Genomic DNA, 121,896 nt, shown 5'->3' on the forward strand with positions numbered 1-121,896 from the left:
TAAAAGCTTTTATATTTCTATGGGGCTCTTTTGACACTCCAAGTCAACTTGGCCTGGATCATCTTGAACAGGCATTTCAAAAAGCTGTTGGGATTTTAGTCAAAGGGGTTGAGACTTTTATAAGTAGGGCAGAATGCTACATATAAGAGTGGTTGGCCGGGCGCGGTGGCTCACGCCTGTAATCACAGCACTTTGGGAGGCCGAGGCAGGTGGATCACCTGAGGTCAGGAGTTCGAGACTAGCCTGGCCAACATGGCGAAACCCTGTCTCTACTAAAAATACAAAAAATAGCCAGACATGGTGGCAGATGGCTGTAATCCCAGCTACTCAGGAGGCTGAGGCAGGAGAATCGCTTAGAACCCGGGAGGCAGAGGTTGCAATGAGGTGAGATTGCACCATTGGATTCCAGCCTGGGTGACAGAGGGAGACTCTGTCTCAAAAAAAGAAAAAAAAAAAAAAAAAAAAAAAAAGAAAGTGGTAGGTGCCTGTGTCACAGCCAAGCTTCAGGCTTCCATTTTGGTGAGAAGCAAATTAAAAAAATAAAATGTTCAAATAATCTCAAATTTCAATGTACTTTCATGCTTCCCCCACCAAAAAAAAAATTGAAGTTCAATTTGCATAGATTAAAATGTTTTGCTCTTTCCTTCATGCTTTCTTTCCTGTTGGTGGATAATGTAAAGCTTACTGAAAATGACTCAAAGCAGGAATCAGACAAAGAGAAGATAAGAACAATCAGGAAAGAGGAGAACTTTGATGGTGAACAAATTGATTGCTGACCACTGAACTTAACTGTGAAATATCCAGAGACAAGTGTTTGGTAACCTCTCTTCTGTGGAATATGAATAATGAGCTGGAATTAAGTCCTCAAGACCTTTATACAACCAGAATAGATGTCGTGCATTTACATGAGAAGATAGAACCTCCTATAACTCTAGAACGGATTTATTTTTAATGGAGATGTTGTTGCAACAGATTTGTTTATTTAGGTTTCTAGCCATCTGCAAACTGGAGGCAATAAACCCAAAGTTTGTTTCTAGACTGATACAAGAACATCAGTGCAGAATGACTATGGATACTTTGATAGTACAGAAGGAGAGAAAAATAAAACACAAAAATTTGCCAAAGTAACAAAGGAAGCATAGTGGCCTGGGGCAATTTAATGTAGGGGCAACTCATTCTATGCATTTGTTATTGTTTTATACCCCTATGTAATGAGATAGTTTAAAGATGACCCTAAATCATCAAGAAAAAGTTAGATACATTTAGTGTACCTTGTTTGAGACCAAGGAAAGTATTTAACATTTTAGAAAGAATTTCCAACAAACTCTTACATTGAGTTTTCAGTTAATCTGAAAATTGACTTCTGTGGAATAACTTTATTCCATAAACTATCAATAAAGGAAATACTACATGTTTAAAACAAAATGAAATGGTGGAAACTAAGTGAGATTCGAGACTCTATGTTAGAGTACTAGGGACCCTGCATTTCTGAGAAAATTGACTTGCAATGTCCCTGTTCAGCTTGGGCTGTGCAATGAATGCCAACTGCAGGACAAAGCTGGGTCTTGCAGACGTCCTGTTGCCCTGACTGCCGGCAGAGAGCCATCAAAAGCTTCAGCGCAGCCCCAAGGGGTGCATATATTAAAGGAAAAACAAGAGCTATGCTCCAAAATGGCTTCATTTAAAATGCAAAGGGTAACAAGAGAGCAACATTTGGGGAAAGCCCAGCTCTCAGAAACAGGAAAGTAATACCGAATCTCGGTTAAAGTTGCTTGCTCTTGAACTAATTAGCTGAAGATTGAATTCAGCATGAGAAGTCAGAATGTGGGTTAAGAGTGAAGAAAAATGTTATTTTTCCTCTTAGGTACCAGCCTGGCACTTCAGAATGTAGTAGCAGGCAGCACATGAGACTCAGCCAATTTGATGAAATCACAAAATTGTAAAAAACACTGTGGCTGATTGAAAAGGGACTCTAGAGATGTAATGTGGGCCAGATGTTTGATAAAAGGCAGTTTTTATCTACTTTGGTGGTAGCCTCTTTGTAATAAGATATTGGCACATTTGTCATTAAGGAAAAATAAAGAGGAATGAATAATACAGAATCCAGTGGAACAGTAAATAATAAGTTCCCACCACTTTTGAAATACTATTCCTACCTAGAATTGATCTGCTATTTTTTTTTTTTTTACATCTCTTTTCTTGTTTTTCTAAGATGGGAGGTTTGTGGGAAATTATACATAAAAGAAGGAAGCGAAAATCTTTTGCTTTTGTTTTACTTGAGAGCCTTTAAGAAAAAGATGGAATTTATAAAGTCATATTTCCTATTGATGGCATCCTTCACAGGTTACAATCCCTTGACAGAACATGTCTGCAAATAACAAGATCTTATTTCTTAACAGGTCTGTGCTAGATTCAAAATTTTCGTGCCGAATTAACTGTGTAAACAAATTTGGAATTTCTATGTCACAAGGGAGTGAAAGTTTCCTACCTCTTTTTTTTGTAGATGGGTTCCCCACCTCCAAATCTGAAGAGTTCACATTTTCTGAATCTATGCTATTCCCTCAGTGTTGTTCCCTTTGACTCTTTCTGTGTGCATTCCATGTTAATTCTGCTGCTGCTTTTGGATTCTGAAGTATTCAGAGCCATAAGCAAGGGTATACAGTCTCAGAGAGAGTGACAATGCCCACAAATTGCAGAGCACACTTCAGCTGAGGGCTCCCAGCCCTTCTGGTCCTGCCCTGCCAAAGCCCAACTGTTATGTAAGATTCTCGTGCCCAGATCTCTGCCAAGCTTGGGGATTCTGTGAATTTCTCATTAGTCCATTGCAGAATAAAAGAAGAGGCAGGAAGAGTCTGTGCCAAATAAAGAGTTAGGAGAGAAATGGACTGATTGGGTATGGGCATCCATTGGCAGAGAGTGCTCACCTCAGCATCAGTTAAGAATCCACAGAAAAGCCAGGGGACCACATTGCAGGTCACCCGCAGGCTTTATCTTCTATGACTGACATTTAAACGGGAGAGCTCATTTGATGCTGTTCCAGGTTCGCTGCTGGGTGTTTCTAATTGTGTGTTTTAATTAATGTTTTTATTGTACTTGGTCCCAGAGACTGTTTCAACAGACCAGCATATATTTAGAACTCTCTAAATAAATAAATGTAAAACAAAGGAAAACTGACTCTGGTGGAATTGTGAGAATTACTGTTTCTAAAAAGATAGGGTAAAGTTTCAGACTCTACTGCTTGAAACCAACTCCTTGGCAATATCAGGGCCTGTCCACCTAAACACATCCTATGGGTATAGCAAAGCATGGCTTGAGACTCTTATCCAGTGTTTGGGTTTAGAAGTCTATACTCTGGGTCTTGAGACAGTTGGGAGACACTGTAAAATTTATTGTGTTGGGTTTTTTTTTCTGTATTTAACAAATAAATAGGGATATTGGCAGTGGTAGCAAATATCTGAGGCAACATTTATTTGCACCTGTGTAGGTCTCTTTCTGTTGCTAGGTAAAGAAGGTAACTAGAATTGGCTAGTTCCTTTGCACCCCTTATTGTTGTCTCTTGAATTTTGTTCTCCCCTTTAAAAGGGACAGTAACACCTGAGGGAGTGAATTTAATTCAATTCAGCAAATACTGAGCACTTCTTCATTCAAGCCAGGAGCTTGACTTTATGGTGGAAATGAGGTGTTTACAAGTTATAGGAAATGTATTTATAAGATACATCTTGCTTCTGAATATGTGCTGAGTTTGGAGTAGGTGAAAGCATATTTGATTTCTTCTTGTCAGAAACCATTATTAGTTAAATTCTTCAATTGTAATTTTCTTGGGGCCCTAGAGAGATCGTGAAAGTTACTCAGGAGCTGTAAGGCTGGAGTGTTAGCAAATTGGCAATAGTAATGAAGCCTGGTCCTGGACAGGAGAGTGAAGTTCTGAAGTCTATCTGGTTGTCTGCCATCACTTTTTGTGTTTCCTAATAGTGGCACCCTTTTCTTCCCTTTTCTCCATCTTCAAGGTGACCTAAATTAGTGGCTCTTGACCCTGGTTTGCAAAGAGAATTGAAAAAATACTGATGCCTGGGTTTCCTACGAAAGTCAACAAAAAGTGTCACGGCGATTCTATTGTGCAGCCAGGATGAGCCCCAGGTGCCTTTACCCACCTTCAGCACTCCTCTTCTGCATGCAGCATGGCAAGCTTGTCCTCAGGAAAATAACCTGCTTAAGTCACTCTAGTTCCTTGATTCTAAGATGCCACCGGTTCTGAGATATACTATAGATTGAATAACAGCTTTTTGATTAAAAAAAGAATGAACAAAAGGCCAGGCATGATGCCTCATGCATGTAATCCCAGCACTTTGGGAGGCCAAGGTGGGCAGATCATTTGAGGTCAGGAGTTCGAGACGAGCCTGGCCAACATGGTGAAACCCCATCTCTACCAAAAATACAAAAATTAGCCAGGCGTGGTGGCGGACACCTGTAATCCCAGCTACTCAGGAGGCTGAGGTAGGAGAATTGCTCAAACCCAGGAGGTGGAGGTTGCAATGAGCCAAGATCATGCCACTGCACTCCAGCCTGGGAGACAGAGTGAGACTCCATCTAAAAAAAAAAAAAAAAGAATGAACAAGAAAAAATATCACCACATTATGAGTACACCTTAATTTTAGGTCATGCCATGGTTTCAGAAATATTAAAATGTAAAACTCATGTAAATCTTGGAATAAAGAGAAAAATATAACATCACATTGGTTGAAAACAAAACTTTGCCTGCAGTTTTTTGATGGCTGTTTGCATTGTCAAAGAGGATGCTTTCAAAGCTAAAATATTGCAAATATTGCTTTTTTTAAGGACACATTTTTAAACTAGGTACTCTGCTAGGGAAAGGTTTCTGAATCTTGGCAGTATTGACAATTTGGGCTGGATACTTCTTTGCTGTGGGCAGCCGTCCTGTGCATTGTCAGATGTTCAGCAACCTCCCTGGCCTCTCTCTACCCACTTGATGCCAACAACACTTATTACCAACCACTCCCCCACCCAGCATCCAGCAGTCACAACCAAAAATATCTCTAGACATTGCCAAGTGTCCCCTGGGTAGGTGGCAAAATTATCTCTGGTTCAGAGCTGCTTGGCTAGTGGAATAGATATTTTAGGGGCAGTGGCTTGTATCAGTTAGCATTCAGTTGCAGAGAACAAACCCTACCGTAGCTGGCTCAAGCTGAAATGCATTAACGACAGAGTATTTAATGGTCTACAAAACCGGTCTGTGGGCTGAAGAAACAGACACTGGGCTGGAGCCTCCAGAAATGAGTTCTGAAGCTATACCACAACTGAATAATCAAAGGAACTGCTTCACTTGCCTTGATCTGGGCACTAGCAGTCAATGGAAAAGCTGTGGTCAGGAAGCCAATTCTGCTAAACTGGGAAGCTAAGAAGCCTTCTGCAGTAGCGGAAGGACAACTTGTGCCCAGCTTCTTTCCTTGCTTCACCCAGTTCTGAATTCAAGTTCTGAAAGTGCATTTGATAACGCAGCCTAAAACACCCCCAGACTGCAAGGGAGCCTGGAAGAAAAGTAGTTTTTAGCTTACCAGTCTCTGCAATTCACAGGAAGTCATTTTAGAAGGAGATTGGAATGGATATTGAATGAGCCCATTTTTGGTATCTTCCATAAGTCTCTTTCCAGAGATCCTCAACCCACACCAGCGGGTAACCACCTATTCTGGGCAATTGGGGTTGGCCAAAGTGTCCTCTTCACTCCCTATTTACTCATTTTATAATTAGTTATTTTCTTTTTTGTCTTTTTCCATTCTCATCCCTATTTTCTCTCTCATTACCATTCTTTTCACACCTCCTCCTTCTCTCACTCTCTAACTATAGACTTGAAGGTCTATAGTTTTCTGAGGACTTGAAGGTATTTCATACTTGGCCCTGTCCATGCACAGGACACGTGAAAAGTCTTTGTTGATGAGAGCTAAGGCCTAGGATACTTACCTGTCACAATCTGTGTCTCTAATCTGCTGAAGACACTATGGGAATAGATATTTTGGGGCACGGTTATATCTTTGAATAATATTTTCTCCATCTAGATGAATAGAGCACCAGGTAACATGAACAATCCCATTGTCTGATATGAAGTAAATGTTGATAAGTAGCCTTAAGTCCAAACAGGTAAGACTCAAACTATGTTTTCTGGCTCTGGGGTGGAGGCCTTTGCAATTTAAAAAACGACTCCTTATGGCTAGGAATAAGTGATTGCTTGTCTGATATATTTTTCTTCCAGTCTGTTGCAAAAATCTCCCAATTATTAATTTAGCTTATGGTATGGGGACTTTGACCCTAAGTTAAGATTCAGTCAATATCCTTAGGAGAGGTAAAAATACTACAAGTCATTTATTCATTAGTGCAGGGCAACCACATAAAATACAGGAGAACCAGTTATATTTGAGTTTCAAATAAGCAATGACAAATTTTAGTATAAATTATAGTAAAAGTATGTCCCAAATGTGGCATGGAACATACTTACACTAAAACATTATTTGTTCTTCATCTGCAATTCAAATTTAACTGGATGTCCTGTATTTGTTAAGTCTGATATGAATGAGATGATCAAGATATTTTTTGAGAAGGACAGGGGAAGAAGAAAACATGAGGATATTGGACTCCTGTGAGAAATAAAGATGAGCAAGTTGGGCTATGTACAGAAAGGAAGAGGGGTAACTCAAAAAATCCTGTTACTAAACTCACCCCAGTTATCAGTGACTGTTTACTAGACTTGCAAATGAAGCCCTGATTGGAAGATAAAGCCATATTGCTTCTCTGCAAATGTAGTCGCTTTCCTGCAGCATTTGCATCTGGTCCCAACGCGGCATTCAGTTGCCCGGGCCGAATATGCAAAGCTTTGAGGTAAGCAGAAGAGATGAGCAGCACAGGCACTGGATACCTTGGAGCCTTGTAATCTTGCTTGCACAACCTCCAGATTGCATGGTTCTTGGCTTTGGTGCAGTTGGGCACAATTTCAATGCACATCTATGGAGACCATGTCACAACAACAAAACAAACCAATGTAGCTGCGAGTTACATTAACAGCTTGAAAAAACAAGTCAACAGACTTGAAGACTGCTCTGGGAGCCCCTCCCTGGGAGTCAGCCTCTGGCAGAAGGGAGTTACTCCTTTTGGACATTTTTTCAGCTAAGATGATTCTATATGATCTGCATCTTGTCCCCTTCAAATATTTTATTTGTTTGTTTGTTTTTTGAGAGAATCCTTATTTGCTTTATGGTTGGTCATCGTTAGATCTTCCTGAGGTATGGAGTGGTCTGTATTGCATGCAAGTTTCTCATAAGAGATGACTTTTCACTCTTCTGATGTCACACCCAATGCAATGGTACATCCTTTCATAGGCTCTTATGTTACTGTTGGTCACAAACACATAGAGCCAGATTTTCCAAATCTTCTGATGCTTCAGTCACTGCCTGCTTGCAAATTGGTAGTTAGGAAGCATTTATACACCTTGCAGCAATATCTCATATGACAATTCTATAATAATTAGTTAGAGAAATGTTGCTACTTATGGAGAGTACATTAGTACACATAAATTAGGGCTGGTAACACCTTCCTTATTATTGAATTAAGAACAAACGGACTTCTTAAAGTATGTTCGTGGATCAGGCCCAGGAGTATGTGTGGATTGGAGGCTTGCCAATATCAGGAACCTCCTGTGCTCATATACTTTTTATTTCTGATTTTTATGAAAGATTTGATTTACGTGCCAATAACATCAGGGTGTGTGGGTGAACACACTGTGAGGAAGCCAGTGAAGAGAAGGAAACTGAAACATTTTGGAAGGGATCTTCTTAGCTGCTCAATGTGATTTCTTTAAAAACAAATGTAAGATATATTTATTTTGCATCTTCAGTTTTTAAAATATGATTTACATTTATTGTTAGACTCTCATATTTTACCTCAAAAATTTTCCCCTACATGTACAATACCTTGTAACAATTCTAATTTTTGTTTTGCTTAATAACTATAAACTTACACTTGTAAGAGAACAACAACAACAAAAACAGCAAACCATTTTCCTTATTTTTCTTCAGTTGTCTTTTTTTTTTTTTTTTTTTTTTTTAAACCCAGCCACCTCTGACTCATATCCTGGGCTATCTCAATTTGCACATGTTTCCAGAATTTTTAAAAGTTTTTTTTCCATTTTTATTATTTTCCCTAGTTGTTCTTTTTCCTATTATCCATTCCTCAACTCCTGTTTCCACATACCCTCCCTTTCTCTACCCTCTCTTCTAATTTCTCTAGACCTTTGGGGAAAGACACAACCTTCTTTTGCTCTTTTATCACAGAACTGTCATGAAGTTTTGCTCCAAGTCCCCCTAAAGTACATGGAACAGATTGCCCCAGCTCAAGGGAACTCTAGTGAGACATGGAATGACTTGGACTTGCAGGTGTGAAAGGGGATGGATTAGGATCTCTCTTAGGTCCATTCTTCCCTTAGGATACCATGATTCCATGAAGAAATACTTTTCAGATTGGTGGATCAGGTAAGCTCTTTTTGTTCATTTAGATTCTCCAACTCAAATATAGTTGAACCTCATAAGTTCCACTGAACTGAAAAACAAACAGACAAAAAAATTCCCAAGCCATAAGGAGATTTAGCTGTTTTTAGAGAGACCAAAAGATCAATACTATCAGATGGTCAGAAATCCTTATATTATCTGAGAGGAGATTAACTCTCAGAAGGGAGAGTAACTGTGGTGGGATTAACTCTGAATGTAACTAAAAGGCCTTTTTCCTATCACACCTTGGCTTTTCCCACCAATATGACAACTTTAAGCCTTCCTGGGAAATTAGAGGTCATCAATATCTACAGCAAGCCATGCCCTCCCTGGGATTCCTCTGGTGAGACTTCATTCAGGGTGAAAGAGCTGGAGCCTCTGTGAAACCATGCCCAGATGGGAGCTACTGGAAAGGGAGACTGCAGAGTTATATACCACAAGAGATAAGCATCAATTTGAATCTACTTATTTTGTTGAGGCGATTCATGTACTTGTTTGTTCCATAGCACACGTACTCTGTTCCAGGCACATTGTTAAACAGTGCCGAACAATGGTGAGCAAAGCCAGGTATGGTGCTCCCACCTTCCTGGAATATATAGTCTAGTGAGAAAGACAGTAACCACATGACCACAAATATACATGAAAAATTCTATCAGTCATAAGGGCTAAAAATGGGAAGTACATGGAGCTATTTGAGCATATAATATGTGGGTTTGACATAGTCATGAGACAATAGAAGAAAAGTGAAGGAAGAAGAGGACTTACTTGGAGGTTGCAGGTTGGGGTGAGCAGTTCCTGAGAGGCAGTGGCCAAGTGCTGAAGCTCCGGGATAGGAGGGATGGAGAGAACAGGCCAGTGCAGCTAGAATAGAGTGAGGATGAGCCAGCCACAGGGGACAGTAAGAAGAAGGGCAGCAGGGCCAGGTCATCCAGGGGCACAAAGGCCATGTTACAGATTATTTTGGTCTTAAATCCTAAGAACAATGAGAAGCCATCAAAATACTTTTGGGGGTAGGCTAGGAGAGGTGATCAGATTTACATGTCAAAAATATTTTACATTGACATCGTAGGAAACATCATGAGAATTATTAGAGGACCTCAAACATTTGAAACTCAGATATATTTTTTAAGAGCTAACATCCATTTTTGGCTTACTTCCTAGGTAATTGTGCACCTTGGGCAAATGTTTAATTTCTCCAAAGTCCAGTTATCATATCTCTCTAATGCCCTCATCAACTTTCCAGGGTGGTTGTGAGGATCAACTGGGGCCATAGGTGTGAAACATATTGAGAAGGGCAGACTGCTAAACAAGTAGACATTATTATTGAAACTTTTAGGAACCTTGAGCAATTATTATAGGAAAAAAAGCATGCAGAGGTAGCAGTTTTTGCTATGAATTACTGTGTTGCATTATATTTTTAGCTTAATGAACTTAGTATAGAGTTATTCCTAAAACTGAAATGGTTGCTAAGTTATGATAGAGAAGATAATAATGAGAGTTTCTTCTTTTTCTCTTTCAAGGGGGTCTTGCAAATGAGATATCATGTGTAAATGAAACAGGATATTTTGATCTCAATTTTTGATCTTGCTGTTTTGATTTTGTTATTTTGACTCCATCATGTTTACATTGAGGACATTTTGACCCCCCCATCTACTCTTTTCTCTACCACTAATAACAATATTAAGAATTATAATAGCTATTAAGTACTTACTACACACCAGATTCTGTTCTAGGTGCTCTGCATGTATTTTTTTCTTGTAATACTTTTGATAAAGCATATACTATTACTGGCCTGATTTTATAGATAAGAAAACTCAGTCACAGTCAGGTAGTTAGGTTAAGCAACTTGGCCAAAATAATTCAGTCAGTAACATAGTCAGTTCACAGGATACAAAAGTGATTAGAAGTATTCAAACCACCCAACTGGCTAACCATTAATGACGGGTCAATCCTGGATTAGTTGAGAGAAATTTCTCACAATATTATCATGAATCAACAGTTATTTCTAATCAATAATGAATATTACAGAAATACATAATGAATAAGAAATAATTATAATAATTAAAACATCACAGATAAAATGTATTTTTTACTAAATTTAAGAGATAAATAAAATATTCTTAGCAAAACGTAGATGGCAAAATTCTTACTTGGTATGAAAAAGCAGTCACAAAAAGAAAGCAAAATGGCCAAAGATAAAATCAGTAGAATCAGGAAAACCAGATATAGATGAAAACCTCATAAATGAAAAAAATCTTTGTTGTAAAATTTATCCCCAAGAGAATGGACCTGATAAAAAATAGTATCAGAAAATAAAAAGAAAAATGGAAATATTAGAAATACTGTAAGTATGTGTGCAGAAACTTGGTCAAAGAATTATAATGATTTGGGGGGTGGAGCAAAGATGGCCCAATAGGAACAGCTCCAGTCTACAGCTCCCAGTGTGAGCGATGCAGAAGGCGGGTGATTTCTGCATTTCCAACTGAGGTACCGGGTTCATCTCACTGGGGAGTGCCGGACAGTGGGCTCAGCGCACCATGCGTGAGCTGAAGCAGGGTGAGGCATCGCCTCACCAAGGAAGCACAAGGGGTCAGGGAATTCCCTTTCCTAGTCAAAGAAAGGGGTGACAGACAGCACCTGGAAAATTGGGTCACTCCCACCCTAATACTGCGCTTTTCCAACGGGCTTAACAAACAGCACACCAGGAGATTATATCCTGCACCAGGCTCGGAGGGTCCTACGCCCACCGAGCCTCGCTCATTGCTAGCACAGCAGTCTGAGATCAAACTGCAAGGCTGCAATGAGGCTGGGAGAGGGGCGCCCACCATTGCCGAGGCTTGAGTAGGTAAACAAAGCGGCCAGGAAGCTCAAACTGGGTGGAGCCCACCACAGCTCAAGGAAGCCTGCCTGCCTCTGTAGGCTCCACCTCTGGGGGCAGGGCACAGACAAACAAAAGGCAGCAGTAACCTCTGCAGTCTTAAATGCCCCTGTCTGACAGCTTTGAAGAGAGTAGTGGTTCTCCCAGCACACAGCTTGAGATCTGAAAATGGGCAGACTGCCTCCTCAAGTGGGTCCCTGACCCCCGAGTAGCCCAACTGGGAGGCACCCCTCAGTAGGGGCAGACTGACACCTCACACGGCCGGGTACTCCTCTGAGACAAAACTTCCAGAGGAACGATCAGGCAGCAGCATTTGCGGTTCACCAATATCAGCTGTTCTGCAGCCACCACTGCTGATACTCAGGCAAACAGGGTCTGGAGTGGACCTCAGCAAACTCCAACAGACCTGCAGCTGAGGGTCCTGACTGTTAGAAGGAAAACTAACAAACAGCAAGGACATCCACACCAAAAACCCATCTGTACGTCACCATCATCAAAGACCAAAGGTAGATAAAACCACAAAGATGGGGAAAAAACAGAGCAGAAAAACCGGAAACTCTAAAAATCAGAGCACCTCTCCTCCTCCGAAGGAACGCAGCTCCTCACCAGCAATGGAACAAAGCTGGATGGAGAATGACTTTGACGAGTTGAGAGAAGAAGGCTTCAGAAGATAAAACTACTCCAAGCTAAAGGAGGAAGTTCGAAGCAACGTCAAAGAAGTTAAAAACTTGAAAAAAAATTAGACGAATGGCTAACTAGAATAACCAACGCAGAGAAGTCCTTAAAGGACCTGATGGAGCTGAAAACCACGGCACGAGAACTACGTGACAAATGCACAAGCCTCAGTAGCAGATGCGATCAACTGGAAGAAAGGGTATCAGCGATGGAAGATGAAATGAATGAAATGAAGTGAGAAGAGAAGTTTAGAGAAAAAAGAATAAAAAGAAATGAACAAAGCCTCGAAGAAATATGGGACTATGTGAAAAGACCTAACCTACATCTGATTGGTGTACCTGAAAGTGACGACGAGAATGGAAGCAAGCTGGAAAACACTCTGCAGGATATTATCCAGGAGAACTTCCTCAATCTAGCAAGGCAGGCCTACATTCAAATTCAGGAAATACAGAGAACACCACAAAGATACTCTTCGAGAAGAGCAACTCCAAGACACATAATTGTCAGATTCACCAAAGTTGAAATGAAGGAAAAAATGTTAAGGGCAGTCAGAGAGAAAGGTCGGGTTACCCACAAAGGGAAGCCCATCAGACTAACAGCGGATCTCTCAGCAGAAACTCTACAAGCCAGAAGAGAGTGGGGGCCAATATTCAACATTCTTAAAGAAAAGAATTTTCAACCCAGAATTTCATATCCAGCCAAACTAAGCTTCATAAGTGAAGGAGAAATAAAATACTTCACAGACAAGCAAATGTTGAGAGATTTTGTCACCATCAGGGCTCCCTAAAAGAGCTCCTGAAGGGAGCACTAAACATGGAAAGGAGCAACCGGTACCGGCCACTGCAAAAACATGCCAAATTGTAAAGACCTTCAAGGCTAGGAAGAAACTGCATCAACTAATGAGCAAAATAAGCAGCTAACATCATAATGACAGGATAAAATTCACACATAACAATATTAACCTTAAATGTAAATGGGCTAAATGCTCCAATTAAAAGACACAGACTGGCAAATTGGATAACAAGTCAAGACCCATCAGTGTGCTGTATTCAGGAAACCCATCTCACGTGCAGAGACACACATAGGCTCAAAATAAAGGGATGGAGGAAGATCTACCAAGCAAATGGAAAACAAAAAAAGGCAGGGGTTGCAATCCTAGTCTCTGATAAAACAGACTTTAAACCAACAAAGATCAAAAGAGACAAAGAAGGCCATTACATAATGGTAAAGGGATCAATTCAACAAGAGAGCTAACTATCCTAAATATATATGCACCCAATACAGGAGAACCCAGATTCATAAAGCAAGTCCTGAGTGACCTACAAAGAGACTTAGACTCCCACACAATAATAATGGGAGACTTTAACACCCCACTGTCAACATTAGACAGATCAACGAGGTAGAAAGTTAACAAGGATATCCAGGAATTGAACTCAGCTCTGCATGAAACAGACCTAATAGACATCTACACAACTCTCCACCCCAAATCAACAGAATATGCATTGTTTTCAGCACCACACCACACCTATTCCAAAATTGACCATATAGTTGGAAGTAAAGCGCTCCTCAGCAAATGTAAAAGATCAGACATTATAACAGTCTCTCAGATCACAGTGCAATCAAACTAGAACTCAGGATTAAGAAACTCACCCAAAACCACTCAACTACATGGAAACTGAACAACCTGCTCCTGAATCACTACTGGGTACATAACAAACTGAAGGCAGAAATAAAGATGTTCTTTGAAACAAGTGAGAACACAACATACCAGAATCTCTGGGACACATTAAAGCAGTGTGTAGAGGGAAATTTATAGCACTAAATGCCCACAAGGAAAAGCAGGAAAGATCCAAAATTGACACCCTAACATCACAATTAAAAGAACTAGAGAAGCAAGAGCAAACACATTCAAAAGCTAGCAGAAGGCAAGAAATAATTAAGATCAGAGAAGAACTGAAGGAAATAGAGACACAAAAAACCCTCAAAAAATCAATGGATCCTGGCGCTGGTTTTTTGAAAAGATCAACAAAATTGACAGACCACTAGCAAGACTAATAAAGAAGAAAAGAGAGAAGAATCAAATAGACGCAATAAAAAATGATAAAGGGGATATCACTACCGATCCCACAGAAATACAAACTACCATCAGAGAATACTATAAACACCTCTACGCAAATAAACTAGAAAATCTAGAAGAAATGGATAAATTCCTCGACACATACACCCTCCCAAGACTAAACCAGGGAGAAGTTGAATCTCTGAATAGACCAATAATAGGCTCTGAAATTGAGGCAATAATTAATAGCTTACCAACCAAAAAAAGTCCAGGACCAGATGGATTCACAGCCGAATTCTACCAGAGGTGCAAGGAGGAGCTGGTACCATTCCTTCTGAAACTACTCCAATCAATAGAAATAGAGGGAATCCTCCCTAACTCATTTTATGAGGCCAGCATCCTCCTGATACTAAAGCCTGGAAGAGACACAACCAAAAAAGAGAATTTTAGACCAATATCCTTGATGAACATTGATGCAAAAATCCTCAATAAAATACTGGCAAACCGAATCCAGCAGCAAATAAAAAGCTTATCCACCATGATCGAGTGGGCTTCATCATCCCTGGGATGCAAGGCTGGTTCAACATATGCAAATCAATAAATGTAATCCAGCATATAAACAGAAACAAAGACAAAAACCACATGATTATCTCAATAGATGCAGAAAAGGCCTTTGACAAAATTCAACAACCTTCATGCTAAAAACTCTCAATAAATTAGGTTTTGATGAGACGTATCTCAAAATAATAAGAGCTATCTATGACAAACCCACAGCCAATATCATACTGAATGGACCAAAACTGGAAGTATTCCCTTTGAAAACTGGCACAAGACAGGGATGCCCTCTCTCACCACTCCTATTCAACACAGTGTTGGAAGTTCTGGCCAGGGCAATCAGGCAGGAGAAGGAAATAAAGGGCATTCAATTAGGAAAAGAGGAAGTCAAATTGTCCCTGTTTGCAGATGACATGAGTGTATATCTAGAAAACCCCATCATCTCAGCCCAAATTCTTCTTAAGCTGATAAGCAACTTCAGCAAAGTCTCAGGATACAAAATCAATGTACAAAAATCACAAGCATTCTTATACACCAATAACAGACAAACAGAGAGCCAAATCATGAGTGAACTCCCATTCACAATTGCTTCAAAGAGAATAAAATACCTAGGAATCCAACTTGCAAGGGATGTGAAGGACCTCTTCAAGGAGAACTACAAACCACTGCTCAATGAAATAAAAGTGGATACAAACAAATGGAAGAACATTCTGTGCTCATGGGTAGGAAGAATCAATATTGTGAAAATGGCCATACTGCCCAAGGTAATTTATAGATTCAATGCCATCCCCATCAAGCTACCAATGACTTTCTTCACAGAATTGGAAAAAACTGCTTTAAAGTTCATATGGAACCAAAATAGAGCACACATTGCCAAGTCAATCCTAAGCCAAAGGAACAAAGCTGGAGGCATCATGCTACCTGACTTCAAACTATACTACAAGGCTACAGTAACCAAAACAGCATGGTACTAGTACCAAAACAGAGATATAGAACAATGGAACAGAACAGCGCCATCAGAAATAATGCCGCATATCTACAACTATCTAATCTTTCACAAACCTGACAAAAACAAGCAATGGGGAAAGGATTCCCTATTTAATAAATGGTGCTGGGAAGACTAGCTAGCCATATATAGAAAGCTCAAACTGGATCCCTTCCTTACACCTTATACAAAAATGAATTCAAGATGGATTAAAGACTTACATGTTAGACCTAAAACCATAAAAACCCTAGGAGAAAACCTAGGCAATAAGGTTCAGGACATAGCCATGGGCAAGGACTTCATGTCTAAAACACTAAAAGCAATGGCAACAAAAGCCAAAATTGACAAATGGGATCTAATTAAACTAAAGAGCTTCTGCACAGCAAAAGAAACTACCATCAGAGTGAACAGGCAACCTACAGAATGGGAGAAAATTTTCGCAACCTACTGATCTGACAAAGGGCTAATATCTAGAATCTACAATGAACTCAAATTGACAAGAAAAAAACAGCCCCATCAAAGAGTGGGTGAAGGACATGAACAGACACTTCTCAAAAGAAGATATTTATGCAGCCAAAAAACACATGAAAAAATGCTCACCATCACTGGCCATCAGAGATATGCAAATCAAAACCACTATGAGATACCATCTCACACCAGTTAGAATGGCAATCATTAAAAAGTCAGGAAACAACAGGTGCTGGAGAGGATGTGGAGAAATAGGAACACTTTTACACTGTTGGTGGGACTGTAAACTTGTTCAACCATTGTGGAAGACAGTGTGGCGATTCCTCAGGGATCTAGAACTAGAAATACCATTTGATCCAGCCATCCCATTACTGGGTATATACCCAAAGGATGATAAATCATGCTGCTATAAAGACACATGCACACCTATGTTTATTGCGGCACTATTCACAATAGCAGAGACTTGGAACCAACCCAAATGTCCAACAATGATAGACTGGATTAAGAAAATGTGGCACATACACACCGTGGAATACTATGCAGCCATAAAAAAGGATGAGTTCATGTCCTTTGTAGGGACGTGGATGAAGCTGGAAACCATCATTCTCAGCAAACTATCTCAAGGACAAAAAACCAAACACCGCATGTTCTCACTCATCGGTGGGAATCGAACAATGAGAACACATGGACACAGGAAGGGGAACATCACACACCGGGGCCTGTTGTGGGGTGGGGGAAGGGGGAGGGATAGCATTAGGAGATATACGTGATGCTAAATGACAAGTTAATGGGTGCAGCACACCAACATGGCACATGTATACATATGTAACAAACCTGCAAGTTGTGCACATGTACCCTAAAACTTAAAGTATAATGATAATATAATTAAAAAAAAATTATAATGATTTAGTGAAATTTACTTCAGTATATCTCTCACCATAAAAAGGTGATCAAAATAGCACAGAGTACACTCTTGCCACTTCTAGTCACCATAGTACTGGAAGTTCAAACCAGAACAATTAGACAAGAAAAAAATAAAAAGCATCCAAATTGGAAAGGAAAAAGTAAAATCATCTCTATCTGTAGACAATTCTAAGGACTTAGAAAACTATTTGAACTATAAAAGAATTCTGTAAAGTTGCAAGTTACAAAGTCAACATACAAAACTCAGTTCTATTTCTATACACAAACCACGAATTGCATACAAAATTAACTGAAAAATCAATTCTATTCACAGTAGCAGCAAAAGAATGAAATACACAGGAATAAACTAAAAAAAGAAGTGAAACACTTTTAGACTGAAAATTATAAAACTAATGAAGGAAGTGAAATAAAACACAGATAAATGAAAAGACATCCTGTGTTTATGGATTGGAATAACTAATATTATTAAAATGTGCATACTATCTAAAGTGATCTATAGAGTCAATGCAATCCCAATTAAAATCTTCACAGAAATAGAAAAAAATCTTAAAACTTATATGGAACTACAAAAACCCTGAAAAACAATAGGAATCTTGAACAAAAAGAACAAAGCTGAAGGCATCACACTTCCTGATTTCAAAATATATTATAAACTGATAGTAATCCAAACAGCATAGTACTGGCATAAAAACAGACATAGACCAGTGAAATAGAATGGAGGGACCAGAACTAAATCTACACATTATAGTCAACTGATCTTCAATAATGGTGCCGAGAACACACAATAGGGAAAGGATCACATCTTTAATAAACAGTGTTGGGAAAATTGGATATCCACAGGTAGAAGAATGAAATTGGACCCTTATCTCATATCATATACAAAATGAACTGAAAATGGATTAGTGAGTTAAGTGTAAGACCTGAAACCACAGAACTACTGCAAGGAAACATAGTGAAAAAGCTTCTTGACATTGGTCTGGGCAATGATTTTTTGGATATTACACCAAAAGCACAAGCAACAGAAGTAAAAATAGACAAGTAGGATTGCATCAAACTAAAAGTTTCTTCACAGCAAAGAAAAAAACCAATAGAGTGAAAAGACAATCTAGAGCATAGGAGAAAATATTTGCAAACTATATATCTGATAACTGGTTAATTTCCAAAATATATAAAGAATAACTCTTACAAATCAATAGCAAGAAAACAAACATCCTGATTTAAAAAATGGGAAGGACTTGAACAGATGTTTCTCAAAGAGAAGACAATAAAATGGCCAATGGCTATGTAAAAAGATGCTCAACATCACTAGTCATCAGGGAAATGCAAATCAAAACCATATGGTAACACCCCACACCTGTTAGAGGGGCTACTATCAAAAAGACAAAGTATAACAAGTGTTGGCAAGGACGTGGAGAAAAGGGAGCCCTTGTACACCATTGGTGAGAATGTAAATTGGCATAGCCATTATGAAAAATAGTATGGAGGGTCCTTAAAAAAATTAAAGATAGAATTACCATATGATCCAGCCATTTCACTTCTGGGTATAAATCCAAAGGAACTGAAATCAGTATCTTGAAGAGATATTTGCACTCCCATATTCTTTGCAGCATTATTCGCAATAGCAGAGAAATGGAAACAACTTAAATGTCGCTGAGAGATGAATGGATAAATAAAATGTGGTCTATATTATATACAATGGAATATTCTTGAGCCTTAGAAAAGAAGAAAAGCTGCCATTTACAATAATATGGAGTAACCTGGAGGACATTATGCTAAGTGAAATAATCTGGACACAGAAAGGCAAATACTGCATGGTTTCATTTATATCTGATATCTAAAATAGTCAAACTCACAGAAGCAGAGTAGAATGGTGGTTGCCAGGGGATCGGGGGAGGGAGAAATGGAGAGATGTTGATTGAAGGTTATAAAGTTTTAGTTTTGCAAGATGAATAAGTACTGGAGATCTAATGCACAGCAATGTGACTATAGTTAAAAATACTGTATTATACACCTGAACTTCCAAGACAGTAGATGTTTTTCAGCCCCTCACTCCCAACACACACACCAAAGTAACTATATGAGGGAATGGATATGTTAATTAGCTTGATTATGGTGATTGTTTCATAATGTATATAAAAATATCAAGTTGTATACTTCAGCTATATACAATTTTAAGGCAATAAAAAATGCAGAGTAAAATTGACAACACTCAAACAGTGTGGTAAAATTATTTGGGACCTATTTTTGAATTTTTAGGTATATTTTATCAGCATCTAATATGAGGTCCTGTTCATCACAAGTACTTTGCTAATTGGCATGCCTAGTTTACTTCTTTTTCTTTAAGTCAAGTTTTCATTTTATCTTATTTGGAAAACTAGTAAAAAATTAACTAGTCGGGACCCATAGCCAACCTGGAAAGGAAGAGCTAAAAACTGGCTGATCTTTAACATTTAATCAATAAGTAACTCTCTTATTTCTGCTTGTACATAATGTAGATATTTGTTTGGGACTGCTATTTACTAGTTAGTCACATTATAGTCATCTAATAAATTCCATTGAATTAAATTAAATTATTTTGAAAGTGAACTTAAAAATTTTGACAGTGATTCATAATTTGGAGGATTCTGATCAGCTTAAAAGTACAAGATAAGTATTTGACAAAGAAGTCATTTCCTATTTTGTCCGTTAAAAAAATTCATATTCCATTTCAAAGGGCTCACCTAGAGTGATAGTTAATTTCCCATTGATAAAATAAGTGGTCACTATCAAAATCTTTCATTTACTCTTAACAGAAAGTAAACCCATTTCCAATCTGCATGAGTTGTTCTGAAACTAAGCATGATTTCCACTAATAAATTATGAGAAATACAACAAGTTATGAATGATGACCAAAAGATACAGATGCTAAATGTTTAGTTAAAAAAAAGCAATCTTGTAAAGAAAAAAATCCAAGTTCTTGAAAAATGTTAAAATAAGTGCAGAGCTTTAGTTCTTAAGCTGGGAGCAGTCATATTAATTAGTTATAAAAATTAGCAATTGAAATAAAATGCAGCACATCAATAGAAAAGGCCGCTTGAGAATTGTGAGTCGAAATTATTCTACTGTTTTAGGTCAGAAATTTTATGACATACTATAAAATAAGGAAATTTCCAAATTCTGTATGTAGAATGAAACTTTTTTGAAGTTCTGGGAAACTGATTTGCAAATCACTTTCATGTATGTTGTTTACTTGTGTATGTTAAGCCTAAACCTAGGCAGTGCAGCCTAGTAGTGAAGAGGAAGCTACTGGAGCCTGACTGATTAGATCCAAATGCTTGCATTCTCATTTATCAGCTACAGGACCTCCAAGACCTTGGGAAATTACTTAACCTCTTCAAGCTTTGGCTTCGTCATTTCTAAAATGGGGATAACAGTCCTACTTCACAGGATTTTAGTCAGGATTAGATGTCATAATGCATCTAAAAATTTCTACTTATTATTATTACTGCTAGCTATAGGAGAGAATGCTCTGGCTTAATCCAAATAACTTTCTATTCATTTTAACATATAGTTGGTGTCTTGAGAATGTTCTTTCCTGCCTAAATTATTTAATCTTTATGTCCATGTTCTTCCTAAAGGCCTCTGAGTCAGCTGTGGGCTGTGTGTGTGTTTGGTGTGATTAAGATTAGAAAATGGAAAATATATTGTGGATCCCTCTACTTAAGATGGCTGACTAGGCCAGGGGCGGTGGCTCGTGCCAATCCCAGCAGCACTTTAGGAGGACCGACGGGACAAGTGCTTGATCCCAGGAGTTCGAGAGTAGCCTGGGCAACAAAAGGAAACGCCATCTCTACAAGAAATTAAAAAAAAAAAAGCCAGGCCTGGTGTTGCGTGCCTGCCGTCCTAGCTACTCCCGAGGCTGAGGCGGGAGGATCACTTGAGCTCGGGAGGTTGAGGCTGCAGTAACTCGAGATCTCGCCACTGCACTCCAGCTTCTGCGACAGAGCGAGACCGTGTCAAAAAAAAAAAAAAAAAAAAAGGCTGACTAGAAACAGCTAGTGTGCGCCACTCTCACAAACAGAAGAAAGTGGTAAGTAGACACTACCTCTTTTTTTTTTGTTGTTTGTTTTTGAGACGGAGTCTCGCTCTGTCGCCTAGACTGGAGTGCAGTGGCGCAATCTCGGCTCACTGCAAGCTCCGCCTCCCGGGTTCACGCCACTCTCCTGCCTCGGCCTCCGGAGTAGCTGGGACTACAGGCGCCCGCCACCACGCCTGGCTAATTTAGCTCTTTAACTAGATCATCCAGGTGGACACTCTGGGATTCAGCGAGGAAACAACACAACCCACGGAGAACAAAGACGAGTAAGACAGGAGAGCCTCCCACCAGGAGTGGTACGGAGCCAGGAGAGGCCCCCAACATGGGGAAATGGTGAGTGAGTCAGAGTGCCTGGGGACCCACACTTCTGCCAGGGGACTTTTGCAACACTGGGCTCAGGAGAACACCCATGACCTCTCCCAACCGGGGCCTGCAGACTGACAGGGAGAGCTAGGTGGAGTCTGGGTGGAGCCGCCACTCAGGCACATGCAGAGTGCTGGTGGCCTTGGATCCCAGGGCAACCCAACACCAGCGGCTGCAGTTCCGGCAACAGGGAAGGTCAGGCTCCTTCCCACACCACCAAGATAGAGACCACACCCACGGGGCTGTGCAGTGGACAAACTGCAGGGCTCACCTGCACTGCACCTCCTCAGACAAGGTCCACTGGCCTGGGACCTTAGCGTAGCCACCCAGCGCCAGCTGATCTCTCAGGCCACTAGCTGCTCTGCGCTTCCCTGGGACGGAGCTCCCAGAGGTAGCAGGCAGGCCGCCATTTTCGCTGCTCCACAGCAGTCCCTCCTGTTGCCCTCAGGCTCTGGAGGGAGCACCGTGATTACGCACTCACAGGGACCCCCAGTACAGCACAGCTGCCTTACAGTAAAGCGGCCAGATTGTTTTCCACATGGGTCCCCAGCCCAGCGCCTTCTCACTGGGCAGGGCCTCTTGACCTGGAATCCCAGCCACCCCTTGCTTGGACCATTGGGCTGGTAACAGTTCTGCACTTCCCTGAGATGGAGCTCCCAGAAGTAGCAGGTGGGTCGCCATTTTCGCTACTCCACAGCCCTTGCTCCTGTTGCCCTCAGGCTGAGGAGTGCAGTGATTAGGGACTCACGCGGGGCTCCAGCACAGTGCAGCTGCCTTACGGAAAAGGAGCCAGACAGTTTTCCATGCGGGTCCCTGCCCCTGCTACTCCTCACTGCGCAGGATCTCTTGACTTGGGACCCCAGCACAGCCACCCTGCCCCTGCTTGAACACTTCCGTTGGTGGCAGCTCTGCGTTTCTCTGGGGAGGAAATCCCAGACATGATCCACAGTCCCTCGGTCACTGAAGCTGCAGTGGTATTGCCCTTATTGCCCTCAGGCTGGGGAAGAAACAAAGGACCTGGTTGCCTCGCTGGAACCTCCAGCATGCTGCAGCCACCATACAGAGAGGAGCCCAGTCTCTCTTCTCTGTGAGCCCCTATCTCCCACCCTTCACCAGGCAGGGCCCCCCAGCTCGGGACCACAGAGCAGCTACCTCACCCCCAGCTGAGCATTTCCACTGGTAGTGGCTCTGTGTTTCCCTGGGGTGGAGCTCCCTGAGGCAACCGACAGCCCCGACAGCCCCATTGCCACTGCAGTGGTTCTGCCCTTGCTGCCCTAGGACTGAGGAAGGAACAAAGGGCCTGAGGGATTTACTTGTGGCACCAGCATGTCAAAGTCACCATATGGAGGGGATCCCAGTCTGCGCTCCCTGTGAACCCCCAACTGCCTGCTCTTCACCAGTTGCCCCCTACCTTGGGCCAGCTGCACAGACACCCCACCCCCTGACTGAACATTCCCATTGGCAGCAGCTCTGCATTTCTCTGAAGTGGAGCTCCCAGAGGCAACTGAAAGCCCCTCTGCCACTGCCACTGCAGTGGTACTGCCACTGCAGTGGTACTGCTCCTGCTGCCCTTGGACTGAGGAAGGAACAAAGACTCTAACTGCTTTACCTACACCTCCAGCAAGCTACAGCTGCCCTAAGGAGAAGCCAGTCCACCTCCCTTATGAGCCGCCTGCACCCTCCTGCTCATCACCAGGGAGGGCCTCCAGGCTTGGGCCCACAACATGGCTGCCCCACCCCGGACTGATTGCACCAATTGGTAGTGGCTCTGCATTTCTTTGGGATGGAACCCCAAGACACAAGTGAAAGGCCCTCTGCCACACCACTGCCAAGGTCCCTTCCCCCGCTGCCTCCAAGCTGGGGAGGGAACGTAAAACCTGAGCTGGCTCGAGGGCTGCAGTGTGCAGCCCAGGAGTGCCAAGCCAAGATCTGCAGCCAGCACTTGAGGGGAAGAGGAGCCCGCACTCTAAGAGCACTGAGAGAAAGCACAGCTGCAAACATGAGGAGATGCAGAAGAGCCATGTGACTGAGCAAGAGCCTACCTACTGGCCATTACGTTAACCGCCATCTACCCGATCGCAGTCTAAAGTTCAACACCAAAAATACTTTGCTAATACAACCCCTCATGAAACCAAGGACAAGAATTCAGCTAAAAATAAAGACCCTGCACAAAACTTTGGCATGCTGAAAACATTCAGAAATGAAGTCAGCTGATTATATTTTCAAATTACACTACAGTTAAGGAACATCAGCTCACACAGATGAGAAAGAATCAGTGCAAGAACTCTGGAAACTCAAGCCTAGAGTGTCTTTTTTCCTTCAAATGACTGCACTGGTTCCCTAGCAAGGGTTCTTAACCAGGTTGAAATGGCTAGAATGACGGACATAGAATTCAGAATATGGATAGGAATGAAGATCATTGAAATTCAGGGGAAAGTCAAAACTCAATCCAAGGAATGTAAGGATTACAATAAAATGATACAGGAGCTGAAAGACAAAATGGCCATTATAAGAAAGAACTGATCTGATAGAGGTGAGAAACACACTACAAGAATTTCATAATGCAATCACAAGTATTTATAGCAGAATAGACCAAGCTGAGGAAAGAATCTCAGCACTCAGACTGGGTCTTCAATTTAACTCAGTCAGACAGAAATAAAGAAAAAAGAGTAAAAAAAAATGAACAAAACCTCCAAGAAATATGAGATTATGTGAAGAGACCCAACCTGTAATCACCCAACAGTTTCACCTTGTCTGCTGCCTAAACAGCTGATTTATCAAGACAAGGGAATTGCAATAAAGAGTCATTCATGCAGAGCCGGCTGTGCGGGAGACCAGAGCTTTATTATTACTCAAATCAGTCTCCCTGAGAATTTGGGGATTGGAGTTTTTAAGGATAATTTGGTGGGTGGGGGTGGGGCCAGTGAATCAGGAGTTCTGATTGGTCAGGTTGGAGATGAAATCATAGGGAGGTAAAGCTGTCCTCTAGTGCTGAGTCAGTTCCTGAGTCAGACCAGATGGTCCAGTTTATTGATCTAGGTGGAGCCAGCTGATCCATCTAGTACAGGGTCTGCAAAATATCTCAAGCACTGATCTTAGGTTTTATAATAGTGGTGTTATCCCCAGGAGCAATTTGGGGAGGTTTAGAATCTTGCAGCCTCCAGCTGCATGACTCCTAAACCATAATTTCTAATCATGTGGCTTATTTGTTAGTCCTACAAAGACAGTCTATTCCCCAGGTAGGAAGGGGGTTTGTTTGGGGAAAGAGCTTTATCATCTTTGTTTCAAAGCTGAACTATAAACTAAGTTCCTCTCAAAGTTAGTTTGGCCTATGCCTAGAAATGAACAAGGACAGCTTGGAGGTTAGAGGCAAGATGGATTCGGTTAGGTCAAATCTCTTTCACTGTCTCAGTTATAATTTTGCAATGACCATTTCAAACTTATGACTCATTGGTGTCCCTGAAAGAGAGGGAGAAAAAATATGCAACTCTGAAAACATATTTGAGGATATTATTTACAAACATTTTTTCAACCTTGTTAGACCAACATTTAAATTCAGGAGATGCAGAGAACCCCTGTGAGATATTATACAAGATGATCATTCCCAAGACATATAATCAGATTCTCTAAGGTTGACATGAAAGAAAAAATATTAAAAGCAGCTAGAAAGACAGGGCATGTCACCTATTAATACAAAGGGAAACCCATTAAGATAACAGTAGAATTTTCACTAGAAACTCTATAAGCCAGAAGAGATTGTGGGCCTGTATTCAACATTCTTAAAGAAAAGAAACTTCAACCAAGAATTTCACATCTAGTCAAACTAAGCTTCATAAGTGAAGAAAAAATAAGGTCCTTTTCAGAAAACCAAATGCTAAGGGAATTCGTTACCACCAGACCTGCCTGCCTTACAAAAGGTACTTAAGGGAATGCTAAATATGGAAACAAGAGACTATTACCAGCCACCACAAAAACACACTTAAGTATATAGACCATTAACACTATAAAGCAACCACACAATCAAGTCTGCATAATAACCAGCTAATGACATGATGACAGGATTGAATCTGCACATATCAATATTAACTTTTAATGTAAACAGGCTAAGTACTCCAATTAAAAGGCACAGAGTTGCAAGTTGGATAAAGAAGCAAGACCTGGCTGTATGATGTCTTCAAGAGACCCATTTCACATGCAATGACACCCATAGGCTCAAAGTAAAGGGATGGAGAAAAATCTATCAAGCAAATGGGAAACAAAAAATCAGGTTGCTTATTCTAATTTCAGACAAATCAGACTTTAAGCCAATAATGATTTGAAAAGACAAAGAAGAGTATTATATAGTGGTAAAATGTTCAATTGAACAAGAAGATGTAACTATCCTAAATATATTTTCCCCCTATACAGGAGCACCCAGATTCATGAAGCAAATTTTTAGAGACCTAGAAAGAGACTTAGATAACCACACAATAATAGTGGGAGAATTCAACACCCCACGACAGTATTAGACAGATCATTGAAGCAGAAAACTAATGAAGATATTTGGGACCTGACCTTGACACTTGACCAAATGGGCCTAACAATTATCTACAGAAGTCTTCACCCAAAAACAACAGACTATACATTCTTCTTCTCATGTGCACATGGCACATACTCTAAAATTAACCACACAATTGGCCATAAAACAGTCCTCAGCAAATTCAAAAAAACTGAAATATGAAATACATTCTCAGATCGTGGAACAATTAAAATGTAAATCAACACTAAGAAATCACTCAAAACTATACAAGTATATGAAAAATTAAACAACCTGCTCCTGAATGACTTTTGGGTAAAAAATGAAGTTAAGGCAGAAATCAAGAAATTCTTTGAAACTAATGAGAACAAAGATATTACATACCAGAATCTCTGGGACACAGCTAAGGGAGTATTAGGAGGCAAGTTTATAGTGCTAAAGGCTCACTTAAAAAAGAAAGATCTCAAAGTAACAACCTAACATCACATCTAGAGGAACTAGAGAAACAAGAGCAAACTAACCCCAAAACTAGCAGAAGACAAGAAATAATCAAAATTAGAGCTGAACTGACAGAAATTGAGAAATGAAAAACCATACAAAAGATAAGCAAATGCAGTAGTTTGTTCATTGAAGGAATAAATAAGATTGATAACCTGCTGGCTAGATGAATAAAGGAAAAAAATGAGAAGATCCAAGTAAACATAATCAGAAATGACAAAGGGGACTTTACCACTGACCCCACAGAAGTACAAAGAACTCTCAGAGACTACTATGAACACTTCTATGAACACAAACTGGAAGAAACCTAGAAGAAATGGATAAATTCCTGGAAACATATAACCTCCCAAGATTGAACAAGGAAGAAATTGAATCCCTGAACAGACCAGTAATGAGTTCTGAAATAGAATCAGTAATAAAAAGCCTACCAACCAGAAAAAGCCCAGGGCCAGATGGATTCACAGCTGAATTCTACCAGATGTCTAAAGAAGAGCTGGTACTGTTCCTACTGAAACTATTTCAAAAAATTGAGGAGAAGAGACTCCTCCCCAGCTCATTCTATGAGTCCAGCATCACCCTTATACCAAAACCTGGCAGAGACACGACAATGAACAATAAAACTTCAGGCCAATTTCCTTGCAGATGACATTATTCTTACCTAGAAACCCCCAAAATCTCTGCCCCAAAACTCCTAGATCCCATAAACAACTTCAGCAAAGTTTCAGGATACAAAATTAATGTACAAAAGTCAGTAGCATTTCTATACACCAACAACATCTAAGCTGAGAGCCAAATCAAGAATGCAGTCCCATTCACAATAACCACAAGAAGAATAAAATACATAGGAATATAGCTAACCAGGGAGGTACAAGATCTCTACAATGAGAATTATGAAAAACTGCTCAAAGAAATCAGAGATGACACAAACAAATGGGGAAACATTCTATACTCATGGATAGGAAGAATCCATTTTGTTAAAATGGCCATACTACCCAAAACAATTTACAGATTCAATGCTATTCCTATCAAACTACCAATGATATTCCTCACAGAATTACAAAAAAAATTTTAAAATTCATAGAGAACCACAAAAGAGCCGGAATAGGCAGAGCAATCCTAAAGAAAAAGAACAAAGCTGGAGGCATTATGTTACCTTGTTACCTGACTCCAAACAATAAAGGCTACAGTAACCAAAGCTGCATGATACTGGTACAAAAACAGACACATAGACCAATGTAACAACATAGAAAGTCCAGAAATAATGTCGCAGTCCTACAACCATCTGATCTTTGACAAAGTTGACAAAAACAAGCACTGGGGACAGGACTCCTTCAATAAATGGTGTTGGGATTACTGGCTAATCATATGCAGAAAATTGAAACTAGCCACTGTCCTTACACCATATACAAAAATCAATTCAAGATGGATTAAAGACTTAAATGTAAAACCTAAAAGTATAAGAACCCTGGAAGATAATGTAGGAAATACTATTCTGGACATAGGCCCTGGCAAAGATTTCATGATGAAGATGGCAAAAGCAATAGCAACAAAACAAAAATGGACAAACGAGACTTAATTAAATCAAAGAGCTTCTGCACAGCAAAAGAAACTATCAACAGAGCAAACAGACAGCCTACAGAATGGGAGAAAATATTTGCAAACTAGGCATCTGACAATGATCTAGTAACAAGCATTTATAAGGAACTTAACAGGCAAAAACAAAGAGCTTCATTAAAAAGTGGGCAAAGGACGTGAACAGATACTTTTCAAAAGAAGACATGCACGCAGCCAACAGGCATATGGAAACATACTCAACATTATAAATCATTAGAGAATTGCAAATCAAAACCACGATGAGATACCATCTCATACCAGTCAGAATGGCCATTATTATTATTATTTTTAAATTATTATACTTTAAATTCTAGGGTACATGTGCACGAAGTGCAGGTTTATTACATAGGTATACATGTGCCATATTGGTTTCCTGCACCCATCAACTCGTCATTTACATTAGGTATTTCTCCAAATGCTATCCTTCTCCCAACCCCCATCCTCTGACAGGCCCTGGTGTGATGTTCCCCACCCTGTGTCCAAGTGTTCTCATTGTTTAATTCCCACCTATGAGTGAGAACATGCAGTGTTTGGTTTTCTGTCCTTGTGATAGTTTGCTGAAAATGATGGTTTCCAGCTTCATCTGTGTCCCTGCAAAGGACATGAACTCATCCTTTTTTATGGCTGCATAGTATTCCATGGTGTATATGTGCCACATGTTCTTAATCCAGTCCATCATTGATGGACATTTGGGTTGGTTCCAAGTCTTTGCTATTGCGAATAGTGCTGCAATAAACATACATGTGCATGTGTCTTTAGAGTAGCATGATTTATAATCCTTTGGTTATATACCAAGTAATGGGATGGCTGGGTCAAATGGTATTTCTAGTTCTAGATCCTTGAGGAATTGCCACACTGTCTTCCACAATAGCTGAACTAATTTATACTCCCCTCAACAGTGTAAAAGTGTTCCTATTTCTCCACATCCTCTCCAGCACCTGTTGTTTCCTGACTTTTTGATGATTGCCATTCTGACTAGCATGAGATGGTATCTCATTGTGGTTTTGATTTGCATTTCTCTGATGACCACAGACGATGAGCATTTTTTCATATGTCTGTTGGCTGCATAAATGTCTTCTTTTGAGAAGTATCTGTTCATATCCTTTGCCCACTTTTTGATGGGGTTGTTTGTTTTTTCTTGTAAATTTGTTTAAGTTCTTTGTAGATTCTGGATATTAGCCCTTGTCAGATGGGTAGATTGCAAAAATTTTCTCCCATTTTGTAGGTTGCCTGTTCACTCTGATGGTAGTTTCTTTTGCTGTGCAGAAGCTCTTTAGTTTAATTAGATCCCATTTGTCAATTTTGGCTTTTGTTGCCATTGCTTTTGGTGTTTTAGTCATGAAGTCCTTGCCCATGGCTGTGTCCTGAACGGTATTGCCTAGGTTTTCTTCTAGGGTTTTTATGGTTTTAGGTCTAACATGTAAGTCTTTAATCCATCTTGAATTGATTTTTGTATAAGGTGTAAGGAAGGGATCCAGTTTCAGCTTTCTACATATGGCTAGCCAGTTTTCCCAGCACTATTTATTAAATAGGGAACCCTTTCCCTATTGCTTGTTTTTGTCAGGTTTGTCAAAGATCATATGGTTGTAGATGTGTGGTATTATTTCTGAGGGCTCTGTTGTGTTCCATTGTTCTATATCTCTGTTTTGGTATCAGTACCATGCTGTTTTGGTTACTGTAGCCTTGTAGTATAGTTTGAAGTCAGGTAGCATGATTGCCTCCATCTTTGTTCTTTTTGTTTAGGATTGTCTTGGCTATGCAGGCTCTTTTTTGATTTCATATTAACTTTAAAGTAGATTTTTCCAATTCGTGAAGAAAGTCATTGGTAGCTTGATGGGGATGGCATTGAATCTATAAATCACCTTGAGCAGTATGGCCATTTTCACAATATTGATTCTTCCTATCCGTAAGCATGGAATGTTCTTCCATTTGTTTGTATCCTCTTTTATTTCATTGAGCAGTGGTTTGTAGTTCTCCTTGAAGAGGTCCTTCACATCCCTTGTAAGTTGGATTCCTAGGCATTTTATTCTCTTTGTAGCATTTGTGAATGGGAGTTCACTCATGATTTGGCTGTTTGTCTGTTATTGGTGTAGAGGAATGCTTGTGATTTTTGTACATTGATTTTGTATCCTGAGACTTTGCTGAAGTTGCTTAACAGCTTAAAGAGATTTTGGGCTGAGACGATGGGGTTTCCTAAATATACAATAATGTCATCTGCAAACAGGGCAATTTGACTTCCTCTTTTCCTAATTGAATACCCTTTATTTCTTTCTCCTGCCTAATTGCCCTGGCCAGAACTTCCAACACTATGTTGAATAGGAGTGGTGAGAGAGGGCATCCCTGTCTCGTGCCGGTTTTCAAAGGTAATGCTTCCAGTTTTTGCTCATTCAGTATGATATTGGCTGTGGGTTTGTCATAAATAGTTCTTATTATTTTGAGATACATTCCATCAATACCTAATTTATTGAGAGTTTTTAGTATGAAGCGCTGTTGAATTTTGTCAAAGGCCTTTTCTGCATCTATTGAGATAATCATGTGGTTATTGTCATTGGTTCTGTTTATGTGATGGATTACCTTTATTGATTTGCATATGTTGAACCAGCCTTGCATCCCAGGTATGAAGCCCACTTGATCATGGTGGATAAGCTTTTTGATGTGCTGCTGGATTTGGTTTGCCAATATTTTATTGATGATTGTTGCATTGATGTTCATCAGGGATACTGGTAAAAATTCTCTTTTTTTATTGTGTCTCTGCTAGGCTTTGGTAGCAGGATGATGCTGGCCTCATAAAATGAGTTAGGGAGGATTCCCTCTTTTTCTATTGATTGGAATAGTTTCAGAAGGAATGGTACCAGCTCCTCTTTGTACCTCTGGTAGAATTTTGCTTTGAATCCAACTGGTCCTGGACTCTTTTTGTTTGGTAGGCTATTAATTATTGCCTCAATTTCAGAGCCTGTTATTGGTCTATTCAGAGATTGAACTTTTTCCTGGTTTAGTCTTGGGAGGGTGTATGTGTACTGGAATTTATACATTTCTTCTAGATTTTCTAATTTATTTGCATAGAGGTGTTCAAAATATTCTCTGATGGTAGTTTGTAATTCTATGGGATTGGTGGTGATATCCCCTTTATCATTTTTTATTGTATCTATTTGATTCTTCTCTCTTTTCTTCTTTATTAGTCTTGCTAGTGGTCTATCAATTTTGTTGATCATTTCAAAAAACCAGCTCCTGGATTCATTGATTTTTTGAAGGTTTTTTGTGTCTCTATCTCCTTCAGTTCTGCTCTGATCTTAGTTATTTCTTGCCTTCTGCTAGCTTTTGAATTTTTCTGCTGTTGCTTCTCTAGTTCTTTTAATTGTGATGTTAGGGTGTCGATTTTAGATCTTTCCTGCTTTCTCTTATGGGCATTTAGTGCTGTAAATTTCCCTCTACACATTGCTTTTAATTTGTCCCAGAGATTCTGGTATGTTGTGTGTTTGTTCTCATTGGTTTCAAACAACATCTTTATTTCTGCCTTCATTTCGTTATTTACCCAGTAGTCATTCAGGAGCTGGTTGTTCAGTTTCCATGTAGTTGTGTGGTTTTGAGTGAGTTTCTTAATCCTGAGTTCTAATTGGATTGCACTGTGGTCTGAGAGACAGTGTGTTGTGATTTCTGTTCTTTTACATTTGCAAAGGAGTGCTTTACTTCCAATTATGTGGTCAATTTTAGAATAAGTGCTATGTGGTGCTGAGAAGAATGTATATTCTGTTGATTTTGGGTGGAGAGTTCTGTAGATGTCTATTAGGTCCACTTGGTGCAGAGCTGAGTTCAAGTCCTGGATATCCTTGTTAACCTTCTGTCTCATTGATCTGTCTAATATTGACAGTGAGGTGTTAAAGTCTCCCATTATTATTGTGTGGGATTCTAAGTCTCTTTGTAGGTCTCTAAGGACTTGCTTTATGAATCTGGGTGCTCCTGTATTGACTGCATATATATTTAGGATAGTTAGCTCTTCTTGTTGAATTGATCCCTTTACCATTATGCAATGGCCTTCTTTGTCTCTTTTGATCGTTGTTGGTTTAAAGTCCGTTTTATCAGAGACTAGGATTGCAACCTCTGCTTTTTTTATATTCCATTTGCTTGTTAGATCTTCCTCCATCCCTTTATTTTCAGCCTATGTGTGTCTCTGCACATGAGATGGGTCTCCTGAATACAGCACACTGATGGGTCTTGACTCTATCCAATTTGCCAGTCTGTGTCTTTTAATTGGGACGTTTAGCCCATTTACATTTAAGGTTAATATTGTTATATGTGAATTTGATCCTGTCATTATGATGTTAGCTGGTTATTTTGCTCGTTAGTTGATGCAGTTTCTTCCTAGCGTCGATGGTCTTTACAATTTGGCATGTTTTTGCAGTGGCCAGTACTGGTTGTTCCTTTCCGTGTTTAGTGCTCCCTTCAGGAGCTCTTTTAGGGCAGGCCTGGTGGTGACAAAATCTCTCAGTATTTGCTTGTCTGTAAAGTATTTTATTTCTCCTTCACTTATGAAGCTTAGTTTGGCTGGATATGAAATTCTGGGTTGAAAATTCTTTTCTTTAAGAATGTTGAATATTGGCCCCCACTCTCTTCTGGCTTGTAGGGTTTCTGCTGAGAGATCTGCTGTTAGTCTAATGGGCTTCCCTTTGTGGGTAACCCGACCTTTGTCTCTGGCTGCCCTTAACATTTTTTCCTCATTTCAACCTTGGTGAATCTGACAATTATGTGTCTTGAGGTTGCTCTTGTCAAGGAGTATCTTTATGGTGTTCTCTGTGTTTCCCAAATTTGAATGTTGGCCTGCCTTGCTAGGCTGGGGAAGTTCTCCTGGATAATATCCTGAAGAGTGTTTTCCAACTTGGTTCCATTATCCCCGTCACTTTCTGGTACACCAATCAAATGTAGATTTGGTCTTTTCACATAGTCCCATATTTCTTGGAGGCATTGTTCATTTTTATTACTCTTTTTTCTCTAGTCTTGTCTTCCTGCTTTATTTCATTAATTTGATCTTCAATCACTGATATCCTTTCTTTCATTTGATCAAATTGGCTATTGAAGCTTGTGCATGCATCATGAAGTTCTCATGCCATGGTTTTCAGCTCCATCAGGCCATTTAAGGTCTTCTCTATACAATTTATTGTAGTTTGCCATTTGTGTAACTTTTTTCAAGGTTTTTAGCTTCCTTGTGATGGGTTAGAACATGCTCCTTTAGCTTGGAGAAGTTTGTTATTACCGACCTTCTGAAGCCTACTTCTGTCAACTCCTCAACATCATTCTCCGTCCAGCTTTGTTCCATTGCTGGCGAGGAGCTGTGATCCTTTGGAGGAGAAGAGGTGCTCTAGTTTTTACAATTTTCAGCTTTTCTGCTCTGGTTTCTCCCCATCCTTGTGGTTTTATCTAACTTTAGTCTTTGATGTTGGCGACCTACAGATGGGTTTTTGGTGTGTTATGTCCTTTTGGTTGATGTTGATGCTATTCCTTTCTGTTTGTTAGTTTTCCTTCTAACAGTCAGGTCCCTCAGCTGCAGGTCTGTTGGAATTTGCTGGAGGTCCACTCCAGACCCTGTTTTCCTGGGTATCACCAGCAGAGGCTGCAGAACAGCAAGTATTGCAGAACAGCACATATTGCTGCCTGATCCTTCCTCTGGAAGCTTTGTCCCAGAGGGGCACCCACCTTTATGAGGTGTTTGTCCTCCCCTACTGGGAGGTGTCTCCCAGTTAGGCTACAAGGGGTTCAGGGACCCACTTGACGAGGCAGTCTGTCCATTCTGAGAGCTCAAACAGCATGCTGGGAGACCACTGCTCTGTTCAGAGCTGTCAGACAGGGTCGTTTAAGTCTGCGGAAGTTTCTGCTGCCTTTTGTTCAGTTACGTCCTGCCCATAGAGGTGGAGTCTATAGAGGAGTAGGCCTTGCTGAGCTGTGGTGGGCTCCTCCCAGTTTGAGCTTTCCGGCTACTTTGTTTACCTACTCAAGCCTCAGCAATGGCAGACGCCCCTCCCCCCGCCAGGCTGCAGCCTCGCAGGTCAATCTTAGACTGCTGCACTAGCAGTGAGCAAGGCTCTGTGGGTGTGGGACCCACCAAACTAGGCACGGGAGAGAATCTCCTGCTCTGCCAGTTGCTAAGACCATGGGAAAAGCGTAATATTTGGGTGGGAGTGTCCCTTTTTTCCAGGTACTGTCTGTCACAGCTTCCCTTGGCTAGGAAAGAGAAATCCCCCCAACCCCTTGCACTTCCTGGGTGAGGCAACACCCTGCCCTGCTTTGCCTTGCCCTCTGTGGGCTGCACCCACTGTCAAAACAACTCCAATGAGATGAACCAGGTACCTCAGTTGGAAATGCAGAAATCACCTATCTTCTGCATCGATCACGCTGGCAGCTGCAGACCAGAGCTGTTCCTATTTGGCCATCTTGGAATGGACCCGGCTATTATTATTATTGTTTTTTATTGTACCACTGCACTCCAGCGGTACAATCTTGGCTCACTGCAACCTCCTCCTCCTGGACTCAAGTAATCCTCTCACCTCAGTCTCCCAAGTAGCTGGGACTACAGGTGCATGCCCACCACACCTGGGTAATTTTAGTATTTCTTATAGAAGCTGGGTTTGGCCATGTTGCCCAGGCTGCTCTTGAACTCCTGGGCTCAAGCGATCCACCCACTTCAGCCTTCCAAAGTGTTGGGATTAAAGGCGTGAGCTACCATGCCTGGCCTAGAATGGCTACTATTAAAAAGTAAAAAAATAATATGGTAGGGAGATGGCAGAGAAAGAATGCTTATACACTGCTGGTGGAAATGTAAAGTAGTTCAGCCATTGTGGAAAACAGTGTGGTGATTTTTCAAAGAACTTAAAATAGAATTACCATTCATCCCAGCAATCCCATTATTGGGTATATACCCAAAGGAATGTAAATTATTCTACCATAAAGACACATGCACACATATGTTCATGGCAGCACTATTTACAATAGCAAGGCCATGAAATCAACCTAAATGCCCATCAAATGATAGACTGGATAAAGAAAATGTGGTACACCATGGAATACTATGCAGCCATAAAAAAGAATGAGATCATGTCTTTGCAGCAACATGGATGGAGCTGGGGGCTATTATCCTAAGCAAACTAATGCAGAAACAGAATATCAAATACTGCACGTTACAGAAACTGGGGCCTACTTGAGGAGGGAGGGTGGAAGGAGGGAGAGGATTAAAAAAAACTACCTATTTGGCACTATGCTTATTACCTGGATAATGAAATAATCTGTATACCAAACCCTGGTGACACATAATTTACCTATATAACAAACCTGCCTATGTACCTCTGAACCTAAAATAAATGTTTTTTTAAACAAGATTGTAAAGTGTAGCATGCAGTTATATTGCGATCGAGTTCTAATATTATAGGTATTAAAAACAGAGGAAACACAGAGAGTAAAACTAATTCTGAGAAGACGCTTATAATTATGTGATCTTGGTAAAACTCATGTCTCAGCTTGTTAAGTTAAAAAAAAATGATGTAAAATGCTGGCATTGGACTAAATCCTAATTTCCTTCCTGGGTGTCAGATTTAGCTGACTCTTTCTCCTGCCTGAAGTGCTCTCCTTATACAGCTTGTTCCACTTTTATGATGCTATTCATCCTTGAGCAATTGTGGGATAGATCAGTGTGAAGTGTATCATTTGTTTTTAACCTGCTCTGGTTGTCAGTGGAAACCACAATATAAGGGGTAAAGACACCCAGAATTGAAGTGTGCAATATTATACACAACATTAATATGAAAGCAGTGCCAAAATGGCAAAATGAGGTGGTGAAAAGAGGCGACCACCCAGAATCCTGCAGTACTTAGTGTTAATAGATATTTACAAACTTACTAACTTGAAATTCCTTTAGGCATCATATTCCAGATTGAAGCTGCTGGGAATTCCTACCCTTATTAATTTTTATCTCCTCTACTCTGTCCTCCCTACATTTATAAAAAGCTACTGCTCAAAGGGTTATTTGTTAGTGGTGTCGAGTGTCTCCACCATTGAGGACTCGCCGTATTTAAAGTACTCTACTGGTGTTGAGTAAATATTTGCCAATGTTCTAAATGCCAGGGCCTCTTGACAACTCAACAGGAATGTTGCTTAGGCAGGAATGGGGGAAGGGCAGAATATTTCCTATCCCTGCAGCTGTGCAGCAAATTTTGGAGGACTGGGCTTAATGCCTCCAAAAAAATGTACCGCATTACTACCACCTTGATTGTTGTTACTGTGTTGGTGACCACATCTCCCTCAGGCTGCCTTAAAATATTGTCTTTCATGTTGACACTTTGGAGGAGATCAAGAATTCTCTTCTGCTTTGGATTTCGATAAGTGTTTGAAAAAGGAATCATGAAAACGTAGGTCTGCAAGGGTATGACAAAGCAAGCTGTCGACCTCACAATGAGGGCTCAGCAAGTTGCTTCATGTTTTCTATTCATAGCCTCCTCCTCTCTGTCAGCTCTTTTGAAGTACTCATAAAGCAAAATAGGCTCATTAAATATGAGGGGGTAAATGAAGTTGGCAGTTGCACCTAGTTCAAAAAGCCTTTCCTTTTTAGATGTTTACGCTCCAGAAAAAAACAAAACAAAACAAAAAACTCAGAAGATGAATGCCTGCTATCAGTGGCTATTCATGGCCTCCCTTTTGGGTAAGTGATGTCAGCCAGGCTTTGGAAGATGTGGGTATTTTGTTCCAGATCTAGCACTAAACTGGTCCACAAAATTAATGTCACAATGAAAAGCCAGGAAAGTCTTGTTTACCATTTCATTTACTAAGTTTGCATATAAGGATAAAGACTATTTAGAGTTCCTTTCTAAACAGTAAAGGAAATTTCTTCATCACTCTTCCCACATGGGCAGCGGCTTGTCCTATGTGTACCCTCTTGCTGGCAGGGACAGGCAATGGTTCTGCCCTGTGGATCAGCTCTTCCAACCCTTAGATTCTGTTCTTTGATGAACCTTTTCCTGCACATTTGGCTCCTTTTCTGAACCTACAGCATCTACATTTTAATGAGCTGAAGGGGATGCCAAGATGCATAAGAGATGGTCTTAACCCTCAAGATCTTACTGTCAGTAAATGAGGTAACGTGATGATGTTCACTAAACTGCCATATGCAAATGTGAGGTAACTTGAGCAGATCCTTGAAAGATGGAAAATGTTTCTTTGGTTTCTGGTTGTGGGAAAGGACATCCCAAACCAAGGGTATAGTTTGAGCAAAGGCACAGTGGCTTTTCTAATCAGTGGACACTCTTTTTAGTCCTTATTCTATTTGGCCTGAGTAATATTTGATGCTGTTGTCCACTTGCTTCATCTTGAAGTTATTCTCTTGGCTTCAGACACCACATTCTGCTGTGTTTACTTCCGCTTTTCTGATGGCTCTTGTCAATCTCATCTCCAGGTTTCTATGAGTGTATATATATACTGATGATGCCTTGCCTATGTCTCTAGCCAGGCTGCCCTCTTGAAGTTCAGACCTATATAGCTAACTTTCTGCTGTGCACATTCATATACACAGCTCTTACTTAAATGCCTTAAGTTCTGCATGTTCAAAACCAAACCCATTATCTTTCTCCCCAAATCTGCATCTTCCTCAGTTTCCTATCTTAGTGAATAATGTACACCCAGTTATTCAATTCAGAACCATGGTATAATCTTGACTCCTCCCTCCCCAACACCTTCCATGTAAAGAACCACTAGATCTTTTATATTTTATTTTGTTTTATATCTCTGTATGTGTCCAGGTCTTTCCATCTCTATTGCTACCTTTTTGGGTCAGCTCACCATCATCTTTTGCTTGGATGACTGCAGTAGCCATTTCCCTTCAACTTTCCCTCCAGGTAATTCTTTCTCTACGTTGTAGCCAAAGGAATCTTTCTAAGGCACAAATACGATCATTGTGTTTTCTTTCCTTACAACCCTCTAATATCTTCCCTTTGCTCTAAGGATAGTGTCCAGGTCCCCAATAAGGCTTCTTGTCTTTCTCATTCTGGACCTGCTGACCTCTCTTGCCTCATCTCTTGCCACCACTCCTCAAGCTCCCTGAGCTTCAGACATTTTGAAGTGCACCTGCAGTTCACTCACATACCAGGCAGGTTTTCCTATCTCTCAGACTCCGTGCACGCTCTTCCCTATCTAGCACACTCTTTTCCCTTGCTCTTTCTCTGGTGTTAGCTGGGAAGTCACTGCTTCTACTGTATCCTACTGGCCTGTTTACTTGTCTATATTCATTTAGGCCAATACTCCTTATAGAGTCTGGAACATTCTAGATAATCGGTAGACACTTTTTGGATGAATGAGTGAGTGTTAATGCATGAGATGGCTTAAAGGAATGGCAGATCACCCAGACTGACTGGAGTGGAGGATATACAAAAGACAAGAGTGGAAGATATGAAAGAAAGGTGGTTGGGTGTCTTACACTGGGTTTCCTGAGCACAAACTGTGAGATGAAGATTCCAGTGCAGGCAATTTATTGGGGAGTGCTCTTGGGATTAACTCCTGTGAGAGAGTGAGGGAGTGAGAGGGGCAGGATATGGCAGAAGGTGAAGTTGAACTGAAATGAAATTGCAACAGGGCTGTCAGCTGATCCCATGTGGTAATTAGAAGCTGGCATAACCTCACAAAGTTCTGAATTGAGGCAAGGGGCTGGGGCTGTGTATCTTCACAGCAATCAGTCATTGAATGTGGGCTACCTCTGGGGAGGGGGCGAACTCAGGACAAACTGCTCCTTTGCCAAAGGCGATTTCTGGCAAGGGGTTCAACTATGACCTGGCAGAAGCCAACATTGCTGGTATCTAGGGGAATGATTATCCTGGTAGAGGAGGATCTGGGTGGCATTACCACATCCACTACACTGGGCCCACTTCAGGCCAGATTGAGGAAGTTTTGCTTTATTTGGTAGGCCTTGGGATGCCATTGGAGATGTTTACACAGATAAATCATGTGAGTCAGAGCTGTATTTGAGAAGATTAGTCTAGTTGTATGCTCAGATTGGATTGGAGGTGGTGGATAAACTGCAGATAGAGAGGCCATTGGGAGACTATTGAAATAGTCCAGATGAAGAAATAAAGGCCTGAACAGGGGTGTTGGCAGCAGAAATGGAAAAAGCGGTGGTTGCAAGAGATATGTTAATGCTAAAATTCCCAGGCCCTGGTGACTAATTGAATATGGGGAATATGGAAAAATCAAAGGTGATTTCATAATTTTGAGCCTAGCTGAAATGTATGAATGATGGTTCTGGCAGTAGATATTTAAGAAGGATATAGGTTTGGTGTAGATTTGTTGAATTTGCAGTATGACTGCCACCCAAGTAGAAGTGGCTTACAGGTGGCTGGGCAGTTTCTTGGGAGGGCAAAATACACATACATAAAAAGTTCTATGATGATATGAAGATGTTCATGTAGCAGTATTAGCATCAAATTTGTGTAAAAGAAGTTAATGCTACAAGAGGCCAGAGAAGACAGAAATCACTGTAGCCAAGAAGTGTTCATGGAGGAGGTTGCCTTTGAATGGGGTCTAGGTGCAGGTGTTAGATTTATGATGAGGAAGAAGAGATAGGGAGGGCAGGATGATGACATTCTGAGTGGAGCCAATGGTTTGAGCAGAGACAGAGAGGTAGAAATTCATACTGCATATTTAGAATACCATGAGAAGATCAGTTTGATTGGAACATAGGATTCATTTAAGGAAAGTTTGGTTTAAAAAGTTGAACAATTGATTGCGGAGAAACTTGAATGACAGGCTAAGTGATAGGGAGCATAAAGGAGTTTAGGTGATTTTTTGGTAAAACTTTGCCTCTGTTTCTGAAGTTTGATCCTTTCATCTGCCTGGATGTGGGTCTTCAGAACCCACAGAACTAGAACTCTCCACTCGAGAGACACTTGTGCTTGTGATACAGAAGGCTACTGGTCACTGAGAGTCTTTTTCATGGAGATTGTGTGACGGCACATTGGAGGAAATTCCAGCTGCATGTGTTTCTGAGGCTTTTACATCCACAGTCTTTGCTTAGCTTTCATGAGGCACAAAGAATGTGTGGCCTAATTGGTGAGCTGGTTTACTGGCTCACCCTGAAAAGTAAACATTGTGTATCTGTAAGTGGAAATTCAGTATGTGTAATCTAGCTGCCTAGTCACGCCTGCCCCAAACGCTGTTGAAAACTTTGACCAAGGACTATAAAACTGTCAAGATCTGGGGCCCAAGCTTGCTTTCACACCAAATAATTCATTACTGAAGCTATGGGAAGATAACAGGACATGCATTTGACTTGCTGCTATTCCTTGTTTGCTACAGAAGCATCTGGCAGAGCTAAATGGCTTTGTATTACATCATGTTTCATTTCTTCTTTTTATTTATCATCTATTTTTATTTGTGTGACATGGAAACTTGCCCCACCCACCTCTGAGCACTCTCATTGAATAAAAAATGTATCTTGATATAACTTCAGTGACTTCAAAATGGAATCCTCAGATCGACACTTGGACCATTAAAAAAACAATGTCAACAAAATTTCTTTTGTGTCTTTGAGCAGATGTTTAATTTTATCCTCCTCCCAAGTGGTCATAGGCTGCTATTAGACTTCCTGACTGCCATTTTGTAACATCCAAAGGATCACTTGTTTTGTTTCCTTTGCATAATTTCATCACAGAGTGTTTGAAACGGTTTTTGGGAACAAGAAGAGAATTGCTGTTTAAGGAACTATTTTTTTTTGGAACAGGAAGTAAATGATATATGCTGAAGCCCCCATGGAAGCTTTTGGAATGGCCTGCTAGATTTAGGACCAGAGATGGAGAATATGCAATTCATAATGTACAGCTACTTCTGTTAAGGCAAAGTGGCCCTAACGTGTCTATAGCTTTCCTCACAGGTAATTGCATGCATGGGCTTTCACTCAACAGAAAAAAATGTGCCAAATCTTGAGCAATTAAAAAAAAATGCAAAAATCTGAGCATGTTATTAAGTTGCAACTGATATTCAACAGCTCTACATTAATCTCTAAGAAGCATACAAAGGAGTACTTACTGTTTTATCAATTCTTCAGTCCTACACAATTGAATATATTCTTCAGCCCACATAAATGTTTACTGCATTATAAGGGATTTTTATGTTTAAACTTTATATTTAACAGTGTCCTTTAGATGTTTGGTCTAAAGGAAGTGCATTTCAGTGGTCTAAAAAAGAATCTCACAGGTATGTGTATTGTGTTTTCAATTTAAATTAGACATTGTAACTGCTTAATGCCTTACCTATTCCATTTAGATCCTTCATGAAAACAGACTAATTTTAATAGCTGCCTAGATATTCCTAGTCTTCTTTCTTTCTTTCTTTCTTTCTTTCTTTCTTTCTTTCTTTCTTTCTTTCTTTCCTTTCTTTCTTTCCCTCCTTCTCCTTCCTCTTCCTCTTCCTCTCCTTCTCCTTCTCCTCCTTCTTCGATAGGGTCTCACTCTGTTGCCCAGGCTAGAGTGCAGTGGTACGATCATAGCTCACTGCAGCCTTGAACCGTGGGATCAAGCGATCCTCCTGCCTCAGCCTTTCAAGTAGCTGGGACTAGAGGCACGCACTTCCTAGTGTAAAGTTAGTTTTTTCTTTATTTGCCTTGTCTAGAGATGGGGAAGAAGAGTCATCTCCAGTTTCCATCATGTGATGTTAGGGGTGTTGAGAAGACTTCTGTATTTCGTAAATTAACTTTCATAAATAGTTTTCTATTAGTACAATTACTTTAACAGAGACCAAAGACCTTAATGCAGTTTACTTACTTATGATGTCTTCCAGCCCTACTTTTGGTTTATTGCTGTTAGTCTAAATCACAGAGAGAGGCCCTCTAAAAGAAAATGATATTTATTTGGGAATAGAGCATTGCAATGGGAATTGCACAGTCTTTTTTTAGCTTTGATGAGGCAACCTTTGCTTACATGTGCCATGGTAAACTATGTGCATACTCAGGCGGGTAAAAGGAAGAGAAAACTTTTTAAAGGAAAAATAAGGAAAATTACATAATTGTTTTGAGATAATTATCCTTGGCTACAAGGATCAACAACAATGATGACAGCAGCCCAAAGTTAGACAGGCACTTGCTGGGGAAATGTCCTCGAAGAAGTATTTTTGTGTGTGCAAGTCTGCAGTTTTTGCAAAATCTTTTGTGATAGTTTTTATCATTCATTTATGAATGAGAACTGCCCTCTTCATATTTATTCCTGGCCTTATTTGTCAGGGTTTTTTTTTTTTTTAACACGGGTGACTATATTTTGATTCTAACAACTCTCATATTTTCACCCACTGCTGCCATTTTTTTTTTTTTTTTTTGAGAGAGAGTCTTGCTCTGTCATCTGGGCTGGAAAATCATAGCTCACTGTAGCCTCGAACTCTTGGGCTCAAGTGATTCTCCCACCTCTGCCTCCTGAGTGGCTAGGACTATAGGTGTGTGTCAACACACCTATAGTGTACAGATGGGCTCCTTCCATGTTGCCCAGGCTGGTCTTGAACTCCTGGCCTCAAGCAGTCCTCCTGCCTTGGCCTCCCAAAGTGTTGGGATTTTAAGTGTGAGCACTGCACCTGTCCCATTTCCCACTTTTGATCAAGATCTCTCTCCAAACACATTGTTGATCAATCATCCTGTAGTTAGATTTTGATGGCCCTTTGTGCCAGGATGGGCCTGTCCTGGGTTTCTGGTCTGGTCCCATATTGGAGAGAGTGAATGGCAGCTAGCAGTCAGTGTTAAAACTCTTTTAGCCACATTTGAGCAACAAAGGAGATTTGAAGGGAGAGGCTCTCAGGCTAAGGCTACTTGGAGTTCATTATTAAGTTTAACCTTGTTCTATAGTCTTTTCCCATCATCTCAAAGTACTGGGACAGCATTTAGGAGTTATATTTCTGCAAAAATTTAACAAGTACCAGACGCAAAGTTTACAAAGAGAAGATAGTCTAGTCTATAGGCAGATAACAAGAACTTGGAAACAATGCACAGGGCTACAGTCTAATAACAGGTGTATTGTAGCTTTTCTTTAGAAACATAACTTCTTCTCTTTACATTGATCACATAGAAACTTCAGATTTACAAGCCTCTTGAGGCTAGGCAGCCAAGCTAAGGCAGACTTTAGATTTTATCTACAGTCTTCAGGTTCCTGGGCCTGTCAGAGAGTGACATTTTTAAATGTACTCGCTGTAAGGCTGGGAAGCCAGGTATTCTATGCACATTCTCAAATATGACACTAAAATCTTGGCAATATAACCAATATTTCCAATTGTAACCTGCTATAAAGAGAGAGCAGCTTTTTATTAGAGTTACACAAGTAACCATATTGCCATCAGAATACTTACAAATAGTTTCTGAATTTTGGAAGAATCAAGTAAGGAGCAAAAGCAAATGCTTTCATTCTTGTTCACAAAATTATATTTTACTAAATTGCTGTAAACTATAGATAGCTTAAGACAGAAAATTTCCTTAAATCTGGGAAACAACACATTTATGTATAGAACTAATGTTTCTACTAACAGTAATAAAAACATTATTTTCATTAGTTACTTAATCTTGCATAATTAATTTTTGTTCTGTTTGATCTTCATTAGCAGTTTCATGAATTCTTCAATTTCTTTATTATAGTTCTGAAAATTTTATTTAGTCTGTTGGTCTTAAAGTTATTGGAAACCTGTGTTATCTTAAACATACTGTTAGAATCTTTTTCATGGAAAGCAATTATAGGCCAGTTGTGGTGGCTCATGCCTGTAATCTCAGCACTTTGGGAGGTATAGGTGGGTGGATCACCTGAGGTCAGGAGTTCTAGACCAGCCTGGCCAACATGGTGAAACCCTGTCTCTATGAACAATACAAACATTAGCCAGGGATGGTGGTGGGTGCCTGTAATCCTAGCTACTTGGGAGGCTGAGGCAGGAGAATCACTTGAACCCGGGAGGTGGAGGTTGCAGTGAGCCAAGATTGTGGCTCTGCAGACCACTGCAGCCTGGGTGACAGAGCGAGACTCTGTCTTAAAACAAAACAAAACAAAACAAAAAAAAAAGAAAAGCAATTATAGCTGATTGCAGATGCTTTTAGAGAAAAATCAAAACAATAACTGTGGATGACAAAAACTTAGAATAGTCATGGTTAAAACTGATGAAAGTTCACAATTGGCAGGGAAACTTAGTTATTTCTATTACGTATTTTAAGATAACAACCAGAATCATGACTGAGTTACATCAAGACTTTTATAAATTCCATATAATCTTTAGAGTATTCACATCAACAATATCAACACAAATATAACTTTTACGAAAATTTAACATAACCAAAATTATCACTAACGTATTATATTTCTATGAATTTATATAATTTTCCAAATACTTTTTTCAATAATATACCCATAAATGTAACTGAAAGAGGATATAGAGTCACCTATTATTTGACAATGTTTCCTATATAATTTACCAAATAATACTAATCATTTAATATCTCTACAAGATAAGAGATGTGTCCTTTGAGGCTCTCCAGGGGCTCAACTGGAAAATCCCAAAGTGAATTCTAGATCAAAAAGGCTTGATTTATAATTGTGATCCTGGGTAAGCCTGACAAAAATATTAAAAGGTCAAAAATACCCACTCAAAAGAGGATCACAGGTCATGGTGAAATAAGTCATTTATTTAAACAGTGATAACAAAAGTCTTTGAAAACAGCACAGAAAATTAGGTGTATGCAAAACCTTAACCATTTCAAAGCTCAGTTTTTCTAAGTAATAAAAAACCTAATAAAGAGGACACAGGAAATTATCCTAATGAAATATAAATTCTTTTTTTTTAGGCCAGTTACAAAAAAGGTAAAGAAAAATCCCCTGCAATGTGATTGCTTTTTCTTGTAGGAAGCTTATTTAGATAAACTGGAAGATGAACTTGATTTTTAAAAAAGAGTATTTGAATTTAATCAGACACAGGAAGAAGTATGTCCAAGGTCATAAGTGTACACTTTACTATAGAGGAATGTAAACAAGAAAACTAGTACTTTGAGCAGGGGAATATATGGTTCTTAGTAACAGCACAGGATATTTACTGGTTACACGGAAAATTCAGATACATCAACAAATGCCAAGAGTCCAGAATCAAGTTATACTGGAGCAAAACATTGCTTTTCTGGGCCTTCAAGATAAGCATTTTAGTGTCAGGTGATAACAGAGTTAGAAGTGGGAAAAAAGATGTTCCACCAGCTAATGAAAGGTTGAAGGAGAAAGTTATCATCCTGGGCCTTCTCAAGGGGAGAAAGAGCTGAAGGCAATGATGCATAACCTGTAAACCACGTGCTTAGAGATACAGCAAAAGTTGAACTTCTGAGATATGAATTGGAGAAGCTTATGAGGAAAATTATACCTGAATAAATGAAAGTACCATTCTAAATGAAGAGAACAGCATTCCCAGCCTGAAACTAGGAAAATTAAAAATTGAGCTCAGGAAAGAAATGTGGCAGAAATGGAAACTGTCTGCAGTTTAGAAGATGGCCATAAAAGAAACAGATTTTAGATTTTAAAATCAAAACCTCTTGCAACTTTACTATGAGCAGATCAATACTTTAAGAAAAGTTGTTGTTCTCGGGAGGCTGAGGCAGGAGAATCCCTTGAACCTGGGAGGCGTAGGTTGCAGTGAGCTGAGAACTAACCACTGCACTACAGCCTGGACAGCAGAGTGAGACTCTGTCTCAAAAAAAAAAGTTGTTGTTGTAACACAGAGGACCACAGTTTTAGTTTCGTATTAGTGTATTTTTAATATCAAATGCAACCTTTGGAAAGACATAAATAATTCCTTTCTGATTATAGCCAATTAGATCATATACAAAATTCTTTCATAAATTCATAATCCATCCTTCCTAAACTTTATTATGACCTACTGAGACCTTATGTGACATGTTTAGACTTTCTGCTTTGTCCTGTACTTCCTCTTTCATAAATAACCATTTTACTTTAGGACAAAAATTTATCACACAAGATTCTTCCTCATACAAAAGTGTTCTCTTTTTAAAAAACTTCCTTGCTAAAAATACATCTTAAACTCCATAACTTTCTTCATATCTCTCACTCTTACTTACTGGTTTCTTTATGTCTTGTTTCTGTATTTTGAAACAACCTTTAAATAACCTCTGAATTAGACAAAATTACTTCTTTCTAATAAGAACACATTTTTTAATGACTTTCTTATAACTTTTCTCATCCCATATTTTTTTGGTACACTTTGTATACAGAATTATATATATTAATTAGAATTTTAGCTCTTAGTAATCTTGCATACTTTAAGGTCCTGAGTAATTTTGAACTCTTTGTCACATATCAGTATTTTATAGATGAGAACCATTTTATAATTACAACATAATTTTACGTGTATTAATAAATGCAAATATATTTAGTCTTTCTATAAAAACCCTTATATTTATATTCAGCAATTTTAGGGTTTAAAAAAAATTTTTTTAGACAGTCTTACTCTTATTGCTGAGGTTGGAGAGTAGTGACATGATCATAGCTCACTGCAGCCTCAAAGTCTTGGGTTCAAACAATCCTCTTGCCTCGGTCTCCCATGCAGATGGGACTATAGGCATGTATCACCATGCTCAGGTACTTAAATTTTTTTTCTTTTTTTTGTAGAGATGAAGTCTCACTATGTTGCCCAGGCTGGAGAAATTTATGTTTTAGCTTTGGTTTGCTTTGGAAATTTGATCCCAGACATTTAGTGGATATCTATTGCTTAATTCAATGTAACTTTAAAATCTCAAATTACATGAAAAGTTGATTGATAAACATTTATCTCTTTTACATTATCTAACTTATTTGTTTTTTAAAAATTTACCTAGATTATGTGTGAAAATGGAAATATTAGACAAAGCTAGTCATCATTTAAAGTTATCCCTGTTAACCATTTTTATAGCCTGTTAATATCAGATATTCACCCAACTCAGAACTTTAAAGTTAAATACATTGGTGTTTTGTTGACAACTCAGAAGCTACAGTCATTTTTATTAAGCCAACAATATTAAATTAGTGTTACTTATCAAAAAATTGCACAAGCAAAGATCATTCTCTTTTAGGCTGGGCTTATAATTTTGTAAACTTTGTGTCAAATTTTGATACCTTAAAACTTCTAGCAAGGACAAATATATAAAACCGTCTGATCAGTAAACCCAGGAAAAAAAGTATGCTGACAATTCTGAAGACATTTCTATTTTGATTTTGCCAATAATTTTAAAACCAGCTTATTTATTAAAGATTTGCTTAAGTCACATTAACTAAAATGCATTTGTTAATTAGTATTATTTTATATGAGTGCTCATTTATCTAAGCCAATCTAAGTAGAGTTCCTTAGGGAATTTTTGGCCAACTATGCCCTATTTCACTATGTAGACACAACATATAATACATGTACATATGTATAAACACACATAAACATATATATATGCACATAAATATATCGGTTTCATTTTAGAATTTTAGTAATATGTACAAATTCACTGGTTTGTAAAAGATAGTTGGATCTAACTTATATTTCTGAAAAAAGAAGCTTGTTTACATGGCTAAACTTCATTTGTTCCAATAGATAATGTAATGAAAGTTATGGACTAAAATCCTGACTAAAGCAGTTACCACACCAGTTTGGTTTTAAAAGCTGGCCCTCCAACATTTTTTTAGTTTCAGATGAGTTTAGGGTTAAGTTTTCAATGTTTACATTTTAGCTGAGACTGGCTGAATTGTATAAAAAAACAACATTCTCAAGTAGCCTTGAATCTATTTTTTGTTTGCTAGTCTGTTTTTCTTGACTAATCAATGCAGGTAAATAAGTATTTTAAAAGGGTTTTTTTTCTGCCTTTTTCTTTTTGATTCCTGCATGATAGACAAACGCAATTTTTATGCTAAACAGAGATACCTTATATTATTGCTGTGAGCTCAAGATTTTGACCTGCTTTATCCAAGAGCCTAATTTGTATAAGCATTTATCTAGTTCTTTTTTAGACTGTCAATTCTTCAATTAACTCTTCCATCCCCCAAAAAAATTGTTAGCTAGGCAAACCTAAATTTACATTAAAAGGGATGGATCAGGTGCAGTGGCTCATTTCTGTAATCCCAGCACTTTGGCAGGCTGAGGTGGGAGGATTGCTTGATCCCAGAAGTTCAAGACTAGCCTGGGCAACAAAGTGAGACCTTGTCTCTACCAAAAATAATAAAAAAATTAGCCAGGAACAGTGGCATGGACCTGTAGTCCCAGCTACTCAGGAGATTCAGGTAGGAGGATCCCTTTAGTCCAGGAATTAGAGGTTGCAGTGAGCTATGATATGGCCGCTGCACTCTAGCCTGGGTGACAGAGCCATACCCTGTCTCAAAAAAAAAAAAAAAAAAAAGGTTGGGGGGCGATGACTCTTAGGTCTGGGTTGTTGATTACTATGGAGCTGTAATAGTTTGTAACTGGTTTGAAAGCTATTTAAGACTTGTTTCCCTCTCTCTCTTTGCTGAAATGCCATAAACAGTGAGTTTTATCTCAATACCAGCAAAAACATCAGCATATTCACAGTAGGCAGAAAAAAAGTAGAGTAGACAAGAACTCAGAAGGCTGTACATGTTAACTCTGTAGCTGCAGGGTTTTAAAACCATAATTTGAACATTAATCATTTGAGCTCTCAATTTCTCTCAATGTAATTTGTCCATCAGTTTAAAAATGTGTATGAGAATGAGCAATATATGTAGCCAGCTAGAGTTCCAGAAAACTTGGCATGCCTTAATATTTAGGAATACCATTCTATTTCTTACTAATCTCTCAAGAGCAAATAAAATCCTGTATATTCTGTTAGAGAATGTCAGGAGTTTGGACCAAGATGATGGCAACCAACCTAGTTGCTTTTATTTAGCCATCCTGCATCTACCATTTAGAATGTTTATTTTGCTCTAAGAAGATTTTCAGAAACAGGCAAGGGAAAAGAGACAAATCATTTACAGATGCACGTAACCAAACCAAAGGAAACTAAGATAAGAGTGTTCACAAAAATTTTAACCTAGGTATGTGAATAAAACAAAATATTAAATTAGGCAGACAGGAAGAACCAAGAGTAAATTCAGCAGAAAAGACATGCCTTACAGACAGGGTGTAAATTCTGTAGAAACCAGAGTACTCAAACCAGAAAGACGCTTGTCTTTATACCAGAAAAGACTTGCCCGTCAATACAAAATGTCTTTTATCATCCCAGGATGGATGTAAAGTCATTTATTAAAGCAGCCTTATTCAAATGAGATCCCAAATGATGTTAAGATCTTCTACCAGAAAGAGGGAGGATTTGCCTAAGAGAAGACCATCAGGGCAGAAAAAGTGAGCCATGGAAGCAGAGAGCTCGAAGGGCTCATGTGAGTACTCCATACACATTTCAAGAATCATCTATTCCTTCTAGTAGTAATTTTCCTCCAGGTCCCATTTCTGACACCATTTATATGTCAATCTAAATAAAGAACAGAGAGGGGCTCTCCAAAAGAAAATGATATTTATTTGGGAATAGGGTATCGCAATGGAAACACACATGCCATAATAAACTATGTGCGTATTCAGGAAGTAAAGGAAGACAAATACTTTTAAAAGAAAAATGAGGAGGATTACATAATTGTTTTGAGATAAGTATCCTTGGTTATGAGGATCAATAACAAGGGTGACACCAATGCAAACTGCACAAGCACTTGCTGGGCAAATGACCTTGAAGTATTTTTTTTGTGCAAGTTTGCAGTTTTCACAGTCTTTTGTGATAGTTTTTATTAGGCACTTATGAATGAGATCTCTCTTCATGAACTTCCTTGGCTGTATTTGTGAGGTTTATTATTATTTTTTTTTAACATAAGTGATTCTATCTTGATTCTGACAACTTTCACATCAAAATTTTTAAAAAAGAAACTCAGAAAACATCAATGATCACAAGGAGTTAGCCATTGATCATTAAAGACATGATTAAGACTGCAGGTTATGGAGTCAAACTGACCTGGATTCAAACCTGGCTCCACCCATATCTAGTTTTGTGACTTAGGCAGTTTTTTATTTCTTTGAGACCAAGTATCTTTATCTTTAAAATGGGAAGGAAGTGCTCATGCAATAAAATGAGATAGTATCTGTAAAGCACAGAAAGCCTTTAGCACAGTGTGAGGCCACTACATAATAGGTGCTCAATAAATGTTTGCTATTATCATTACTATTTAAATATCTAGGCATTAGAAATGCCTTTCTTGGAAAATGCCTACTCAGATATTTGGACACTAAACCATTTCTGTATGAAGTTTGAAGGCAAGAAAAAGTGGGCCTTAGATATTTAAGTTAGGCACTAGCCTAAATCTCATCCTAGGAAATTAATGTGAACTGCCCAGCACCTGAATCCTTGCTCCTGAACCTCACTTAACACTTCTGAATTCAATATGCTCCCACAGCTTTTGCCTGTTGGATCTGCTTGTTTGGTGTCTGGTACTTCTTGACTGTTCTATTGTAGCCAATCTCTGTCCTTTCTCCTCGATTCTCCTTAACCATGAGTTTGGCATTTTTACCCCACCTCATCTACCCAAGTGTATCAGTCCGTTCTTGCACTGCTGTGTAGAAATACCTGAGACTGGGTAATGCATAAAGAAAAGAGGTTAAATTGGCTCATGGTTACACAGGCTGTATGGCTTCTGGGGAGGCCTTAGGAAACTTTCAATCATGGTAGAATGCGAAGGGGAAGCAGGCACGTCCTACATGGCTGGAGCAGGATGGGGAAGACAGAAAGTGGGGAGGTGCCACACACTTTTAAACAACCAGATATTGCAATAATTCACTCTGATGACAACACCAAGGGGGATGGTGTTAACCAAGAGAAACTGCCCCCATGATCCAATCACCTCCCACCAGGCCCACCTCCAACATTGGGAATTACAATTCAACATGAGATTTGGGTGGGGACAGAGATCCAAAACGTATCACAAAGACTGACCCTCTGGCCTGAGTTCTGTTTTTTACTTTGCCCTCCCTGCCAGGTCAGAACTGATGGATCTGTCCATGGAATCCATGCATGACACTATGATGTTAAAGTCCTCAGTTAATGGGACTGGTGGATTCCATACTACAACAGTATTGAACAAGCACTCATATGGAAGATTCTGGTAGGGAAGATTTGGGACTGAACCTCCAATTTAGTTTAATGCCCATTTTGCCTGGGAAGCATGCATATGACCCGGCTGTGATTTCCTGTCATATTTTCAATCTCCTATGGCTTCCTTGAATTTCTTTGAATTTTTAAAAAGAACTTTTAAATCTGATCTGAAATTTATTGCAAAATAGTTTCTGACATAGGAAAGTACAGAGAGGGGAATATACTGTTCCTTTAAACCTACCTCAGAAATATAATCCTACCTCAGTACCTTTAATGGCAAAAACTGCAATTACTTTGCACCAACCTAATAACTACAGTTAACATTTGGTTATGCACTCTTCTTTTTTTAAAAATTAAATTATTATTTTTAATTAACACATAACATTTGTACATATTTATGGGGTACAGAGTGATATTTTGATGTATGTGTACAATGTGTAATGATTAAATCAAGCTAATTAGCATATATATATCAGCTCAAACATTTATCATTTCTTTGTGTTGGGAACATTCAAAATCTTCTCTTCTAGCTATCTTCTTTACATATATATATTTATGTAAGTGAGATAGCACTTCCTGCTATTTTCCACTTAACACTGTATTGTAAACGTTCCCCACTCTAAAAATTCTCTTTATAAATATGATTTTAGTCACTGCACAATATTCTACATACAGATGTACCGTAATTTTAACTTAGCCATTTCTCGTTATGTACATTTAAACTGTTTTTGTTTATTTGGTCATTAGAAATAACACCAAGGAAATGATATTTGTGCATACTTTTTTCTTATAAATTAAAAACCCAGTTCTAATTACCCCTCTCATCCCCACTTTTTAAGAATAAAATATTAGTTGTCTTTGTTCCTGCCGTCCTTAGACATGAAGTAAACAACTAGGCTAAGATAGCAGACAACTAAATATCTACTAAATAAATAAATAGTATTGGAAAGGTGATTTGCCCCCATTAAAAATGAATATATGCAAGTGGGGAACTCTAGTTACTTTTGTAAAGAAAAGAGCTATAGGGATAAGGAGAAATAAGTGAAAGTAAACAAATCCGAAAGGTAGAAAACTGTTCTCTGTCCCCATGGAACACTTCCATGACCAGAATAAAGAATATGCTCATTTTCTAGCTTGCCCATTGAGGCAGAGACTGCTAACTAGTGACCAAACCTGTTTGCTCTTCTTCCTGGAGAGATAGCCAGACTCTGTTTCCCAGCCTTCCTTGCAGCCAAAGGAAGAAGAGCAGAGTGATGTAAGCACCTTCCACACCTTCCCCCTAACAAGTTCTCAGATTCTATCCTTCATGCTTTTTTCCACCCACCTCCTGATGTGGGATGAGCACAGTGACCTTGGAAGTCAGCTGTTGAAGGTGATAGAGCTCCAACATGGGAGAAGCTCAGATAGATCCATGAATCTACTTGGAAACAATTGCCTGCCTATCAGATTATGGGAGCCAGAAACCTATACTCATTCTCAGCATGTTCCTCTGCCTCACTTTCTGCTTCCAATCCATTGTTAAGTCCTAGTTTTCATCTCCTATATACAATATAATCTGTTCACTTCTCATGCTCTCTAGCAACACTCCTGCCCAAGTTAACATGTCATCTTTCCCCTGGCTGCTGCAATAGCTTTCTAACCTGCATCCATCTGAGCCCACTTCCAACCTATCTCCAGGCTAAACGGAATTTTTCCAAAGTGTGAATCTGATTGTTACTTACCTGCTTAAAATATTTAAATACCTTCCCATTGATATAAGAGTAAAGACACAACTTCTTTACTCTAAAGTTGTGTCTTTACTCTTTACTTTGCTCTTTACTACTTCTTTACTTTAAAGTTGTGTTTTTACTCTTTATAGATTATACTGTAGCCAGCCTTATCTGTGGCTCCAGCTACACTGGTATTTTGGTTGATTGGACTGGGTCCCAGAAAATGTTCCCTCCCTCCAAAGGATGTTTGCATGAGCAGATCCCTTTCTGAATGTTTTTCCCTACCTATTTTATGTAGTTAACTCCTACTCATCTTTTTTTTTTTTTTTTTTTTTTTGAGACGGAGTCTCGCTCTGTCGCCCAGGCTGGAGTGCAGTGGCGGGATCTCGGCTCACTGCAAGCTCCGCCTCCCGGGTTCACGCCATTCTCCTGACTCAGCCTCCCAAGTAGCTGGGACTACAGGCGCCCGCCACTACGCCCGGCTAATTTTTTGTATTTTTAGTAGAGACGGGGTTTCACCGTTTTAGCCGGGATGGTCTCGATCTCCTGACCTCGTGATCCGCCCGCCTCGGCCTCCCAAAGTGCTGGGATTACAGGCGTGAGCCACCGCGCCCGGCCACTCCTACTCATCTTTAAGATCTCAGTTCAAGAGACACTTTTCCAGGGAGGCTTGAGTAGGTCATTTGAGTTTCTCCTTATAGGCTCCTGTAGCACCACATTCCTTTTTTTGTAGCACGTGTCACAGTTGCAATGTGCAAAGTATATTAACATGTAATTTCTAAAATTACATTCGTCTGTAAGATTATTTGATTACTTTGTCTCTCCAATAAACTGTATATTCCTTAAAAGTAGATATGGTGTTTAAACAGCCATTGTATCCATGTTTATGAAGAGGAGTAAGGAAAGAGAGAAAAAAGGTTAGGTAAATAAACTGATGGATGGAGTGAGATTTTTCACCACATGATTCATTATTAGGAGTCAGGATCTTGGTTGAGTGTTTGGAACAACGAGGTTTACGAGGTTTCTTGACATGTTGCTTGTTGTGTTTTGCTTCCTTGCCTTTGTGCATAAATTCCTTTCTGCTGAAACACCCTTTCCTTACTTGAAGAAATCCTATTCTACCTTTAAGATCAGCACAGGTGTGCTTTCACTGACCTGCTCTGATCAGGGTTAACTGCCCTCAGCTATGCTACCCTAAGAACATATTCAGTCTCTGGAGAAAGACGGATCTTGTTTCCAGTCTTGGTTCTGCCCCTGCTTGATATTTGGGCCTAAACAAATCACTGAATCTGTTTCTTCACCAGTAAAATGAAACTAATAATTCCTTCTTCACAGGGTGAATGTGAGGAGTCAGATAAGGGGTTGAAAGCAGCTTATGAATAATAGATGGTCGAGAAATAGTGACTTTAAAAAAAATGGAACCCAAAACATTGTTTATTTTCCCCACCATATTGTAAGTTTTTTGAGGTCAGAGACCATGCCATTTTTATCTTTGCTTCCTTAGTACTTAACATAGTGCCTGGCACAGGGCAGATGCCCAGTAAAATGTTTATTGAAGTGAATGATACTAGAATTATAAGGCAAGATCCAGGAGCTGGGGTATGATCAGGGGTTTAGACAGTCACAGATTGACCTCTTTGAGGTCTTTGCCTTTTTATTAATGGCTGGTCAATAGATCTTAAAGGGAAGTCAAGGCAGATAATCACTGCTAAGAGACAAGCAGGGGAAATAGAATGTTGAAGCACCATGAGAAAAACTCATCTGTGGAGACCAAGGGTTGAAATATATTTTTCAACTCTTCAGCTTGAGCGAGACATCGGTAACTCTTTAATCTACAGTTGCTATTAACAAGAGTAAATGTTGCTATTGGCAGTGGGGAAAGTTTGAAATAAAGGGCCACTTCCTGTACCTACAATATGTACCTTTTTTCTGCCTAGTCAAATATTGCAAGGCCCAGAATATGTGTCCTTTCTAATTTGCACAAAAGCACTATTTAAGCTAGTGGCAGAACTGCTTTGTGCTCTTATTCCAGGGATGTATCCAGGTTTTGAATGAAGCTTATATGTATTTGAAGGCTCACTTTAAAGAAAAAAAATATAAAATTGTAAGTACAAAATTAGACACAAAAGTAAATTTTTATTTAGAATGATGTAAGAAATTACAATAAATTATACATTTTAAAAGCTGATAAATACAGCAAAAATCTCAAAGTCTGGGAAAATAACATTTTTTGTTAATTAACTGCCTAACACTCCTTTGTAATACTTTTTTCCTACTTTTTTAATGCATATTCTGGTTGCCAATAAATGCAATTTTGTATTATTTTCTGTAGAAAGAACAGTAAAATAAACCAGGTTTTCCTCTAGCCTGGTTAAGTTTTTTTTAAATTGGTAGTTTATAAAAGTTTCTTTGATTTCACAATTCATTATTACAATATCATGCAAATTTTTGATATTGCTCTCAGATTTGGGAACCTCTATCAGATTTCTGTCATATCAGATCTATATGAGTTCAGATCACTCCAAGTGTTCTTGTGCAGGGACTACTCTTAAATATCCTTTGAAATGGTCACACTCATTAGCCAGTGAGTTCTGATGTCCTGTTGTGGTGTATAATTACCAGTTTTCTGTTACCTTCACTGATATTAGTGTTCTAGATCAAAGTAGCAGGACATTTATGTTCTTCCCCAGTGTGTTCATATGATTCATAGTCCTCTCCATTAATTTATTAATCAACTCAAGAGTCTATTTATTACTTCTATTTGAAATTTATTTCTTCTTCTCAAAAATGATCACTTTTGGTATTATCTGAACATCTTTTTGGTTACAACTCACTTTTTATTGTCAGAATAATTTCTGGTGAGTTCCTAGAGAAATATATGAAAATATTTTCATGGTATGGTGCATTTATAGTTGTATATGCTGCATAATTAGGTATATTCATGAGTAGGCATTGATTAAAACCACATCCTCTGCTTATTATTTTACATGTCTGGTGAATGGAAGGATTTTCCATAGATTAATTTATAGCTCTGCATATTCCAAAACTTGTTTTTCCTCTGCTATTTACATCCATTGTTGGATGCTGTAGAATGTTATAGTGTGATGGGACTCCTGGCCCTGAACTTTTGGGCATGCTGTCAGCTATGGTCAACACAGAGGGTGGTGGGAATATTTCTAGAGGCTATTCCTACCCCAGACAGGAGCTCAAATTAACCATACATAGAAATGAATGTTAACTATATAAATATATCCTACTAAATCCAAACTAAATACACTCTCCTAACTCCACTTTCCCAGGCTGGATCTCAAACATACTTTTGACGCACTTCAGAGCCACGTGACATGTGAAGTGTGATGAGGGGAGCCCAAGATGAAAGAGTAATTCTAACCAATACAGCTAAAATGTATTATACAAATTTTACAAAAATATATAACTATGTGAACATAGGGTCCCTTTCAGGACCTTGGAAGGGGCTGGTGCAAGGGAGGAGCCTTGAAGCTTTAGCTTCATTAGCTTCCCTGAACATTCACTTTTGAAGGGCTACTCATTCTATTTAGTACTCTGCAATTGGACTTGTGATGAGCTCTAGAATCAGATAGGCTCGTGGTATTAACTATACAGTACCACTTTGCATAGTATTATATGTGTCCTTGAATCTAATTCAGTGTCATTGGCTGAACCATGTCCATTAGCCTTGGACATGGTTAGTGCCTGAGCAGAAGAAGAGAATGAGAGAGGAAAAGGAAGAAAAGATGGGAGAATGACCAGAAAAAGGTCAAGGAAGAGATTTATGTGGTATGAAGCCATCAAGCCAGTAAGTAACAGAAGCTCCATTTGTCAGAATCATCTAGCATTGCACTGGCGTCAGTCAGCAAATGTTGATGTCTGCCGCAGATCTCCTTAGCCATATGAGTTTACTGCATGGTGCAGTAGCAGTTTCTAGTTTGCCAACAGCATCCTCTATCAAACCCCTATCTTTCTTACCCTCTGCCTGAGGGCTTTCTCCAGTATGAGGAAGCACACCCTCCTGCAGGCAGTGTGTATGGGCAACACTTACCACAGGGACGGGAGTTGGTAGATAAATGCTGCAGCCCATGTGGCCTCTAGTGGAATGTTTCTCAGGTGAGTTCCATATGATTTATCAGAGGACTTGAGCTACAGTTGCTCACAGAGGTGATCCACTCATTTACTCACGAATTCATTGGCATCTCTTTCTGGCTCACTTTCCCCACTCACTCAAGTTTGCTTCCCAAGAGAACCTCTCAACCTACCAGAACTCAGTTTTTATGTCCGAATCTGCATCTGGGGCAACACAAACCAAGACACCTTGTTTAAGCCATTTGCAAGTAATTTACCACTTAAATAAACATAATGTAAATATTAAAATACAAAAACATAAAATGGGGTTTTTAAAGGAAATAAACAATTTGGAGATACTCAACTCAACAAAATCATTTGTGTTATATGCATCTGTTTAAATATCATGCTGAGATTTTGCAGAAACTACTTTAGTTTCTATGGGAAGATAAAAAAGAACCGAATTATTGCATTCAGGTCTTTAAAATTCTCTTGCATTTATATTCCAACTCTGGCTTATTAAAGGGGTCTGTGCTCCGTTAACATACACATGCGCTTACTATATAAACAGCTTAACTAGACATCTGCATTGACTGCATATAAGAGGCAGTTAACTTTTTGCCTTGTTTCTGTTCAACGATCTTGATATTTTAGTCTGCTGGCCAGATGAAACAAGATTGGTTTTTGGGTACCAGATGTGTCACAATTTGGGTTTGAATTTTGCAGGTGCTCCCCCCAGCTGGGAAGATGGAAGTTTGCCATCTTTTAGAGATGATGATTTGGGATAGAAGTAAAACTGTGTTAAAAATAATTCAACATATTAATAGAGGGCCTTGTCCCTTGTGGGCTTCTTATGCATAACATATGAGCAGACCAGCAGCTGTTCTATATTTTAAAAGGAGCGTTAGAAAGTTAGAAGCATACATAACTATTCAAAACACAAGCAACCGCTTGAAGTCATGGAAACAAGACTCAACAATAAACTTTTATTTGTGAAGCTTCCCCAAAAATAATAATCCCACTGGGCTGTGTTCAGGTGGCCTTAGGGTACTGAACAATCTTTCCATTTCCATCATTTGAATTCACTAAAGCATCTCCCTTGTAAATGAAGAGTGGTAGAAATTAGTACATGTACTAGATATGGGGATTGGTTTCTAGCTGATTTCTACTCTTCAATACTTATATTTTTAAATTATAATTTAAAAAATACCTATGTATTTTTGCCATTTTCACATGTGCAAGAACCTAAAGCCCCATTGAGGACTGAGTTCTTAATAGTGTCATATCTTGTCTTACTCTCAGCCTCTAAAACAGAAGCTGTTAGGTGATGATGTTCCTTGTACATATTTGCACCTTCGAAATTCACCTAATGAATGTTAACCAGTGTCAAGGAACGGCAATGTTCTTTACCCTTGGCTTTATAATAATCCTTACAGCAGGAAGGACGCTGTATGCTTTTTTGTCCAGCTCCTGGACCAGGGGAGTGTTAGACTCATTCTATCTTCACCACTGTGTTAGGTCGCCCTTGCATTGCTATAAATAAATACCTGAACTGGGTAATTTATAAAGAAAAGAGGATTAATTGGTTCACGATTCTGCAGGCTATACGGGTAATGTGATACCACCGTCTGCTTCTGGTGAAGACCTCCGGAAGCTTACAATCATGGTGGAAAGCGAAGCAGGGAAGTAGGTATATCACATGGCCAGAACAGGAGCAAGGGAAATGAGGAGGAGCCAGACTTCTTTAAATAACCAGCTCTCATGTGAATGTGTTCCTGCAGGGAGGGCACCAAGCCAGTCATGAGGGACCCACCCCATGACCCAAACACTTTCCACCAGGCCCCACCTCCAACATTGGAGGTCACATTGCAACATGAGATTTGGAGGGGAGAAACATCCAAACCGTATCAATCACTATTGCTCTCAAAGCTCCCCATTATTGGTAGAGATCCATCTGGATCTCTACTAATGGCCTCTTTTCTTCTGGAAACTGCTGTCCTCTCAAGTATAGTGAGGTCTACATGACTGGTGTTTGCATTTCAGTTTCCAGAATTCAGGAGTATTTTGGGTAACACAATTACTTCTGCCTGTCTGGAGTTAAAGAGAACAATAAACTACAGTTCAAGAAGGTTATAAGAATCAGGTTGGTGGTATCTATGTTATTTCAATCCGATTGCATGTGAAAGCAGCGATGAAAAAGTCATGCAGCCAGAAAGGCTGGCCCATGATGTGGAATGGACACTGTTCAAGAAGGGGTTTAAAAGGAAAGAGATTGCTTGTTGGTGTTGAAATTTGGAGTATGGCCAATGAAAAGAGCCCTAATCTAAGTCATAAGAACTGCATTCTAGGCATAGCACTCTTGCTCAACAAACTGCGATGTTGTGCAAGTCTTAAAAATAAGAGATTTTTTACAGGATGGTATCTAAGTTCTAGAATCCTATTATTATTAAAAATAAGGGTATGAAATAGGAGATATTTTATATTTGGAGGAGATGGAGATTGCCAGTTGTTAAAGAAACTACTTAAGAGGGAAATTTGGCAGCTGAAGTTAAATTATTCTCTTTTAGAGAGCTTAACAACCAAGAGGTCTTTCCTAACCACTGTAAAAAAATAACTGTGTCCAGTCAGAGAGCATGGAAGTCTCAGAGCCCAGGCCACAGGTATTACAACAGTGAAGTGTTGGAAACATCTACGTCAGTCCTCATTACTGAGGCTCACTGAGTAAAAACATAGGCATTTCCCTGAAAGCATGTTTGGAAGTGTGGGAACTCATGACTGGCCATTTTTTCCACTGGTGAGATAAGGTATAATGACTTCCAGTTTAACATGAGTAATCAGATTGCAATTAGTTTCAGTGGAAAGGAACAAAAACATGCATAAGAGTGAATACTAAAAGTAATTGTTGTTTGAATTGCAATTTAAAAAACATAGTTAAATTGGATTATTTCTTACGTGCTCAGCGTTAATAATGAGACCATAAAGTGAAGATATGTTTTTTTTTGGTGGGCACTATTCATTTTTTTCTTCCACCAATGATAATGCTTTCTAATAGTCGCTGCGTACAAAGAAGACTCAGATGCTTTCAAAGATTTGGCAAATAGAGCTAACTCTTCTTTCAATGGCGCATTCCTGGGAGATATATAGATATATAGATATAGATAATTTTCTTTCCTGAGACAGGGTCTTGCTCTGTTGCCCAGGCTGGAGCGCAGTGGTGTACTCACAGCTCACTGTAACCTCTACCTCCTGAGTTCAAGTAATCCACCCACCTCAGCCTCCCAAGTAGCTAGGACTACAGGAACATGCCACCACACCTCAGTAATATTTGTATGTTTTTGTAGAGATGGGGTTTCGCTATGTTGTCCATGCTGGTCTTGAACTCCTGGCTCAAGTGATCCACCTGCATTGGCTTCCCAAAGGGATAGGATTACAGGTGGGAGCCACCACACCTGGTTTTCAAAGCTGGAGGAAAACCTTGTTTCAATATCCCACTTTTATAGATTAAACCAAGGTACTGAGAAGCTAAGTGACTTCCCCAAGATCTCTTGGCTGGTTATTTTAGAATCAAGACTAAATAGACTCTTGGTTCTTCTATACCATCACACTATTAGACATTGGAAGGAATTACTTTAGAATTTTCTCAATAAATGCTGAGAAAATTATGATAATAAATGACTGTGACAATAAATTATTTCCATAATTTTCATCTATGGGAGCAGGCTTAAATCAGTGATTTTCATGGAGGGAAGGAAAGAATCGTGTGTAGTTTGAAAACAGCAGAATTTTGTCCTACTGCTTTGATTTGTTTTTAGACATGATATTTATTTTCAATTTCAAATTAAGAGAGCATGAGATATTTACGTTTATTGAGGATGATTGCACCTATAAAGGAACTCATGTATTAGCTTCTCAAAGCTTTTTCCAGGTTTTTGCTTCCATGAATTAAAACAATTTTTTTAAACTTGCTATTCTTTTTAGTCAAAGGCCAAACTAAAAATGGGTGAATTTAGGCTGTGAAACTAGTGGATGAATAGTCTAGGAAACAGTTTCTTTTTGACACCCAAGATTGAAAAACAATAATCACAGGTATAAACAGCTTATCAGCTGATGTTCATTAACTGATGAATAAACAAAGTGCGATAGATCTATACAATGGAATATTATTCAGTTGGAAAAAGAAATGAAGTACTGACACATGCTATAACATGGCTAAACCTTGAAAACATGCTGAGTGAAAGAAGCCAGACACAAAAGGCCACATATTATTGTATGATCTTATTTATATAAAACGTCCGGAATAGGCAAATCCATAGAAAGTAGATTGTTGACTCCCAGAGGGGCTTATGGGAAGGGGAAATGGGAGTGACTGTTAACAGGTATGGGGTTTATTTTTGAGTGATGAAATGTTATGGAACTAGATCAGTGGTCCCCAGCCTTTTTGGCACCAGGTTTGGTGGAAGACAATTTTTCCATGGGTGGGGATAGTGGGGGATGAGGGTGGGGAGGGGTGAGGGGATGGTTTGGGGATGAAACTGTTCCACCTCAGACCTCAGATTACCAGGCATCAGATTCTCATAAGGAGCACACAACCTAGATCCCTTGCATGCACAATAGGGTTCATGCTTCTATGAGAATCTAATGCTGGGATGATCTGCCAGAAGGCAGAGCTCAGGTGGTAATGCTCGCCCACCACTCACCTCCTGCTGTGCGGCCCGGTTCCTAACAGGCCATGGACAGGTACCAGTCTGCAGCCCAGTTGTTGGGGGAGTGGTTGGGGGCCCCTGAACTAGATAGTGACGATATTTGCTCAACACTCTGAGTGTACTCCATGCCACTGAACTGTACACTTTAAAATGTCTAAAATGGTAAATTTTATCACAACAGAACAAAGAAATTGCCTCAGTGAAACTTCAGTATCAACCCTCTTCCTTGTGTCTGTAATTTGTGGGTAGGACTAGGCTTTGGGATAAAAGGGCAAACATCTTGTCTGCAGTTAATGGCTTCCGCAGGCCCAGAAAATATATATATATATATATATTTGGAGGTAGAAATTGAGGGCCAGGGCTTAGCATAAACATTTCAGAGATTCCTGTTTCTTCTACAATTCCCTGGGGAGCCATAGACAAGACCGGTTTTCTTGTTTAAGAGGGAAAAATGTGTTGGAAGAAGGTCTTAGGCTTTTTTTCTTTAACTGTTGCTATTCCCAGCTCTCACTTGAGAGCTGTTTTTGTATGTAGGAAAATCACTAGATTGATTAAAAATGGAAACATTTAGATCAAGCTGTAATTTATCTTGACTGTAAGCAACCATGTAGACAGGGTAAGAGGAATGAACTCAACAGTCTTGCTGTGTTGTGGCTGGTTGTTGACTCTGCTTCTGTGCTGTCCCTTGGTCAGATCTGTTCTCTCTCCACTGTTTCTGTGCCCCTTTAACCTTTAAGAGCCCATCCCCTACTCTCACAGAAGGAGTTTGTGTTTTGTTCCTTGGGCTTTTGCTGAACTTTCTTTTTGGCAATTTCTGCACATGAGTCAACTCTTTGAGAGGTATTTGTTTTAGCAGCAAGATTACCTGGTGACAGAGGTTATGCATATATGCTGTGAAACTAGACTTAAGAAAAAGTTGGCTGTTTTGTGGCATGATTTTAACTGTATTTTTGCTTCCTCATCTCCCAGTTTATTTATTAAAAAAAAAACCTAATGGTAGTTCTTGTGCTGGCACCTATAACTGATGTTTATCCCAGATATAAAAATTATATTGGGGGCTACTGACTACACTGAAAAACCTCCAAAGATAGAGTGATCTTCTAAAGGAATATTTATTTTTATTTAAAAATATGATACATCAAAGTAAAGCAGTGACATTTTAAACAAGGAGACGTATAAAATATTCCATAGAATTGGGTAGGAGGGTAATTTGCTTAAGTTCACTGTCACTCTGGATGCCAGGAATAAAAACCATCATCATTTTCTTCCTCTGTGAGCATCAAGTACGAAGATGAGAAATTTTAGTTATAAATTAGTGAAGTGTTAGGATTTAAATTTTACTTAGAAATTAAAACTTCTCCAGTGAAATACCTTTTATCCATTTTGTTCTGCATCTTGTGGAAGTCCTGAATTCAGGGATGTTATTATATTTTCCGAGTTTGCTTCTTCAGGTCAGTTCCAATGTGGTTTAGAAGGAATTTATTTTCTCATATCCTCCCCATAGATTTCTCAATAGTATAATTTTCTAGGGGATATCTGGTTCATTTTGGGAATTCTGGAAAATTTTGCTTACTGTTTTTTACAAAATATTCACAATCTAAAATTTCTGACAAAATTAAAAATACCCTACAGAAACCAGCATATTGTACAGCAATGATTTATTACTATATAATAAACAACCACCTTTAGGCTGGATATGAAAATAAAAACCAACACAAATATGGCAGATCCCCATTTTCTAAAGAAATATATCTTTATTGACCTTTTCCATTTTCTTACAAAGCAGTTAAAAACTCATTCTTACCCTTGCATGCTATTCAATGGTTATGATGGCTGCCTCCTTATGAGACTGTTAGTGGAGCTCTAGTAAGTTTCCTTAAGCACCACAGAAGATCATCATTGCTTGGTCCCACTTTTATAGGAAAGAATCCAAGTTTCACCAGATAGTGTATACTTAGCTCTCTTGAAGAAGACCAGTTTAGTGGATTAATGTCTAATTTACATATAGTAATAAAGACAAACTTTGAATCTTTACATATTAAATGCCCACTTTATACCATGGTGTAATTGTTTGAATTATGGGTGAGTGTACAGTATAGAGATGTAGATGCACTAGATATATCTATAAATAAAATAGTGCTTTAAGGTAACAATATTCTTTGGCTGACTTAAATGCCTGTGGTTGACTCTTAGAAAAGACTAAAATGAAAATGGCCCCACTATTATTGTCAATCTTAACACAGAGCTTGTGCGGAAGGTCCCTATACTGCTGACTGTCAGCATCTCCAGGTCCACGATATGTTCTCTTGGTCCTGATAATGACTTCACGAGCACAAGCATTGCACTTACAGGACTTGTTTGCTAAAATAAAAGAAAATAGAGAAAGGAAGAGAATAATTTTCTTGGATTGGAGTTTCTATGCTTTGTTAGTATACCTCCTATAAGAATTAGGGGGAGAATTTTGAAGGTGGTATAAAAGAGCCACTACTTGGTCCCTTCTTGGTTTCAACTCTTCTTGGCTCTTATCCCTTGTCTAATACAGTCATTAGCTCCAAGTTTCAAGGACTTGCTTTTTTTTTTTTTTAAATAGTTCTTTGTTTTTGATTCCTCCCTCTCTGTTAACATTTTTCTTCACTTTTATTGAGTAGTTGTGGACTTTACAGAGACTAGAGCTTAAGTGAGAATCTGATAATTTCTAAACTTGTAAACAAAGTTGTCACTTTTCATTTTCTCAACATTGTGCATCTGTTTACATTCTAGTAAGTAAAGAGAAATGGAAACAGTTTTTCAACAGAATATGGTAAATGCTAAGATATATGAGGTTATGCAGGGTACGTATGAAGATACATAAAGGTGTATGTATAAAGGGAAGAAAAGGAAGAGCCCTGAAGCACTGAGGGAAAGCTTTTGAATGCCTGATGAGAGTCACCAGGCATAAATGAAAGTTTTGTAAAGTAATATGTTCAGAAGAACTGGGTGCAGTTTCATTTTGATGAATAATATGATGGGCTCTTGTGAGTGGAGGGAGATGAGGTTGGAGAGGCAGGTAAGTGGATGTGTGAGTTTGAATGCCAAGGGATAGAGTCATGGATTAGTATTTAGCAGTCACCTCAATGGGTGGACATTAAACCAAGGGAGAGAATGCTTTGGTTAGGGCTACTTGTTATATACTCATGAGCAGCTTGCAACCCTCTGCTGCAGCAGTCAACATCTTTCTGATCACTTGTTCAATGTCTTGACTACAAGCTCCACGGGGGCAGGAACTGGCTTGGCTTTATTCATTGTTGTGTCTCCAGGATCTTCCACGGTGCATACCTCTTGTAAACAATAGTTGTAGGTAATAATAACACCTTGAAGGTGTTGATTGAATTAATTTATTCATTTAAATTTTATTTTAGCATCTGCTATGTGCCAGGTACCATTCTATGTGCTGAGGATAGAATACTGAACCGACAGGTGTAGTCTCTGCTCTCATTATGCTCATATTCTAGTGGATGACACAGTTCAGTGAATACTAGACTAGGTAGTGATAGGGCTATGAAGAATAATAGTAAGGCTCAGTAAGGGAGCAGAGACACTGGGGCAGTGTGGGGGATGTTGGATATTCAACCTTCAATTTCATGTACTTTCTTTACAATACGTTCTCTTTTCCAGGGAAGATGGTTTTCTCAGTATTTTCTCAAAAGGAATATAAATAAAATTTTATATTCCACATATCCTTTCAAGAATCAGGCTGACTCATGACTATCAAGAAACCTTCTTTGACAGCCCACATTGATTTTTTGATGTATCTGGACCATGGAATTAAGCACAAAATTGCCCCACTTCTATTTTCATAGATGTTAACTTTTTCTACACAATAATATTTAAAGCTCCTTGAAATCAGAAAATGTGCATTACATGTCCTTTTAATTCCTCATGACACCTAGCATAGAGCTGAGCATGTAGTAGGTGCTTAATTAACCGAATTAATTAACCTAACTAACCTGCTGTTGATTTTCATGCGTTTCAATGCCCTCTGCACAAGTAGAATTTTAGTGGAGAAACTCTGTAGGATTTGATCCAAGTACTTTTTGAATTATGTGATAAGAAATAGTCTTGAAATGTCTATTTTTATTATTTTAAATAATTTTCTTTCAAATAATTTAACATTAACTCTGGAAATATCAAAATTGGCAATGTTTTCTATCAGTCATGAGAATAAGGATTTCACTGGAGAAAAACACTGTATTTTGATTTGAAAATATGAAGTCGGTAAGTGCACTGATATGAATAATAAATAACTGTAAAAGTGCCATGTTTAATTGCAAAGAAAAAACATGTTGGAACTTTGTTTCACTCTTTGATTATTCTGCTAGAAAATTTTATTTTCTTACATTATGGCTAAAAGTTCAAAATAGAAAATTATTTTTAAAGATTTTGTTATTTAAAAATAATGTTATTTGTTTAGGCTAGAATTAGTTAATTGGTAGTATCTGAATTGTGTAAAATTCATTCAGTGGAAATTTCTTACAAATATCAAGAATATGTCAAATTTAAAATATCAAATGTTAAAGAACTATAATATATTCTTTTTTATTCAAAAAAATAATTGTAATAGATTGCATTTTGCATTGGGTCTTTCTTTTCAGAAGTTGGTCATGAGAAATTAATCATTTTCTAATATACTGGCAAAGAAATAATATCACATAACTCTGGAGCTATATGGGAAATTAATATATCAAAAAACAGGATAAATGGGTAAACATTAAAAATCTGTAAACTGTACCACAAGGATGAATTTCCCAATTTAATTCATATTCTCAAAATGAAATATTGGCTTTAAAATTTGATTAAAAATAAAGAGTGCCCAAAGGAGTTTTGAGAAAATTGTAACTGGATGAATAACATCATTAGCATGAAACAGTTACCGTAACTCTGCAAACTGCTTGGTAGGGTGCCATCATTTTCACATGAAGTGGTGAGCCGTATTTAAAATATGTCCAAATTTTAACCTAAAATGAACTTGCTGAGATTTTGTAGGGAGACTGGAAGGCTGAGGCTTTGGGGTCAGGGAGACCAGCTCAGAAGCCACTGAAGGGATCATGGAAGTGACGGGAGCCAGTTTATAGGAAGAGAGATAGGGATGTGAGGAAGCAAAGATAACCCAGGAGACAGTGTGAAGAGGGAAATGGCAGAATTCAGAAAGTAGATTTCACACAGGCAATGAAAGATAGGGAGATGACTCCATACTGCCAGCCCAGAAGTTGGCAAGAATGGTACAACTACTGACACATACTGTGCGGGGAGGTGGGGTCACTTCTCACATACTTATAGGTTTTAGTTTCGGTGTGAACACAAACTGTCTTGTGAATGTAACAATGATGAATTCATGATGTCTGAAAAACTCTTTAGGAGCTCCAGGAATTATTTTGGGTTTGAATTATATGTATGTCTATGTATAATTAATTAACCATCAATGATTAGTGATACCTACTTGGGGGGTATGTTGGGTGGGGGCAGAGGCGGGGGGATGGGAGGCTTGTATTTTCGTGGTCACACACAACTCTATCAGAGTCTGCCAAACTTAATATTTGAGTGATTTCAGGGATGCTACTTAATCTTTCTGCATCTCACTTTTCTCCTCTGTAAAAAATGGAGATGAATATTAATATCTATCTGGCAGTGTTACCAAGAGGAATAAATGAAATAATGTAGCTGGAAGGCCTTACACAATGCCTACACATAAGACACTTTAAATGTTTGCTTTCCTTCCACATGTGGATACCACACAACAACAACAACAACAACAACAACAACAAACTCCCATCTTTCTCAATAGTTAAGGCTGCCTTCAGGATACTTACTCGTAGGTAGAACTCTCCATTTTCATTTCCAGATTTAATCCGAAAAGTATTGATGGTGTTGGCATAAATAGTTGTGGCCTGTATCTGGAAGATGTCTGATGGCACAGACCTATCAGATCGGATGCTCATGTATTTGTAGACTATTGACTGGGGCAGTTCTCGGCACATGGCATTTGAGACTGGGCAAACACATCGGCTGCAGAGACAAACAAAAGTATTCAGCAGTTTGGCTTGGTAAGACCAGAAAATCCTCACTTTCAAAAGTTCTGATTTTTCTTACTTCTCTGGTGTTAGAATGTAGGGATCTTGACAAGGATTTCGTGGATAACAACGGAAGCCGCCATGATAATTCCAACACATTTCATCCTCCCGGCATTCATTTGTGGTCTCACACTCATTTATATCTGTAGAGATGTAGGGTCAAAGAGTTTACTAACTAAACTAATGAACTGATCTAATTAAATCATATAACTGGCAGATTCTGTTTGCAAGGAAGGAGGTGTGAGAGCATCTGGACTGTGTTCAACCTGCTTTTAGACACAAGACTGGGTGTTCATTGTATTGAATTCAGGACAGACAGAGCTGAGACATTCTAGGCAGATTAATATGTGTCATTTCATGATATTTTATCAAGCACCTATTGTTCATCTGTTGAATTCAAACCCCAATGTTAACCACTGACTCTGCCTATATAAAAGTTAAACACCAGTTCTTGTCATCAGGGACATTATAATTGAGGGAATGTGTATATGATTACTTAGAAAGTAAAATGGAATTAAGTAAGAGATAGATAAGTATACTGGGGCATGTGGAGCAGAGTTGGGTAATTTTGCCAGGGGGATTAGGGAAGGCTGAAGGAAGGAAGAGGCATCTCAACGTGGCCTTGAAGGGTGGTGGTTAGATGGAGTTTTCATGGCTGGGGCAGGGAAGGCTTTCCAAGCTGAGAAATCAGGAAGCATAAACTATGGAGGGCAGCTTATCATCTCTTTCAGGAACTTGGGAGAAAGGTAAAGGCTAGAAATCTGGTTTCAGTAAGCTGAAGCATGCTGGGAGTGGATTATACTGTCCAGAGGAAGCACAGCACAGGAAGTGAAACTATGAAGTGTTCCACCTCATAGAGCATAGCAATTTTAGGACTGTAAGGAAAAAGAGGAAGTTAAGGAAGAGGCTGTCAGTGCAGGGAGACAACCCAGGAAAAGGCAATGCCAAAGAAGTCAGAGGGAGAGAGAATCCTGGGAAGAAGGGTTGTGTTTACCTCAGGCTGGACAAAGATTGACTTTAAATTTGGGAATCAGAAGCCTCCAGATGACATCTGAGAGAACAGTTTTACTAGAGAGCCATTACATTTATAACAACAACAACAACAACAATAAAAATAAAATTAATATCTACATCTCTATGTCTGTCTCCCTTTACATTTGAATAGTGATTTATATTTTATTCAATGTAAACTTTTTCTGAATCATTCCTTCTCCACAATGAGATATTTTTATTCATGAATTTACTCATTCCATAAGTAATTTACTGAATCCTTGCTGTAAGCCAAGCATGGGCTAGGTGCTGGGATATGATCTCTTTTGAATTCTCATACCCGGTGTTCTTTTTTAAGGGCCTTTATTGCTTTCTGCTTTGCATTATTGCAATCTGCATGTCTAGCTTAACCCTTCTATTAGCTTGTAAACTCCTTGAGGGCAAGGGTTATTGTACCCATCTTTTAATCCTTTCATCACCTAGCATTAATGCAATAGAGCATCTGGCTTTTAAGAAATATTAAATTGAACTAAGTTGCTCTTCACACAAACTGTGTGGAGGTAGGTGAGAAAGATATTTCCACTTGATATGGATGAAAAACAAATAAGGGTTTAGTGGCTCATTCAAGTTCATATACTCTAAATAATTCATGCCTTGACTTTGGAGGAAAAAAAAGTATTTTAGCTTCCAAACTGGCTAAAGTTATCTGGAACTCAAGAACAGACTGGGAAAGCTAGGTAGTCTCCAAGAGACAGTTACAAAAAGTGTCTTCTTGGGCTGGCTATGGCTGAAGAAAGAAAACTTAGATTCTTCAAATGAAATCACAATTGACTTATCCTTTCAGTATTTTCCACTTTTTTGAAGAATAAAGATGCTGTTTAGGTACAGGGAAAACTAATACTTATTTGTTATATGGAGTCCAACAGAAGCAAAAGACAACCTTATAATTTCATTTATTACTTCCATTAATGTAGAGCCTAGCATAATCATCACCTTAATCATTCTGGAAGATTTTTCAGAAATTAATACTCTCAAAATATTTGATGAGTGTGTGTCTATGTGTATGTGTATTCTTTTGTCTCTCTGTCTCTCTCTCCACACACACACACACACACACACACACACACACACAGTTTTCATTTGTATAGGCCTGTGAAATGAGAACAGTTATTTCATCCACAAAATAAGTCTTTTAGAGAAAGTTAAGAATCCAAAACTTTCAATTTCATTTTATTCCTGTGGACAAGGCTCAGAAGGAACGATTTCCGTAGGAGAAAGCAATTGCTTTATACTTTAGAAGAATGCTAAGTCTTTTTCACAAAAAATGTTTTGGCTTAACCAAACATTCTGAAGCTGCATATCTTCAATATATAACATTTAGGAATCCCCCACTTACAATTTTGGTGCATTTTCCACCTTTAATTACAATAGATATAAATGTTTCCACATAGATAGGCTAGGCAGGTCGGATCCCACCGTGCATTAATCTGCTTCTGTCTTTTGCTGAGCATCAAATCAATTTTTGATCAGAAACACATAGATATTTGTTTGAAGGACTCCAGAGAAATTTGTTAAGACATTCCACTAGCTAACATTTTCTTGCATGTAATATGCATGTTGAAAGTCTCAATTAGGGTTCAGTAAGTAAAATCATTGGAATGCAATGTTTTCCCATAATTAACATTTATAAAGTCTCTAGTAACCTGGAAAGGGTTATAAAGATGTTCATTGTGCAATGAACTACATTCTGATTATGCTCATACTCAGTGGTTGGAGTCTAGTCGAAAAATTGTGTGCCTATTATAAAATCCCAGGTAATGGATTTCCTCTAAGTTAATATTTTCCTGTAAAATCATGATATAGACTGAGAATCCCCAGTGTCTCCTTTCCTTGATCTTTCTTTTCTTAACAGGATCTTTATTGTCCTTGTGTGCCTTCACTCCAACTCTGATTAAAAAGGACTCTCTACAGAAGACGTACTACTGGTCACTTACATTGGTAAGTAAATTTCATAAAAACACCTTGACCTGTACAAGCTTTATAGTTTACAAATTATTTTTATGTATGTTATTCCACTAAATTCCCACAACTCCCTTTTCCAAATGAGGAAGCTGAGGCTCAGAGTAGTTTGATAATTTGTTCAAGATTGTGCAGACTGAATACAGTGGAGCTGGGATTCAAACAGGTTTTCTGTCAAGTTTGGTCATTTTTTCATTCTTTTGTTGCTTTGTGTAAATTTAAGTGTTTGTACTAGCTTTTCCAGGATTTTCTACGTTTTTGGTTTTATCTGACAGTCCTTTCCCTGTTAAGAAAATTTTCAACTACATGCAACATTGGAGGTAGGGTCCTTTTTTTTTTTAGATCTTCCTGAGAAACTCTGAAATCATACCATTGTGGGGAGCTGCCTCTTCCACTTACGTATAGGTGTGAAGATCATCTGAATGTTTATTTTGAAACTGGACCCAAGGTCATTAGCTATTTTGGGGCTAGTAGTTTTCTCTAAAATATTCAACTATATTTTACAACATATTAGGCTGACTTTTCTCAGCACCTACATTCTTACGCAATTTATAATCCTTGTGTTTTAGAGGGCTAAGACTGGATGGAGGTATGTTTAACTCACATATTGAGCTTATGCTCTAAACTCAAACTCACAGGTGAAACATTTTAATAACTGAATCTTTTCCAGTGGATGATTTGAAGATGTATCTCAAAGAGATGATGTAGGTTACATAGAATACATATCAATATTTTATTAAAATTATTTATCTTTTAAGGACGAAAAATGTCGGCATTAGCATAGAATCACCTCTTTATGAGATGTATATATTTTATGATGAACAGGGGAAAAAAGAGCTTAAATTGTATATTGAAAGTGGGAAAAATGAAAGTCTATAGGAGAATCCTATAACTTCCTCTTGTCTCTTCCTGGCTAAAACTAAATACCTAACATATGAAAAAAAAAATAAACTTACCTTGACATGTTCTACTTCTCACCACTTGGTATCCCTGGGGGCACATACATGAGAATTTCCCAGGTTCATTGACACATTGATATTGACACAGGTAGCTTGAGGTTCTGCATTCATCAATGTCTGTTGAATTAGACAAGAGAAAGGACACAGAGTTGAAAAGTTTGTGCACCACTACTTTGGATATATATATATATATAAATTATATATATATATAAATTATAAGATTTAAAATATCTATATTAAAATAATTATATATAATTAAAATTATTTATATTTTAAGGAGGAAAAATTATATCTACCTATATATATATAAAGAGATCTGGCTTCTTGTCCTATTCCTGCTACTGTGTGACTTGGGCACATTTCTTAAGTTGCCTGGGTTTCATATATACACACACACACACACACACACACACACACATATATATTTTTTTTGTTCTGCTCAACAGTCCAGAGGAAGTAATACACTTTTGAGGTGAGCTAAAGAGAGTAAAAATATTGCAAATTCTGAAATAGAAATACAAAACTTTATAAGCAGCTAAAAGGCAAATTCTAACAATATCAGCTTATTTCCCTCTATGACTTCATAGCACAAAAAGTTTTTCTTATCATGACTTTTACTGAATCATTGCTGACAATTTGGCTAATCCTGGACCTAACTACACTACTGAATGAATTGGCTTGTGGTTGACGGCCTTCATTTTGGACTCTGCAGACCCATCCAGGATGTAGAGTTCATGTTTGTCTTCTCAGAAATTGGGTGACTTTGAAGCCAAGTTCATTTGAGCTTTGAATGCCAAGTCCCCTAACCTGTGCAAGCTTCCAGAATGACAGCTTGGCAGGATCTGACTTTCAGGGGAAGAATGCTTTGCATTTCTGAATAGTGATGTCCCTACAGTTTACTCAGAAGGGCAGAGGCAGCTGTCCTGAGGTAGCCTCTTTCAGTTTTGAGTGTAATGGCATGATGTGAGGCCTCTCTCGGTGGGGTTTGAGCTTTGTGTAAAGCTGAGTGAACCGTGAGGAGGTCAGGGACATCAAGTGTCTGTGGCATCCCCCTCAGGATGTCTAATGCCTTTTGAATTATATAACGAAATGTGCACATGCAATGGACCCTGAAGGTCATGAATCTAGTTAAATGGCCCTCCTCTTGTTCATGTGGAAAGTGAAACCCAGGCAACTCAAGAAATGTGCCCAAGTCACACAGTAGCAGGAATAGAACCAGAAACCAGATCTCCTGATTTTTATTTTAATGTTTTGACATGCACTTGGCTATTCTGAAACTTAAATGTGCACACCAGTCACCTGCAGTTTTTGTTGAATGTAGATTCAGACTCAGGAGGTCTGGGTTGCAGCCTGAGATTCTGCATTTCTCATAAGCTCCCAGGAGGTGCTGACATACCTGGTCACTGGATAACACACTGAGACGCAACATGCTAGAGCACCCTTTCTAATTATTAGAGCCAGCCTGCACCTAATATTTCAGTTATTTTTATTTCTTTTCCTTTTTCTTGGTAACACACTAAAAAGGCAATGTAACAACTGAACTACATTAACTGGATTTTAGAACAGAATTCCCATGGGTAAGCGTTTGTTTTCATAAATGGGTACATAATCAGATAAAACAACAGCAGTCACAGGAATTGGACTTTATTCCATACTATCTGGGAAGAGTTTTACCTTCACAGTTGAGCCTGTCACTGCTTAGCTCATATCCTTGATTGCACTGACAGATGAATGAACCAAGAATGTTGTAGCACTGCTGAGCACATTGATTGCTGGCATCACATTCATTTATATCTGAAAAAAAGTTTTATATATATATATATGTATATGTATATATATACACACACATATATATATAGACTTTAAACATATCCTTACTCTTTTGTACCTACGTCATCTGCTGACAAGTGAGTAATTCCCTAGCTGAATTATTTGCCCTGCAGAAGCTCACTGGAGAACATCCATTTAGGTTTCATATTTGTTGGAACAACTACAAACGTCTGTCATATACTTCTTTTGGAAATACCGAAATATTTTTTCTAGGAATGACAGTTAGTTTGATGTTTGATGAATCTTTCCAAAGGAATTTAATGCTTCTAATAAATATACACTCCGGTATCGATTTTCTTTTGTTGTTCAGATACAAAATGCCAATTCTATAAATAATTGATATAAGACACTTATACTGATATGGTCTCTCAGCATGCTGTACTGAAGATTTATCTGTGCTATTTATTACTTTTTAAATGGGTTCTGTTAAATTCCATTACAATTATAACATAAGCCTTTGAGACCCATACGGAGTTTTGCAATGCTCTAAAGCACTGAAAATATTGTGAAAAGGCATTTTTCCTACACTAGATTTTTTCCATGTCATGCCAATCTTTTAATTGTGTGCCGTGACATTGCATTCTGAAAGGGGAGAAGAGGCATGTAAAAATCAGATGCACTTTCAGTGGAAAGTTTATATACTTGAACTTGTAGTAACCCCTTTGGCACTTTCAGCATTATATCACACACTGCTGATTGACTGGTGTATGTATATCAATTGATTTGTAGTTTTAAATTTGTTGATCTATCCACAGAGGAGAACTAAAACCAAAGTTAAAAAGTTTTCTGTTCACATCTTGATGTGTTTTAAGACACAGATTGGTTATTATCTTTTAAGCTTTATGATTGCTGAAGGGAAGTCGATGGAAACTATTTACTCAAGAACATAGAAAACTGGAAATACTGCAACATGGCATGGGGTTTCCTTTTGTGAAGACAGAAATCAGCAAGTTCTCAAAAGGCTTACCTACGCAGGTATAGTTGTTTGCTGCCAATTGAAACCCAGGACTGCACTGGCAATAAAATGAGCCTGGTGTATTCACGCATCTTTGGTGGCAATATGGAGGGATGGTACATTCATCTATGTCTAGGTTATCAGGCACACACACAAAGAGAACCAAATTATTGAATTAGCATTCTCTGAAAAGCATTATCTAGAAAACCTATGTAGAGAAAATCTCTTTTTAAAAGTAATAATTTCCTATTTTGTTAAAATTAGGGTATATGTATTTTAAATATACTTTGTATTCTGAGTTAAGAAGTTAAGAACAAAGACTCAATGTTCATGCCATTCAGTGGTAAATAAACTTGGTGGGTGGATTGAGATTTAAAGAAAACAAAATAATTGAGACTATTGCATATATATATAAGATGTCAGTTTGGGGAGCTAAAAGCTTATATATAATTACAGAAGTAAAAAAGAACTACTGAAGTGCATGGTGCAGCACAAAACAAAGAAGAAAGAGTTGTGGGCTGTGCTCAACTGGTGACCTTGGCTAAGTCACTTACGCCTTCAGTATCTTGGTTTTTCTTCTATAAGATGTGGATAGCAAGGCTTGCCATGTGTATCTTAGGACGTTTTTGTGTATCAAATAAAAGAACACTGTGGAAGAATTGGATGCTAAATAAGTTACCTCTTGAGAGTGCTCTTTTGACACTTTGATGAAGTGTTCCAGCCTGTGTCCTTCTCATATAAATATTTTCAACTATAAAATGCTCAACTAAGAACTTGCTAAGTAGGACTAACATCTTAGAAGCATAATAAAATTTCATTAATTCATGATTCTACACTTTGTGACAACTTCAACATGGCATGTGTAATTTAAAACAACCATTATGCATATACAATGTAATGCTATATAGTGACACTGCCTTGTGGTAAAACAAAACAAAACAAAACAAACCTTTATGCTGGGCTCTTTTGGTACTTTAATAACTAAAATTAAGTAGTGTGCTCAAGTGGCCTCAGGATAACCTGAGTCTGAATCTTTGTTCTGGCAATTACTAGCTTGGTCTTAACTTCTCGAGCTTGCATTTCCTCTTCTGTGAGTAGAATTATTGGGAGGGTTACAAGACATAATGTAGGCAAAGTTACTGGCACAAAGCAAGTAAACATAAATGGGAGCTAATAAGCTGCAAGATATATTTGATTTAACTTGAATACTGAAATAAATAGTAAGAAGATATTCACATGGCTTTTCCCCTTACTTTGGTTCAGGTGTCCATTCAAATGTCACCTCCTCAGGGTGGCCACCTTTCCCACCAATATCAAATAGGTTCTTCTGCCCTATCTATTCCCTTACCTTGCTTTAGACTTCTTTGTAGTCCTTAACAGTACTCGACATTGTGTTATGTGTTTATTTGCTTCTTGTGTGTTCCCTCACTATAGTGCATGACATTCTCCCCTTGAGGTGGAGGTAGAGGGTTTTTTGTCTGTTCATTGTTAGATCTGGAATAGGGCCTGGCATAGTAGTAGGTGTTCAATAAACATTATTCGAATAAATCGAAACTTCACACTAATTAAGAGCAATTTTAGCATAGTGCTTCCTAGTCCTCAGTACTATCATCAGGTGCTAGTATTGATAGCTAATTTGTATGAATGGTATTATACTTTCTAATAGCTCCACGAGGGCTATGAATTTGTAAAATTTGTTTACTATTATCCCAGTTCCTAGAACAATGCTTGTTACACAGTAAGCCCTCAATAACTATTTGGTGAATATGTGACGCATGTCTTCTTAACTAATAAACATTCATTGAACCATTCTTATTTGCTGGTACTGTGTTTGGCACCCCAAGTTTATAATGATAATCAGTATACATGTGTTCTGCCTTGTCTGGTATGAAAGACAGGCATGAAACAAATTATTCCATGGAATGAGAAGATCAACAATAGAAAGGAGTGTATGGGACACAGGGAGCACCATGCTACTTGAAGTGTGGCCTGCTGACTGCTGCTGGTTCATGGGCTATTTGGACCAGTCTGCAATGAATAAATACAGAAACTGAGAGTACATGTTTAGAAATAGCAATTTGACATTAGTGCAACATTATTTTTATTGTGCTTTACAGAAGTATTGGTCTGCCGTAGATTGGAAATTTACAAAAAAGTATCCTTCATCATAATTTGAGAAGTACTGGCACAGGGGAGGAGCAACTAATTATATTTGGGTAAATCATAGCAGGCTTCCCAGAGGAAGTGATCCTAAGCTAGGATTTGACAGTGAAATAAGAATTTGCCAGGAGGGAATGTTTTTGTTGTGTAAAGAGCTTGTATAGAGGCACCAAAGTGTAAGTAACACTGTGTGACGTGTGTGGGGAACTGGTGGAATAAAGCTGGGGTGTAATATTTTGTGGTGGGGGAGAGGTGTTTATGCAACAGAACTGGACAATGATCAGATTGAGCAAGACCTTTCATGCTCTGTCGAGGAATGTAGACTTGATTCTCTCAGTGAGGGAAGCAGGAGGGGAAGACACATGATTAGATCTGAGTTTAGGAATATTTCCTCCTACCACATTAAAAGGGCTGTGACCGTATGTTCCATTATCTTTGATTCACCCCACACTAAGTTGGATTAGTTCTTTTTTCTGTACTTTTTATGCCCTCAAATATTTATTTTCCTGTCTAATACAATGGCCAAACTTTGTTATCTCTGGAGTTTTCTACACACTCTTCTTTTAAATCACAGCTTCATTTATAGCAAACCCTGGGCCTTCCTCAGAGGCTGGGCACTAACCCCAGCATCTAGGCACAGCCCTATGGCAGACAGAACTGGGCTGGGGCCCACATGGAACTCAGTGTTGACATGTGAACATCAACAGCTCACATTCTCAGGCGAAAACTGACGCTGGTTGTCTGTCCCCACATCCTCACCCTCTGTTCCTAAGAGGAAATAAGGCTTTTTCACTGATCTGTGGTAAGAAGGGGTATGTAAATAAATGGACAGTCAGAGTTTCATGCCTAGTGCTGGGCCTCATGATTGAGCCCAGAGTACTGTATTTTACTTCACTATCTGCCAGTTGGCTTCCTCATACTTTGATCTTCCATTCACTCAAAACACACGCATAGAGCCTCCATCACATGGTGGGCACACTTCAGGGACTGGGGAGACCACAGTGACACAAGATGACCTGGTCTTGCTGTCAGGGAGCTCACGCTCTTAGGCCCTCCAGCAGAGGCACGTGCTGAACTTGGCTTTGTACTCATGGTACCCTACAAAGGCTTGCAGTATAAAGAGCCTTTAATACCCATCTGTTGACTCAGAATACAACGATAGCAAACAGCTTTACTGCACAGGGACAGGCACTATTCTAAGCATTCCCTACATGAGCTCTGGAGGTAGGGCCTAGTATCATCTCCACAGTACAAGTGAACATAGTGAGACACAGGATTTAAGTAACTTGCTCAAGGTCTCAAAGCGAGCTGGGGTTGGTGCTTGGAATGCAACTCCACCATTTGCTCTATGTGCTGTGCTATGCTATGCTCTGCAGCAGTGAATGGTGAATGAAGCCCACAGTACCAGTGTGTTAGCGCGATGGCCCCCAAAACAGCAAATTTAAATTTTTTTGTGGTTGTTTTTATTGTCCCATTCATACCCCAAATTTCTGCTCTTGCTTCGTCTAACATTTAACCAACACTTTGTTATCCAGAATAGCTCAACCTTTAAGGTTGTTTCTTGTTATTGTGGAAAATGGATTGGTAGTCTATAAAAAAATAAGGAATTATTGGCTACCACTCTCCAAAGAAACATGAATGCTTTGATTGGAATGCTTGAGGTTGAAACAGTTAAGGTACTCAAGACAGGACCGTGCTCACTGCACTGTGGTACTTACCTACGCACTGCTCCCCTCGCTTCTGATATCCAGGAGGGCACTGACATGCAAAGGATCCCCGTAAATTGATGCACACTTGGTCTGCTCTACAGTTGTGCGTCCCTGCAGTGCACTCGTCTATGTCTGTCAGAGACATGCAACACAGAAAGAATTGTCAGTTGTGAAGATGTTGATATTTCCTCCATTTTGCCACTTCTTAAGCTAAATTTTTACTTTATTCTTAAAAGTTTATAATGTTCTTGCATTGGAAATGTTTAAAATTATAAATTATTTCAAGTGTTCAGAAAATAATTTTGCAAATACCAGTGAGTACTGCTCAGATTTAACAAATGCTAACATTTTGTCATGTTGGTCTTGGCTCATTTTGTTTTGTTAAGAAACATTTCAGATACAGCTAAAGCCTCACACCATCCTCATCCCTTGACCCATCAGCTACCACTGTCTCGGTAGGAATGAATCCTTCCCTGAGATGTTTTTGTACTTTTGTTAGACAGGGATGCATCCATTAGAACATATGGTATTGTTTTGTATGTTAAAAATTTTAATAGATTGTATGATACTTGCTTTTCCATCCAATATATTGTATTTGAGATAATTTCCATTGACAAATTTCTAAAAATCTAACCAATAACTGGGTGTAATCAACCTTTAATATTATACGTTCCCTGTAGCTGTTTGTTTTTGCAAACAGCAGGGCAACATGTATGTATAAATCTTTCATTGCAAATTTCAGAATGCAAAGGATTCAATTTGATCATATTCCTCTAGCCTGTGTAGTTTAAAAATCCATATTTTCTCAAAGCAGTGTACTTCTTGGAATAATTTACTAAATGTGCCTTAATGAGTATGCAGGTTACAGTTCTAGAAAAGTAAAAAATGCTCAGTGATAGCATAATGAACTAGTTATAAGAAATTTCTTTCAGATCAAAAGGTGATATAAATTTGTGTGTGTACATTCATATTTACAGTAATTTATAAGTAAAATCTAATTTTGCCTTATCTGTATCACTTTTATATTCATTCGGCTCTCCTATATCATGAAGTTAAGTAGTACACAAAAAAGGATCATATAATTTCATCATTCTTCAACAACCACTCTAAGCTTCATTAACAATATCATAAAACTTGTGATTCCTAGATGACAATTTTTGTATAAAAACCAAAATACTACCCTGGGTCTACCACAGTGATGATTTAAGACCCCTGAGGCAGATTTCAGAGGTCTTAGATCATCACTGTGGCAGACTCATGGTAGTATGTTGGAAGAAAAAGTAGGGAAAGAATCAATAATAAAAAATTCACCCAATTTCTGTCTTCCCTCTAAGAATCTCTGAGAGTAGACCCTGAGGTTGGTTTGCCTTTCACTTTTCTGTATTTTCAAGGAGGACTGCGCATTTACACTATGCAGTATAATAATATATGAAGTTGAGATTGTAAAAGGGTTGTCCTCAGAAATCAGCTTCACTTAGCTGGGTGTGGAAATGATAAGAGAGATTCTTTCGATAAGAAAGAGGGAGGGGAGATGAAAAATACTTGAGTGATGTATGGCTATTTATTGGATAATAATCTATAAAGCATCCACTTACGTAATTCTTTGAACTTGGTTTTAAAGTTTTGGCTAAGGTTTTTGTTATTTTGTTTTGTTTTGAAATTTATTATAATTACTACTAGTATTATTTTCAAGTCAGTGATTACAAACTGTCCTTTTTAGGTACTATGCGATGGTGCAACAATCCTGCTTTGAAATTATCTGCTGTTTTTTGTGTCTTTTATTATTTTCTCAGATGCACTTGATGAAAACCTTTTTACTGGGGTTTCTTCAGAGCTTTATGACTCGTTAATGCAGAAATGACAGCAGAGTATCTATTGTTTTATGTCAAGAACATTTGCCAGCATTTGCAGTGATAACAGTCCTGAGAGATACGGCAATGTTAGATTCAGATGTGGCAAGTTTCCTCTGGCAGCAGATCAAGGCCCTGGGCTGGCTGCTGCATTTTCTAAGGGAGGCCTCAGCAGTGACTGAGGCTTTTCTTTTTGACATCTATCTGCAAACTGCCTCCACCCCGCTGCATTCCTACAACTGATGCCCTATGACTTCCTTCCTACTTTCTTGTTGCTCATTTCTTAGTGTCTGATAAATAGGCTAACATTTCCAGTGGAATTAATGTATCATTAAGTAGATTTTAAACACAAAAACCTGTGCTACTCCTTCTTAAGAATGAGGTCTGTTTACCTTCTGAGTGGGTTATTTAATAAAAATATTAGGTGAGTTAAATTAATAAAAACAAACAACAACAAAAAACAAATACCACTGTGCTCACTGCCACTACTTTCCTTCCCTTTCTCCACCAACACCCAAACAAAGCTGCAACAAGACTTGCCTCACCTAGGACTGACTGGTGATTACACATTTTACTTACTGGGACTCATAAAATTGTCAAAAAAGTGACCTCTGTGACCAGGAGGCAGCTACTAACTACATTTCCATTTATGGCTTCTCTGGCTGTGGTTTAGAATATTTATCCTCTCCTTTGCTGTTGGTGGTTTATCTAATGCTAAAGGCTATAAACAGACTGAATTTCTTTGACCTATTTTCAATTACGTTAATGTCAATTTATTAGTTTATTTAAATAACACAATATTATTTTGAAAATTATACTTTGAGATCCTGGAATTACTTATTTACACATCTATGCAAAGTCATATAAAATTATTATACATTGTTAAATTCCGTTATGTTTGGCTTTTCTACTTCTATGCATTTCCATTTGTCATAAATACCAGAAAGCTCACTATGATACAAAATTTACTAAAATGGACAATGATGTCAGAAACTCAAAGCAGAATACCCATCCCTGTGCAGATGCTCTGGAAAAGGTGGCTCTCCCAGGAGTGTTGATGACAGTCCACTGCCCTCTACTTGCTCCTGACTTCCCATAGTGCAAACACAGCCTTTTGTAGGTATCTCCATGGTGTGTAAGAAAAATCTGTTTCCTACATTTGTATGGGAGAATATCTGCATTAGCAAAAGCAATGCTTTATTTATAAGGGAAACTACTCAGGTCAGCCATGATTTTCCTGATAATCTAGGACAAATTACTATGGGGAGAAATTTTTTGTTGTTTTTGCATGATTATAATTTATCCTTGACAGTTAAGCTCACTTGGTTTTTCAGGCAGTCAGTTAATAAATTTCCTGGGACCTGGACCCAAGCTCTTTGGGTGGGGATGGGGGATCTATGTCTTATTTTCCCCCCTGTATTCCCAGTGCCTAGGATAGTGCATGAAACATGGTGGATTTTCAATAAATATTTGTGCAATAAATGGATAAATGAGTTATTACCATTTGCTGAGAATTGGTACCTAAAGTTTCAGGAAAAGTAGGATCAGTGTTTTACCTAATGGAGCTAAAAATGTATGAAGCAGAGTAACAAGGTATATCTGAGAAACACAGCAAAATCAGTAAGATGTTAGTAAAAGAAAAATGATGTTGAGCAAGTGAGTCCAGGAGTGCAGAGGCTATGAGGTATAAAGCAGATTCGCCAGAAGAGGTGGGTTCTCCACTGCATTTTGAAGAAGACGAGATACATGGGTTGCCAGGAAAAGGAAGCTGTTTCTAGGCAGAAAGCAGCTCACATTAGAAAATGCTGATAAGACAAAACTGGTTTCCATGAGAAGAATGGCAGACAGATGGCGTCAGCACAGCTGCCGGGGCTCTGTGTGAGGAGCCTGGTGCAGTGCCTGGTTGAAGAGGATCATGAAATGCTAGATCTGTCGTGAACAAAATTCAAGGCCTTAAAGGCAGGATTAGAGAGTCTGGATTGAACAACATAAGGAGTCTCTCTGAACTATGTAGACAGAGCCTAATGTTAACATTACCAAAGAACAAAATAATAGATTGTGCTTCCTAAAATACCATAACACATTTCGTCATTCTAATACATTAACAATAGCTAATGGCAATATTTGGTGATTCCCTCATTTTTCAAAAATGTGCCCACGTGCTCCCTCCTAGTGATTTATACTATTGTAGGTCCCTCTCTTGCTGACTTTGGCACCGTTAGTTGCTTTAAATAACACAGGCTAATCTTTGCTCAGCTCTTCTAGCCTCTTTATCACACCGACCCCCACGTCTAGGGAACCGCACATTTGATTTTCTCTCAAAGTTAATGGAGACAACTTTGTCCACATCTCTGTGGTGTCCATTAAGTCCCTGCTTAGGCCCTCATTCTCTATGTTTTTGGCTCCTTCCCTTCAGTCTGACTCATATTTCCCAAACCCCTGACTCATGCTGCTTTCTCTCTCTTATGCAACATTTTAATCTCTGCAATGTTCTTTCCATAATTTGATAACTTACCACAACATGGAGTCCCTTTAGCATGTTTTCATGGGCAAAAATTATCTGCACCTTGAATGGTGTTGAGTACCATTTAGACTTTTATAATTTGTGCTGCTTTTGGTTTAAGAAATAATTTAGAACTACTTTTGAATAAGCCACTGTAGACTAGTGATGAGAATGCACTAGTAATAGGACAAAGAAGACTGAAATTATTTTGAATCTGTCACTCCCTGTGTGATCTAGGGTCATGGTATCAATTTTTTCTCTTTGTTTCTCCATCTCTGAAATAGAGAGTCTATCCTCAACAATAACACACAGATTTTTAAAAGTATTCAGATTCTTCACAATATACTTTTTTTGTTTCCAGACTGTAAACCCCTGGAGTAAAATAACCGTATCTTTACTAGTTCTGTGTGGGGCACTGTGCATGCTTTGCAAATATTATTTAATGGTGCTATCCTGTGAACTCTTGTGGTTAAAGAAAAGATAGTGGTTAAATTCAAGTTGGTGATACTTCTTGATCTGTGTGGATTTAAAACCTTATTATACCTAGCTTCCTCAATCAAACTGATTTAATCTCATAAATGGAGTAAAGTAGAAAAATGGTCAAGGTAAAGGATTCATGTTTGTTAGAAGGAAGAGCTTCTTTACCATTGGCCTCCTTCCTCCCAACATTCTTAATGATTTAGATACCCACCTGCTCAAAATGATTGCTCCCAATCCTTTCTAGAGACAGGGTGATAAACTAGTTCCTACCAAAGTACTCTTTTTACTTACTCTCTGAAACTTTTTAAATAAAAGGGACTCACTGAGTGAAGGTCTTAGAGGTATTTGGAGTATTTTGTTTTTCAATATAATCCTGGAAGGTAAGAATTACTTCAGCAAGACCTGAGGGCACTGAAGTTTACTACTGTTTTACTCATCCAGTATTTGCTATTGATAATGATAACCTGAGTAATTAATATAATAAATTATGTAGATTGAAATCTGATTTAGAAAAAAGTATATAATATTTTATACAGATTCATATACAAACTTGGTAACATTCTAAAATTAATTGGTATAAAAATAGGTAAATTCTTAGCAATATAAAAAGATCTATTATTTGATTGGGAAGGCAGAATTACAAAGCTTCTTATTTAATCCTAATAGCCCTGTGGAAGAGGTAGTTACTTCATCCACAGTTTACAGATGAAGAAAAAAAAGGATGTCACTGAAATGTAGACTCAGTTGAGGGAACTTGCCCAGGGTCACACAGAGCAGAGATTCAAACACCAGATTTCCATTTTGTTTCTGCAATTTAGGTCCTGAGGAAGACTTATTTCCTATGAGTTCTGGAGAGTAGTTTTAAGTGAATTTATAGGTGTTTTTAATTTTTTTTAGCCTTAAAGATAGGGTTGTTAATGTCACAGCACCTTGATTCCTCCCTTGCGTCTTTCTTCTACTTAGAATAACATTCATAGCTCTCCAAGTTTTCTGTTTCCCTCCCCAGTTTTTAGCCAATTATCAACATTTTTTTGTCAAAGACTTTCTAGTTCCCTTGCTGTTTCTTTCATAGTACTGGAATCAGATTTATCTGGGCCAAATGCCCAGTTCTAGTTAGCTTTTCACCCTTCTGAAATTATCAGCTAGAATTCACTCAAGCTAAGCAGTTCTAGTGGAGAAAATAAATACTAATATTAAGTAACAAGAGAGAACTGTCTTAATCGATGGCCAGCAGTAGATTTATAGTTCTAGATTCTTATCAGTTCTGGCAAAACAGATTGTTAATAATTTGGTGTGCTTTAAATGATAAACAAAAATATCACCAAAATCAACAAATTATCAGCCTCCCTGATAGTTCATTTCTTTGTTTTAGAGAGTGGCGAAATCAAGTGTCCTAGAAGCCCTTGGCATTGCATTGTGTTCTATCAGAACTTTACAATATGCTGTTCTCATAGGAAAAAAATCATGCTACTTCGAATTGCTTTTCTAGCAATGATGACGGATTTGCATTGCAAATGGACCCCCCTCACGTAGCTTCCTCTGTGGACAACAGTGTTCATTTGCCAGATGATTGGATGAGGTTAGGCATACAGTTCATGAACATGGGGAAGAAAACCAACTAATGCATGTGAACGACCAATCTGTGACTCATCTGTACTACACATAAACCAGATGAACCAATGGGTCATAGGCTGAAACAGAGGAAGAGCAAAGAAACAAAGGCTTTACTTCTCATTCTTCAGCTGTTTTTGCCCACTGGCAACATGAAGCTTATGCTTTCAGAATCTCAAGGAAACAACATTGTCTACTGTTAAATGATTGTTAATTGTTAGGAGTATTTTCTGGCATCTTTGTGAGTATGTCATACCCAGCTAAACTCTTTTTTTTTCCTTCTTAAACTTTTTTTTTTTTTTTTTTTTTGAGATGGAGTCTTGCACTGTTGCCTGGGCTAGCATTTAGTGGTGCAATCTTGGCTCACTGAAACCTCCACCTCCCAGATTCCAGCGATTCTCCTGACTCAGCCTCCTGAGTAGCTGGGATTACAGGCGCCCACCACCATGCCTGGCTAATTTTTTGTATTTTTAGTAGAGGCAGGGTTTCACTATGTTGGCCAGGCTGGTCTCAAACGCCTGACCTTGTGATTCACCCACCTTGGCCTCCCAAAGTGCTGGGATTACAGGCCTTCTTAAACTTAATTATTAATTTAGAAAATGTTTGGGAAAAGAAAACCCTGATATTTGGGATATTAACAACCATTCATCAGTCTGCTACCTTGTGGAGGTAAACCTGTATTTTGAAACAAACAGCAACATCAGTCTTTGCTCCAGAGTGGCTCAGTACTAGAAATTAAAGACCCTTTGTGTGAAGGTTTAAGCCCATGCCACACAGGCTGGAGACCTGCTTCAAAGTGGATGGCCTTGGGAGGAATTAAGATCCCGCCCTATTATGGGATGCCTCTGCACTGACATTTCAATTGTGTTTTCCTGGTTCCCGGCCACTTGATCTCTCCTCTCCTCTATCTCCCACTTCCCCGGCTCCGGCTCAAACACTGGTGAGTGATGAACTGAATGGAGACTGACTACATTCAACTGAGTCTACCAAGCCCTGCCTGAGCACTGTGATTTGATTCTTGGCCTCCCTCCCTGAGGCCTTGCAGCCAGATTAGTCAAGTCTCTGGAGCCCAAAGCACACACATTCCTGGCTTATTCCTTCAGGCAAATCATCACTTGAGGTCGCATAAGCCCCTGACTATGGCAGTGCCAATTATAACAAGCATGGCTTGCTGACCTCCTAATTGTATGAAACCAATTACATTATGCTTGTTGTTCATTCAACAATAAGCAGCTTTTGTGCCCACTAAATTGAGGCATACTACTAAATTTGGTGAGTGTAACTTGGCAATACTTCTCCAACTCATTAACTGCCTAAAGCTTTTTCAATAAAGAATACCTTTGTGCCTCTTGCCTTCAGAGAATGTTACTTTCTTGTGTGTATTTTCCTGCCCATTTCATTATATCTTACTTATGATCTTTCTGCGCAATGTTTCTCCATATGCCTCAGGGCCCTTATTTGCACTAAATTCTTTTTTCTGTTCTCTTTTTGATTCAAAATTCCAGCACAATAAAAAGAATAAAGATGTGGATAAATCTAAATAAGTACTGACTGCCTAAAACAATAATAGTAAAGTATTTTGGGATTTATAAAATATTTAGAATTAAAATACATGAGAATAATAGCATATATAGTTTGGCAGGAAGAGGAATAGAGTTTAAATATTTTAAGGTCCTTGAATCACGCAGGAAGAGTTAAAAGTACTAATTGATCTTAAATTTTGATAAGTCATGGATGCATGTTCAAATGATCTGTAGGAAAAACAATAAAGGAATGGTAAAAAAAAAAAATAAAACTACAAAGCTAATAGAGGGGAAAATAGAATAATACAAAATACTCCATCAATTTAGGAAGAAGGTAAGAAAACAAAAGGAAACTAAAATGTGCAGGACAAATGAAAAGCAAATAGAATGGTAGGTAGTTTTAAACCTAAACATATCAGTGGTTATAGTAAATGTAAATGGACTAAATGCACTCACTAAAAACCAAAAATTGTCAAATTGATTAAAAAACAAAACCCAAATATACTGTTTCAAGAGACATAATTTAAATACAAGGACACAGAGATTAAAATAAAAAAGATGGAAAATATTTATGCAAACACTAACCAAAACAAAGTTGGCTATGCAATATTAGTATTAGAAGAGGTTGACTTTATGGAAAAAAAAGATTATTAGAGAATTAAAAAAATACTACATAATGATAAAAGTTTCAGTTTACCAGGAATATGTAGAAATTCTAAATTTAAATGCACTTAATCATATAGGCTCAGTATAGACAAATAAAAAAATGAATGAAACTAAAAGGAAAAATTGACAAGCACAGTTACAGTAAGATTTTAACACACTTCTCCTGGTAATTGAAAGAATAAATACATGTTTTCAGAAATGAATAGAAAATGTGATTAAAACCTTTGAACTAATTGACATGTATAGAGCACAGTACAGAATACATAGCCTTTTTAAATACTGAGGGAACATTAAAAGAAAATGGCTATATGCTGGCATTAAAGTAAGTCTAAATAAATTTCAAAAATTTGCAATATACAGATTATGTTCTCCAACTACAATGCAAATAAGATAGAAACAACAACAACAACAAAACTAGAAAAAGCCCTTCTTTTGGAAAATTAGACATACTTCACAACAACCCATGGTTTAAAGATAGCTAAATTGAAATTTGAGAAATCTCAAACTGAATGAAAATGAAAATATTACAGATCAAAATTTATGGAAAAAAATGCCAGCCCATAAGAAGGCCCATAGCCCTACCCTACCTCCTCATATCATCCTTATCTTTTTCTTTGTACTCAATTTACAAGAGAAGAAAACATAGATGAGATCTATATCTGAGATCATCTTCAGGGTTATGAAAGGGAGCTTAGGGAAGGAGGAAAAGATCTTTTTATTTTAACTTTTATTTTAGGTTTGGGGGTACATGTGCAGGTTTGTTATATAGGTAAATTTGTGTCACTGGGGGTTGTTGTACAGATTATTTTGTCAGTCAGGTGCTAACCCTAGTACTCAATAGTTATTTTTTCTGCTCTTCTCCCTGGGAAGAGGAAAAGATCTTGACCATGTATTTCCAAAAAGCAGAAATAGAATAAATGGCTAGAAATGCAAGAAAGGCAGATTTTCGCTCAGTGTAAGAGAAAATGTGGTTATTATTTGTTTTGATGTATTAGGAGATAATGAGTTTCCTATCACTGGAAATACACAAACGATTCAATGTGGATCCCAGCAGGAGGTGGGGGATTTGACTAGTCATCTGTGTTTAAAAACAGTGTTAACATGCTACATGCAAATATGACAGAGTTTTAATAATTTTTGAATCTGAACGGTGGGTGTTCCTTGTTAATTGTACTGTACAGTCAACTTTTCTCTAAGCTTGACAATGTTGATGATTAAAAATTGAAAAACAGATGCTGCATCCACTCTAATATAGAAAATTGTGAGGATTCAACAACATTGAATATCTATACTTTCTCTCATTTGACACATGGTGCACATACGTATAGCTTTGTATAGCTGTGAAGTTAACTTTTATACCTTTACAATCTATCTCCCAACATCTGAAATACTTGCCTCATGATGAAGTGTAGCAAGAAAAGGTTTCATTGTAAGTGGTTATTTATTCCTTCTCTCTTCCTTGAGCAGGAAAACAGTTACGAAATTTTAGACTCATTATTTCTTGTCCTGTATTAAGGATTTTTCAGGAAGGAAGACTCAGTCTTCATCATGTTAAGGCATAAGATTATTCCGTGATCAAAATGTTAAACTTGTGCCCAAATCCTTCAGATAACATTAAATCAAGTGAGATCTGACTTCCTGGTTTTGTTCCAAATTGATACCATAGTTACCATTTCCTCCAAGTTATCCATAAATTATCATGCATTCTTGGACTTAATTTGTTGATAAATTATGATGACATAGGCTGTGGGATTTTCCTCCCTCTATGTTAAAACACTTTCAGTGTTGTGAAGCAACAGCATTCAAATAACTCCTGAATATTAGCTCAAGGAGTGCCTAAAGGCCATAAGGGACAAAAGAAAATCTGTTCAAAAAAACTTCTGACCCTGTGAGTGTTGCAATTCTAAAGGCTTCTCAAAGCTAGCATATAAAATAGTCTTTGGACTTTAAAATGAGTCTGGGGCATTTTACTTTACATTTCCATTGGGGACAGAAATAAGTTTCTCAGAAAATACATTCTCTGAGATCTGTTTCATTTTTATGAATCTGACATTAAAGCCTACTTTGATAAATTCCAAAATGCTGTTTTTAAAAGTATTTGTTTTCTAGCTCTAATCTCTTCTCCCCTCTCTAACTTGGATCTTGGGAAACCTGAGTAACATGCTTTTGCTTTCTTGGGGCCATGGTCATGGATCTCCATTTCTTCTTGCGTCCTTTTTCAATTTTCAGTGGTGACTTCTCTGTCCCTCTAATCTGTAGGATCAAAGGAGAGTCTGAAAATGGACTCATCTTTCTGGATAGGATTAAATGGCTCTGTTAGAAGAGTGGGATGAATAGAAAGTTCTCTTCAATGTTTAAATACACTACTGTGTTCCTATAAAGTTACATACTTGTCAAGAATTTAGAGTAGCTTAATGTCTGTTTGGCAGTGCAAATTCTGAAAAAGAAAATCTGGTGGAGAAACATGCCCTATACATGGTTTGTGTGTCTGCAGAGTACAAAGGCAGGTAGACCCAAGCCAGTTATGCAGTTGATGTGTTAAAGGTTGATGCCAAACTAAGTCAATCTTAAAGAGAATTTCTTGGCATGAATAAACGGATGAAAAAAACCAAACTCTACGTTCTTAGATCTGTTATATATACTTAAAATGGTTACTGTATGGAGCACATCCACGGAGTCTATCATATTCCAAGTTTTCATTTTGAAAGAAAATGGAAAAATTGAGCAATTCAGATTGTTAATTTTAAAATTAGCCTAGGATTATTTTTTCCCCTAGAAATGTAATAATTTGTTTATAGAAACTTTTAAGTGAAAACCTTTGGCTTCAGGCACATATGTGGTTAATGTGGATGACTGTGAGGCTGCCAGATAGGTGTAAGGGGGTACCCTGTCAGTGACCTTCAATTACGAATCTCTTTTCATGAGTTTCAGAATTAGAGGAATCATACTATTCTCTAACAGCTAGTATTTTTAAGTTCTAAGTTATTTTATTTGAGATTGTATCTTTCTGTAGTTGCTTATGCTAGCTTTTTTTTACTAGCCTTATTATACCAAGAATTAATGTTTATATATAATTTATTATACCAAGAATTAGGAGTTCAGGGGAGGACTTGTTGATCTTTTTAGAAAGTCTGAGAATCACAGAATAACTCTTTCTCTTAAACAACTCACTGACAGAAATATGCTTGAGACAGAAGGGTGGGTAAGATCACAGGTTTTAGAGTCAAATAGGTCTCAGTTCAAATCCAAGCAACATCACGTTTTAGTTATGTGTCCTGGGAAAGTTATTTGACTTTTCTACTCTTCCAAATCTCACTGCCACATCTATGAAGTCGGGGAATGTTCAGTTCAAAATGATACTGTGAGGACAATTAAAACAATACACACTCAAAATGGAGGTACCTGGTCCACAGTAAGTGCTCAATAAATTATACTTAACAGTGTGAAGACTTAAATTGGTAGTGGGATCAGGGTGGTACTTCAGCTATATACAGATGGAAGGAAGCAAGAACACTGCAGGAAGTTGGGGTTTTTAATGTAATTTTCTATATACTTTCACATTATTAAATATCCTACCTTTGTTTTGTTGCTTAGTGTCATGTTTTCAATATGGTCTTTATGACTAACACCCAATCAACAGGAGCATCTATGGTATGACCTTCCCCTCCTTTGGCATATTCCAGATGAATGGATACAAGAACAGGCAAACACAGCCTTTCTTGCTAAAAGTTATTTCTCATTAGGAAAATTGAAAACATTCAAACAAAACAAAATCTGTCAAAACAAAACAAATCTAGTATCTTCTGCATTTCATAATATTTGATTCCATAAAATCAGTCCTATCAGAGGAAAGGACTGTTGATGGCTACAGAATCGCTTCATGGCAATGAAGTATTAATATTTATAAAGACTACCTAGCACACATAACATTAACTAGAGCTCTAATTAGAACCTACATGTAATTCTGAGAGAGAACTATTGTGTGAACAAGTTCTAGCTATGAAAAAGATATGAAAAATGTAAATTTCAGCAGCAACTTTTATTTATTTATTTTTTTGAGAATGTTAAGGACATTGTGGTCACCATCTTTCAAGACAGTAATAAAATTATCGATCAGAACTATGAAAAAACAGGGAATATTTTCAAATGTCATAGAGTTAAATGCATATAAAGCCAGGACAAGGATTTCTGGTCATTTGTTCTTAATAACAAAGCTTAGAGTTAGACTTTAAGATGAAAATGTTGTATGCCTGACTTTTCAAATAAGCAGGTTGGCAGAGTCTTCACTAAGCAGCATGGTGATCTACACCACTTGTATTTAATGAAACATTCATTCAGTCATATCAGATAGGAGAGTTTAATTTTGGGCCAATATTTGTTTTTTTAAATGTTGTGCTAGTAATATAGTAAAACCATGGCATATTAGAAAAGTATTCTTTTGGAAAGTTAATTATAGTTTCTTTGAATACAAAATGACCTTCTTCAAATGCCTTCATTATAGCTGAAGGTAAATGATATGTACATACGTGACTGTTTCTTGTTACTCTTGTAAGAGAGAGTATTAACAAATAGGAAAAATGAAAGAACTTAAGGCCCAAGGAAAAGCACCATGCTTATGGTAATAGGGTGATGAATCACGTGGCTAGGCTGACTCCTTCTCTGTTGTCATCCTAGCCTATCAATCATCATCCTACATTTCTGACCCCTTCCTACTTAAATACTGAATTTTGCATTTGCCCCTGAGACCATTCTTCCAACTTGAGAACTCTGACTGCTGCCACCTCTGAAATGGTGTGAGGACTGCCTTCTATTGGTCTGTGGGCCCTGGACACTGCTTCTTGGGCAGCTTCCCTGGCCCAGTGCTGAGGCTCTCTAGTGCACTCCTTGCAGGATTGGCAGGGCTGTCCCTGCCATCTTCACCTTTCTAGTGATGCTGGGCTGCTGCCAGGCTCCCAGGGCTCCAAGACCTGCCTGTGACTGTGCACACAGGTGTTAACAAAATGCAGATGGTCCTGTATGATTGGTCTGAATCTTCACTGCCACATAACAGATGGTTCCATACATAAAATTGTCTTTTCCTTGGGCTCCATCTCATCAGTGCCATCTTACATGGCCCTCTGCATCAGCCTGGCCACCTACTGCCACGTGCAACACATTCTTGCCACTTGTCTGCCTTTGTCCGTAAGCCTCCCTCTAAATTCCCTATCTTACCAGTAAAGACTCCCCTTGGGGGTCCAGCTCAACTCCAGGTCACCACAGAAAGTAGCTTGTTCAGGTGACCTTTAGGACAGCTGTGTCCACAAATTATCTTTTTTTTTTTTTTTTTGAGACGGAGTCTCGCTGTCGCCCAGGCTGGAGTGCAGTGGCGCGATCTCGGCTCACTGCAGGCTCCGCCCCCGGGGTTCACGCCATTCTCCTGCCTCAGCCTCCGGAGTAGCTGGGACTACAGGCGCCCGCCACCTCGCCCGGCTAATTTTTTGTATTTTTAGTAGAGACGGGGTTTCACTGTGTTAGCCAGGATTGTCTCTATCTCCTGACCTCGTGATCCGCCCGCCTTGGCCTCCCAAAGTGCCGGGATTACAGGCGTGAACCACCGCGCCCGGCCAAATTATCTTTTTTAAGAAAGAGAATTGCAGCAAACTCACTATCTCTGGAAACTCTACTGACTTGGGGCAATGGCTGCTCCTCACCTCATCCTTAATTAAAGCCCCCTTAAGGATGAAGCACCTTGTCTGGCTGGCTCAGGGTCCTAAACGAGTTTTGCTCTGACCACCAAAGTCTGGCATTCTCCACTGGGAAACTAACAGCTGGATAACCCCAGGCACGTATCAGTGGCCTATATAATTTTATAGCCTCAACTTGTTGAAGGTAGCAATTGAGATATCCATTAGGCTGGATGTATAAATTCTAGCATGTTTATACTATAAACTGGCAAAACAGTTCAGATAAATAACATTTGACGCTTCCATAGTATTTACACAATTATATCATCATTACAACACTTTGTCTTACAAGATTAGGAGATGTTGTGACAAAAAACGTGAATGTGTAAAATTTCCTTGCAACTTCTGCAAAGGCTGAATTACAATTTTGTTTTCAATCCAGTGTTCCAGTAAGTGGTAGCACAGACTCTAAAATGGAGCAAACCTCAAACAGTAAAAATCCTTTAAGAGTTGCAGTTATATTCTATGTGGAGAAAAACTAGAAATGGCCTGAAACGATGCATTACCTGTTGATTCAATTTTTAAGGCTAGTTTGACTTCTGTAGCTTTTCCTTGAGCTAAAATATTTTCCCTACTCCTTATGTTTGATAAAAATTTAAGCATACAGACAGACCTGTGTTATTTCTTGAATGAAATCTATATTTAATTTGCCCCTGTAGAACTATTATAAATAGAGAATAAAACCAGTTGTAATTAGTTACAATAAAATTATCCAGACAGGTTAACAAATGAGAACTCAGAAATAAATTTTAAAAGTAAATGATGCATTTAATTCCTTTGTGAGCAAAGAGGGCACATTTCATGTGGATTTGCATACACAAGTTTCAGACTGATACAGGGCATCTTTCATTTTGTATAAATGGAAGCTGATTACATCACTCCTTACCACCTTCAGGATGAAACCCAAACTTTAAAACATGACTGGCAAGGCCCTTCATGATTTGACTCTTGTCTATCTTCATGTACTGCACACTGAAGTTATGCAGAACAACTTGCTCTTCCCTTTTCCCATCTTCTCATGACCTTAGCAAATGCTGCTCCCTCTGCCTGGAACATTCTTTCTCCTTTCCCTACTTCTCTAAAGTCTAAATGCCACAACTTGCCAAGACGGAGGCCTGGTGTCACCTTCTCTAGGAAGTCACTAAAATGGGACTTAAAATGTCACACTGTAATTACTGTCTGCTTCCTCAGAGACTGAGAACTCTTTGAGGGTAGGCCCCATAAGCTTTTATCTTTGTATTCTCAGCACCCACTATGCTTTGCATTTACTAGTTACTTAATTCAGGCTTGTTGAATAGTCTCACACTTTGAAATGATGTTTAGGGATCCAGCTACAGGATACCTAGTCTGGGGTTTTGTGCTATCTCCCCAGCTGTAACTAACAAAGCAATATCAATTTTTCCCCGATCTTATTCTTCCTAAATCTGATAGAAAATAAAAAGTAAATTCCAGATAATGAACACATCATCTCCAGCAGACCCCCACCATTGAGAAGGAAAAGTACAGGTATGACTATTATTAATGAAGTGTTTCAGAATGGAAACTTAAATAGGTCAATAAATGGATAAACCAGGTGTTTTACCTTTCCAAACTAGCTGTGGGGTCTCCCAAGAAAAAAAGTCAAGACTTAGTGAAGTGAGATCGAAATCCAGTTAAAATTCTTTTGGATTAATCCATAAACTAAACCATCTATTCTTATGTTCTTAAATTCTTGTTTTATTAGCTCGGCAGTCCAGCCTCACCCCTACTCCCAAACCTCTTTCTGTACCGCTTTTAAATTCTTATTTTTATATAAAAATAACCTTTAACTGGAAAATGTTTCCCCTAGATGTATCAGGAAAACTTGTTGCTTTCCTCTATCTACAACCAGATTACTTTTTAGTTCATGCTTATTTGCAGAATGGATGGTAGGGGGGTTGTGGGGTAGAATGGGCCTATGGATAATTGCCTCCTGCTATAATTTCCAATATTGCAAAAACCTTGTTACAATGACTCTGCTTAGGTTGAATTCATCGTATTTTGCAGGGTGACTGCCTTAAACATGCTAAAATAAGAGTAATTGTTGTTAACAGACTGTTTAGACATAGTTTATATTTAGAGACTTGCTCCATATTCCTTCAGTCATACACTACGATTAACGAACATTTTACAGTTTAATGAATGTGAGCATGAGGCAGAGAGGCTGATTGTTCAGTAGACCATTGAAGGGCCTATTTAACTCCAAATTGGTTATTTCATGAAGTGTGGGGGGTGAAATTACACCATCTTGTTAATTTGTAATTGATGCTTATCTTTGTAATACCTACGAATAAATATATTGCTCAATAATATTAGAAACAAACTGTTCACCCTACTTAGAGTCAAACTTGTTTAGAATCACTGTTTCACACAGCAGAAGCTGCTCTGTGGCAAAATAATGAATTATCTATTATAAATAATTTTAAACTAATTATTATGATCCAGAAAATAGTCCTTACGTAGCACACTCTCTTTTTATGCCTCTTACTAGCATACTTTATGTACAGTACTTGAAAGTTAATGCAATTCTTTCTTTAAAAACTCACTCCCTTTTCCATAAATCAGACTGACATAGGCCCTTACCACTAATGCTCCCCACCTCAGTCCCATTAAGATGATTTAACACATTTAACCATATGTGTAAATGTATTTTTTTCCTCCTCATCCTACACCTGTCTGGAGATAGGGTTTTCATTATGTCACTCTTCGCTCAAAATCTGTCACTAATTGTGACAGTAATAAATCTAAATGGCTTAACCAAGAATTCTGGGTCCTACCTCAACTGTCTTCCAATGGAATTTTCCGATCTTGTTTCCTGCTGCACCCACAGTACCTGCCTTGCCTCAACCCAAACAGTGACACTGGGACTGGGGTGGGGAACAGTGGTGGTGAGGGCTGACGTCAGTATGATTTATGGAAAAGGGAGTGAGTTTCTCAAAAAAGAATTGCATTACTTTCAAGTACTGTACGTATGGTAACTATGCTAGCAAGAGACATGAAAGGAGAGTTTGATACACAAGGACAATACTGTCACCATTATGCTGCACCTAGGGTGTCCACCCACCAAAGCCTGTCCTGTTCTTCTCAGGTTTGTTCCCCTCTGGTTCATCCTTCATTAACTGCATCACATCCATTCTCTCAGAAAAGTCCTAACTGGCTACCTGGTGGCAGCACCAATTCCTCCTCTGACTTCTCCAGAATTTTTCAGTAATCGCCACTTACCACTGATGATGTGGGGACTGAGGCTCTCAACTAGGGTCTGTTGACTTGAATTATTGAGCTGAATTATTTGTATCATTTAATTTTTAAAAGTCTGACCTTATGTTACATCTTCAGACAGACTAGGAAGTCCTTGTAAGAAAGGTGGTGTGCCTAGGCTTCTAGTACAGTTTGAACACGTGTTAATTGAATGCATTGATGCATGAACTGATGAATAAATCATTAAAGATTGAACAAATGCATGGATGGTGCAGACTTAAGGGTATATATGGAGAAGTATATCCTAAACTTACATTAACAATTTGGGCCTAGCAAGGAAAGGAAAGATGGAGTTCTAAAAACCATCTAGTACTTAAATCTACCTGGCTGCATTATTTAAATTATCCTTTAATGCGTATGGGGCAAAAACCAGTGGTCTAGCAAGAATTGACCAGAAACAGGCTCTTTTGGTTACATAATCTCTCAGTTGAGCCCTGTGTGTTTGGGAATTTAAGAGCAACATGAGGTTATGGTGACCACCTGGCCACACCATATCCCTCTTCCCTTCTACCCAAGTAGTGACCATGAGCTCATTATCAGGAAAGTGGACTCTGCTGCAACACATTCACAGGTCACCTCTCTGAAGGATTAAATGCAATGCAGAATGGGGTAGGACAGAATAAGTCTTATTCAGAGAGCATGAACAATTTCTGGGGGGGAAGTCATTGCTAAGTTTTATAATTTTTTTTCTTCTGAACTTTTGAAAAAATCAACTCTGGTTTCAGTTTAATTTTTTTTTCCCCTAAAGAAACCTACATGGCCACTTCTTCAAATTTGTTCCAGATGGATTCAGTCATAGAATGATTGATTAGACACTCAGTTGTGAGCTATGCGGTTAAGTTCAGAAACCTACAACAAACTGGCTTGGAGCTGAGTTTCGTGGTAAGTGGCAGAAAGGATAATCCTTAAACTGTCATTTTAGAGTTGGTGATGAGGAAAGAGGAATTTAGTGGGGCTACTTATGTCAAGAGAATATATTAGCAAATGGATGGCTGAATATGAGGAAATCTTATGAGCAGAATGCTTTTTTCCCCTCTGGGCTTCACTGTAAAGGGAATCAGATCTGACTGCCCCCACGATCCCCCCCACCAACTCTCACTGCCTTCTTCGTGGACTAGACCAGCCTTCCCGGGATGCTCCGGGTTGGCCTCTACCTGGCTGTGAGGCACCCATTTATCCCACAACCCACTCAACTGGCTCACAGAGGTTTTTATTATTGGCATGAGAAACACCTGGAGAAATCTGGAAAATAATCTGGGGGAGAGTAAACTAAGGAGAAAATGTACTGTGCTCCATACAGAGCTGTATTATGCACTTTTAAAAGCAATTTAAGAATGTTTGGTCTATTTCTATCTTCTTTACCAAAAAAACCCAAAACTTTGCTTTGGATTTTAGTTATACTTTCTAATAGCTGAATTAGCCTTTTCTCTATTTTTCTCTCTGGTTAATTGACAATCTGGCTACTAGAGTATTCTTCATGGGGAAACTGGATGTGGCTGGCAGCTGTCCCTTCATGCCACCATCTCATATTATAGGTCCTGCTATTATTGTTAAATTGGTTTCTACCTTTATCGATTTTTAGTCATATATCTTTCCTCTTTTCCTCAGAGTGCTATCCTACTTCATTAGTGCCGCTTTGTTGAAAAATAAGCCACTATCCTGCCTCTTATTGAGATACCTATTCCTTGGGACCCCAAGAAAATTCATGTTAGATTTTGTTGCTTCTGAAGTTTTAACTCTTAAACAACCTATTTATTGTAATCTTAGGATATGTTCAGTGCATGTCTTCTAGTAGACTTTTGGGGCAAAAGAAACGATGTAAACATATTTAAACATAAAGGTGATGATTCTAGGAGCAGGTTTTTGAATAGACTGTGGGAAGAAAAATGTGAACAGAACAGAACAGGGATTTCTAGGAGAGAGATGGAGAATGTGATATCCATGATTCCCTAACAAACACAAATATTGGAATGTCTAGGACAAAAGGTAACATAAAGCAAGAGCAGTGTTTATTAAATGTCTTTTATGTAACAAGCATGTGAGTACATGTTAATCAGCAATAAAGAGTTTTTATGCTTGTCCTTAAAGTTTTTGTTTTATGAAAATTACTTGTTGAGTGGAGTAAAAGACTTTAAACTAGTTTTAAAATTGAAGGAGATGGAATCATTTATGAGTGTTTTTGAGGAGGATTGATAGCATTTTAGAAGACTCAGGTCAGTGAAGAAAAGGCTACGTTTACTCAAAAGGAGCTTCTAGAAACAGCCAGGTTCTTCTTTGCCTGTGCTACTGACCACACCCATTAGGCTGCCTATCTGCATGAGTCATACAGCCTCTTGCACTGCTGGGGAGGGGGTATATTTTGCTCTGAATTCCTATTTTGCTTTTTGAAATCATTTAAAATTCTAGGTTTAACTCTAAATGGTTGGAGTCAACTCAGGGAGAATTTTAATTCTAGATTGTGGTAGGCAGCTTCTGACATGGCTCTCAATGATGCCAACATCTTGGCATTCACACCAGGGGCTTGTTTCCAACGAACAGTATATGGCAAAATTGATGGGTTGCCACTTCTATGATTAGGTTACTAAAGACTCTTAACTTTGGTCTTATTAGCATCCTCTCTCTTGCTGGAACCTTCTCTTGCCCCCTCACTTGCTAAGAAAGCTGCCATGTTGTGAGATGCTCTATGGAGAAGTGTATGTGGCAAGGAATTGAAGGTGGAAGAATTTATGAGAAACAGAGGCAGGAAGTCAATCCTGCCAGCAACCACTAGTATTTGAGCTAGGGAGTGGATCTTTTCCAGTCGAGCTTTGAATGAGCTGCAGCCTTGTCAGAGACCCAAAGTCAGAGGACCCAGCTAAGCCACAACTTGATTCCTGACCCAGAGAAAAGGTGAGGTAATAAATGTTTGTTGTTTTAAGTCACTAAGCATTGGAGTAATTTGTTATGCAGTAACAGATTAACTAGCACATAGACTTCCTTATGGTTCATATGTGATGGAAAATAATACGTAAACTCAGGCAAGACTCATGGCTTTGGTTGTAAGCATGGTTTGAGTTGGAGGCTGAAAGAAATTCCAAAAGGTGAAATGAACTAATTCAGACTTTAAACAGATAGTTCTTTGCCGAAAGGCACTCGTCTCCAGTGAAGATGGGAAACCTTAATTCAAGAATCAAGAACATAACAAAGGGCTGGTCACATTTAGTGCTGGCACCTTTACATTTTACATGGGGTTATATTAATATATGCAAAAAGTTTATTTCCTGCGCACCAAAATAAAAATAACTCCTTTCCAAGCTAGGATTGAAATGAAGTCTGGGGCTGTGGCATGAACCACAATACCGTAATTACCCATGTCAGTGCCTGGGGAAAAGACTGCAGTGATCTAGCTTTTAAAGCTTCAGTGATTTGGTGCAGACTTTTAGCAAACAACTAGTAGTAGGTGTGAACTGTTTTGTCAATAAAGATTCAGGTGATTAGAACCAGCTGGTTTTTTGCTTCTGAGTCATTAATTCTATTATAATCACAGAATGCACCTGCATTCTTCCCAAGGTGGATTTTGACTTGCCTCGGTATGTTTTCCTGATAAAAATGCCATCCAAAAGGCAAAAATGAACTATCAATGGAAACAGCTTAAATGCCAGGCATATATCAATCAAGAACCATATCATCACCATACATCCACAAGGCTTACAGCCTAGACAAAGTGCACTCATTTTCTCTCTGTCTCTTTCTCTTTCCTGTTCTTTGTAAATAATTTCAAGTAAGAGCTGAAAGGACAACTCTTAATTTTAATAGCTGAGAAAACTATCCAGCAAGATAAACTGATTTAATAAAGTCAGCAAGTCATTTAGGGGAAGACCCAAATGGGAACTTTTGTCTCTTGCTTAGTTTCATGGGGTTTCCACCACCCTTTGCTGCCAAAGACTACTTTCTGGAATCCTCTTGAGCATTCAAGCATAAAAACATTCCACTACAGGAGAAAATTCTATTAATTAGTAAGAGAGGGAAATATCTGTGATTTATAGCTATAGCTGTTACAATGTAATTTGTATTGGAGAAACAGTATCTAACCAAAGGAGAAAAATGTATTTTTGAAAAGTAACCACATGCAAATTTGACTCTATCCAGATTATACCCCATTTGCTGCTGCAGAAAGTAGAAGATGAAGAATCCATTAGACATATCAGTTTCTTGGTAGGAAGGATACTGTCAGCTACTGGAAGACAGGTTCTGCATACATCAACAAAACCAGGGAGCTTGTTAGAAATGTATAATGTCATGCCTTAACCCAGACCTACCCAGAATCAGAATTTTCATTTTAACAGGATCCCCAGGGAACTGATATGTTCATTAATATTTGAGAAGCACTAATCTATAATGCATAACACACAGGAGATTCTAAAAAACATATTAAACAATTGAATCCCAAATCTAAAGACTTCTTTAGCCAATTTTATAAAAACAGCAAAACCAATTTATTAGGTGTCACCTTTTCTATTTTCCTTCATCAGTCTTTTGAGGGACATATGCATTTATACAAATATATATGCATGTATACATATATATGTATACATACATATATGAGTGGACAGTTGGTAATTACAATATCTTATGAGATACTTTAGGAGAATCTACTTTTGATTGGTATAGTCTTGTGATTGCTCATTGTCCTCAACTCCCTTGTCTTGCTCTCTTTCTCCCTCCCAGTTACATTCCACAACTTTTTTTCTGCCTGTCATTTCTCTTACAGGGGGTCCTGTCTTTCAGGGTAAGAAGCAGCGCCTGGAAGATAAAGGTATGGCTCAGTTGTTTGCTCCGTTTTTGCTTTTTCTCCACAAATGTATGTTTGAATATAGTCCTGGCCCCTACCCTAGCAGGTACTCCCTGAATTTTTGCTTTTTCCTTAGAAGACTGATTTTCATACTTGAGTGCTGTGTGGTGGTGGTAGGTGGTGCTAGAGGGTGAGTGTCACTGAAACTTGAGATTTGCAGAAGATCCAGGAAGTACCATCAATAGCTTGAGTTTTTCATGATAATAGCATGCAGTATATATTTTTTAAATTGACCAATAGGCAAGCAACACCAAGTCATGAATTTTCAGCAATTGCTGTTACCCAGTTGTGATCTTTGTGGTTAAGAGTTTGTGATGGTTAATTTTATGTGTCAACTTGACTGGGCTAAGGGATGCCTAGATAGCTGTTAAAATATTATTTCTGAGTGTGTCTGTGATGGTGTTTCCAGAATAGACAGCATTTGAATTGACTGAGTAAAGCAGATGGCCCTCACCAAAGCAGGTGGATGTAATCTAGTCCATTGAAAGCCCAAATAGAACAAAGAGTCAGAGGAAGGATTAATTTTCTTTTTCTCTTCTTGAGAGGGGACATCCATCTTCTCCTGCCCTTAAGAAAGGAGCATTGGAGCTACTCCTGGTTCTCAGATTTTTTGGACTCTGGGACTTACACTAGCAGTTCCCATCTCCCACACCCTTTTTAGCCCTTTAGACTTAGACCAAATTACACCACTGGCTTTCCTTGTTTTCCAGCTTGTAGACAGCAGATGATGAGACTTCTTGGCTTCCATAATCACATGAGAAATTCTCACAGTAAATCTCTCTCCCTCTTTTTCTCTGCATGTATCCTATTGGGTCTGTTTTCCTGGAGAACCTTGACTAAATACAGAGGTTCACCTAACTGTGACAGAGAAATTATTTCTTCTCTTCTAAGGGATAGTGGCTTTTTTTTTTTTCTTTTTCTTTTTTTTTTTTTTTTGCTGAGCAACAGCTTTGGCATAACAATAATATATTACCTATTAGAATAATTACAAAACTTAGGATCTCCAACTGCAAAGGCTTGGTATGAATTTGAACCTGCACTGATTCTTCTTTTCCTATCTTCTCAGCCTATCAAGATTTACACTGAAAAATAAACAGGTCTGTTGCTTGCAGTTAGTTTTATCCACTTCTCAGGACTTTTACTCAATTTTTTGAAGCTATGGAGAAAATGAAAAATACCATTCACATTTTTAAATAATTAGTGTAATCTTCTTTATTAAGGTCTTCCTGATTTTCTCTTGTCACTATAAACTTTTCCTTTAATCTGAAACCAGAAACTATGTATTTTACTAAGAAAATTTCATAGTAAGTTCATAATACTTTTGGTAATGTGTAAAGTCTGCCTGTTCCTGACTTTGATACTGTAAACAGATTTTCCAATAATTCTTTTTTGTGTGTGTGTGACAGAGTTTCGCTCTTGTTGCCCAGGCTGGAGTACAATGGTGCAATCTCGGCTCACTGCAACCTCCACCTCCCGGCTTCAAGCGATTCTCCTGTCTCAGCCTCCTGAGTAGCTGGGGACTACAGCCGCATGCCACCACCCCTGGCTAATTTTTGTATTTTTAGTAGAGACAGGGTTTCATCGTGTTGGTCAGGCTGGTCTGGAACTCCCGACCTCAGGTGATCTGTCTGCCTCAGCCTCCCAAAGTGCTGGGATTACAGGTGTGAGCCACCGCGCCCAGCCTGATTTTCCAATAATTCTTTAAAGCTCTATTAGAATCCTAATACTGTTTGTAGCCAAGTTTTTACAATGAAATTAGATAGTATAAGCTCTTTTTCTAACAGACTGACATTCTAATAGTCCATTTGGTGTATTAACCTTCTGTGATAGGTTGGTTTACTGGAAACTAATGCTCTGGCATGCTTACACAATCCATTTTTCTGCTTAAACTGAAAAATCAATGAAAATATTTTTCAGTTTACTTAGAGTTGAGCTCTAATTTACAATAGTTTTGCTATTTAACATTTTTTTGAATGAGCTGTTCACTAATCTTTCCTGTTCTACAGAACTATTATTATCTGCTTAAATTGCACGACAATTAAATTTCCTTCTTCCATTTAGTTTCTTTTTACCATTAGCTTACCCCCCACCCTGACCCACGACAATCACTGAAGGAGGGAGGTCATATGATTGAAGTTCAGAACAAAGCCCTGCATCTTTTTTTTTTTTTTTTTTTTTAGACGGAGTCTCGTTCTGTCACCCAGACTAGAGTGCAGTGTGTGATCTTGGCTCACTGCAACCTCTGCTTCCCAGGTTCAAACAATTCTCCTGCCTCAGCCTCCCAAGTAGCTGGGATTACAGGCATGTGCCATCACGCCCAGCTAATTTTTGTATTTTTAGTAGGGACGGGGTTTCACCATGTTGGCCAGGCTAGTCTCGAACTCCTGACCTCAAGTGATCTGCCTGCCTCGGCCTCCCAAAGTGCTGGGATTACAAGCTTGAGTCACCATGCCCAGCCAAAACCCTTCATCTTTACCAGCTTGTATGGGAGGACTTTTTTTTCTGGCTCCCTCCCTGGATTAAGATTCTTCTGATATTCCAGGACATGAACTGTTTTAACAAAAGGTGCCCACAGCTTTTACTGCAAAGTTTAATTCATAATGAATGACTGGAATTTTCTGCCTTGCTTGTTGAGTGGAGTTCTATTTCAGACTACTTCCTGACTATATAATTTACCAAAGTCTGAAGAATGAAAAAGCTTGGAGATTCAGTTCAGTCCCAGATAAGTCATTTTTGAATCCACCTTAAACGATAGTTCATCAAAAATGTCAATTTTGCCAAAAATTAAGTTGTTCAATATAAAATAGTGGGTCAGGATGAAATCCAGGCAAATCTCTGAGAAAGATTAGTAATGAAATGATCATCTTGCTGCAGAAGTATATGATGACAAAGCCTCAGAGGTTATACCTCAGCACCTTCACTTCTTTTTTGTCAACACTTTCTATTTAATCCATCTAACACAATTCTTTGTTCAGCAAAAAGTGTAGTTAACTGTCCAGGGTGTCCTGTTCTCTTGTGATAGGTAAACACATGTATTCAGAAAGCAGTTTCCAGTGTTAATGTTACAGGAATAATGAGAGGAAACCTCTCTCTGCATTCAGTCATTTCAGAAGCATCATCAACTATGATCAGTTTCATTTTGGTACATGGTACCTTCCTACTGAAAATAATGTGTGCACATGTTTGTACATATGCATGTGTATAGGCATGTACTTGAATAGGTATCTGTATGTGTGCACATGTGTGGGCATAAATAGTTAGAATAAACTAGGCAAGAAAAGGGGTATTTAGCCTACGTAGGCAGGTTTCTAAAGTGTCTTTTAGTTATTTCTCTTGGGATATACTTTTCTTTTTTAGAAGTGGAATCTTTTGATATCACACATTTACAAATTGTAAAAATACGATTCTGAGGATTAAACAGCAAACTCTGAAAAACAGACTTACACTGCCCTTTGTCATTCTGGTATATTAGAAAATATTGGGATATATAAGTTTTCAGAAAATAGTAAAAATGTTAATTTAATGGCATGCTGGTGTGAATGTATGTACAAGAGGAGGGCTTTGCTGCAAAATATTTCACAAGGGAAATCTAACATCATCATTGAATAAAAATTCTTCCCTAACCCGGGTTGTGACAGACTTGGTCTGCAAGGTGGGCAGTGAGTTGGACCCCATGAGTTGTTTCCCACTTTGGATTGTGTTCTGTGGCTTCACTCAAGGGAGTAGGATTGGATTCCTTGCAACACACAAGGCTGTTTAGAGTGAAAACTTATTTCACCACCTTCCCCACAACGATTTAACTACATGCAGTTCCAGCTCCTGTCATGATTCTCATTTTAACTAGGCACACATAAAAGCACATGCAGTTTTTATGGCTGTCTTGGATTCCCTTCCCTACGTCACTCTTATTTCACCTACAGTTCAAGTCTCAGCTAGTTAACAGTTCTCAATGGGCTCTCAGTAAGCTCTGTTCTTTCTTCCTGGGTTCCTGAGAGCTATGACTTTTTCTTCTCACTTATCTAGCTCCCCCGAGCTTCTCTACTTTGGGACAAGATCAGAAAACTCTTCTTTTAAATCACCTGTACACAACTAAGTGACTTTCTTGGATTCTAAAAACAAATTTGAGAAGGATAATTTCTAGCCAGGGAAATGTCCAAGGTAAGATGGACTGCTCAGAGTCCTTCTCCCTTGATCTTATTTTACAGAAGTTCATCAAAAGCCTTGAGTTTCTTCGCAGTATCAGAGAGCTCACATCAATGTTTTCTACCCTTACAGAAAGACAATTACAGCATGATCTCACTTAAATGTACAATCTGAAAAAGTCAAACTCATAGAAGTAGAGGGAAAAATGTGGTTACCAGAGGCTGAGGGTGAGAATGGGGGGAGATGGGGAGACGTTAATCAAAGGGTACAAAGTTTCAGTTAAACAGGAAGATTTTGAAATCTGTTGCATAGCATAGTGACTATAGTTAATAATAATATGGTGTATATTTCAAAACTGCTAAGCAAGTAGATTTTAAATATTCACACTGCAAAAAAACAAGTGAAGTAATGGTTATGTTAATTAGCTTGATTTAATCATCCCATAGTGTATACATATATCAAAACATCACATTGCACCCCATAAATATGTATATTTTTCAATTAAAAATAAAATTATAAAAACAAAAATATTTTTCAGGCTTATGATTATCTGACCTCAAGTATCATAAATATTAACACTTTCCCAACCAAAGTGTATTTTCATTATTCACCATGAGATTTCTGAAAAAGGATGTATTTGATACAGAAATGCATTCCCTGGTTAAATGGCTTATTGGAAAATAAAAAAGAATTCTAGTGTTCCCAATTACTAGTCTTCCTCTAGGAATAACACCAACCTGTTTAGTCACTAATATTTATGGAAAACCTAGTAATCCAGGATATAAAGAATAGGTTTTATGAATCCTTCTTTCAAGTAGCATAAGCTTAAAACGGGGACAAGGTATCTGAGACCTCCATGTTAAAAGGGACAGGACAGTCTCTTTTAATAATTACTGATGGACCACACTAATATTGTATAACATTTATAGTTGGGAAATATACCTTATATACACATGGTACTTGGTAGCTTATTTTCAAGGATGGTTTAAGTCTGAGTTCTCCTATGATTAAAATCTATTCATTTATACAAACAACATATACTAATTGCCTATTCAATAATAAGTAAAACAGAATGCAGTTCTGGAATATGTTTAGACAGAGCTAAATGAATTCATTAGCATTTTGGTGGAGTTACGGAGGATGGAACCAGTCATAGATGTTTGCTCTGCAAAGTGGTTCATCAATTGTTCTTTCTGATTTGGTTTTCTTCCCCACCTTATCTTGCTAGCATTCCAATCAGAAACACACTGTTTCTGGGGACCTCTCCTGGGAAATCATTCTAGGACAGATGGAATGTGGACATGATACAATGCTTCTCACTTGTTCTGTGCAGTTACAGTATGATTATTTCCTCTGATATTTGGATGCTAATTTCCTTGTCAGATTTCCCAATGTCCCCTCATCATTCTCTCCCAAATGCCCCATTCCAGCGAGGAAACAGACTTTTGTCCTTAACCACATTTCTGAGAACACGTTTTCTTTTTCTGTCCAAATATGTATTTTAGTTAATTGTGGTGCTACCTGTGTCACATACTAGTTTTACATCTACTTTTGGCAATTCATTATGTACTTCCAGTGATGTCTCATGTTACTTTATTGAACTGTTGTTTGTTTCTTTTATTATTTGATAACTCATGGGACAATTATTACAAATTCCCTAAAGACTATGAGCATTCCTTCCTTCTACCTTGACTCTATTAAGCTACAGCAGAAAGTGGTTCTCAAATTTGACTGAATTCACTGAACTCTAATGGAATGGTTTTATGTTCCATTTGATCAATTTCACTTGCAATACTGCCTAGTTACCCTGGATGGGATAGATGTACAATCATTTGAAAGGTAGTTGAACTTTTAGAATTTGACTTAGTGCAAATCTCAAGCTTTTTAGTCTATTTAGTACACATTTATATACATTGATTAGCTGTTTCTTCTTTTAATCTGTAGTTATGCTAACAGCTCAGCATTCAGCCTTCCTTTCATGTCATTTATTCACTTCATTTTTATTAAATGTTTACAAATCATTTCAGTTTAAACTACAAACCTGCAATTCTTTTTAAATTTTTGCAATGACAGCATTTTCTTTTGCCAATATTTGAAATGCAGTTTTCTTGATCAGTTTTATTTTGAGTGTGCGATTTGCAATTACCTCCTGGAAAAAGCAACATGCTAATGAATTTCAGATGCGGTGTGAATTACTTATTTGTACATTCATGTAAAATCAAACACATTGGGAAAATTTTTGTTTACTCTTTGGTTTCAAAGAATAAAATTGTGCCAGCAATTCAACACGTGCAAAGGCAATCCTTACAAAAGGGGCAACTTGTTGATTTCAGGGAATATAGCTTGAGACTTCCTGCTGGATAAATAAATAATGAGCCAGTACCAGTGCACTTTCCTGAAGTTACCCGGGCTTGCAATTCTACTCTAATCTCCTTCTTGCTTCAATGGGGAGGAGGAAATTCATTCCACAGATTAAGTGTTAACTAGTCTTAAAAAGAATCTCCTCGTCTTTGATGGGAAGTAAATTTCTTATAAAGTTTAAATTGAAAGAAGATGCTTATGTGAATATTCTTCAAATATCTGATATTTACAGAGTCTAAATGGAAAGAGATGGTTAGCTGTGCATCTGATATTGAAAGGATCTCATATCACTTTGGTGACTGAAGGATACTTTACAGTCAAAGTCAGAGTCAATCTCCTTCTCTTTTGTGGTTCTACACAAACCGAACCGCTACAGCATTGCCTCATCTCACAAGTTTGTGCCATGAACTTAAGGAGGAGCCCTATAGAAGATATAGGTATCACTTAGCATCAGTCATTGCCATAGCCAGAATAAAAATTAGAGTCTCACCTACTGACAATTTAAGAATAGTTATATGATTGCATATTTGTAGGTTTCATAGAGATGTGTATCCTGTTTTCTTGTTAATATGTCCTTTTTTCCTTTAGATTGCATACATCATGTCCTTGGTTCAGGGATACAGTCTTAATCAGGACTCATGGCCACCCATGTTTAGGAATCGGAGTATTGGTGATGACAGTAAGAAGAGTGAGAAAAGTAAAATAGAAATACTAACTTACCCTAGAGGCAGAATGTATATTTTTGATGTTTTCTTTTCACTGCTTCCCATATCCCATGTGAAGTATTCTGACCCTGCCCTCTGATTTATATAGCAGAAGTTAAGATTAAGTTAAGGCATTGGTTCTCAGACTTGAGTAGGCGTCCATATTATGGGATTGTTAAAACAATATATAGTTATATGTTATATAACTATATGTAGTTATATTGTTATAACAATATATTTAATTGTCTTATTATAACAATATATGTTATATAATATATTGTTAAAACAGTATAATCCCAGAACCAGATTGCTGGTGCTGGCCCCAGAGTTTCTGATTCAGTCAGTCTGGGGTGGGACCTGGGAAATTTGCATTTCTAATAAGTTACCTGATGATGCTTGATGCATCTGGTCTAGGGACTACACTTTGAGACCCACTGAATTAGGGAGGTGTGTAGCACAGTCCTGCTGCAGGAGAGTGATCATACTGACCTCTTCTATCCTTCCACCTCTAACGGTTGTCATTCAATTTTTATGAAGCAATTTTAAGAACACTTTCTGACTGTGTATGAATCAGATACCTATAAATACTGCTCACAAATGTGTATTGAAAATGACATAAATTGACTAGAAATTTAATGGCTGCAGCATATTGAAAAGTAAATTATGAAACAATGCTAGATTTTTTTTAGGAGTAAATCAATTACTTCCATACACTGCATCGGCTTATTTGAAAAATAATTTTCTCCCCTGTAAACTCAACTCTTATCCATTTATATAACTTAAGAGAATTTTCAGGTACTTGAGATAATTAACAACTAAAAACAATGAAGAACTGTAAGGAGGCTAAATGCCCATTTTTCTTACTGCTTAAAGTACTTTTTTTTAAGGTTAACATCATAATTTACTCAATTATAGTCTTCCTTTTGCAAAATATCTATTTTCTGAGATCACAGGTCTTCACTGGGCTGTATAATTATATGGAAGAAAAATTAGGCATTTCCTCACAAAACTAACCCATGCAGCCAGCGACCCTAATGACATTAATGAGAATCAACAAAAGGGCAGTGTTTGAAAGCTGTTTGGTAATGACAATGCCAGGTATCTAAGCCACTTGGTTACACTATGATTTTCTAATTCTCTTCTGGATATAAGATCACTTAAGTTTAAAATGAAAGAAGTCAAAGAAAGATATCCCTAGCATCTGAGAAGCTGTATATGTTACTTCAAGTTCCTCTTTGCAAAGGTAGATGTACAGATAATAACTTCTTCCTTTTTCAAAAGAGTAGTTTAGTTACCCTTATGTTTATAAAGAAATATGTAGAATATAAATGGATGATGCCTAAGACTATAGAGGTTTTTAAATTTGAACCCTATGTACACTGTAATTTGTTCCTTTAGACTTTACAGGAGGCAAATATGTATTTTTTAGTGTTCTAATCACTCCTGTATCACATGTAATAATGACAAAATAAAATGATTGAAAATATAGCTGAAAGTTGGAAAAAATAAAAATTTTAGCAAACTGAAAAATTTATAGGTGAAACATAGTATTTAATTTGGCTGTGTGGTGAAATTTTTTCTAGGTGGGAATGTGAAAAGATTGCTAACTTTCCCATGGTATGACACATATGACACATAACTAAGTGTGCAGGTTCTAATGTCCAGGCATCCTACACATAAAACATCTAAAACAATGTAGAAACTTGCTCATTGGCACACTGGCAAATGGGATCCCGACAACTGCAAAGAAAGACTCTGTCCAACTACTTAAAAATCAATGCAGTTTGTCTTTTGAAAGTACAAAACAAATTGTAAAAATAGTCTCACTGGACAAGCAATGCCTCAACCTGAAAAAATGGCTCTAACGTTAGGACTTCTTCACTCTTGTCTGTGAGGTGCAGGCGATTTGGCTGTGTGGGTATGCTAGGGGCTCAACCATCCTATTTGCCTGGGACAAAGGCATTTCCAGGAACATGGAGCTTTTGGTTTTGAAACTGGACAGTCCTGGTAGACAGAGATGGTGGAAACCCTAGGGTATGTTTTTTTCATATTTCTCAATGATACTTTATACAACATAAGCCAGGTACTGTACTCGATTTGGTTTTACAATCAACTTTATTGGACATTCGTACTGAGTTCATTTCTCGATGGCACAGTTTCTTTACCAAGTTAGTAGTCATGCCTGTAAGTCCTGACAGGGTTTATTAGTGGCTTAATTACCAGGTATGCAAAATGCCATGTGTTTTAATTTTTTTAAAGTTCAATTAAACAAACAAGTTTCTTCAATTAGGGCAATCAATGCTTTCTCTTTCTTGTCAGTTCCCAAATGACTTTTTTTTTTTAATACAGGAATGGAAGTCTTAGAAAGTTATATATGATTTTAAAAAATCCTTTCTCAACTTCATCTAGTGATTTCTAACTCCATCTCCTTTAGAAAGATTATATAGAGACTATTGCCAGGTACAGTGGCTCAGGCCTGTAACACCAGCACTTTGGGAGGCTGAGGTGGGCACATCATCTGAGGTCAGGAGCTCGAGACCAGCCTGGCCAACATGGTGAAACCCCATCTCTACTAAAAATACAAAAATTAGCAGGGTGTGGTGGTGCACGCCTGTAGTCACAGCTACTCGGGAGGCTGAGGCACAAGAATTGCTTAAACCCAGAAGGTGGAAGTTGCAGTGAGCCAAGATAGCACCTCTGCACTCCAGCCTGGGTGACAGCGTGAGACTCTGTCTCAAAAAAAAAGGAGAAAGAGACTATGCAATAAAGGTGTAGAAAACTAAAGTGAGCCATCAACAGATTATAATATATTCCCCATTCATTCAACTTCTTTTTGGTGTAGATGAGTATCTGTTGTCTTTGAGGCAGATGATATCTAATGGAAACAATTAATTTCGAAAACTCTATCTATACATGGCCCCAGGTATGTAACACTGAAATGATCTTCATTTTATAGATGCCAAGAATAATGTCAGTCATGGGAAACTCCCAGCGTTACTGGCTCCCACAGCATGATCCTCATTTAGCAAAAAATTACCTGAAAAAAACCTGCTCACTGTGACCTGATCTTTGAATGTTATGTTGTATTTCAAACTCCTTGTTTTTGTACAAAACTGAAAACACCCCCAAAAATACATGAAGGGGAATAAACATATCATGTTTTCATTAAACAGTTAAATGGACAGCTATTTAAAGGATATATTTATAAAATAGTGTACATTTAAAATATCTAGTGGTATTATTTAAATTATTTAGAAGCCATCTGTGACTGGTATAGTGCATTCAAAGGCACAATTGATTTGAAGACTGAAACACAGTACAGATTTCAGTTCTTACATTTAAAATGTCCTGAGTTTTAGGTTATATAATGATAAACTATACCTGCTAAAAAATATACATAGAAAAAAGAAATAATTTTTATGCAAATAAGACTCATCTGTAAGATTCATTTATTCTATCCAGTAGACCATAGGAAATGTGTCTGGATTACTGGGCATAAATATGCAACATTTAAAAGGGAGTGGAGATCTTTATTAAAACAGAAGACTCTTCAAACTCCATGATGATGTCAATAATATAGGTCCTTAGAGCACATTATTGTTCTAAACAGAGGTCCCCATACTTCCACATTGGTTATAAAATATTATTTTGTGCTGCTGGCCTGGAATGAGAATGTCATACATCTGCAGGCAATTAGAAGAAGCTGGACTGCATGTTTGATTAGCTCAATAAGAAATGGGCACAAGTGTGACTCGACTTATGTTAGTCAAATTCCCTAGACAGATTATCCTGTTGTTATCATATGAAATAACCCCCTTTTATCAACAATTAAGTAAATCCACATTTATGGGCACTTTGCAAAATTGTGAGGTGGGAAGAAATCCAACTTAAGCCCTAAGCCTTCCAAAAAACTTTTAACCCTGCTTTCAATGGTATAGACACCAATCCCAAATTTTAGAAACTGGCTGAATTACACAGATCAATTTGGGTTGGAAATAACCTGTGTGCACACAGTCAACAGGTATGTATTTAGCATATTCCATAAGCAAGGCACTTAATAGTCTGCTTATAACTAAAAAAAATTCCCAAAGAAGAAAGAACTATAAATGTTTTACTATGTGAAACGTAACTTACTTTGTTAGGTAGTCTAAATATTTTCTAGAAAAGTTAAATAGGATTTTATTTTCATTAATCACAGTACAGTTTCTACCGTAACCAATACATGTTGTAAGTCTTGAATATATTTTATTCTAGGACCTCTTCATTTAGTTCTGGGCATTGTTCTTGAATTCAACCATAAATGTCAATGACGGTCTACAAACTACTTTGGGAAATGACTCATTCATTTATCTGGTTTTTTTTTCTCCCAAGTACCATTAAAGTACACATCTAAAGTATTCAAAATAATTCAGTATATAAAAGTTGATACTTAAGAATTTTTCAGCAAAATTTTTTGATTTTGGGAAAAATACTACCAAACTTTCCAGTCTAGTTATATAACTAAATAACACAATTAAAAGTTGGTCTATCTTAAATAAACTCAAGATTTTTTTTATCAGTATTAACCCAAATACATGTATAAGAATAACCTCATCATTTTATCTCCTTGACATAATCCTTAAATTCAATATCAGAATATCAAGCAGATGCTGAAGCATTCATCATCAATACTGGAATTCTGACTCATGACAGTAACACGAAACAGATGCTAATACGATGCACCCTCTGAAAAGTGACACCATCACAACATGGGTTAGGTCTTGATGTGGGGTACTTAAAGCTTACAAACAAAATATGAAATAAATAAGAGTCAGAGCATGACAAGTTTCCTTCATTTTTTTTTTTTTTTTTTTTGAGACAGAGTCTCACTCTGTTGCCCAGGCTGGAGTGCAGTAGCATGATCTCGGCTCACTGCAACCTTCACCTCCCAGGTTCAAGCAATTCTCCTGCTTCAGCCTCTCTAGTATTTGAGACTACAGGCATGTGCCACCATTCATAGAGAATTTTTGTATTTTTAGTAGAGATGGGGTTTCGCCATGTTGGCCAGGCTGGTCTTGAACTCCCGACCTCAGGTGATCCACCCGCCTCATCTTCCCAAAGTGCTGGGATTACAGGCGTGAGCCACCGTGCCCAGCCCCTTGCTTCATTTTTAAGCCATTTAAACTCGAGTATCTTTTACACAGAAGATAAAACTAAACACGGGTGAATAAGGGGCAGCATCCCAGGGCACAAGAAAATGCATCTTTCATTTAATGTAGCAGCTCAGTGGTCTCTATTGAAACCCTTGGTGTTAAGGGAGGAAGGTGCTCTCTTCCTTACACATGACCAGTTAGAAAGTAAGAACTCCTGGACCCTTTCCATTGGCCCACGTGTGCCATACACGTATGTGGTGGTGACATGGAGTTCTGCACTATGGGATCTACCTAATCAGCCTCTGGCAGGGAGAAAGGAGTCTGGAGGCTCCTATGGCCCCATTTCAGTAACACAGTCTCCACACCAGGCTGCTCTGAAATGGTTTGCCAAGAAGAAAGGGAAACAATCTCATAGCACAGTTCAGTTAGCTAATATCCTACATGTCTTCAAAGCCCCAGATTCTTATCACTTTGCTAATACGAGCCTACAGCTGTTTCTAGAATACACAGTGATGTGTATGCTCTGTGAAAATAAACAGAAAACCCTAGGCAGATGATGCCATGGTGCAAGTGATATAAGTGAAACGTCGTCAAATGAGAGCTTAAAAGAGATATAAACGTGAGTGGGGGAGAATCCCTCCAAGGTAATGAGAAGCAGGAGCCCCATTTCTTTACTCCTGAATGAGGAAAATAAGTCTGTGGCAAGTTCGATGAAAAGAAACTTGAGAAACCAAAGGGGTACATCTGTAGAGTAGCTTGACAGCATAATTTCAAATTCCCAGTGAATAACCTGATGGTGACTTTTGCCAGCTGTGACTTTGGCACCCGCCTTCCTGGGTTGGAAGGTCAGCTCTGCACTTAGCACCTGTGTGACCTCTGGTTCTCAAACTTGGCCGCACATGAGGAACTGAAAAAAAAGCCGATGCCTGGAACCCACCTCAGAGACTGTGATTTAACTGGGCTGGGGTGTAGCTTCGCCATCGAGAAGTTTTAAAGGTTCCCAAGTGACTCTAAATATGGGCAGCTAGGGTTGGGAACCACTGATGAACTTTCTAAGCCACAGTTTCCCATTTGTAAAGCAATGATGACAACTACAGCAACTACCCTTTAGGAATATTGTGATGATTAAATATAATGCAGACAAAGCACTTAGCATGATGTCTGGCACGCGAGAAGTCCTTAATAAATTATCATCATCCTCACCACGAGGTGCACTTGGGCAAAAGCTTTCAATGGTTAGGAAAATAAGTTATTCCTACCTTGGCACACGTTGTGTTCACTTTGCTCGTAGCCTGCTGCACACTGGATACGGTGGGAAGGGTTGGAGGGAATGCGCTGAGGGTCAGCTGGGTTCCGCCGGATGACAAAGTTATTTCGGCCAGTCTGCATTTCAGGGCCTGCGACTGCAGCAGCACTGGCCACAAAACCACCCCCGGGCAACACTCCACTGGTTGCCATGCTGCTGGCAGCTACAACCCCGGTGGTTGCCCCTGAGGTTCCTTCTGCTGGTTGTGTTTCCTGCTGAGGCTGTTCATTATTGACAATAATCTGGGCTGTTTTCGGAAGGCAGAGGTATCCTCCATAGTGGTTGACACACTTCATTCCACCTTTACAAGCGTCTGGGACAATGTCACATTCATCAATATCTGTGGTCAGTAATAAAATAAGTCAGGAATCTTCTAAGAGGGAAAAATCAAACATGTAAATATAATGCTCATGCCTTTTTGGTATAACACAGACAGGACAGGAAGAGTGACACAAGAGATGGAGACAGAAGGCAATGATCACATGGAAGTCTTTGAAGCTGGCTCACCTTTGCATTGCTGTCTCACAGGATCCCACTCATATCCGTCAGTGCATTGCTGTGAAGAAAACATCAAAGGTGGGGCCAGGAGACAGTTAATTGGTGTGTCCATTCCCTAAGAAATCACTCTAAAAGCTTCATTCTTATGGCAACAATCCTTGTGCTAAAGTCCTAGATATATGATGAGATGGGTGGTTTAACATTCTATCGCTTTTTTTTCAAAAGACAAGTCTGTGCATTGGACAGCTTCGGGGGTCCATTCTCAACCATCAGCTGCCTAAACTCTTCTGTTCTTTTTGGTACAGTTGCCCAGTACCATCTTCTTTTCTGTTTTGAGACTAATCTTCTCCAACTTCTCTGACTGCTCTTTATTAATTTGCCTTTTTTCCCACATTGGAAATGTTAAAAAAAAAAAAGACCAAATTCTCTCTCTTTCCTCGCCCTCTCCCCCGCCCCCACCCCCAACCAGCCCTGGACTCTTCTCTCTCTCTCTAAATCCTCTTACAGCATTCAAGCACCTCCATCTCACACCCTGACCTGCTCCCTAGCTTCAGCTCCTAAGGAACAGAGGTGTTCCTCCTAGCAGTTCCCAGCTTCAATCTCCTCTCTAGTTCACCCACTGAACAAACAGCCTATGGATCACCTTCTGAAACCAGGCAGTTTTAGGGCCTGGGGATGCAAAGATGATGCAGACTTTGTCCCTGTCCTCAAGCAGCTCAAAGACCAGAAGAGGAGACAGATAGGTAGACAAGTTGCAGCAAGATGGCAGGTGCCTTCTACAAGTGTATGCAGGAAGGAGTAATGGACTCTGCCCGGGGGCATGGGTGAGCATGGCAGGGCAGAAGGGAAGACTTGACAGAGGAGGTGACAGTAAATCAGGCTTTACAGGATGAGCAGGATTTTTCCAGGTGAATGTGGGAATTCTAGGAAGAGAGGCTATTGTGACAAAGGCATAAAATTTTTGAAAAGGGAAGGAGCTGCAAGGAGTTCTGGGTAGGTGGAGGATGAGGTTACAGAGGTAGGCAGGGCCAAAACAAGAAAGCCTTTCTTTAGGAATGGAAGCCTGAATTCTACCCTGAAGGTCAGTGAATCTCAAGCTTTATTGTGTCTAAGGATCATTCAGGGTTCTTGTTAAAATGAAGATTCCTGGGCCCACCCAAAGGATTTGATTCTGTAGGTCTGGGTAGGGGGCCTGGAATCTAAATTCTTAGCAAGTATCCCAGGCGATTCCCATACAGGTTGTCTAGGAACTACTTCTTGAGAAATGTTGCTACAGGCGATAAGAGGCCTCTGAAGAATTTTTAAGCTCAGGAAACAATCTGATCAGACGCTCATTTGAGAAAGTCACTGTAAGGAAGAAGCCCAAGGAAGGATTGAGCAAAAGTGGAGTAAACAAACAAATAAACTTAAATTCTTTTAATATAACTGAGAGCTGCTTATGTACACAATGGATGCTTGACAAGGAAATAGCTGAATGGAAGCCCAGAGATCCATTTAGATATTTTACTGATGTCTGAAACTTACTGGAGCGAGAACTAAATTCACTTTGTCTCTCAGACTAATTTTTTTCTTGTTTCCCAAACAGTGTTAAAGGTACCACTACCTTTTTCGAAACCCAGGATTCCAACTTTAACATCAGTGCTGAATGCTCCACTTATTTTCCTTCCATCTCTGCTGACTTTGTGTCCATTTCTACCATGTCTACTAAGAAAGGCTTTTGCTGGCCCATGAGTAGGCAAGGCCCCGCATCTCTACATGCTGCATACAGACCCCATGATCTTTCTTGTGCTCTTGGTTATGTTGCTCCTCTCTCTGAGACCTCACAGTGACCTGCAGATCTCTCATCATCACCATCTCTGGGTTCTTCCCACTACCCAGTTCCAGCTGATCTGACCTTATCACCACCTGGATTGGTCTCAGGTGCTTTCAGCTCTAGCTTTTGATTATGCCACTCTCTGACTCAGGTGCCTCTTCAGCCTTTCTAGATCAATCCAACCAAGGTCATCACTTCCTTCAAGAACCAGCACAGAGTTCTGTCTCCTCTAATATGCTGGCACCAACATTAATCACCTCCTTGCTTTTCTATTTCCTTGGCAATTTGTATAATCTGTATAATAGTATCATTTGTCCTTGCTTAGGAACTTTGTAGTTTTCAACACTGTCTTCCCAGGCTAAATTCTCCAAGAGGAGACTGAATTTTCTTAGTAAACAAACAAATTCTTTTAATAGTGATGAGAATTGCTTATGCAGATAGTTGTTGAGTAAACAGCTGAATGGACACCATCTTTAATATGGAAGAGGACTATGAGGCTATTATGTGGATACGAGCCCATTCTTCTGAAAAGTATCTTTCAAGCCAGGCAAAAATGGCAGTTCACTTGAATAATTTGTATGGTAAATAGAGAAGACTTGCAATTTGTTTTAGGTATTTACTTCTAGACATTTAATGTCAGTGTACTATTAAGTAAGCCTAGACTGAGTTTAGCTTCACCACTTGGCTATGTAGCCCTAAGCAAGTTAGACACTCTCTCTGATCTTCAGTTCTACCATTAGTGGAAGGAAGATGATGCCACTTACCTTACACATTGCCGCAAGGATCAAAGGAGATCGTGTCTCCACAGCGGGATACTCAGAAATAGTTATTATCTTGTCCTTTAACCATGAATTATTAGGCATACAAAATTTAAAGGAGAATAGGCCCAATCTTAGCACAAAAGGGTAACATATCTGGAAAATTTGTTACAATAATAATGAACCCTAGTTAGTGGTCTTAAAACTATCATGTTTAAGCCACAGGGAACCTTCTCTGGTAAAAATGAGGAAGATTTAGGTGATTAGCAAAGGGAAGGGCATAGAAGATAAGCAACTGGAAAAGAAGTAAAATCTTTTATGAGATGATTATAAAAGTGGGTAGTGAATTTAATTTTAGCTCCCTGAGAAGGCAGTAAGTTTAGTCTGAATAACAAAACATTTTCATTTTAAGATAAACAGCACATGCCTTCATTTTTCTTGCTTAATTTATCTTCAGCAGAGGAAGCAACTGCATTTAACATGAAGTTAACAAAATATTTGTATTAAGCTATTTTATTTATAGTGGATCTGAACAACAGAAAGGAACATTTGCCAGATGAATACTAACATTCTAGGGATAATGTGGTACCAAAAAGTGAGATAATGTTTATTATCAGTAATTGACATTAGTTCATTTTTAAGAGTTTTCTTTTCAAAAATTTTTCACATTCTTTCGAGTAGGATTACTTAATTTTAAACTGGGAGCAGTAGAAAAATGTGCTTTTCATATTCCAATCCAGGACAAATGTCATTTGCCTAACACTGATTAAAGACAAGAAAACACAGAACAGAGGTGCAAACAAACTCACCAGAAGTGAAGTCAGTACTGTCCTTCTCTGTTCTCACCACAACTATTTGTAGCAGTGGGAGGGGTCAGGTGATCTTTTTAATATTTTATTAAACATTGGTTACACCTATGCAACTAACTAATCAAATATTACTTGGAAATATCAGAGACGCTAATTAGAAAATGCAAAACGGAGTTGCACACATTACGTTTTAAAACCACTTTAGCCAATATGCATCCTGGTAACACATAAACTGTTGTCTGCCTTTATTTATTAGAATTATCAAGTTATACAAAAAGAATGAATATATAGCCTTTATAAATTCAATAAAGGCCACTTACTTGAGAATGCATGTCATGTACACAAAGAAGGCCATGTGTCTTTATGGTGTTTAACGTTCTTACTTGACTTGAGTCTTATTCTGCACGTATTGGTTTTATCTGCATGTGGTAGGAGTCCAGGTTTTCCAGTTCCTTACACCCATTAATTTGTTGAATGTTTTGGAAACATGTAACTTTCTTTGGTTTTAGTTTTTGAACGGATCCCATTTTTAGCCCTGCACAAATGATTACATGTTGGTTCCTATCTTAGGTGGTGAGCCCAATGAACTTTTGAAAGGATCAAGGGGGCAATTTACAACGAATCTTAGATATGAAGCATGAATGAAGTGTTGTTTAATTTATCACCCTCAGCAGAGTATAGCCCAAATACACTGGCAGGGGTGTGTAAAGTCTTTTTTTGTCACAGAATCCCGCTGAACCGTACTTATTTCAAATTCCATCACCCCTTACCGTGTACGTGATGGTTTCTTCGGTGTCCTGTGACTTGACCAGCGCCAGAGTCAGCATAGTTAGGAAAAGGGCTTTCAACATTGTGAATCTCAAAGAAAATACAGGACAAACTAATGTTTAGTATCTGCTGCGGGGAAAGTAACAAAACTTTAGCAGTGAGCACAAGCGAGGAAAGGAGGGTGGGAGAGGCTGAGGCTCCACCATACTCAACTTCCAATCTGCTTTCTCATCTCCCCTCCCCCTCCTGAACCTTCTCGGTAGCCAACGAACGAGGCAGCAAAGACGTAAAAACTGCTGTAGAATTGCATTTCACGTTACTCCATCCTGCTACGCTGTTTACATACAAAAGACATTCAGCGTGCATTTTATACTGCACCTACAAAGCAGGCTGCAGAAAGAGGGGGTCGAAAGGAAAAAACAGTAATCCATTTCAAAGGGGACGGTGCATTTCCTGCCCCCCAGTCCCACACCCCGGGGGATGGAGGTGGGGCTGCAAAACTCTGTTCTCTAGAACGTTAAGGCTTTCCCAGTATACTCACCTTGAGCTAGCAGAGTTCCTTGCACAGCACAGCAAAAATACCTGTGAGCCAATATGAATTGCCTTGGCCTCAAGCTTTTTATTTTTTAAACAAAATAACAAAACAAAACTCGGAGAGCAATCTTCCAGTTCTAGTAGAATACTAGACCTTCTCACATGTCTCAGAGCTTCTCACATCCCCCAGCACAAACTCTCAAAGTGGCATTTCCACGCCTTTCTCTGCGCACAGCTTTGTTTAAAAGTCCCAGGTTGTGTGGAGGGGCAGCCCAAAGCGACTGATTCTCTTTTGTCTTATCAGTCTGGGTCCCCGACACGCTACCTTCGGTTTCAGGCTGCCTAGGACCGGAACCAGGGATCGCACCGCAGCCCAAGGTACCAGTTTCGGGCGGGCGGCCTGGCCCGGCAGGGAGATGAGGTCCCCTTTCTTAACAGCAAGCTAACGCGGCGGTCCCCTGGAGCTGCTCAGCGTCCCAGCTTCTAACCAGCTCCTATGGAATCCAGGTGCGGCTTAAATCTCGCACACTGGTCCCCTAAACTTTCAAAACCACGTTTATGGGCAAAGCCCTGCCGGCTGGTTGTCGGCGCGCACACACATGCCCATCCCAACAGATGTCACCCGAGTACTCGCACTTGCTGACAGATCGCATTCCGAGGCTGCACACCTCCACCTCCCTCTCTGCCCGAGACACCCTGCACAGTCCAGGGCAGTTCTCGGGTACTCAACACCCCTCAGCTCACCCCACCTCACTCTCCCGCGCGCGGCCCAGTGAGTACTGGGCTCGCTCGGGGCGACCCCCCGTTGGGGGCTCCTACCTGTGCGGCCGCGCTGCGCTCCGGGCCCGGGCAGCGAGGGGAGTGCGCAGGGGAGGGCAGCCCCGTGGGTCTGATCTGGCGAAGTCCGGCAGCGGCCGCGGCGGCAGGAGGAGGAGGAGAAAGGGAGGGAAAGGGGGAGGGCGAAGGGGGGCGGAGGAGAGAGCTGAGGGAGGCGCGAGCGCTGAGCCCAGCGTTGCGAGCCCGGCGGTAGAGCGCGCAGCGCAGCGAGGTCCGCGCCCCCTGCTCCAGGGGCCCTCTTTGCCGCCCCCGCTTGCCCTCCCTTGCCAGCTCCTCGTTTCCCAGACTCGCGGGGACCCCACGCCAGAGAGGACACGTTGACATGTGATGTCCTGGATGCGCTTCAGCCTTGGGGATGCTCCCACTCTCTAGTGCGTTTTCTTCTTCTCTGAGGAGGGGAACACAGCATCTCCCTCAGAGACCAGAGGGTTCTAGAAACTGCTGTTACTTTTTTTCCCAATAAGTGAATGCTAGGAGAGTAAATTAACCCCCATTCATAGAACTGTTTCCTTTACCTTTTCTTTCGGATTTTTTTTTTTTTTTGAGGAGGTGTCTGCTTCCACAAATGGAGAAAAATGAGAATTCATCCATTCAACAAATATTTGCCACCTACTGTGTGCTTAGTGTTGGGAATAGGCCAAATAGAACTTGCACTAACAAAATTGTGAGGTGGGGTTTGTTTTATGGTCTCTCAAACCTCCCTTTATGATAACAAGTGTTGGCAAGAATGGAGAAAAGGGAATGCTTGTATGCTGTTGGTGGAATGTAAATTAGTACAAACATGATGGAAAATTGTATGGAGGTTTCTCAAAAAACTGAAAGTAGAATTATCATATGATCCAGCAATCTCATTTCTGGGTATTTACTGGGAAGATTTGAAATCAGTGTGTTGAAGAGACGTCTGTACTTTCATGTTTATTGCAGCACTATTCACAATTGCCAAGATATGGAATCAACCTAAGTGTCCATCAAGGGATAAATGGATAAAGAAAATGTGGCATATATGTGTGTGTGTATACAAATATAATATATATTATATATATAAACACATATATATATAAAATATGTACACACATATATTTTAGATATATATGCGTTTTTAAGGCTAAATAGTATTCCATTGTGTGTGTGTGTGTGCGCGCGTGCATGTGTATATGAGCCCATTCTTCTGAAAAGTATCTTTCAAGCCAGGCAAAAATGGCAGTTCACTTGAATAATTTGTATGGTAAATAGAGAAGACTTACAGTTTGTTTTAGATATTT

General features: G+C 38.7%; 1 protein-coding gene and 1 long non-coding RNA gene across 5 annotated transcripts, besides 3 other annotated features; one reads left to right on the plus strand and one right to left on the minus strand.

Annotated features, from left to right (window-relative positions):
* The first annotated feature begins 21,063 nt into the window (after window positions 1-21,063).
* On the plus strand, window positions 21,064-74,591 carry LOC112268416 (uncharacterized). Its single transcript, XR_002959388.2, has 4 exons — window positions 21,064-21,159; window positions 21,367-21,498; window positions 70,789-70,874; window positions 74,523-74,591. It is a non-coding gene; the product is annotated as an uncharacterized LOC112268416 (long non-coding RNA).
* Window positions 33,453-34,229: an enhancer, noted in NCBI's record as "H3K27ac-H3K4me1 hESC enhancer chr2:56063682-56064458 (GRCh37/hg19 assembly coordinates)". NCBI's record gives its function as "activates a minimal SCP1, AML or CMV promoter by ChIP-STARR-seq in naive H9 embryonic stem cells {active_cell/tissue: H9 hESC(naive)}" and the evidence as "EXISTENCE:reporter gene assay evidence [ECO:0000049][PMID:30033119]".
* Window positions 34,230-35,006: an enhancer, noted in NCBI's record as "H3K27ac-H3K4me1 hESC enhancer chr2:56064459-56065235 (GRCh37/hg19 assembly coordinates)". NCBI's record gives its function as "activates a minimal SCP1, AML or CMV promoter by ChIP-STARR-seq in naive H9 embryonic stem cells {active_cell/tissue: H9 hESC(naive)}" and the evidence as "EXISTENCE:reporter gene assay evidence [ECO:0000049][PMID:30033119]".
* EFEMP1 (EGF containing fibulin extracellular matrix protein 1) lies at window positions 62,873-120,688 on the minus strand. 4 transcript variants are annotated; one of them, NM_001039348.3, is made up of 12 exons: window positions 120,617-120,688; window positions 119,805-119,845; window positions 119,266-119,353; window positions 115,125-115,173; window positions 114,571-114,957; window positions 78,518-78,640; window positions 74,652-74,771; window positions 73,529-73,648; window positions 71,852-71,971; window positions 67,906-68,029; window positions 67,626-67,821; window positions 62,873-64,140 (listed from the first exon to the last, which is right to left on the minus strand). In NM_001039348.3, exons 3-12 carry the CDS (start codon window positions 119,344-119,346, stop codon window positions 63,979-63,981), a joined length of 1,482 nt encoding a protein of 493 aa, NP_001034437.1. In that variant the 5' UTR covers window positions 119,347-119,353; window positions 119,805-119,845; window positions 120,617-120,688; the 3' UTR covers window positions 62,873-63,978. The 4 variants fall into 4 exon arrangements, with proteins under 4 accessions (NP_001034437.1, NP_001034438.1, XP_005264262.2 ...); NM_001039349.3 differs by lacking the exon at window positions 119,805-119,845; XM_005264205.5 differs by lacking the exons at window positions 73,529-73,648; window positions 74,652-74,771.
* Window positions 120,248-120,747: an enhancer, noted in NCBI's record as "H3K4me1 hESC enhancer chr2:56150477-56150976 (GRCh37/hg19 assembly coordinates)". NCBI's record gives its function as "activates a minimal SCP1, AML or CMV promoter by ChIP-STARR-seq in naive H9 embryonic stem cells {active_cell/tissue: H9 hESC(naive)}" and the evidence as "EXISTENCE:reporter gene assay evidence [ECO:0000049][PMID:30033119]".

Source organism: Homo sapiens, chromosome 2 (assembly GCF_000001405.40).
Source record: "Homo sapiens chromosome 2, GRCh38.p14 Primary Assembly".
NCBI classification, from domain to species: domain Eukaryota; kingdom Metazoa; phylum Chordata; class Mammalia; order Primates; family Hominidae; genus Homo; species Homo sapiens.

Bases quoted from the DNA above. Each gene is read 5' to 3' on its own strand.
- EFEMP1 (NM_001039349.3), bottom strand. From the start codon at position 119,346: ATGTTGAAAGCCCTTTTCCTAACTATGCTGACTCTGGCGCTGGTCAAG. The intron at 74,772-78,517 runs GTAAGTACCACA...CTGATAACCTAG, and splicing joins GCGAGGGGAGCAGTGCGTAG to ACATAGATGAATGTACCATC. The intron at 68,030-71,851 runs GTAAGTTTATTT...ACATCTCTACAG, and splicing joins GAGAAGTAGAACATGTCAAG to ATATAAATGAGTGTGAGACC.